Source organism: Cornus florida, unplaced genomic scaffold (assembly GCF_030987335.1).
Source record: "Cornus florida cultivar Cherokee Brave unplaced genomic scaffold, ASM3098733v1 CherokeeBrave_3.0.0_Hap2_Chr04, whole genome shotgun sequence".
In the NCBI taxonomy this organism is placed as follows: Eukaryota; Viridiplantae; Streptophyta; class Magnoliopsida; order Cornales; family Cornaceae; genus Cornus; species Cornus florida.
Genome location: NW_026775574.1, coordinates 80,975,428 through 81,119,606, shown reverse-complemented (window position 1 = coordinate 81,119,606; position 144,179 = coordinate 80,975,428). Strand labels below are relative to the sequence as shown.

The 144,179-nt window shown below is 35.2% G+C and overlaps 4 protein-coding genes and 2 pseudogenes across 5 annotated transcripts; 2 read left to right on the top strand and 4 right to left on the bottom strand.

Annotated features, from left to right (window-relative positions):
- Nucleotides 1-41,157: 41,157 nt before the first annotated feature.
- LOC132305207 (G-type lectin S-receptor-like serine/threonine-protein kinase At4g11900) lies at nucleotides 41,158-47,740 on the bottom strand. The gene is made up of 8 exons (XM_059802880.1): nucleotides 47,533-47,740; nucleotides 46,907-47,437; nucleotides 45,216-45,320; nucleotides 44,755-44,987; nucleotides 44,409-44,619; nucleotides 43,716-43,953; nucleotides 43,453-43,603; nucleotides 41,158-41,460 (listed from the first exon to the last, which is right to left on the bottom strand). The coding sequence occupies exons 1-8, from the start codon at nucleotides 47,738-47,740 to the stop codon at nucleotides 41,158-41,160; spliced, it is 1,980 nt and encodes a 659-aa protein (XP_059658863.1).
- Nucleotides 47,741-48,328: 588 nt separating this feature from the next.
- LOC132303649 (growth-regulating factor 4-like) lies at nucleotides 48,329-56,452 on the bottom strand. Of its 2 annotated transcripts, none has more exons than XM_059800990.1 (4): nucleotides 55,701-56,452; nucleotides 53,126-53,483; nucleotides 48,689-49,155; nucleotides 48,329-48,599 (listed from the first exon to the last, which is right to left on the bottom strand). In XM_059800990.1, exons 1-4 carry the CDS (start codon nucleotides 55,900-55,902, stop codon nucleotides 48,592-48,594), a joined length of 1,035 nt encoding a protein of 344 aa, XP_059656973.1. In that variant the 5' UTR covers nucleotides 55,903-56,452; the 3' UTR covers nucleotides 48,329-48,591. The 2 variants fall into 2 exon arrangements, with proteins under 2 accessions (XP_059656973.1, XP_059656974.1); XM_059800991.1 differs by having other exon boundaries at nucleotides 48,330-48,599; nucleotides 48,689-49,152; nucleotides 55,701-56,451.
- A 4,997-nt stretch (nucleotides 56,453-61,449) lies between these two features.
- LOC132303650 (MOB kinase activator-like 1A) lies at nucleotides 61,450-80,029 on the top strand. The gene is made up of 7 exons (XM_059800992.1): nucleotides 61,450-61,606; nucleotides 63,140-63,188; nucleotides 67,466-67,574; nucleotides 68,303-68,396; nucleotides 72,803-72,936; nucleotides 75,897-76,060; nucleotides 79,231-80,029. The coding sequence occupies exons 1-7, from the start codon at nucleotides 61,584-61,586 to the stop codon at nucleotides 79,303-79,305; spliced, it is 648 nt and encodes a 215-aa protein (XP_059656975.1). The 5' UTR covers nucleotides 61,450-61,583; the 3' UTR covers nucleotides 79,306-80,029.
- Nucleotides 80,030-82,686: 2,657 nt separating this feature from the next.
- LOC132305206 (cell division cycle 20.2, cofactor of APC complex-like) lies at nucleotides 82,687-96,760 on the bottom strand (annotated as a pseudogene).
- An 18,654-nt stretch (nucleotides 96,761-115,414) lies between these two features.
- On the top strand, nucleotides 115,415-116,068 carry LOC132305204 (uncharacterized). Its single transcript, XM_059802879.1, has one exon. The coding sequence runs from the start codon at nucleotides 115,415-115,417 to the stop codon at nucleotides 116,066-116,068; it is 654 nt and encodes a 217-aa protein (XP_059658862.1).
- A 24,787-nt stretch (nucleotides 116,069-140,855) lies between these two features.
- Nucleotides 140,856-144,090, bottom strand: LOC132305203 (cell division cycle 20.1, cofactor of APC complex-like; annotated as a pseudogene).
- Nucleotides 144,091-144,179: the final 89 nt, after the last annotated feature.

The window sequence follows — 144,179 nt, the reverse complement described above, 5'->3', positions numbered from 1 at the left end:
AACCTAGAGTACTCTGACACCAACTATGATACCCCTCGATTTTAGAGTCACGGGTGATCAAGTTCGACCACAGATCCGAGGGATACCAAACAATTAAGTATATAAACAAGCATACAATACAAGAAGAATTTAAAGAATAAAAATTAAATAAGCTGAAAGAAATCTAAATAATAAATCCTCAAAATATTAATAAAATAATTCAATATTCCAAAACCTCTAATATTATTAAAACTCAGGAATCCATCTAGTGAACCCCTATAATATCCCAACTGTAATTAAAATAACTGAACTGAAAAGAAAACCAAAACCAATACATAAAGCAAAGTCCTACGTAGTTGAAAGAGTGAGTGACTGTCTCTGCTCGGCACGAACAAGCTCTAAGCTTAGAACTGTCGAACACCTGAAAAATAATAGTGGGTCAGGCCCACGAACATGTTCTACTCTACTACAATCCAAACAAAGACTCGATACGCAGATACATCCTAGACAACTCAACAATAACTAAATAATCCATATATATATATATATATATATGCACACACACTATAGGATGCTCACTAGACTATAGGTCTGTCTCAACCTGAATAAAAGGTAACATGCAAATCGTAAATAAAGTGGGCATGTAAATCTAGACCTACCAGGGCACCCAGATGTCTACTATATCCAGTTATCTATCCTAGACGATATACGCACCTTAACTATGATCCTGAGACTCAAGTTCATTTCATGGCACCATAATCATATATATATATAAATCCATTCAAAACTAAGGTATGTCATTTAACTGTTCATTGACCTGACACAAGTATAAGTAGGATTTAAATTTTATAGTTAATTCATTCCCTTATAATAGAATAGGTAGGACATAGTGTTTTGAACTAATCCATCCCTAATATGCCACCGTCTCATACCGGTGCATATAATCCACAAAATCGATAGAACCAAAAATAAAGTAATTCGTCAATTAAAATCCAGAGTATGATATAATGAAAATCAGATAAATCACTAAGCACATTATATTGAAATATTCAAAAGTACTTTCATATTAATCCATTTAATTTGCTAAAACTACAACAAACAATTAAATCTTCCATAATCCTTGACAGCATGTAATTCAGTATTTAAATTTCATGATATCCAATATCTTAGCGTAATAGCATAGAATAATACATTTCTGGAATTTTAACATGCTTTTATAAATCATTTAAAACCCCCCATTAAAGTTCGGAATCACACTTTAGCTCCCTGAAGTCCAAAAATCTAAAAATTTAGACCTACTGGTGTATTTCAGCAAGGGAGCCACCTCCCCTAAGGAGGGAGCCAGCTCTACCCCTTATGGAGCTGACTCTCCCTCATAGGGAACCAGCTTTCTCTCTCCTAGAGCCGGCTCTCTCCTTTAGAGAGCCGGCTCTCTCTCTCCCAGAGAGCCGTGTGCTCAAATATGAAGGGAGCTGGCTCCATCCCTTTGGGAGCTGGCTCTGCCCTTTCTTTCCTTCATCTTCCTCACCTCCGACGATGTAAAATCCCTCTGTTAAGGTTCCTAGGGGTCCAATCTATGTCCCAAATTAACCCATAAATTTATCTAAACCTAGTATGTATCATTAACAATAATTAAAACACATAATATAAAACAATTGATACGATAAAACAACTTCAATTTAAACAACACATAATATAGTCTAAACTCTGAATTAACATACATACAAGATAAATTTTAATGTCCAATTAAATCCTGGAGATTATCTAGGCATGCACAGAACACAAGTTTAAGGGAAGGAGTAAGAGAAAGAACTTGCCTTTGGTTTTAGTTTTGAAACCTTAAACCATCTTCTCTAATTATTCCGATCACTCCTTAATAACCATTAAACTCCTCTTCTGCTCCTGGTTCAACCCACAAGCAAACCCTCTTCCTTCCTCCTTGGTCCAACCTTTAATCTCTAGCCAAAACCCTAACTTTTCTCTCAGGCCTCTCTGTATATCCCTCCGCCTCTGTGTTTACGTGAATAGGGTTTCTAAACCCTTGGCAGACATATTACACACACACACATATATATATAGGCTTATAAAACCTAATTCTAATTTTACTAAGAGAAGGAAAAGAAAATATAATAAAATAAATATATATCTAAGTCTGCTATCCCACAACGTGATATTCGTATGTGTGTGTGTATATATATATATATATTAAACTGTAAAACTATATAATACATATATACAAAATATTATACTCATTTAACCATTAATTATAATTAATAATTAAAACTAACCTTATATACATATATACCCATATATATATGTATAACTATCCATGGATAAAAACTGTATCCATTTAATCTCCTATCCAAATAGTCCATAAGACCCAAACGATTGGTCTATTACTACTGTCCAGGCCTAACTCCTTTAAAATAAAAAATAGAATAAATATTTAATTTAATTTAAACAATTAATTACTCTTAAACAATTAGCAAACATTTAATTTAATTATACAAATAAATAAACAACTTATGTCAAATAATCACATACACAATTAATTCAAATAAGCAATTAAACAAATAACCAAGAAATCAATTCAATAATATAAAAATGCAAATAAAAGAAACAAATAAATACCGAGACTATCCTTTTACAATTAGGGGTATTACAAGAGTCAATAGATGGTGGATCACGATCCTTCCTCAGGCAGCCTGATGAATCATATTGACCAACATAATCCCATGATAAGCAAAGATGGTTGAAAACAATGTCGCGGTTGTAATTAAAATTAAAGAAAATTTAGGCTCAAACGTAAAATATTTTCTAAGTAAACCTTTTTCATGTAAAATGTTTTCTTTATTTTTTATTTTTCGGTATTTGGCAAAAGTTTTGAAAATATTTTTTACTGAAGAAATCAAAATTCAGAAATTGTATGATTGTTGTTATTAAAGAAGAGATTGGCCTCATGCCTCTCGCCTTATAATAGTTTTGGGCCTATTAGCTCTTTTCTTAACAGTTGTTTTGTTTCCGGTCACTATCGCACATGTAAAATGGCTCATCTCTTTCTCTCTAAAAACTATATTTTTATTATTGTTAAAGAAGAGATTGGCCTTATGCCTCTCGCCCTATAATAGTTATTGGGCCTATTAGCTCTTTTCTTAACAATTGTTTTGTTTCCGATCACTATGACACATGTAAAACGGCTCATCTCTTTTTCTCTAAAAACTATCTCTTTATTAAATGGCTCATTTCTCTCTCTCTAGACACTCTTTTTCTTTCTCTAAATTCTCTCTCTAGACTGCTTTTTGGTCATTATGTGACTCTTTCACATACTTGATTGAGGTTTTCGATGCCATATGCTTTTGCTTTGGAGATCAAGAGTGAAATTGATAGGCTTGGAAAATTATTCTTCCGTAAAAGATTTTCTTTAAATTTGGGACTACCAAATACCGGAAAACACATAAAATATTTTTCAGAAAGTGTTTTAGCTCAAACAAACGGAGTCTTAATTCAAATTTTGAATAAACTCCTCTGATTTCAATTTCTTAATGCTTATGTAGTGCTCCCTAACATAACTTAATTTAATCTTTTACTCTAATATGACAAAGCTGGATTGCTTTTTGGTCATTGTGTAACTCTTTCATATACTTGATTGACATTTTTGATGCCATATGCTTTTGTTGAGGAGACCAAGAGTGAAATTGATAGGCTCGAAAAATGATTTTCAGAGGATTAATTAGTAAGTTGCATTGGTTAAATTTTGGGAAATTAGTTTCCTCCGTAAAAAAATTTCTTTGAATTTGGAACTAGCAAACATCGAAAAACACAAAAAATAATTTTCAAAAAGTGTTTTGCGCTCAAACAACGGAGCCTTAATTCAAAATTTGAATAAATTCCTTTGATTTCAATTTCCTAACGCTTATGCAGTGCTCTCTAACATAGCTCAATTAAATCTTTTACTCTAAGAGCATCTCCAACGATCTGTTAAAATATTCTTTTGTATAAAATATATATTGCCACATATGGTGTGTAAATTTTTTTAATCTCCAGCAGTTTTTGTTAAGATACACTACCACATCATCAATATGTAAAATTGTTGTGTATTTTACACAACCTTTTTACACAGTCATATCAGCATATTTCATATCAGTATCTTTCATTTCTCCTCCCTCTTTCTCATTTCATTAACGAATCAACCCTATATTAAGTTTATAAAAATTATGTAGGGTCTAGGCATGACACTAGTTGGTTGTTTTTGGGGATATATTTTTACACAAAATGTATAAAACAACCGTTGGAGCTAAAAATAAATAATCCAAAATTTTGGTGTAAATCATGACACATCATATTTACACAAAAAAAAAAAAAAATATATATATATATATATACACACACACACACACACAACGGTTGGAGATGCTTTAATATGAAGCAGCTAGATTGCTTTTTGGTCATTGTGCAACTCTTCCATGTACTTGATTGACGTTTTCGATGCCATATGCTTTTGTTGAGAAGATCAAGAGTGAAATTGATAGGCTGGAAAAATAATTTTTGGAGGATTAATTGGTAAGTTGCATTGGTTAAATTTTGGAAAATTATTTTTCTCCGTAAATGATTTTCCTTGAATTTGAGACTAACAAACACCGAAAAACCCAAAAAATATTTTTCAAAATATGTTTTACGCTCAAACAAATGGAGCCTTAATTCAAAATTTGAATAAATTCCTCTTATTTAAATTTCTTAATGCTTATGCAATGCTCCCTAACATAGCTTAATTAAATCTTTTACTCTAATGTGACACAGCTGGATTGGTACAAAGTTATGCAGATGAGAATCTTGATAGATATTGAGCTAGACTAATTTCATCATTTTGTGTCAATTTATTTTGGCAGACATTAAAGTGTAAGGGGTTTTTTATATTTGATAATGATGAATACCGAAACTGATATATATAAACTGAGTACCAAAATGATTAATATTATAAAAGTAGTGATACCAAAATACAAGGAGTCATAGAAAAGATCTTTTATATTTTTCTCTCTCTATCTTATTTATAGCATAGGTTTTTGGGCTCTTGAGATATCAATGGCTAGACTTATTAGAGTAATGATAATGACTCTATTGGGTCACCTACGGTTGTTTTGGTCATTTTGCTCAAAAAATGCCATTGACGCATTGAATGTGGGTCCTTTCGAATGCAGCGGTAGCTGGAAATAATAAATGTGATTGTAAGTGTTGCAGAAGTGGGTTTGATTCATCGAACTTCACCAAAATTGTTCCTTGAGCTATCTTATCTCAAGTTGCAATGCCCCAAGTGAAGGTGACCATCGCCAGTTGTCATTAAACCCTATCACGCCACGTGTAGGTACAGGATACATCCCCTACAGTTAGTCCCCTTGAGCACGGACGCTTAGCAGGTGGTAGGGGGTGTGTGCATAAGTTGAAAAGACAACAAAAAGAATTACTAGAGTCATGATATAGCAATTAATGTTTCCGTTTTGTAAGTGACTAAGGATGTGGGCAGTGAAAGACCATCATGGCATGTCGTTTCGTGTATCGGTGGGGGGCCCTTTATAAGAGGCGTGGGGGTTTGTCATTTAGAGAGGGAAGTAGTAAATTAAAAAAAGGAAACTGAAACGTTGTATCATTGGTACAAAAAGAAAACACCAAAGAGTAAGGTTGGGAGGACGGAGAGATGCCACCAAGAAGAGAACTTAGCAAGAAGGATGAGCCACCACCTAGGGTGCCACCAGAAACTGAATGGTTCGAGGCACCATTTTTTAGGGAACGAGACTTCTTTTGGTATCGTTCTAAACGGTATGTGGAGAAAGGTGGTTTGTAATACCCCTAATTTTAAAAAGGACAGTCTCGGTATTTATTTATTTATTTTAATTGCATTTTTTATTATTTAATTGATTATTTGACTAATTGTTTATGTGTTTGATTGAATTAAGTGTTACTTGATTAATTGGTTATTTGTCTATGTGTTATTTGTATTATTTGTTTATTAGATTTTGTACTTAAATGATGTACATGATTAATTTTAATTAATTGTAGAATAAATGATTAAATGTGTTATTTTATTTTATGTTATGGTTATGGTTAGTAGTAATGGGCCAACCAATTAGGTCACATGGACTACTTAGACAGGAGGTTAAATGAGTATGGATAATTACCCATGGATAGTTGTATATGTATATATATATAAAAGGAAAGTAATTTATTAATTAATATTATGGTAACTTTAGTATTAATAAATAATCTGATGTATACATTTTATATATTTATATAATAAGGATATACATAGATTTTATATGTATCATGTTTTAAGTTACCTTTTTAATATTATGGTAACTTTAGTATTAATAAATAATCTGATGTATATATTTTATTTATTTAATAAGCATGTAAATAGATTATATACGTAACATATTTTAAGTTACCTTTTTAATATTTTATTTTTATTATTTTCTTTATTAAGTTGACTTGGATTGGGAAAAGAAATAGGATTATTATTTAGCCTATAAATATATAACTATAGGTTTGTAAAAAGGGGCTAAAAATATATCACTTAATATATTTTAGAGAGAGAGAGTTAGAGAGAGAATGAGGAAGAGGAAGGAAGGAGGAGAAGAACCTTTTGAGAAGAACATCAAGGAAGAAGAAATTTAATTTTTGATCCGAAAGTTTAAGACATGTTCTTCTTCTATCTCTTTTCCTTTGATTTGTGTTCCTATACATGCCTATGAAATTTCAGGATGTTTACACATTAAAATTGAATAATTTTGCATGCTTGGAATTGGTTTAGAACATAGGTTTTTAAAATTATTTTTCATGGTTGTTCTTATTGTGTGAATTGATAAATTCATGAGTTATATTTGATTTCTTTATAGATTTCTACATATTATAATGATATAGTTTCATATTTGTGTATTTATAACATGCCTTAAAATCCTTAAACAATAAAGAATGAATTCATTGTAGAAGTTTTAGGTTGAATGGCATATATAGTGTTCAATCTATTGTTACAATGCTCGAGCCTTGGAGGCAAAGCTCAAGCCATGGATGAAAAACTCGAGCCTTGAAAAAAAAGCTCGAGCCATAGGTGAAAAGCTCGAGCCTTGGATGTAAAGCTCGAGCTATTGATATAAAGCTCAAGCCATGGTCAGGAAGCTTAAACCATGGACAGAAAGCTCGAGCTATGGAGGGAAAGCTCGAGCCATGGATAGGAAGCTTGAGTAATTAGGACAAAAGCTCGAGCCTTATCTGGAGAATTTACGTAAACAACGTTTAAATTAACTTAATTGATCTTGAAGGATCCTGAACATTAAATAGGGGCTAGGTATGAGTTTAAATAAATAGACTTGATTATAACGATGCATGCTACATGAATTCTTTAAAGAATAATGGATTTGATCTCTTTTAATTTGTTCTAGCAATTGAGACTAAATGTTTAACATGAAATTTATTTGGAGAATGCTTATTTGACTGTGAAATAAAATATCAGCTTGTTTAAAATTCAGGTTGTGTAGGATGCATGATGTAGGAAGCTTAAAGAAATTTATAAGTTATTCATATTTTGTGATAGCATGATATATAATTATTATGTTAATTTTTGGATTAATTGATGTATTATTTTATTTGTTACATCGATTATTGGATTGTGTGGATGTAATGCACCAGTATGGGATGGTGGAACTATAGGGATGGATTAACTTATCAGTTAAGTCATACCTATTTTGTATAAGGGAATGAATTAACTAAAATGTTAAGTCCTCCTTATATTCAAGTTAGGTCAGCTGAACAAGTTGAATAACTTATAGAGGATTACTTGTAGAGGATTATTTTATACGATGGTTACTGGATTATATATATATAATTATGTGCCATGATATGAGCTTGAGTCTCAAGATCAGTGGTTAGAGCGCGTATATCGCCAGGGATGTGTAGCTAGATATAGTGTAGTTGTGTGCTCTGGTAGGTCTAGGCACTCATGTAATACCCCTAATTTTAAAAAGATAATCTCGGTATTTTATTAATTGTTTTAAATGTGTTTTTATTTCTTTATTTGATTTCTTAGTTATTTGTTTAATTATTTATATGAATTAATTGATTGTGTGTTTATTTGAAATACTTATTTTGTTGAATTATGTTTTAAATGATATGTATGTGGTAGATGATGTGTATTTGTTTACTTCAATGTTAGGTGCTTACTTGTAATTAATGGTTATGAATTAAATGTTTTAAATGGTTATTTTATTTTATTTTATTTTTATTCTAATGATTATGGATAATAGTCATGGGTCAACCAATTAGTTCCATGGACAACTTGAATAAGGGGTTTAATGGGTAAGGATAATTACCCATGAATAAGTTGTATATGTATATAATATATATATATATATATATATATATATATATATATATATATATAAGGGAAGTCCTTAAGTAATAATCTAATGTATATTTATATATTGTATATAATAAGAATATATATAGATTACATGCAACATATATTTTAATTACCTTTTTAGTATTTTTAATTATTTTATTTTTCTTTATTAGTTTGACTTGGATTGGAAAAAGGAATAGGGTTATTATTTCAGCTTATAAATATATAACTATAGGGTTGAAAAGGGGGACTAGAAATATATCACGTAATATTTTAGAGAGAGAGGGAGAAAGAAGGAAGAGGAAGAAGAAGAATGAGGCTAGGGTTTTATCAAATCCCTAAAGGCAAGTTCTTGTTCTACACTTCTCCTTTGATCTATGGAATTTATATCTCTAGTATAATCTTAGGGTTATGTAAAGAACAATTAAAATTGGAATTTATAATTTAATTGATCTAGAACATAGGTTTTATAAATTATATTTCATGGTTGTTTTTGTTGTATGAATTGATGAATTCAGAGATTTGATTTGATTTCTTTATAAATGCTTACATGTTTTAAATGATGTATTTTCATATCTGTATATTGATGGAACCTAGATACATGCCTTATAATCCTTAAACAATTAAAATTGGGTTCACAGTAAAATTCTATGATTCGCGTAACAGTGCTCGATCTGCTGTTACAATGCTTGAGCCTTGGAGGCAAAGCTCGAGCCATGGATGAAAAGCTCGAGCCTAAAAAGAAAAACTTGATCAATTAGATAAAAAGCTCGACCTTGAAAAGGAAAGCTCGAGCAATTAGGTGAAAAGCTCGAGTTTGAAACAGGAAGCTCAAGCAATTAGGACAAAAGCTCGAGCCTACCTGGGAAAGTTTCATAAACATCGTTGTATTATTTTTAATTGAATTTGAGGGGTCCTAAACATCAGATAAGGACTGGATATGAGTTAAATAAATTCTCAACAAACTTAAATATAACAATGCATGCTATTTGATTTTTTGAGTAATGAATGGATTTAATCTTTATTTTATTCTAGCAATTAAGATTAAGTGTGTAGCAAGATTTGTATTTGGAGAATGGTTATTTGATTGATTAGTAAAACATCAGCATGTTTAAGATTCAGTTTTTGTAGAATATATAATGTAGGAAGTTTAAATAAATTATAAGTCATTCCTATTTTGTGATAACACGATATTATATTATTATGTTTATTTCTGAATTATTTGATGTACTTCTTTAATTGTTACATCAACTATTGGATTGTGTGGATGTAGTGTATCAGTATGGGATGGTGGCACTCTAGGGATGGATTAACTTATCAGTTAAGTTCTACTTATTTTATAAAGGAACGGATTAACTAAAACGTTAAGTCCTACTTATATTCGTGCCAGGTCAACTAAACAAGTTAGATGATACATAGTGGATTACTTTAGATTGGATAGAATATATATTATATATATATATATATGTAGACATATGCCATGATATGAGCTTGAGCGTCAAGATCAGTGGATATGATGCGTATATTGCCAGAGATGTGTAGCTAGATATAGTGTGGTTGTGTGTCTTGGTAGGTCTAGGTACTCATACCCACTATATATGCGTTTGACATGTTGCCTACTATTCAGGTTGAGGCAACCCTATAGTCTAATGAGGTTTCTTTAGTGTGTATATGTATTATGGACTATATAGTTATTGTATGGGTTAGCTATAGATATATAGTTTCTCCGGTCTCTGTTTGGGTTGTCATAGAAAGATTTTATTCGTAGGCCTGACCTACTATTATTTTTCAGGTGTTCATCAGTTCCAGACATAGAGACTGATCGTGCTAAGCAGAGACAGTCCACATCACTCTTCCGATTCTACGTAGGATTCTCTTTATGTTTTAGTTTTGGGATTATACTTTCCTTTCAGTTGTTTAAGTTGGGTTATCATTAGGGGTCCACTAGATGAATTCCTGAGTTGTAATGATATTAAAGGTTTTGGATATTTCATTTGGAGGATTTATTATTTAGTTTTCTTTTCTGTAATTTTTTTATTCTTAGTTATTTCTTTTGTAATCAAATGCTTGTTTATATATTTAATTGTTTGGTATCCCTCAGATCTGCTCAGACTTGATCACCCGTGGCTCTAGAATCGAGGGGTATCATAGTTGGTATCAGAGCACTCCAAGTTCAAGTGTCTCTAGGGATCTATAGTTTTAAGACTTCCGTATAGCTTATTCTTTTATTTAGAGCCTAAGTTTAGGATTCATTGTATACCTTTACGGTCTGCTTAAATCATACTGATGTCTATCTTTCTATGTTAACAGAATGATTAACGCTAGAAGAAGATGGGACAATCAGAGAAACAGGCAACGAAGAAGAACGGCACGTAGGCAGCAGGATTTCCTACGGCGTCAGCAAATGGAGGAAGAGTAACAACTGCTTGGGTTTCAGGAGGAAGATGGTCAGTTGCACATTGAGCAGGAAGAAGTCCAACAGACTCAGGAGTCTCAAGATCAGGGCTATAATCAAGGCAGGGATCCAGAGTTCCCTCCCCGTATAAATGACCTCATTGCACGGGCTATCGAAGCAGGTGTAGCAGCTGCACTTCAGAATCAGCCACAGGTTCAGCAGGAACCTATCCCAGCACCAGTGATTCAGACTAATACTTGGGAGAAAGCTAAGAGTTCTTTCACAAAGGGGAGCCCACCTAAATTTTTAGGTTCCACCGATGCGAAAGTAGCTTACCAGTGGAAGAAAGACATCGAGCAACATCTTTGCATGGTTAAGTGTACGGAGGTTCAGAAGCAGATGTTTGCTACCTTCAAGCTTATCGGAGATGCACTCCAGTGGTGAGAGTTTGTTATTACCGTAGAAGAGAGGACTTCATTGACCTATGAGCAATTCAGTACTCGCTTCAACGAGAAGTACTTTCCATATGCAGTCAGAACAGCTATAAAGATAGAGTTCCTTAATCTAGATCAGGGGAACATGACAATGGCAGAGTATAAGCAGCAGTTCACACGCTTATCTCTTTTTGCTCCAGAGGAGGTGGACACAGAGGAAAAGAAACATAATAGTTTCATTAAGGGACTTATATGGTCTATTAAGCGATCTATCACAGGTAGCCCAGCTTGCACTACTTATGCTCAGGTGGTAGACGCCGCTCTATAGCAGTATCAGTTGACTGTGGACTTCAGACAGGCTAGGGGTGAGAAGCGGGGTGACAGGGACTCCGCTAATCAGCCAGCTAAGAAAGGGAACGGCAATGGACACTGACACAATGATAAAGGAAAATTCTAGGGACAACATTCTTGGAAGAAACATAAGGGTGGTTCAGATGCTCACAGAGATGGGGCACCTATTCAGAAGCAGCAGAATGGGGGACCACAGGCAGGATAGGGTCAGCCACAGGTTAACCAACAGAGGAGGAAATTTGGCACTTTCCAGGGTAGTTGCTATACTTATGGAGAGTTTGGTCACACTTCCAGGCAGTGTCCTAAAACAGGACAGGGACAGCATGTGTAGCAGAGACAAAGGGCACCATTACCTTTACCCGCTCCACAGATTCCACAGATTCAGGGACAGACCTTCCCGGCTTTACCAGCACTACCATAGCCATAAGGACAGGCACCGCAGCAGTTACATTATGGCAGGGTGTATAATCCCATGCCACAGGATGTTCAGGCGCCTCAGGCTGTTGAGGGTATGTTTCCTATTTATAATAAATTTGGTCATGTTTTATTTGATACGGGTGCTATACATTCATTCGTGTCTAGTACTTTTATTGCATTATCTGGGATGATGACGCGTGTGTGTGATAGACCTCATAGTATTCCTACACCTATGGGTGATGCAGCCATTTTACATGAGAGTGATGGGCTTGTGACACTAGACATGGGTAGATTTCGATTTCTAGCTAATCTATTGGTCCTGGACATGTATACTTATTACGTGATACTCGGGATGGATTGGGTATCTCATTACCATGCCCAAGTTTATTGTTATGATAGGTCTATTATTTTCACTATACCTGGTCAGGATATATTTATCGTTGCTATGTCATGTTCAAACGGGGTTTCTAGTACCTATTTGTTCTATGTGGAGGAGGAGACTAAGGAGGAGATTTTTGTGTCACTGGATAGCATATCAGTTGTATAAGAATTTTCAAATATTTTTCAAGAGATTCCAGGGTTGCCACTTAGTCGATAGATGGACTTTGTTATTGATTTAGCTCTAGACACTACGCCTATTGCTAGGGCACCATACAGGATGACACCAGTAGAGATGCGTGAGTTGAGAGATCAGATTCAGCAATTACTCAGTCAAGATTTTATTCGTAGGAGTACTTTACCTTGGGGAGTGCCAGTTTTATTTCTGAAGAAAAATGTTGACTCACTTCGTCTGTGTATAGATTACAGGGAGTTGAATAAGGTTACTATTTATAACAAATATCCTTTGCCCAGGATTGATGATTTTTTTGATCAATTGAAGGGAGCTACATACTTCTCTAAAATTGATCGGTGTTCTGGATATCATCAACTTTTGGTTAGGGAGCAGGATGTTCCTAGGACAGCGTTTCTCACAAGATATGGTTCTTATGAGTTTCGTGTTATGCCTTTCGGATTGACTAAGGCACCAGCAATCTTCATGGATTTGATGAACAGAGTCTTCAGGGCTTATTTAGATCAGTTTGTCATTGTCTTCATTGGTCTATTCTAAGTCAGAGGACAATCATGCTAGACATCTTCGCACAGTGTTACAGACACTTTGTGAACACTAGTTATATGCCAAGTTCGAGAAATATGAATTTTAGCAGCGGGAAGTGAAGTTTTTGGGTCACATAGTGTCAGAAAGGGGAATAGTGGTAGATTCAGCCAAGGTTTCAGCAGTGGTAGAGTGGGGACAACTTACTTCACCTACGGAGATTCAGAGTTTCCTCGGATTGGCAGGATATTATCGTAGGTTCATTCAGGGGTTCTCAAAGATAGCGGAACCACTCACTCATCTGACTAAAAAGGGTGTACGATTCGTATGGGATGAACACTGTCAGAAAGCTTTTGATAAGCTAAAGAACAAGTTGACTTCTGCACCGGTACTATCTACTCCACAGAGCGGGATAAAGTATCTTGTCTACACAGATGTTTCTTTACAAGGTCTTAGATGTGTTTTGATGTAGTAAGAATGACCAATTTTGTATGGATCTCGTAAGCTTAAGCCTCATGAGCTTTTTTATCCAACACATGATTTGGAGTTAACAGCTGTGGTCTTTGCTTTACGTATTTGGAGGTATTATCTGTTGGGAGAGTCTTTCAAATTATTTAGTGCTCACAAGAGTCTGCAACATTTGTTCACTCAGCGTGAGCTGAATATGAGATAGTGCCGATGGTTAGAATTTATGAAAGTTTATCATTTTTCTATACAGTACCATCCACGGAAAATGAATGTAGTGGCAGATGCACTCAGTCGCCAACCTTCTGCGAGTCTTTTTGCATTATTCGCTACTGAATGAAATGCTTTGAAGACCGTTGATGAGTTGTTCGATGCTTTTATGGCATACATCGTAGTTACACCTTTGATCATTCATAAGGTCTTGAAAGCACAACTCACAAATCAGCAGTGCATCGAAAAGGTTGCAGAGACAGCTTTTGGGGAGGTTTCATTTTACTGTGTTGGGACTAATGGAGGTTTGAGGTACAAAGGGCGTTTAGTAGTACCTCCAGCTGATAATTTGAGGAAGGATATGATGACTGAGACTCATCATTCTGAGTTTTCTGTTCATCCAGGAGTAGACAAAATGTATCAGGATATGAAGCGGCAGTTTTGGTGGCAGGTATGAAGAACGACATTACTATCTTTGTCTCTCAGTGTAATACTTTTCAGATGGTCAAGATTGATCATCAGAGACCGCCAGGTTCTTTACAGCCACTACCTATACCAGAGTGGAAATGGGAGAGCATTTCTATGGATTTTGTTGAAGGATTGCCTAATTCATTTAAGAATCACAATTCCATTTGGGTCATCTTTGATAGGTTGACCAAATCAGCTCATTTTTTACCTATTCGTACTGATTACACTTCAGAACAGTTGGCGAGACTTTACATAACAGCGATTTTAAAATTGCATGGCATACCATTATCTATTATATCAGATAGGGATTTGAGCTTTGTATCGGGATTCAGGAAGAGTCTTCAGCCGGCTTTGGGTACCGAATTACATCTTAGCACTACTTACCATCCTCAGACTGATGGACAGACCGAGAGGGTTAATCAGATCATGAAGATATGCTTCGTTCTTGTGTCCTTGACTTTAAGGGTCATTGGGAGGACTATTTGCCACTTGTGGAGTTTGCATATAACAATAGCTTTCAGAAGACTATTGGTATGGCACCGTTTGAGGCTTTATATGGCCAACCATGTCGATCTCCTGTTTGTTGGATAAAAGTTGGTGAGAGCAGATTTTTAGGTCCTGAGTTCATTAAGGATACCTTTGAAAAGATTACTCTTATTAAGGATTGTATGCGCACTGCCCATAGTAGGCAGAAAAGTTATGCAGATTATCGTACTCATGCATTGGAATTTTAGGTGGGAGATCAGGTTTTACTCAAAGTGTCTCCTATGAAAGGAGTAATGCACTTTGGGAAGAAAGGGAAGTTGTCACCACGTTTTGTCGGTCCTTTTATGATTATGTATCGAATTGGAGCGGTGGCTTATCGCTTAGCACTTCCGGGTAATTTAGATCGTATCCATAATGTGTTCTATGTTTCCATGTTACAAAAATTTCTTCGTGATGGCGATCATTATCAGCATATTGATGTTGGTGAGATTAATTTGCAGCTGGATGCAACCTATGTGGAACCACCGTGTCGTATTGTTGACCGTAGGGATCAAATTCTTCGTAATAAGGTCATCCCTTTGGTACGTGTCCAGTAGAGTCATCACAATGAAACTGAATCTACTTGGGAACGTGATGACGTCATTCGCTCAACCTTTCCAAACATAATAGATGACGGTAAAGGTGAATTCCAAGGACAGAATTCCTTTTGTTAGGGGGGAAGAATATAATAGCCCTAATTTTAAAAGGATGTCTCGGTATTTTATTAATTGTGTTTTTATTTCTTTATTTGATTTCTTGGCTATTTTTTAATATAAACTAATTGATTATGTGTTTATTTGAAATACTTGTTTTGTTGAATTATGTTTTTGATGATGTGTATTTGTTTACTTCAATGTTAGGTGTTTACTTGTAATTAATGGTTATGAATTAAATGTTTTAAATGGTCGTTTTATTTTATTTTATTTTTATTCTCATGATTATGGATAATAGTCATGGGCCAACTAATTGGGTTCCATGAACTACTTGGATAAGGGGTTTAATAGGTAAGGATAATTACCTATGGATAAGTTGTATATGTATATATAATATATATATATATATATATATATATATATAAGGGAAGTCCTTAAGTAATAATCTAATGTATATTTATATATTGTATATAATAAGAATATACATAGATTACATGCAACATATATTTTAATTACCTTTTTAGTATTTTTAATTATTTTATTTTTCTTTATTAGTTTGACTTGGATTGGGAAAAGGAATAAAGTTATTATTTCAGCCTATAAATATATAACTATAAGGTTGAAAAAGGGGACTAGAAATATATCACGTAATATTTTAAAGAAAGAGAGAGAAAGAAGGAGGAAAAAAGAAAAGAAAGAAGAAGAAGGAGGTTAGGGTTTTTATCAAATCCTTAAAGGCAAGTTCTAGTTCTACACTTCTCCTTTAATCTGTGGAATTTATATCTCTAGCATAATCTTAGGGTTATGTAAAGAACAATTAAAATTGGAATTTATAATTTAATTGATCTATAACATAGGTTTTATAAATTATATTTTATGGTTATTCTTGTTGTATGAATTGATGAATTAAGAGATTTGGTTTGATTTCTTTATGAATTGTTACATGTTTTAAATGATGTATTTTCATATTTGTATATTGATGGAACCTAGAAACATACATTAGAATCCTTAAACAATAAGAATTGGGTTCATAATAAAATTCTGGGTTGATTCGCGTAACAGTGCTCGATCCGCTGTTACAGTGCTCGAGCCTTTGAGGAAAAGCACGAGCCATGGATGAAAAGCTCGAGCTTGAAAAGAAAAACTCGAGCAATTAGATAAAAAGCTCGAGCAATTAGGTGAAAAGCTCGAGCCTGAAACAGGAAGCTCTAGCAATTAGGACAAAAGCTCAAGCCTTACCTGGGAAAGTTTCGTAAACAGCGTTGTATTATTTTTAATTGAATTTGAGGGGTTCTAACCATCAGATAAGGACTGGATATGAGTTTAAATAAATTCTCAACAAACTTAAATATAACAATGCATGTTATTTGATTCTTTGAGGAATGAATGAATTTAATCTTTATTTTGTTCTAGCAATTAAGATTAACTATGTAGCATGATTTGTATTTGGAGAATGCTTATTTGACTGATTAGTAAAACATCAGCGTGTTTAAGATTCAGTTTGTGTAGAATATGTGATGTAGGAAACTTAAATAAATTATAAGTCATTCCTATTTTGTGATAACATGATATTATATTATTATGTTTATTTCAGGATTATTTTATGTACTTCTTTAATTGTTACATTAACTATTGGATTGTGTGGATGTAGTGCACCAGTATGGGATGGTGGTACTCTAGGGATGGATTAACTTATCAGTTAAGTCCTACATATTTTATAAGGGAACAGATTAACTAAAACGTTAAGTCCTACTTATATTCGTGTCAGGTCAACTGAACAAGTTGGATGATACATAGTTGTAGGTGCAAATTTTTACACCCGAGCACTTAAAGAAATAAATTGAAATGGAGTATGCAGAGTATTAGTAAAACAAAAACAATTTCTAAACAGAAGAACAATGATGGGAATTCGATGCCTCCTCATTCTCATTCAGGCTCTATTTATAAGCTTTTCTCAGTGATTTACATGGAGCCATTTCTTGGTTTTATTCCCAAACGTGGGTAATTATGCCTATTGATCATGTATACATCATTATGGCAAATGTTATGGAATTCGGGCTTTATTAAGATTGGGCCATCCATTCAGCCTTTATGTTAAGTGAAACTTCCTTCACTTTAATTGGGCTGAGCTGGTATGTGCATAAGGATTCTTCTGTTGGACTTTCAACTAATTGTGGGCTTCTAGTTATCTTAGTTTGGTTGTGGCTTACTTTTTGCCGCCACGTGGTGTGTTGTGACTGGTGAGGTTTTTTCCCTCTACACTTTGCCCCTGATTCCTTTTGTGAATTTGATTCATATAAGGAATTGTAACTGCTTTCAGGAAGTAGAGAAGTTATCGCGGCTGTTAATGCTTATCATTACCATTTGTGCTGCTGATTTTAGGGCCTCGTGCTTGCCCTTCCGTTACCTGCCTCCTTCTGCTTATATATTGGGTTTTTATTATTTAGACATCTGCATCTGTGGTTTTATTCCCGAGTTTTGGCGAGAGTCCGATTGCTACTTTGACATCTCCTTCCACCTGCTGAGGTTAGTCTTTCTTCTTGTTCTATCTTTCTTACATTATGAACTCATAGTGTTCATATGTCTGATTCCGAGTCGGGAACTGTGGCGACGAGTCTGAGTGACTATGCCGATGGTCCTATAATCCTCCCTGCAGACATTATAGAAAGGAAGTCTTTTTCAATTTCTCAGTTAAGAAAGAAGAATCACGTTTCTTCTAACGTTACCCTTAAGGAGTACGATCATTATTTGAATTTTAGCATAGGTGAGGGTTTGGAAGAAGGCAAGATGTTCTTCTCAGCTTTGCATTTTCCTGCTTTTCGATTCCCCCTTAATCCTTTTTACCTTCGGGTTTTGTCGGTGTTGAATCTGGCTCCTCTTCAAGTTAACCCTAATTTCTTCCGTATTCTCTCATGTCTTCTTGCTTTGAACAGGGTTCGAGGTTTAACCTTGAATTTTGCCAATCTTCTGTTTTGTTACTCACTTGATAGATTGAAAGGCGGAAAAAGTAGATTCCACCTTCATTCTAGACCAGGTAGAACTCTTTTCTTTCACCTTAATACTTCTGACAAGGAGTGGAAAGACAAAATTGTTAAGGTCGGAGGGGCGTGGCGATCTTCGTCCGCTCAGGATTTATTCGTTCAATCGAGCTTTCATGCCCTATCCATTCCTGCATTCGATAATTTGGGCGAGTCTTCTTGCTTCATTTGTGTCGTAAGCATTTTTGTTATATATATGGCTTCCTGGGTCACAAAACTGACTTTTTCTCTTCAAAATTTGCAGATAGTCGCCTTGCTTATTTGTAGGAAAGAGTCTGGAACAACATTCCTTCTGCCAAGGTCCTTCTCTCTTCTTGAGACAATCTCAAAGGATTCTCTGGTAATCGCTCAAAATCCTGAGGAGCCCATTGATCTTGACGCTTCTGATTCCGAGGCTATCCTTTTATTGACTACCCCTATTTCCCTTTTCTCAATCAGCAATGGAACTTTCTCCTCCAAAACCTCGTATGACTAAGAAGGAGAGGGAGGTAGCTGCTAAGTTGTTACAAGAAAGAAAGAACCTCCTTGTTGAGGTGAGCAAGCTTTTTTCTCCTCAAAAGCAAAAAAGGGGTCCAGTCAGGGACTAAGCATCCCTCAGCGAAGGATGATTCTCTTTCAAAGCACCCCAAGCTTATGGCTAGGGCTTTTGGAGGTAAAAGTGCCCTAATTCCTGGCGCTGCTGATGTTACTGGGGGTGATTTTGCGGGGTTTACTGAGAAGTGGTTCCCCAAAATGATGAAAGCTGATGGGTCCCCTATCATCATCGATGACTCTAGAGCTGAAGACCAGGAGACGTTAATGGGTTTAGCTAGAGGGATATGGCCTCCAAGAGATGAAATTTTACAACAGCAAATGAGTGTTGACGATCTATTGTCTCTTGCTCCCAAGTCCATAATGGAGGTAATTCTTCCTCATTCCTCTACTTCCTTTTTACTTAGGTTTGTCTTTTTTTGACAATTCTCTGTTTTTTTGCACAGAGCTCTTTCTTGATGTTCGCTCTTATGAAAAAGCTATCAGCTGACTCCCTTCAGGCAAACCAGCCTATTACCCTTCAAAAGAGGGTAAGTGTTTTAGAGGCTTCCCTCGCCAAGAAGAAGAGAGAGAAGGTTCAGCAACTTAAGTCAATTGAGTACTTTGACAAGAAAGCTAAGGAACTTGAGCACAAAGTGGCTAAGCTTGATTTATAGGTTGGGAAGGCAAACTCTCTTATTCAATCCTGCAAGGATGGGGGTTTGGAGATGTTTAACCGTTTTTCCCAGATTACGAATCTCCGTTATGCCAAAGGCTTCAGGCTTCGTTTTACTCGGGGGCAGTTTCCTTCTGAGGAGAGAGATTATGGTGATGCTGATGAGCATGACGCCGAAAAGGGGCTCTTGATTGCTGGTGAATATGCCGAGCCCTCAGCTGGCCCCAGAGAGATTAAATTTGCTACTCTGCTGAAGGGTGAGGTGGCTGCTGAGGTTCTGCCTCCTCTCCAATATCCTTCAGGCTCTCATGGGTTACCTGCTCTGTCCCTTGATGCCCCTTCCTCTACTCTAGCTAGGGTAGAGTTTGTTGATGCTTTTACACAGAGATTTAATGCGGAAGGTGGAGTTGAGCCTGAGAATAACCCTGCATAGCTCCTTTTTTTTTTTTTTTTTTTTTTTTGAGGTATTGGGTATGCCCTGCCTCTTTTGTAGAACCCCCCTTACTTTAGAGAACGTAGAAGTTTCTTTTAGTAATCTCTAAGATCGTTTTTGCTTGTGTTCTTGCTTGTGATTTGATCTTGATGCATTTGTCTATTTTGCGATCGGTTCTTATTGCCGTTTTGGCTTTTTGCACTTGATTATTTTTCTGATTAATTCTGATCAGGCGTTAGGCTCTTATAACCTTCGCCTATTCTGCGATCGGCTATTGGGGCCGTTCAATTTTTGGCCCGTTCAGGCATTAGGCTCTTGGGGCCTTCGCCTATTTTGCGGTCGGCTTTTTGGGTCATTCGGCTCTTTAGGACTTAAGTAGTTTCACTGGTCAAGCCTGTTCGAGCGTTAGGCTCTTGGGGCCTTCGCCTATTTTGTGATCGGTTATTGGGGCTGAGTTGTTAAGCTCATTGTCACGCCCCAAAAATTCTAATAAAATGCTCTGATACCATTTTGTCACGACCTGAAAATTTTACTAAAATCCTTAATTTATACAAATCGAAATAAATCAAAATACACCAAGATCATAAAAAAATACCCTTTTTTATACAAAAATCAATTTCCTCAAATATACATAAAAATTCTCCAAATAAATAAAATAAATCCTGCAACACCAACTCTTCAGCCTAAGCCCAAATCTAGCAATCCCCACACATCTTCGATACCTAAAACTAGAGAGTGGTGAGACAAAAAGTCCCAATAGAAAAAACCATAAAAAGAATTTAATGGAGGTTTAACAAAACAATTTCACAAAATATACATATTCATGTGAGGGGGGGACACTTCACAAACTTTTTCCCAAAAAGTTTACCATTGGCCTTAAAAATCAACATCTTCCAAAATGGTACAAACCCTCCTTTGAATTTAGGGTATTCATTAACTTTTTTAAAAAAACCGATCCAACTATTTCGGGACTTTCGGAGCTCTTATGGGTGTATTTTAACACTGCATTTTCAATTTAGGTGTTTTAAAAACCATCCCGAGTCCCATTTCCATCACTTGGGCAGCAACTCTGACATTTGGCAGGCGCCCGCCAATTTTGGTGTCTGCCTGCAGTGTTGGCTTAGCGGGCACCCGCAGCTCTTGGCAACCGCCCGCTTCTTTGTGCTTGCCCTTTTGGTAGCCTTGTCATTCGACCTTGTTTTGTCCACAACTCTGTCATCCGGATTCCGAATCAAGTGATTCTTGAGTCCAATTTTGTTAATTTTTCATTGTCTATCCAATGGCATGCAAGGTAGAATTCATTTCAGTTTGAAATGATCTTTTTACCCTTGGTCCATTTCTTGTAGGGTTTTGAAACCCTAGTTTCCTTTTTGCTTCCGTTGAGTCTCGGGACTTCTCAGGAAGCCACTTTGGTGTCTTAGAGGTGATATACATCTCTAGAGACCTTTATTGACCTTAAAGATTTCATCCAATGACAATCTAGGTGTTTTGATGATAACAAACCATTAATGGTGTTTAAGGACTAATGTTTACATTGAGTGTTATATAGATTATTCACATTCAAAGAATGACCTCAATGAAGCACTAAAGATCATTCAAAGTATTCCATTATTCAAGATCATATCAAGGAAAGAAATGGATACAATAAAGACATGAAGTTGCAAGGAACAAAATGCAATGTCCAAAGATAGCTTGGACTTCAATGAGCAAGAAAGCAACTCGAAGGAAGAAAGAAAGCAATACTACCTCAAGCCTAAACGATCATGGACAATGCATGAAGAAAAGGGGTAGATAGGATGGTGAGTGTTTTGGATTCAATGTCAAAGTATTTATGAATCCATTTGAAGCTCATCTCTATAGGATCATGCATATTATCATCATTCACATATTCTTATATCCTTAGTAATAGACTTTGCACTTCATTCATAGATATTGTCATATGAAGTCTTTGCTAAGAAAGGGTTAGTTCAAGCTTGCATAAGCTTTGAAAGAATTCGCAACTTGAGCTAGAAATGCTAGGACCATGCACATTAATCATAAGATTTACTTTGGTGTCTAGAAAGAAAAGGAAAAGGCATTGAACTTAATATTTCATCTTTAAAGCCTTTGTTGCCATAATTTAGTAAATGACTCTAGGACATAATGAACTTGATATTTATCATCCTTATATGTCCCTAGACTCTTAGAAATAGGTCTTGAACTAAATTGAACCATTCATCAAAGTCCTAGGTGCTAGAAAGATGGTTATCTCAAAAGAAGCAATTTTCAGCCCAGAAAATTTCCAGACCAGCCTATGCTAAAACTGCTATAACTATTTTTGTAGTTGGAATTTTTAAGTAAGGCTAGGTGCATTAGAAAGCTGACTTCGATCTCTTGAGTTTAGACTCAAATTTCACCTAAAAAGGATTTGAATTGAATGAGATATGAGCATTACAAAATGCATATCTCTGGTCTGCGAAAATTCTGACCAGGTTGCACTAAAACGACCATAACCATTTCTGTGTTTATAATTTTTGAGCAAAGCCAGCGGATTTAGAAAGCTGACTTCAAGGCAATAAATTTAGACTTAAATTTCACCTCATTTGGAGTTTCATGGACTGAGTTATGTCCATTTGAAGTCATGCCATTTTCTGTCAAAATCCAAAACAAGGTGTTGCCTCCATGAAAACTAAAGCAAGCACATTTTATCAATTGGAGCCGCCTCCCTTTTTTATTGGAGCCGCCTCCCAATTATATGAGCCGCCTCTTTGCACTCCAGTAGCCAAATTGTGTGTCGTAGAATGCATTTTGTGAATTGGAGCCGCCTCCCAGTTATTGGAGCCGCCTCCCATTTATTGGAGCCTCCTCCAATTTTTTTGTAGAGCCGGCTCTTCTAAGTTATTTGAATCTACAACGGCACTTTTCTACATTTAAGTCTTCCAACTACTTCTAACAGACATATTAAGCTACGGCTGTCTATATAAGGAAGGCTCATTTTGCTAAAGCAAAAAGACCACCATTTTTTAGAGACATAATATTACATTTCAAGAGAGCTTTTGTTCTCTCATCTTCTCATCTCTCTCATTCACTCTTATTCTATCTTGAGAGATTCTAGCAAAGATTAAAAGGGCTTTTGCTCTTGCTTTAATCTTCATAGAGTTTTTGCTCTATTATTCACTTGAGAGATTATAAAAGCTTACATTCTTCACTTATATCATCTTCTCTCATTCATATCATTTATAGAGTTTGAGCTTCACTTATATTCATATATACTCTAGTTGAGAGCTAAAGTTTGTACAGCAATCTTTGAGAAATATTTCTTGTGAGCTTGCACTTGTATATCTATCTTGAGAGAGATTCAATCTTGTATTTCAATTACAATCTTTTCTACAAACTTGTAAGGGTTGGTGTGACCCAAAAGAAGCCTAGGAAAAGGGTGTTTTCCTAGCAAGGAAAAGAAGCAAGGTCTTGCTTCATGTAAAGGTTTGCTCTCCACCCGCAAGGAGAAGCTATATTGGTTTGGGAAGTCTCAAGAGGGATCTTGAGCCGAGGAGTAGGAGTTTCCGAACCTCGCAAAAATCGCCGTGTTGTAGTTTGCAATTTCTCTTCCCTTATCTCTCTTATAATTATGCTTTAATTGCTTATTCCATATCTTGATCTCATATCTTGATTATTTCATAATTACTTAAATTGTTAAATAGAAATTGTATTTCTATATATTGCGAAAATTATCCATTGTTTGGCATTGACTCTATTCACCCCCCCTCTAGAGTCAATTCGTGGGCAACAATTGGTATCAGAGCCTAACTCTATTTAAAGGACTTAATCGTCTTAGAGTACGATCATGGCCAACAATGGTAGTTTCACACACTTAAAAGGACAATCCAATGATCAACCTCCTTGTTTTGATGGAAATGATTATATCTATTGGAAAATTAGAACGAAAGCCTTTCTCAGAAGTATTGATATTGATTTATGGAAAGTTATTGAAATTGGTGATCATATCCCAACCAAAGTTATTGAAGGGAATGAAAATCCTAAATCAAAAAGTGAATGGGATGAAAATGATCATAGATTAGTTCAATGTAATGCTTTAGCCACATGTTATCTTTATTGTGCATTAAGCAAAAATGAGTTCAACAAGATTATCTTTTGTAAAACGGCTAAAGAAATTTGGAACTCACTTGAATTAGCATATGGAGGATCAATTCGTGGTAAGGAATCATATATGCCTATGCTTATTGAAAAAGACGTGTCTTCCATCATAAATGAAAATGAATCAAGTAGTGAGATGCATTCTAGTTCTACTAACATTACTAATCATTTGAACTTTCTTAGTAGAACTTACTCTTATTCCTATAGTGAAGAAAATGAAGCAATGCAAAAGAAGAGTATAGACCTCCAAGCTTCTAGCAAAGAAGTAAGTTACATAAAAGAGGTGGTTAATCTTTGTCTCATGGCCGACAAAGATGAGGTAAATTCTAACCATGATGATTTTGATGTAAATATTTCCTATAATGAGTTAGTGGATGAGCACAATGAATTACTTGATGCATTTAAAGAATTACAAGGTGTGTTAGAAAACATGCTTGTGAAATGTGCTTCCTTTAAAAAGGAAAACCATGATCTCCTTCAAAGACATGAAAAAGTTCAAATGGAAAATGACTTTTTGAAAAAGGAAAATCATCATCTTGTGCAAAAATTAGAAAAGATTCAAATTGAAAATGAGTTATTGAAAAATGAAATGAAATGTGTATTTTCTAAAGAATCTTCATCAATTGATCTTATTCCCGAAAATGAGTCTTTAAAGAAAATAAGTCATGATCAAAATGACATGTTAGCAAAGCTTACCAAAGAAAAAGAGAATTTGAGTACTATACTTAGAAATCAAAGAGATGTCTTTTTCAAAAATGAGATACAATATGATCCTCACACTAAAGATGCATGTTTGTTAAGAATAAAAAGGCCTTTGTATGATCATTTTGTCAAGAGTGGTACCCAAACCTCTAAATGCAATTATTGTAAAAGATTAGGACATAAGATTCATGATTGTCCATTTAGAAAGAGGTTGAGGTCAAAGAAGATTTGGGTTCCAAAAGGAACTTATGTTCCATTGCCTAACTTATATGGACCCAAGAAAATTTGGGTACCAAAAGAAGAATATGCAACCCTTTCTTATAGGGTTACTTAAGGGCATCAATTAAGGATTATGAAGGAAGCATCACTCTTGGGAACAACTTCAAGGGCAAGGACAAGTGGATTCTCAAGTTGGTGCCTAAAGCACAAAAGAAATATTATGCCAAGAATTTCTCAATCACAAAATGGAAAGGATGCATCACATTGAGAAACAACTCCCAAGCTAATGAAGTTAGCACCATGGGTAAAGAATTTCTTTCTTATTAATGTGCTTTTATATGAAGAATTCAATCGTGAAATTCTAAGCATGACATTCTTAATATGCTACTAGTTGCTAATAGATGTAAAAATGTACATGTTATAGATTTTGATATTTTTGCATGAAAGTAGTTTGTTTTGGCATATGAGTTATGAACATGCTAACACGAAATGATACTCTATCTTCCAAATAATCTTTAGATTAAGTATTCTAAATCTTTGTGAAAGATTTACTTTTTGGAAGATATGCCATCAAAGGAAAGCATACACTATCTCATGAAGACCATTAATGCTATTTCATTTGAACCTTATCAAATCTATCAAAGTAGCAATGTCTAAAACATCATCTATATGCCTTTGTGATCTTAAATGCTTTATCCATTTTATTGTGTCACTTCCATGCATATAGAAAATGAGGTTGTTCATCTTGAAAAGGTTTAGTTGGACTTAACAAAATAATAAATCAAATAAGTCCTCAATTGAAAATCTCAAGGAACAAAACTCCATGGAAGAGCCATCTCATAAAATCTAAGAGTGAGAGTTTATAATGCCTTCCTAAGAGTATTTGAATAGTTCACTTCATTATTTTGATCCATCATTGGAGAACATTCTATATGTGCTTGATAAAGATCTGATTTTCTCTTAAAGTTGTAAACTTTTATCTATGTTTCTTTTCATTCACATCATGATAGTTAACGTGTGTCATCATTGGCAACTAGGCTAGAATATCTCTCCAAGTCTTCAACCTTGAAGAAGGAATTGAATGAATGACTTTGTGCACATGTGACTTTGATTAAAGGAACAAAAATGTTATATGTTTTTGCATAAAATGATTTGTATCAAATGCATTTTAAATTGACTTTAAATTCAAAGGTCTCTAAAAATAAACCACACGGATTTAAATTGCACTGCATGTTTAAAATGATCTCTAGCCTATGTGTTGAAAAATAAGCTCCTAGAGCTCCTTTCAAAAGGCTTTGTGGTTTTCTAAAGAATGATGGCTTTTGAACAAACTTAATATCTTCATATATTATAGCTTTCAAAACCATTGCTGAAAATATGTTGATTGCATTTAAATTTTATCCTTGAATCAACATTCATGATTTACGCAAAGATGTTTACCACTAGCATGCAAAATGATTTAACTTAGCATGTTGAGTAAACATGAATTCTTCTAAGGATTAAAACTCCTTAAGTATCATAAAAATAAAATTCATATATCTATTTGTCAATTTAGTCTTGGGAATAAGTTATTCAAATAACAATTTGTTCTAGCTTAGATGACTAATGTAATAATTCAAGTGCAATATGCATCTCTAAAAAGCATTCAAGAACAAAGCATATAGAAATTAGATACCATTTTCTTAGGGATCATGTTTCTAAGGGTGATATTGATCTTATTTTTGTGACTACTGAAAAGCAATTAGCTGACATCTTCACAAAACCACTCCAAGAGGAGAGATTTTGTCTACTCAGAAGAGAAATTGGAATGATCACAGAGCAGAATGTCATGCAGTGAAGTAACAGCAGCAGAGCTGGCTCCAATCTAAATAAGAGCCGCCTCTATAGAAAACAAGAGCCGTATCATCTCATTCAAGAGCCGCCTCTCCAACCTGCATCCAAGAAAATCACAAATCCTAACTCTCGGTATCTCTAGAGCCGGATCACCAAATTTCATGAGCCGGCTCCCCAAAACCTGCATCCAAGTCCTAACTCTCGGGATCTCTCAAAACTCATCAAGAGCCGGCTCCAAAAATCAAGAGCCGGCTCCAAAAAGCTCTTGAGCCGGCTCCAATTTCCCATGAGTCGGCTCCAATCCATTGTCCCTCATTTTAATACCTCGGCAAGAGCATTTTGGCTAAGCAACATTTCATCTTTCTTGGGCATCTTCACAAGTAAGTTTCTTTCATCAAATTTCCTTTAAAGTTCTTGTGTTCTAGCTTTTTAGATGAACCTTCAGTGATTAATTTTTGAAATTCATCACTTTTAATCCATCATTCACTAAACCTGCTTTTCTCTCTCACATGTAAAAGACTCATTCTAATGAGAATTTCTTAATCTATGGTTTCAATTACCTTTTGAAAATTCCAAATTTCTAGTATTTATGCAGAAACTACCATGTGTCTTTTGTTTAATCTATTAATTCATTATATATAGATCAAATTTTAGAGACATATTGCATAAAGTTTATTATCAAACCCCATCTGTTTTGAATTTATCTTTGAATAAGTTATAAACATGTGTTGTTTATGGTTCATTTGGGCAGTGTGTTGCAAGGTTCTATTGAATTTATATACTTTTGTGATTCTAATTGCGTATCTACATTTTATTGGTATCACTTCTTGCATATATGAAATGAGGTTTTTCAGACTTAAAAATGTTTATATGGACTTGAGATAATGAGAAATCAAATAAGTCCTCTGTTAAGATCCTCAAGGATAAAATCTTCTTTGAAGAGCCATTTCATGTGAAGTAAGAATAGGAATTTATAATGCATTCCTTAAAATTGTTGAAGTTTTCATAACTTTAATCAATCATTGGTGAATATTCTATAATGGCTTGCTAGAGAAACCAATTTTTTTGTTATTTTTTTTCTTTGCTCTTATACTATGAAAATCTACATCATAGTAGGTATTATGGGTCATTCTTGATAACCATAATTATGACTATCCTTAGGCATAATTATTTATTATGATAATCTCATCATGATACTCATCTTAAAATGTTTATATGAAGATTTTCATAAAAAGTGGCTTGTTTTGGATTATGTGATTTGAATTTGCTAGCATGATTCAACTCTCTATCTTATCACGTTATGTCATTGCTTCATTGTTCCATTAGTTGGACAATCATTGAATAATATATGATGGGAGCATGTTCATAGGGGGAGATTATCAATAATCTCTTATGTATAAACATTACATGTTATACTAAGCTTAAAGGACTTATCTTGTTTTTTGTTAAACATGTCTTAAAATGACTTATTGGTCATTATATTCATTCCTATGAACTTTCATGATTTTGATGATATTTCCCTCTTTCTTGAGGATATCAAATGTGAAGAAATATATTAGGGTAGAAGTAGTCTTGAGTTCTAAAATTTGCCTCTAAAAGGTTGTTTGCTTTTAGGCTTATTCTAGTTTATGCTTCATTTTTGTTTCACATTTGATTATGTATACTTTTGTATATGACATGAACCTTAAATGATGATTCGAACTCATGTTGTCAATGAAATTGGCCATCTTATGATATAATTGCTTATATGTTTCATCCTAAAACATATTATAGTAACAACTACTATTGCCAATTCTTGATTATCATTACGTCACCATGTCAATTCTCTATGCTAAATGATCAATACTAAAAGAAGATGTCTTGACCTCCCACCTTTTTGAGATGCCAAAGGGGGAGAGAAATGTGATGTGTTAAATGATCTAAAATGATTTATGATATATCAAGGTGTGATGTGTTAAATGATCTAAAATGATTTATGATATATCAAGCATGCCATTTTATAACATTATGTTCAATGAATGCACTTTGATAGGGGGAGCATTTTTCAAATGCTACTCCATTTGCTTATGAACACATCAATGTTTTGTCATCATCAAAAAGGGGGAGATTGTTGACCTTAAAGATTTCATCCAATGACAATCTAGGTGTTTTGATGATAACAAACCATTAATGGTGTTTAAGGACTAATGTTTACATTGAGTGTTATATAGATTATTCACATTCAAAGAATGACCTCAATGAAGAAATAAAGATCATCAAAGTTTTCCATTATTCAAGATCACATCAAGGAAAGAAATGGATACAATAAAGACATGAAGTTGCAAGGAACAAAATGCAATGTCCAAAGATAGCTTGGACTTCAATGAGCAAGAAAGCAACTCAAAGGAAGAAAGAAAGCAATACTACCTCAAGCCTAAACGATCATGGACAATGCATGAAGAAAAGGGGTAGATAGGATGGTGAGTGTTTTGGATTCAATGTCAAAGTATTTATGAATCCATTTGAAGCTCATCTCTATAAGATCATGCATATTATCATCATTCACATATTCTTATATCCTTAGTAATAGACTTTGCACTTCATTCATAGATATTGTCATATGAAGTCTTTGCTAAGAAAGGGTTAGTTCAAGCTTGCATAAGCTTTGAAAGAATTCGCAACTTGAGCTAGAAATGCTAGGACCATGAACATTAATCATAAGATTTACTTTGGTGTCTAGAAAGAAAAGGAAAAGGCATTGAACTTAATATTTCATCTTTAAAGCCTTTGTTGCCATAATTTAGTAAATGACTCTAGGACATAATGAACTTGATATTTATCATCCTTATATGTCCCTAGACTCTTAGAAATAGGTCTTGAACTAAATTGAACCATTCATCAAAGTCCTAGGTGCTAGAAAGATGGTTATCTCAAAAGAAGCAATTTTCAGCCCAGAAAATTTCCAGACCAGCCTATGCTAAAACTGCTATAACTATTTTTGTAGTTGGAATTTTTAAGTAAGGCTAGGTGCATTAGAAAGCTGACTTCGATCTCTTGAGTTTAGACTCAAATTTCACCTAAAAAGGATTTGAATTGAATGAGATATGAGCATTACAAAATGCATATCTTTGGTCTGCGAAAATTCTGACCAGGTTGCACTAAAACGACCATAACCATTTCTGTGTTTATAATTTTTGAGCAAGGCCAGTGGATTTAGAACGCTGACTTCAAGGCAATAAATTTAGACTTAAATTTCACCTCATTTGGAGTTTCATGGACTGAGTTATGTCCATTTGAAGTCATGTCATTTTCTATCAAAATCCAAAACAAGGTGTTGCCTCCATGAAAACTAAAGCAAGCACATTTTATCAATTGGAGCCGCCTCCCTTTTTTATTGGAGCCGCCTCCCAATTATATGAGCCGCCTCTTTGCACTCCAGTAGCCAAATTGTGTGTCGTAGAATGCATTTTGTGAATTGGAGCCGCCTCCCAGTTATTGGAGCCGCCTCCCATTTATTGGAGCCTCCTCCAATTTTTTTGTAGAGCCGGCTCTTCTAAGTTATTTGAATCTACAACGGCACTTTTCTACATTTAAGTCTTCCAACTACTTCTAACAGACATATTAAGCTACGGCTGTCTATATAAGGAAGGCTCATTTTGCTGAAGCAAAAAGACCACCATTTTTTAGAGACATAATATTACATTTCAAGAGAGCTTTTGTTCTCTCATCTTCTCATCTCTCTCATTCACTCTTATTCTATCTTGAGAGATTCTAGCAAAGATTAAAAGGGCTTTTGCTCTTGCTTTAATCTTCATAGAGTTTTTGCTCTATTATTCACTTGAGAGATTATAAAAGCTTACATTCTTCACTTATATCATCTTCTCTCATTCATATCATTTATAGAGTTTGAGCTTCAATTATATTCATATATACTCTAGTTGAGAGCTAAAGTTTGTACAACAATCTTTGAGAGATATTTCTTGTGAGCTTGCACTTGTATATCTATCTTGAGAGAGATTCAATCTTGTATTTCAATTACAATCTTTTCTACAAACTTGTAAGGGTTGGTGTGACCCAAAAGAAGCCTAGGAGAAGGGTGTTCTCCTAGCAAGGAAAAGAAGCAAGGTATTGCTTCATGTAAAGGTTTGCTCTCCACCCGCAAGGAGAAGCTATATTGGTTTGGGAAGTCTCAAGAGGGATCTTGAGCCGAGGAGTAGGAGTTTCCGAACCTCGCAAAAATCACCGTGTTGTAGTTTGCAATTTCTCTTCCCTTATCTCTCTTATAATTATGCTTTAATTGCTTATTCCATATCTTGATCTCATATCTTGATTATTTCATAATTACTTAAATTGTTGAATAGAAATTGTATTTCTATATATTGCGAAAATTATCCATTGTTTGGCATTGACTCTATTCACCCCCCCTCTAGAGTCAATTCGTGGGCAACAACCTTATTTCTTTCTTTCACTTTTGCATTTGGGATCCGATATCGGGTCAGTTTTGGGTCACTTGTTGACGCACCAGGTTCTGAGAATCTGGGCTGTCACACTTTATATCGTATTTGTCGTGAGTTGGGATAGGTTTAGGACTTATTTGAGGTCACCCTTGATGCCACAGGGGTATTCGGTGCCTTAGGTACCCAGAAACAGGCCAATTCACCCCATTGGAAGCGTCAGCTGGCTAGTGACTCAAGTCAGCCAACCGACAGCTTATTTTGGCCAAAACAGAGAGTTGGCACCGTTGGGGAGTTGTTTTAGCCAGCTGACCCTTCAGTTCCGGCCGGCTGATGCACAATTTTAGCTGGCTTACGAATGCAGCGCACAAGAATATTTAGGCCAGCTTTAAATAGTCATATCTCCTTCATTTTTTAACCAAATTATGCCAAATTTGAGTCTAACCTGAAGAATTTTGAGTCAGATTCTCAATGATACCAATTTTACTCCAAAATTCCAACCATAGAGGAAGTTATGACCATTTTAGTGTGTACTATTCCGAAAATCTTTCGAACCATAAAGGCCTAATTTAGTTAGATCGTTGCCTTTATGTCTAAAACCATACCAAATAAGTTTATAGGGCTATTAAGTGGACTCCCATTGACTCATTTAGAGCCAAGATATTTCTCTCTTTCACTTGAAATGACCTTTTTACCCTTGGGTGGCGGCGAGTCGGGCTAAGACCCAGATAGTGTTTCGGACCCTCCGGTTTGGGTCGTTACACATCGTGTTTGACAATTAATGATAATTCAGAGAATGGCTACTTCTATTTACCAAAAATATATCAGATTAAGTAAAAATATATTCTCTCATATATAAGCAACTATTATTTTACACTGTACTTTTCCTTCATCTTTCCAAGTTGTAATTGGACTGGAGAAAAAATTTGCTTATAGGAGGAAAATTTATTTAAGAAAAATAGAAATTTTATTTATATGAATCCGTGGTGGTGGATTCTCATCCCTCGAGACTTTTCTATTATTTGATAAAAAAAAAATTGGTTAATCTTATTTTTATTTATTTTATTTATTAAAAAATTCAAAACTGTTTTAAAAGTTCTTCTCCATCCCTTTTAATTGATGTTTTGAATATATGTTCGGAATCTAACTTGAAAGTGGTTCGACCCTGCTTTTTACTATATCATTTTTTTTAAGTATTTGTAGATTTTTATTATTTTTGCACAAGGTGTAGAAGAACAACTACAAATATCCATAAATCTACAAACGACATTCCTTTTATTTTAATGTTACCGATTTTTCCTATTTTCTAATTTCTGGAATTTATTTGATTTTTCTAGATTATTTTAATCATTGCCATGTTTTGAGTGCCACGCGAGCCCCGACTGGCATTTTGGTCTTTTTTTTTTATAGCCAAGGGTTTTAGAAGCATATTTTTAATCATTTGAAGTCAATTAGAGGTGACAGTACCATTTTTAGAATTTTTCAGAAGTCGGGACGATTTCCGGACTCGAGAGTTTCTCCTAGTTTTGTCATTTTAAGAAAGGGGCATAATGAACTTTTCTCACATATATGTATACATCTATATCTATATATTAGAAAGATATTTATGGGATAAAGTTGGCATTGTAGAGGAAAGGCAAGGGCATGATGGTAATATGATAAAAAGTTAGTAACCATAGGATCATGACAAGTGGCACAAGGAAGGCCACACAAGCAATTGCAAGACCAAGCCTACACCCCATTTTTTTCTTCATTTCCGGCCAAGCTCTCTCTCTCTATAACCTTTCTCTTTCTCTCTTTGTATTCATCTCTCCCTTCTCTCTAAAATTTCTTCAAGTTAGAAGAAGATATGGTTAAGCCAGAGATACCAAATTATAGATCTTTGCAAGGGCTACGTTTTGGTATTGGTATTGCAAGTTTTTGGTGGGATTTAAGTTTGGGGCTTAGAGCTTGGGTTGCTATCTTGAGGTAGGGGAAGTTTAAATTACAAGTCCTACAATTTTAGTGAGTTTCTATATATCTTCTTACATGATTATTTTGATGTTGTGAAGAATGCTTAGTTTGTAAGTTTTGGTTGTGATATTAAGCATGAGATAGTGTTAATTTAATTATTATGGGTTGAGAATATGATGGTTTCTTGTATTTATGCCAAGCATGCAATATTTTTTATGAGAAAATGTGAAAGTATGGTTTATGTGATCAATTTTTGTGTTTAGATGTTTTTAATATAACTATGATGTAAACCATGACTTATATATTGATGAATGGTAGTATAACATGCATATTCTTGGCATGGGCTGAGTTGAGAGGATGAAGGTTTGATGTGGGAGAGAAGGTTAGGAAGTGAGATAAGTTAAGGTGAATGTTATAAAGGTTTTGGTGAGGTTGGGTTGGAAAAGAAGAAGGGGACAATTGTATTTCATGTTTAATGGTATGGTTTGTGAATTTGTGAAATTCTTGTATGATTGATATGACTCATAATCCCACGACCCCGTTTCTTTGTTTTCTCTTTCTTTGGTTGTGGCTTACGGGATTTTTAGGAATGCACTTTAGGCTTTCTCTACTGAGTTGTTGAGATCATTGTCACGCCCCAAAAATTCTAATAAAATGCTCTGATACCATTTTGTCACGACCTGAAAATTTCACTAAAATCCTCAATTTATACAAATCGAAATAAATCAAAATACACTAGGATCATAAAAAAATACCCTCTTTCTAGTAATCCCCACACATCTTCGGTACCTGAAACTGGAGAGTGGTGAGACAAAAAGTCCCAGTAGAAAAAACTATAACAAGAATTTCATGGAGGTTTAACAAAATAATTTCACAAAATATATAAACAAAATAAATGTGCATTTAATCAAAACATTTAATAAAATTATTTGAAATAAAATCACCCCAAGTCATTCAAGGTATAGAGAACCCTACACTGAAAATGATTTTTCCTCCCTGGATTATCAAAGCCTCAAGCTCCAACCTCCGCTACAACTCTCGGCTCCTCTCTATCTCTCTCTCAACTCACTCTGTATTCACTCTAAATTTTTTCTCAAAACTCTCTCTGTATCCACTTAGTGCGTACACACACTAAATTTATAGGCAAATGCACCGACCTCACAATCCACACAAAAGCTCACCACAAAATATCAAATTACCAAATCAAAGATTAAGATCAAAAGTGGACCCCGCCACTGCCTTTCTCATCATTTCAGCTGCTCCACTATCTTTTCATTCCTTTAATTCCACATACAAGCACCCAAACAGCAAACGTGAAATTTCAGAGCCAAGGAAATTAGCCAACAAATCACTTCGTGGGTCCCCCAGAACACCTTTCCAATCTTTTCTTTCTTTTCTCTTTCTTCCTTTTTCCTTTCTCTTTAATTTCGCTATCTAACCCATTCTCATCTCAATCTTCTCTTCCCAATTCAACTGACATCTCATCTGTTCCATCAGATGTACCTAATGCATATATATATGTATATATATAGCTAAACATGTAACAAATATTAAAACCCATAAAAAAAAAAATTATTTTGCATCATTCAAGTGGACCCCACTAAATTACCATTTCCATTTCAATCTTCCACTTCATTCTCTCTTCGGCTGACTTGTCTTTCCTCTCTTTCCCACATATGCATTATTATTATTATTATATAATATATATACAAACCAAACCAAACCTATTTCTCTTCCCAAAAATTTGTGCACCTTGCTGCTCCATTTTCCAGATGCAATATATATATATATATATATATATATATATATATATATATATATATATAATAACAACCACATCTCCACTAAAACAAACTCAAAAATAAAATTATAAATTGAAATCTTTGAAAAAAAATTGGGTTGTCACATTTTCCACCACTTAAAAAGAATTTCGTCCTCGAAATTCAGATCCTACAGTCTTCGCATATCCGAAAACACCAATAACCACAAAACAAAATCCATAAATCCATATCCCAGGCAATGTGAGATATCGTGATATGCAGGACATTATGGTAGCTGCCAGTGCTAGTCACCCGCCCACACACTCAGTAACCGTTGTCGTAGCTAATCAATGCGTCACCCGCCCACTTAAAAAAAAAAAATACAAACAATAACAAACCCTGGCTACCGACCCAACCACACTAACCAACCATCCCAGTAGCTGCCAGTGAACGCCATCCGCCCAAACATACCCGGCTACGAGTGGTAGCTGACAAGTACTACACACTCGCCCACTCACACCCGTCTACATCATCACTACACTCACACTTTCGGCTAGGTATATGCTCTGATACCATTTTGTCACACCCTAAAAATTCTAATAAAATGCTCTAATACCATTTTGTCACGACCCAAAAATTCCACTAAAATCCTCAATTTGTACAAATCAAAATACATCAAAAAACACCAGGATCATAAATAATAAAAAATAATAATAATAAAATGTCATCTTTTATACAAAAATCAATTTCCTCAAATATACATAAAAATTCTCCAAATAAATAAAATAAATCATGCAACGCTAACTCTTCAGCCTAAGCCCAAATCAAGCAATCCTCGTGCATCTTCGGTACTTGAAACTGGAGGGTGGTAGGACAAAAAGTTCCAGTAGGAAAAACCATAACAAGAATTTCATGGAGGTTTAATAAAACAATTTCACAAAATATACATATTCATGTGAGTATATAAACAAAATAAATATGCATTTAATCAAAACATTTAATAAAATCATTTGAAGCAAAACCACCCCAAGTCATTCAACGTATAAAAAACTCTACACTGAAAAAGATTTTTCGTCCCTGGATCATCAAAGCCTCAATCTCCAGCCTCCTCTACAACTCTTGGCTCCTCTCTGTCTCTCTCTCAACTCACTTTGTATTCACTCTAAATTTTTCCTCAAAACTCTCTCTGTATTCACTTAGTGCGGGCACACACTAAATTTATAAGCAAATGCACCGACCTCACAATTCACACAAAAGCTCACCACAAAATATCAAATTACCAAATCAAAGATTAAGAACAAAAGTGGACCCCACCACTGCCTTTTCTCATCATTTCAGCTGCTCCACTATCTTTTCATTAGCCCATGTGAAATTTCAAAGCCAAGGAAAATTGGCCAACAAATCACTTCGTGGGTCCCCCAGAACACCTTTCCAATCTTTTCTTTCTTTTCTCTTTCTTCCTTTTTCCTTTCTCTTTAATTTCGCCACCTAACCCATTCTCATCTCAATCTTCTCTTCCTAATTCGGCTAACATCTTATCTCTTCCATCAGATGCACCTAACGCATATATATATGTATATAATATATTTATATATATATATATATAAAAACATGTGACAAATATTAAAACCCATAAAAAAAATAAAAATAAAATAAAAATAAAATAAAAATAAAAAATTCTTTTTCATCATCAAGTGGACCCCACTAAATTACCATTCCCATTTCAATCTTCTACTTCATTCTCTCTTCAACTGACTTGTCTTTCCTCTCTTTCCCACATATACATTATTATTATTATTATATATATACAAAACCAAACCAAACCCATTTCTCTTCCCAAAAATTCGAACACCTTGCTGCTCCATTTTCCAGATTCAATAAATATATATAAAATAACACCACATCTCTACTAAAACAAACTCAAAATAAAATTATAAATTAAAATCTTTAAAAAAAAATTCAGGTTGTCACACTCACCCTATTATTATTAACATTTTTCAGGAATTCGGAGGTGAGCCGAGGAATGATATGCATCTGTGCGCATTGATGTAGTTAGGAATTCATTTCATTTTAATTGTGTTAAAGTTACGTAATTTTGGCCATAGAGGCCTCTTTCCTTGTATTTAATTCTTTTCAAAATTGTATAAAAATGGGATTTGTATAATTTGATCTTTAAACGATGTAGTGGACTTGTTTTCGGTTTAATTGCAAGCACGGATTTAATTACGTTTTTACATTGTTAATTACATGTTCGGGACAGGTTTAGACCTTAAATAAGGTCACCAAGGGACCATAGGGGTGTTCATGTGCTCAAATATTCAATTTTAGGCTGTTTGTGGCAATTTTGAGGTTCTGGACATCTTGAACCGGTTCAACCCATTGAACCGGTTCAAGGGGGGACCTTTGGTTCGAGGATAAGCGTTCTGCCCATCTTGAACTGGTTCAGCCCCACTAAACCAGTTCAAGTCCCCCAGTGCTCCCAATTGGCTTCTTCAGTTGACAGCTTGGAATGCTTGACTTCGAACAGTCATAACTTCTTCATCCCGAAACCAAATAGGGTCATTCTTGAGTCCATTTTCAAGGATTTTGAGTTAGCTTTATAATGAGACCAACCTCATTTTCAAATTCCATCTATGTTGAGAGTTATGGTTGTTTTGGTGGGACAGTGTCAAAATTTGCCTCGAATTGGTAAAGGCACTTTTGGGAATTCATATCCGGTGACCGTAGAACCTCACCAAGCATCACGGAATGACTAGAATAGTTGTTTTAAACCTCATTTGACTAGTTTAAAGATGGATTATCCTTTTATATTGTAAAAAGACCATTTAACCCCTAGTATGTCCTCAAGTTCAGGTAAGGACCTGGTTAGCGATCCGGACCCCAGTTTGGGTCGTTACATGTCATATCTCTTTTCTATGGCCAAGTAGAAGTCTTGGTGGAAGATGGAGAAAATGTGGAGTGAAGGTGGATGATGGAAGAAGAAAATGGAGAAGAATAGGGAGAGAAAAAACGTGAAAGAGAGAGACTGATGATGATGATGATTATGGTGACTTTCTCTCTCCTCACACACATATAGACACACCCATACAACAGTCTTGCACAACCACAACCACATATCACTCACTCACCCTCCACTAAACAACACAAGTCAAATAAGTTAAAGAATGGGTCCCACATGTCTTACAACTACACTAAAACCCCAAATGAGATAAATAAATACACACAAGTGTAAAAATAAGCCCTCAACATGTCATGTATGATGAATGTGTTAGGGTTTCACACACTCAATTGGCAAATATAACAGATAAAAAATCACATACAAGTAAAAATGAGATTTATGTGTTGTCAAATTGCCTAGTCCACGGGTAAAGAACCACTAACTTTACTTCAAAAACTTGATTTCACACTCTTTTCTCTCACACAATCTCAACTCTCTTTTTCTCTTTACAATTTTATGTCTTTCTCATACCATCTTTATTTATAGAGTCTTTAAGCCCAATTCCTTGTTGGACAAGGATCAATTTGGCTACAAGGAGTTATTATATTAGTCTTCAACTCTAAAATAGAGATACAACTTCTTCCCTAAATCTACAGCTTTTTCCCTAAGTCTTCTGGCTTCCAAAACCAATTAGGAAACTATTTCTTGTAGCTTCATAGATTCCAATAACTCACTGTCCCAATTGAACCGATTCAACCCATTTAAACCAGTTCAACTTTAGCAGTAGCCAAAGCCAAAAAAACCTACAATCCCAGGTTGAACCGGTTCACCCCACTTGAACCGGTTCAACTTTGGCAGTAGCCAAAGCTAAGCCAAAATCCGAAATGCCCAGGTTGAACTAGTTCACCCCAGGTTGAACCGGTTCAACTTTTGCAGTAGCAAAAGATAAGCAAAAATCAAAATACGTGCTCCACCATAGCTCCACCTTAACTAAAGATTTCTCCACCTCAAATAAGGTACTATGATGAAATTGAGAAATACTCTAACAGCATGTGACACCAACGGAATAAATGATAGTGCCGGAAAAATTTCCCAAGCACTTGACCCTGTTCGGCCCACACGACCTGAACACAAAAATAAATAAAAAAGAAAATAGAAAAAAAGGAAAAAGGAAATCGGTCCTCACAGAGAAGTTTCCCTCAAAAAGACCTAATATGAAATAGTTTCGAAATTTTGATTGATTTTTAAGAAATGAAAGTAGCAAGAAAATGAAGAAATTCAACCTCTTGACAAAAACCTAATCCCCAACCTCTATGTTGCTTTTGATCAATGTTAGAGTTGAGAGAAAATCTCGTCATTCTGCGTTGGTCTTCCATCCCTCTGCACTTTCCACTCATGTCTCTCAATGGGGCAAGACTAACCATATAGAAAGTACATGTGGGAGTGAGGACCAAGGCTTTATATAGATATTATCTGATAATATTCCTTCCATCAAAGAGTCTATCAGATAACCATCCATAACATGATAGGTAATTATATGTACTCTAAAACACATAATCAGATGTGACTAAAAGGTACTTTATTACCCAAAACCTTGTAAATATCACATCCTTATATCTAGTAACTCATTATTTGGTCTCAATCTTCAATCTGGATTTTCTTTAAGTATCAAGATAAAATAATAATTAATGGAACCCCAAATTTTTAACATATAACAGATAAAGGATATCAAATCAAGATATTAGAGTTTCAATTTGAACAAAATATCTTAAAATTATGAAATTGTTATCTGCCTTCAATATCAGTAAGTGTTACTTCACTGAACAATTTCCAGCATTGTTAGGATTTGTGTTTATCATATGTTGTCTGGTAAAAAATGTAGGTTCCTTGGGTGTTGGTAAAGGTGCATATTCATTGCTAAACATTAAGACAACATCAGACATGGTAGGTCGATCATTTGCATTTCCTTGAACACAGAGAAGTCCTATGTTAATGTATCTCAACAATATAGACGTAGAAGAAGGATTGCCCAATATTGGGTCCATCAACTCCATTCCTCTATTAGAATTCCATGACTCCCATGCCTAAAACATTCAATTATACAATTTACAAATAAAATGATGGTTAAAAAAAGTTTAAACAAAAACAAAAAGGAAAAGATGTTAGTTGCTTACATATCCAAGGAAGTGAAAAAAGTCATTATGATAAAAACCAGTGTTCTTCTTGTCACTCACAATCTCAAGCAGCAAGACTCTAAAGCTAAACACATCAGATTTTATTGAGAAAATGCCTTCCATTGCATATTCAGGAGACATATACCCAGTAAATTTTAACATACAACAGAACCAATTTCAGTATCTCGTAGTAGATCTTTCTTTAATCTTATCATATATAAGTTGTGTATGTGTTTAGTAAAGAATTTTTCTTTTACTTACTAAGTTCCAACAATGCGGTCTGTGTTTGCTTCTGATTCATTACTACCAAACATTCTTGCCATGCCAAAATATGATATTTTGGGGTTCATCTCGCTATCCAACAGAATGTTATTGGCCTTTAGATCTCTATGAATTATATAAAGCCTTCAATATTGATGTAGGCAAAGAAGTCCTTGAGCAATCCCTTCAATGATATGAATACGTGTTCTCCAATCTAACATCCCTTGTTTGTTTGTATCTGCCTTGAGTTACACAAACTTATATTGAGATCTGCCTTGAATTACACATAAAAAAAACTTATATTGAGCATATGTCTAAGTTTAAGTGCAAATTAAATATGGGACAACACTAACCACACAGGAAGAAATCCAAACTTTTATTGTGCATATATTCCTCCAATCAAGGAGTCTATCAGACCATCCCTATAATGTGTAATCCGTAACATGATAGGTAAATATGTATTCTGAGACACATAATCACATGTGACTAAAAGGTACATTATTACCCAAAACCTTATAAATATCACATCCTTATATCTAGTAACTCATTATTTGGTCTCAATCTTCAATCTGGATTTTCTTTAAATATCAAGATAAAATAATAATTAATGGAACCCCAAATTTTTTCATATAATAGATAAAGGATATCAAATCTAAGAGTACAATCAAAGATATTAGAGTTTCAATTTGAACAAAATGTCTTCAAAATATGAAATTGTTATCTGCCTTCAATATCCGAAAGTGTTATGGTATTCACTGAACAATTTCCAGCATTGTTAGGATTTGTGTTTATCACATGCCGGTTGGTAAAAAATGTAGGTTCCTTCGGTGTTGGTAGAGGTGCATATTCATTGCTAAACATAGAGACAACATCAGACATGGTAGGTCGATCATTTGCATTTTCTTGAACACAGAGAAGTCCTATGTTAATGTATCTCAACAATGTAGACGTGGAAGAAGGATTACCCAATATTGGGTCCATCAACTCCATCCCTCTATTAGAATTCCATGACTCCCATGCCTGAAACATTCAATTATACAATTTGCAAATAAAATGACGGTTAAAAGAAGTTTAAACAAAAACAAAAAGGAAAAGATGTTAGTTGCTTACATATCCAAGGAGGTGAAGAAAGTCATCATGATAAAAACCAGCAGGGGCGGAGCTAGGATTCTAAAGTGGGGAGGGCTAAAGATAAAAAAAAATTTGAAAATGAACACAATAATTCTTATGACAAAGTATTGTCAAAGAAATGAAAAACTTTTATTGAAATTTATTTCAACCCACTCTAACTCACACACATACAAAACAAACAAATGTATGCAAATATATAATACTTTTATATTATTTTCTCATAATTTGTCTCTGATTCACATAAGTTCATAACTCACTGTTTTTTATTGTTGGGTTGTGTCTCTGTTTAATACCACCATCAATAAACATTCACCTTATGAGTTATGGCTTTGTGATCTTCTATAATCATCTATGTGTTCGGGTGCACCAAACAGGGCTTTGAAATTGGAACATAAGATCATGCTAATTGCTACAGCCAATAGACATCTGGTTTGAAATTGGAACATAAGATCATCCTACAGCCAATAGACAAAGTAGATATGTGTTCGGGTGCACTAAACAGGGCTCATGTATAAACTAATAAAAGCCTAAGTTTCAATTCTCCCAAAAAAATAAAAAAATCCCAAATTTAAAGTAACTGAAACCCTAGATTAAAGTATGCAAATCTCTCTCTCTCTCTCTATATATATATATATATATTAATATATATCTATTTTTATATTTGAAAGATATATTTAATATGCACAATTTGTCAATTTCATATACAAATTCATATATATATATATATATATATATATATATACACACGCACACACAGAAGACTGAAACACTAAATGATTAAATCCCATGAATAACCCAGCCACTTGAGCTTCGGAATTGGACCAGATCACTAGAAGATTTAAGACTTGATTACTTGAAGACTCAGATTAGAATGGAAAATATGGGCCATGATCTTGTAAGTTGTAAGTGCTCAAATTTAGATTATATATATATACACAGAAGACTGAAACACTAAATGATTAAATCCCATGAATCACCCAGCCACTTGAGCTTCGGAATTGGACCAAATCACCAGAAGATTTAAGACTTGATTACTTGAAGACTCATATTAGAATGGAAAACATGGGCCATGATCTTGTAAGTTGTAAGTGCTCAAATTTAGATTATATATATATATATATATATATATATATATATATATAGAAGACTGAAACACTAAATGATTAAATCCCACGAATCACCCAGCCACTTGAGCTTCGGAATTGGACCAGATCACCAAAAGATTTAAGACTTGATTACTTGAAGACTCAGATTAGAATGGAAAACATGGGCCATGATCTTGTAAGTTGTAAGTGCTCAAATTTAGATTATATATATACAAGATCATGGCCCATGTTTTCCATTCTAATCTGAGTCTTCAAGTAATCAAGTCTTAAATCTTCTGGTGATCTGGTCCAATTCCGAAGCTCAAGTGGCTGGGTGATTCATGGGATTTAATCATTTAGTGTTTTAGTCTTCTGTGTGTGTGTGTGTATATATATATATATAATCTAAATTTGAGCACTTACAACTTACAAGATCATGGCCCATGTTTTCCATTCTAATCTGAGTTTTCAAGTAATCAAGTCTTAAATCTTCTGGTGATCTGGTCCAATTCTGAACCTCAAGTGGCTGGGTGATTCATGGGATTTAATCATTTAGTGTTTCAGTCTTCTATATTCAAACTCTTGTGGCCTTGTATAGTTGTATGATTTGTGTCAGACTATCAGTGAACTCATTCGTGTAGCAGAAGTATGCGCTGAATACTTAAAGTCTTGAATAGTTAGGTCGATAAGGGCTAGTGCCTAGTGGGCTGGGCCATGGATTGGGAAAGTTGGACTGGGCTATAGCTGATAGGTAATAGTACTAGTAAAAAATTTTTTTTTTTTGTTGACCTGGGCTGTAGCCCAGGTTAGCCCACAGGTGGCTCCGCCCATGAAAACCAATGTTCTTCTTGCCACTCACAATCTCAAGCAGCAATACTCCAAAGCTAAACACATTAGATTTTATTGAAAAAATACCTTCCATTGCATATTCAGGAGACATATACCCACTAAATTTCAGCATACAATAGAACCAGTTTCAATATCTCGTAGTAGATCTTTCTTTAATCTATCATATATAAGTTGTGTAAGTGTTTGGTAAAGAATTTTTCTTTTACTTACTAAGTTCCAACAATGCTGTCTATGTTTGCTTCTGATTCATTACTACCAAATATTTTTGCCATGCCAAAATCTGATATTTTGGAGTTCTTCTCGCTATCCAAAAGAATGTTATTGGCCTTTAGATCTCTATGAATTATACGAAGCCTTGAATATTGATGTAGGTAAAGAAGTCGTTGAGCAATCCCTTCAAAGATATGAATACGTGTTCTCCAATCTAACATCCCTTGTTTGTTTGTATCTGCCTTGAGTTACACAAAAACTTATATTGTGATCTGCCTTGAATTACAAACAAAAAAAAAAAAAAAAAAAAAAAAAAAAAAAAAAACCTTATGTTGAACATATATCTAAGTTTAAGTGCAAATTAAATATGGAAGAACACTAACCAAACAGGAAGAAATCCAAACTTTTATTGTGCATATATTCGTAGATTAATATGTTTTCATCTCACTCAATGCAGCATCCTACGAGTTTAACAAGATTTCAATGCTGAAGTTTTGATATCAATACTGCCTCATTTCTGAACTCCTGGAACCCTTGTCCAGATCTTCTAGAAAGCCTTTTCACTGCTATTTCTTGTCCCCTAAGTGATTTACCATATTTAGGGAGAGAAGAAAGAAAGGGAAAAAAAAAAAAAAACTCATGTTGAACATATATCTAAGTTTAAGTGCAAATTAAATATGGGAGAACACTAACCAAACAGGAAGAAATCCAAACTTTTATTGTGCATATATTCGTAGATTAATATGTTTTCATCTCGCTCAACGCAGCATCCTAAGAGTTTAACAAGATTTCGATGCTGAAGTTTTGATATCAATACTGCCTCATTTCTGAACTCCTGGAACCCTTGTCCAGATCTTCTAGAAAGCCTTTTCACTGCTATTTCTTGTCCCCTAAGTGATTTACCCTATTTAGGGAGGGAAGAAAGAAAGGGAAAAAAAAAAAAACTCATTTGAATGGTTACTTAACAGGTCAAGTAAATAATAATAATGAAGAAAGATGTGTTAGGTAAAGCACTGCAGTTCATATCTTAAACTTTTACCTTGTAAACAGGTCCAAACCCTCCCTCTCCGAGCCTATTTTCTACCGAGAAGTTACCCGTTGCAGCTGATACACTCGCAAAGCTAAAGGATGGCAACTCAACATCCTTCTTTCTATTTTTCCCTAGGTTATTTCCAATGTTTGTTTCAGCAGCTGCATTTGTACTAGTACTAAAATCAAATAATAGTAAATCGTCGCTTGAATCTTTCCCTCTTGCGCTTGAATCTCTCTCTTCTGTTTATCACAAAACAGAAAGCCATTATCAATAATTTGGAAATCACAATATAAGTTTCAGAAAATGACAACTTGTAGTCCATACTTGGTCCAAGTCAATTCTAAGTGTACATATTATTAAATTAATTATAATGTTGCTAGCTCCTGGAAGAAGTGATATTTTCATTTCCTAATTGACTTAAATACAATCATGTATGATTTCTTTGAATATGGACTTATGGTGGCTACCTCTTATACCCATTTGCTTGAGCTTTCTCCAGATTAAACAGCCTATGAAGCCAACTGCTAGCAAAATCAGCACTGTTATGATCACCTTCAAGTTCTTCCTGCGACCTAAAACGGGTAAAATAGAATCATGGTCAATCACAACGAATTCAAAACAAAAACTGTTATCTGTAAGTTGCAGGAAATGCATCGACTGTTGTGTAGAAGTTACTTTTATTTTTCGGAATTGTAGGTTTTGGAAGCTCAGAAGCAGCTAGTTTCAGATAGAAATCTTGTTTAGGGTTGCTTCCGTTTGGGAGTTGTTGTAGATTCAGTAAATCCCCTTCCCATGTTAAACACCCACCACTATTAAAAGCATAATGTCACGATCCGATTCCTAACGACGCCATGAGCATAGAAGACACGCATGCTGGTTGGCTAAGAACATTCATTGACTGGGAATGGCTCCAGGGAAGGGGCGTGCAGGACCACGGGATGGTACCTCTTCAGAGTTCAGGCAGGTCGACTCGATTCAATTTGAGGTGCTTGTCGCTAGTCGTGGACTTGACTATGAAGAAGGGAGTTGGCCATCCCTGCACAAACTGGTCGAGAGCTGGAGCCGTTCCCCTGACGAGGCCATGGCAAGCCGAAACCAGTCAGCATGTATCCTTGGAAGGGCAGGTCGTGGTGGCTGACCAGGGCGCTTGCGCGAGCTAAAGCAACGCCTTGGTGCCGCACGGGCTGTGCCGCTACGCCAAATCTCTAGGCCCGTGACAAATGGTATCAGAGCAGGACTTGGGGAAAAGCACAGAAGTGTGCCCCCTCGTCGATCCGGGGGTCTTGAGAATGAAATGGGTGCACTAAAGTGTCGGTGGGCAATCAATGCTGTTAGAGGAGAGCCTCCATCTCCCTATGAAGATGCGTCCTTTGAAGCCGGAGGGCCGCGCGCATCAGATGGCTGGAGGGCCGCGCACCAAAGTTCTTGCAAATTCAAGAGGCGTGCAAACCGTTGTGAAGGGCGGGTATCAAGTCAGCCGGAGGGCGCTTGTTTGCTCGGGGTGTCGCGGAGGCGGCATAACGTGGGGTTGCATCCCGAAGAAGTGGGCGTCCCTTTAGCCCGAAACCCTATCATTGGGCGAGTGCAGCCAGGGGTTGTACAAGGAAGCGATGGTGGGCAGGCGAGCATATCACTTGGAGGAGAGAGACTTTGGAATGTTGGACGCAGCGGAGTCAGCGCTGCACTGCGACGAGGGCGTCGCAGGATTTGGGTGGGGGAGAATGTCACGATCCGATTCCTAACGACGCCATGAGCATAGAACACACGCATGCTGGTTGGTTAAGAACATTCATTGACTGGGAATAGTTCCAGGGAAGGGGCGTGCAGGACCACAGGATGGTACCTCTTCAGAGTTCAGGCAGGTCGACTCGGTTCAATTCGAGGTGCTTGTCGCTAGTCGTGGACTTGACTATGAAGAAGGGAGTTGGCCATCCCTGCACAAACTGGTCGGGAGTTGGAGCCGTTCCCCTAACGAGGCCATGGCAGGCCGAAACCAGTCAACATGTATCCTTGGGAGGGCAGGTCGTGGTGGCTGACCACGGCACTTGCGCGAGCTGAAGCAACGCCTTGGTGCCGCACGGGCTGTGCCGCTGCGCCAAATCTCTAGGCCCGTGACAATAAGCTGTGCAAGAACAATTTCGCATGCAAGCTAATTTACACCGTTCAAGGCTCCTATCTGGAAGTACTTTTGAATTTTCTGGTAATGTCGCGATGTTCGAAAGTCTTAGAAATCCATCACTCGTCCCATTGGTGTAGGTACCATTTTGGCACTGCAATGGTGTCTTTCTCACACAACCCCCAGACCAATCATTTAGCATTGTGTCTTCAATTGAAAATGGCTTAAAACCTTGTAAACATTCGCAGCCAATGCTCAAGAGATTCTCTCTCCAGATGCCATATTTCCTGCAAAAAGCATAGACCTGACTAGGGCTGGGTTGAAACCAAAAAAGATGCGAAATCGGATCCGTCCATATTACACGCATTAACAGTCCTGACTTATCCATCACCAATCTTGGAAACACATTAGCATACCAAGTAGAGTATGTAAGGTAGCTTTCGTTTTCATTCGATGTAAAATTGTAATAGATTCCATAATCATCTGTTATATCAATACCATTCCAAATTCCAGTGCTCCAATACCTTTTGGAATTGTTCCACTCTATAAAATATTGATTTCTTTCGTCTGGATCTATCCCGAATGAAAACATACCAGAAGCAGGATTGTTTGAATTTTTCCACGCAGTTAGGACCTGAGTTTTGCCGGTGAGTTTATCACTAAATTACCATCTCTAGAGAATTCAAGCCTTGAAGACGGTTCAGATGAATTTTGTTCCCTGTTAGCTACCCAAACTACGTTCTCAGCAACAATATTTTTGTACCATATGCAAAGATAGATGCTATGTGAAGTTGGAGTACCTGATCTAAAGAAACCGAGTTCAAAAATGCTACCTTGGGACACCAGGGTCTGGCTTACTGAGAGAGACTGGCCCATTGCAAGAGTATCACTTCCAATAGAGAAACATGATTTGTGTTAACAGCTGAAACAGAAGCACGACACAAAGGAAGAAGCATGGTCTTGTAACGGTGGCACTGTCCCTCATCTTGGATAAAAGAAAATTGAGACCCCCAAATAGCTAATATCTCAACCAAAAAAAAAACACTTCTGTACATCGTTGCATTGGAATCCTCTCCTGTACCAATGACGAAGAAGTTGTTGTACCATGTTGGAGAGGAAAACAACTTTCTTCCATTGGACTATATATAAATGGGTCCACCCCTATTTTATACACACACACACACACACATGTATGTACGTACGTGTGCGCGCGCGAATAGTGGAAGGCGGAAGTGGACATGCAATCTACACGGCTCTTTTAAGCTTACCAATTATTATTGATATTATCATAATTATCAGTCATTTAAGTTTATGAATTACGGGAATAATACTAGTGTGTATATATATATATATAGATTATAATCCACTTTGCCAGAACAGGAACCATACAAGGCATATGCACTGCACTCAGATACAATAACCACTACAGCGACAAACATCTGCATTGCACACTAGAGCATGGAAAAGAAGATATTATAGTACAATTCATCAATCATCACATAGCATAATATCATTATTTTCCGGAAAGTTCAAATAAAGACCACATAAGGTGTAGATAGAGAATTTAGGCCATCGTTGCCGTACAACTTAACTACTTTGCCGCTAGATAATGTTACAACAACAGAAACCATGCTGGTTAGTTCAGAGTTGGATAACATAAAAGGTACAGAAGTTGATAAATTAAGAACGAACACCACATGCCAGGAGTACTACTATAGCCAGCTTCCTCAAGTATCTGCACCCAACACAAGACAGGATTAGGAATTAAGATTCTCTTCCGATTTCTATGATTATGCTGACGTGTCTAGTTCGATATCGACTAACCTTTTGGGGAACAAGCACCCCTGGAATAAAATTCAGAGGAAACTGCTGGAACAGAGATTGATAGCTGAGTGGTGAATGCATTCTTATTGGATCTCTGATCATCAAAACCAGACCATGACTCTCCAGTATTAGGCCACTCATCAAAGAAAGGTCGCATAGGATGATGCTCCTGTTGCACAGGCCCTGGTGAGCCAAGCTTGCTGCCAAAAAAGCAATGTTGCTGCTGCCCTTGCTTTGATAATGTAGCATTGATCATTGGCTCCAAGTTTTGCGGTGTGCGTAATTGTAGGGAGTCGCTTTGCAATTGAGTGCCATAACTTGGTTTCAGAAAGGAGTTTACACCAACTTGAGATGGCATGAGACGCCACGTATTGTCTACATCAAAGTCTACTTTGATACCCCTCCCACTTCCAGAAGCTTCTGCAGAAAACTTATGTTCATCTGCTTTCAATCCATGGACATACCTGCTATTTACATTTTGCAAAGAAAGCATAGACAATTATTTGCAATTGTTATTCAACAGCAACATGATTTGGACAGATAGATAGTGGAATGACCACTAATTTACTCACATTATGGATTAATGGACTATATATGAGGAAATTCACACCAAAGAACTTGATCCCCCCCCCCCCCCCCAATTCCTTCCTCCCTTCCCTCTTTCCCTCCCCCTCCCCCTCCTTTCTTATCTCTTTGCCAAAACCAAATGGCCAAAGAAGTCAATGACAGCATGTTAACAATTCAAATTTTTTGTTTTTACGGGGTTCCTTAAGAAAATAACCTTTTTCAGGGACAGTTCTTGGAAAAGTATGCTTGACGGTACGGGCTTGGCAAAAAATCGGGAAAGCTGACTTTCAACTACTCGTTAGCATTACAAGTCTTTCCAAAAATGATGAATGACATGTACCAAAACTCATCTGAGTTGTCAACCTTGCACTAAAAATCACTTAAGAGATCAACCTCTGAAGACTACAATTTTGGTTGCAGAAATGCCCTTGACGGCGAGTTTAAATAGAATTTCCTAAGTATATGTCATAATCCCTGATCTGGCAGCAGTTAGATTGATAATAACAATGCTACTGAGTACATTAGTGCAAACCACAGCAGAGTATTAAACAAGCATCAAGATTTAGAATTTCTGCATAACTATTCTTCTACTAACCCCTCACTTTTCTCTGCTTACATCGATTCTATGTTTTTTTTCCCCCTGGTAAGTGAGAACTTATTGAGAAGAACACAAAAGATACAAACTACAAGGAGCATATCCCAGGAAGACAGAAGCATACCTACTTCGCATTTAATGAAATAAAGTAGGAAAAGAAGCCTAGAAAAAAATAGACTACTAGAGCTATACAAAGAGAAGAAGAACTCCAACAAAAGAGCAGCTATTTTACGTAAAATAACAAAAGGTCTGATTCAAACTTGTAAAATGCTACTGTTGTTTGGCTAAATATGCAAATAGCAGCAACAACAAAAAACAGTATCAGTGAGAAGGCAGAAAGGATTTTCTTAGATGAGAAAGGTCCCTAACTGAAGGCCGAGATTTGAGATGGGGTCACTCGATGAAGGAAAACCTAACAAAATCCCAAGACAACTGACAGCCAAAAACCAAAAAATAGTTTGAGGGAGTGTTCTATGCTAAAAGCTGACGTGGGATCCATTTGTGGAGGAGGAGCAGAGACGCTTGAGAAAAGGAAGGGATCCATGATTCTCTGTAGAAGGCTAGCTGCAAGATGCACCAGAAGGAAAGCAAGAGATCAACAGCAAAAAAATCTCTGCGTGCAGCCAGATGCTGAAAAAATGTTATAGCTGCGAGGAACCAGAAATGAATTAACTTCCATTATAACTAACAGCTCAATCACTCAGCAAAAGTAAATCTCGAGGCTCTTTAATACTTGAAAAGAATTTAATCTCGCTTCCAATTTTGCCTTCTATTATTATTATTATTTTTTTGGAGTGATGCTTATAGATTTCTACAAGTCTGCTTCTTTTACTAGTGCTACGAAGTCATGAACCAGAATGCTACATTCTTATCTTCTCATCTCCTCTGGAATCTGCATTCCAGTGGATGACTGACGACCATGATGTTTTGCTACGTAATCCTTTTTTCTGGTCATGAACGCAGGCATGCCACAGTCGCTGACAACTCAATGAAATCAGATCCAATTCTTATTTTTACAGCTGTGAAAAGCCAAGAAGATCAGGCAACTATTAAGGGGAAGGATGACTCCCCTCTTGAGGTTCAATTATGTCACCTTCCTTCAATCCACCTTTTTTGACAGTTGAAACTGCTAAATAGGTTCTTTCGGATTAGGCAACGTGTGTGCATTTTAACTCTCTTTTAATTGTCACTATTATGAATTCTAAAATCACGCCAAAATGAAGCTACTCCTACGCAGGTCACATAGTCACATAAGCTGAATTGATTATCATATCAGCCACCCCAAATTTCAAATATATTCTATCAAAGCTGGTCACATAGTCACATAAGCTGAATTGATTATCATATCAGCCACCCCAAATTTCAAATATATTCTATCAAAGCTCCAAGTCGTATGTCCAATGATTCTCTTTGGCTGACAAATAAGTGTTATTTAGTGGTGTAAACACGAGGAAAGGACTTTGTTCTTTACAAGTGCAAATATTTTCAAATTAGGAGGAAGAAGAACCAACTTAAGTCTCCTCATTCTTGAGAGGACAATTTGCACATGCAAAATATCAATATATAGGCATAATGTTCACTAAGCTTCTCTAAATTTCCAATTAATTTTAGTTTTGGTGTACATCACAAGCATGAGAGGAATTGCAGGATTGATTGGAAAAATATATATCCTAGAAGAATTAACTAAGAGACGTTAAGTGGATACTATCCATAGAATTTGTACGACTATTTATCTTCACTGAAATTCTAAAAGACATATGTATCCCCACTGGGGGGGGCCACTAATTTTATGGGTAACAGTCAACAGATGATCATGAGAAATTTCACAAATTGCACCTAGTCCTCTGCTCCTAAGCATAACACATTGGGCACAACAGCATGGAACTCCAAGCAAGTTTAGCATGCCTAGAAGCACAAACACCCGATGCTACATTCTAGAAAAAATAGAATTGTGACATAAGCATCGCTTCTCCTCCTCCACCACCACCCTATTCTTCTCCTATTTGACATAAGAGTTTCCAGCATATGGACTTCTCTTCATACTCAACTGGTGTCTTATCATGTTAATGTAGTAATGAGCTTAACTGCAGAGTATATCAACATCACAGAATCATATCCATTTCTCAAAAATATAAGTGACAGCCCAAACGTGTTGTTTGGTGCTAATGAACTCACCTAAGATGGGTCATCATCGTCATCATCCTTGCCTCTATCCTGTACAAATGGGGTAGGCCACATGCATTCTCATCCTTGCCTGTTTCCCGTACAAATAGGGTACATTTAATTTTCTTTTTCCACTCATTTCTATCATAAGCTATATCTCCTACTAGATTTAATTTTTTTAAATTATTTCTCATCACTTCATTCCATGTTAGTTTTGGTCGACCTCTTTGTCTTTTACCTTCTATGCAAATAAATTTTCCTCTCCTCACGGGAGCATCTATAGGTTATCGTTTAATATGTTCATACCAATCTCTTTTATTTTCTCGCTAATAGGCACCACATCTAATTTCTCCCTAATCCTTTGATTATTAATCTTATCTTTCCTAATTCATAATATCCATCTTAACATCTGCATTTCCACCACATGGATGCATTGTTCGTGTCTCTTTTTTTAATGCCCAACATTCCACTCCATTTCCACCACATAAGATGGGTAGCTCACACTTATATTCACCTCTTGCGTTAACCACACAACATTACCTAACATGGGCATAAATGACCAGAGAAATGTATAAATCAACTATGCAAAAATGAGTTATAAAGAGAAAATAAGCTAGGAATTGAAATTCATATATAGCACAGCTGTGCAAACTACTACAGCAAATAATTGATACTGACTTCGTATATAATGTTCTATCAGTTTACATGCAGGAAGTCAGAAGCTCTATAATGTTATGGAACCAGAAGCCTAAGCGCATGCTTTACTGCAGCACACAAACAGTTTCTTCAAGTTGTCAATTTTCCTAATAGCAAGGGTCACAGACTATTTGCAAGCAAAGAACAAATTGATATATAAAACTTATGTTTTAAACTATATTCAGATTAAATTACTTTGTCATAGATAAATGCCTCTGAAAATGAAGAAGTCATCACTATTAGCAAAAACAAAAAACGAAGGCAATCCTCTTTGTCCCACATAAATATTCTAACTTAGTCACAGAGAAAAAACTTCAGGACGCCAATATATGCCTAATAAAAACCAAATTATGAGGATACACACACCTGTTCGCGAAAGCGAATAAGGTCACAGGAGAAAGAAATGAGGTACCTACCTGTACTCTTTATCACTGATCCCATGAGGGGCAAGCTCCATCTGCAAAGTTGACACATTGCTACCATATAACGGACCCTCAGCAGCATTAATAACAGAGTGCAATGGAAAGTTTTGGAAGCTTCCACAGCCACCACTGTTCCCAGTAGTAACATGTGATATCACAGCTGACGAGGAATGAGAGGTAGATTGAGATTCCACAGGCTTTCTTGAACGGTTGCGGCCTCGATTCATGTGCCGCTCACAGTATTTGGAGTCCGGATATGCAGCTTTGGAGCACCTCCACTTCTTTCCATCCGTCCTCCTGCACCTACCCGGCTCTGGGTCGAATTTCTTCCCATAATAGGAACTGTAGGCCACTACACATGAAGGATAAAGTTTTACACACCTTTCCAAGTTAATGTATATTTTATCAATAACGAAATTTTTTAGAAATTGAGATATTCAACAATATATAGTGATATAGACTAATAAATTAATAATAGGACAAAATATTTATAAAAAAAAAAAAAAAAAAAGTCTCTGAAGAAAACAGTACATACCTAGTCCCACAGTATTGCACTTGAAACTATGAACTTAACCTATAAAATGTAGAATGAAGGTTCTATTGGTAGTTGCTTGGACTAACGCAAAGACCCTTTTAAGAATGTATGTTTGCATGAAAAACCAACTAGGAAAGATTGGAAATGGATAATATAGTTTCCTACCCAAATTATTAAGCATTTCTGACGTGTACAATATAATCAAATCATTCACTCCTCTAAGGCTCAAATCCAAGAGTGACGTGATGATTTGGCGTATCTCAGATCAATCAATGAACCCCAACCCCATTCTGCCATACCCCCTCAAATTCAATGAGATTTCAAATTGAAAATATCATCAATTTGAAGCCGGCTGCTTTACTCCTTATCAAAGTTCCTTCTAGTTTGGAGTTGCCTCTGTAACTTGATTATGCCATTGGTGGTCGGTCAGGATCAGAAAGCCAGATGGCCCAGAACACAAAAGAGCCCCTAAAAGGCTAAAAAGAACGGGTGATTGACTTTTGGGGTCAAGATGTTGCCTCAATAGGCATAATAAGCTTGAGCTCCAAGCAATTTGTTCCTAATTTTTACTTGGGCAACTGAACCGCAAAATATTGTATTCAAGGTCTACAAGTAAAAAATAATGACAAAATCAACAATATTATCAATTTTTGTGGAAGAAGCAATCCTGTGGTTTTGATAATATGGAGCTGATCAATTTAATTTGAATAAGATAAAAAGATAAGACAAATTGACAATGTTCAGGAACTAGAAAGAGCGAAAGGAAGAAGAAAATTATCAACATTTACACCGGACATGCGGCCAATGCCAGCCCGCTGGAAACCTGGAAGCCTTGAAAAGGACCAAAATAAGGTTCAACCAACCTGCCCTCATACCATATAAAATAATAATTTCTTGAAATTATTTCCCCTTTTTTTGGTAAGGTAAGTATAGTAGAAACAAATTTGATGTACAGGAATCGCCGTTGGCGTACCCCTCTATATACAAGTATTGAACAGACAAGACCAGCTGATTGATCGTCTTGAAGAGCTTAGTAAATAGGACAGAAATATGGATTGTGCAATACCCCATTAGTGCTGTAAATACTGATTCTTCTGAGCAAAAGGCACCTTAAAGAATAAGCAAAATCTATGTCTAACTATACCATTGATTTCCTTTGGCAATGAAATAATATCCTTACAATCATTTGTACATATATGTCATTTATTGCGTACCAAATGGCATAAACAGTTGCTGCCAACATCATCTTTAATAATTTCTTCGAGTACCGAAACAACCCATGTAAGAGTTTGCAGAAAGAACTAACCAAAAAATATGGAAACTAGTTATATGGTCTCCAATTCAAACTACTACACAGTTTGCACGTGTTAAATATATTTTTGACTTTTCAACACCAAGTGACTTTAATGAGATATACTATCAAAAATTCGGATTATATTAAATTAATCAATGCTCCCAGCCATTTTCTCCTACAATAATACGGATCTGAGTTTAGTTATGATAATGCTTGATTGAACATCCCATGAAAGTTGTTTACATCCATATAGTTATGTTAGACATATCTCTTATAGGCCCATAGTCAGTAGCCAGAATGAAGCCATTATATTAACCGAATCCATCGACAAATACACATTACTAAAAGGAACTGAAATAACATTATTTCGTGAATTCCTACAATGATCCTACAGGTGCATCGAAGAAAAACGCATTTCATATATTATTACCCACAAAAATGATCAATTTGAATGCAGTGTTAAATCCAATGGCTTCTCTTCAAACACACGAGTAAATTTCCCAAATACTTCGTGCTCAACTTATATAAATTTCAAAATGTTATACGACTCTCACAAAATCAACATAATGGGTCACAAAGAACAAATCTTGAAACTGTTAGAGATTCCAAAAATGAAGAAAATTAAACAAACAAATTCCTAAAATCAAATCAAATGAAGATGAAAAGCTCAAGCATGAAAAAGATAAGATTAATACATCATTTTCACTTCGAGAGAGAGGGGGGAGGTTAGTGTTTCTTACAGCTTGGGTGGTGTAAGAACCTAGGTGAGATGGAGTCAAAGCTCCTCCGAATCGGGACGACGAGGTCAGGCGGCACAGGCAGTCCCGCCATCAAGTACTTGTATATGAGGGCCTGATGCTCCAGCTCCTTCCACTGCGCCGCCGTGAACGGCGGCCGGGACTCCGCCCCGGCTGCCGCCAGCGACGACGACGCGGCACTCATGTCACAGAGCCTTCGTTTTCTTCTTGGATGCTCAGTTAGGGCCTCCAAACAGTGATTTAGCTTTTCAAGAAAAAGCTGCCATAAAGAGAAAATGTGAAGTCAGTCACAGATATAATAAACCGAGTTAGAGAGAGAAAGAGATATAGAGAGAGAGAGAGTTTGGCTGTTACCTTGGGGGGGACAGATGTAGGGTTTGGCCATGCTTGGTGATGGGGATATGGAGCACAGCAAAAACATTGAAATCTTGGAGCTTAGTTATGGTATTAGCTTAGGAATGAATCTTAATAATTGTGTTTTTGGATAAGGAAAATTCTTTTTATTTATCTATAGTATTTATTGTCTACAGAATTTTATCTTAGAATAATTATGTTTTGTTTTTGGAGAAGGAAACTTTTTTTTTTTTTTTTAATCAAACTTATGAAAATTTATTATTCCAATTAAATTTATCACAAAGCTTCTGGGCAAAGTAAAGTATATAGAAGTGATTCTATGATTGTCATTTCATCTTCAGTTTAACAGGTTTGGTTTAAATGTGATTCTTTTATTATGGTTCAGACTGTGTCGGGTGTTGCTTCGGGGTTACTGAAATTCATTCCGTTGTATGTGATATTCAAGTAGCGTTTCGGAGATTTTTTTTTTCTCGCCTTAGCCATGCCTATAGAAATGACAATAAAGTCGCTCACGCTCTAGTAAAACTTTCTCAACGTCACATTCCTATGGATATTGCTCTTGTTCATATTCCCCGTGACACAGAAGTATATAGAAGTGTATAACTCTCTGGATGTTTGGTTGGTTGGTTGTGAGCGAAATAATAATGAATGAAGTGTAAGCTAATTAAATAATAATAATGAATAAGCGAAATAATAATGAATCGTTTTTATTACAACAAACAATTAAATGACCACAAAGTTTTCATTCAGATAAACAAAGTTAGATTGAAGTGTAAGCTAATTAGATATTACATTATTCTCTTTTTCTTTTTTTCTACTTTTAGTCGGTTGATTTTAGAAGCAAATGAAGAGAAACATAAAGGAGTCAATTTCATAATTCTTTAATTTGTATAATTTTTTTTTTTTTTTTCTTTTGAAATGGAGTATCGATTCTTAGAACACTTCACACTATATTGCAAGTACATGTTTCTCCATTTTATATGACAAATTTTTTTTTTTTTTTTTTTTCTTTTCAGACAAGAATGTTGGATTAAAAATTAGAGGTGCGAAGGTTCAAAGTCAAACTTTCAAGAATAACGAAAAGCAACTCAACCACTAGGTTACGAAAGAATTTACATTGTGCATGACATGAGAATTAGCAAAATAAATAAATAAATAATTCCTATAGCTACTATGCAATCTGAGTCAAATAGAGAAAAATATATCTTTAAGTTTGTGTCATGGTTCGCAATATCGATCACGATCATAGTATCGATCGCGATCACGGTGTAATAGACTCAAATAAAATTAGTATAAATTGACCAATATAAATCACATATTAAACTTGAAAAAAAAATAAAGTATCTAATAGTACAGCTAACCATGGTTTGTGTACATTGGGATGTTGACTTGAGAGGCTAATCAAAATGTCTGTGATGACATTACTAAGACTTTAGCCGAGGGCAATAAATAGTTTGGTTATTGTCTTCAAAGGCAATAAATCAGGTTTTAATTAATTGTCACAGATATACAGCTGCTTTTATTGGGCTATCAAGCCGATGCTAATTTGATAGGATCAAATCTTCAACTCGATGTTTATTCCTTCTTTTGATGCTTTACTTCTTGTACGGGCCACTCCAACAAAAAAGAAAGAAAAGAAGAAAAAAGAAATGGACAAATTTATCCTCATGCATTTTTCGAATTAACACATGCAACAACAGTGACGAAACACATTTGTAAAATTTTGATCATTAATTTCTTACAACAAGTGTAGAAAATACCTTTAAAATATGAACAAGGATCCTCTCCAGGAGAGGTCTAGTACAGGATCCAGTGGTTAAGATTGAATTAATAAATAGGACCCACTAGTGATGATGCAATCTCAACAATTGGATATTATGCTGGACCTCTCTAGCATGGAAGAGGATCCTAGTCCCTAAAATATACTTTGCGTTGCACTTCTATCTCTATTTTAAAAAGTATGTAACAAATACCCGTAATCTTTTCACATTGTGCAAAAATACCCCATCAGCCATAAATTAGTGTTGTAATACATGTTTTGCCCTTTTACTTTTTCGAAAATACCCAAGAGAGTGTATATGCTATTAATCTTATAGCATTGGAGTATTATGTGCATATTACCTTATATATTTTTATTTTTTGAAACATTTTTCTCTATATATATCTCTAAACATTTTATTATTTTTTTTTTTTATTTTGAGAATTTGTAGAATAGGGATTTGAATTTTTTGAGATTCCAGTTTACTCTTTTCTACTAAATTTTTATTTATTTATTTATTTATTGGTACCAACATTGTTAAAAAAAAAATAAATAAATAAAAATAAAAATTCCCAATATTAGTGTGCACTGGTTTTCGGAGTTTGGAAAAATTTTATTTTCTTTAGTTTGCACTTTATTTTTTATTTATATTTTATAATTCTATCTTTACTTTTTTTTTTATACTTTTTTTTATTTTATATTTTTATTTTTACTTGTCCATTGTCGGCGTCCTTCAATAGTGTTATTTTTTTTTTATCATTTTATAAAATTATTTATTTTTATATATTTTATAAAATGGTTCAGTAAGGGTAATTTAGTCAACTTAAGGTTTAAATTTGTCAAAGAGATATATTTGCACCAAATTGAAACTTTAAAGGTATTTTTTGCATGAGAGGGACATTCTTCAATAGTGTCTTTTTTTTTTTTGTCATTTTACAAAATTATTTATATTTATATATTTTTATAAAATGACTCAGTAATAGTAATTTAATCAATTTAGGGTTTAAATTTGTCAAATGAACCTATTTGCACCAAATTGAAACCTTAGAGGTGTTTTTTTGTACGTGAATGATGTTATATGCACTATAAACATATTTTAAGGTGTTTCTGCACTTAACTCTTATAATAATAAAGTTACTCTTGTATGATTGGAAGGTCTCAAGTTCAAAATAAAAAACAATCTCCATCCTCCTCGTATCCTATAGGAACAAGAGTTTAGTGTTCCTACAATGCAGAAGTGAAATCTTATATTCCATATTTTATAAAATTCAGATAAAACTTTTACTTTATTTATAAAGGTTGTGGATTTAAAAGAAAAAAAATAAGCAACTAGGTGTTGGTACGGTGGTTTAGGCATCAGGCAAGGTTAAGGTCGATGTAAATACTTTGATATAATGCATTATTTATCGTAAATTTTAAAATCGTGATTTTTTCTTAGTGAAATTTTTCACACAAAAAACCTTATATGTTCTTTCTTTTACTTACTTTACTTTATTGTTTATTTTGTAATTGATATGAATTTAATTATTAATTAGCTTAATAATTTATTTAGTCACAAAATTGAGCAAGATATATTAATATTTTAGAATTAAGAGTAATAATGGGACCGTTTAATGTCAAAAAAAAAAAACTATGTCGAAAACTATCATGGAAGGAGGTGAAATTGGTACCATGAAATCATCTATTCACTTCCTTTTCTCCATTTCATTTTTGGATTACATTACCTGTGATTTATAACCAGTGTATTACTGTATTTACCTCTTCAACTAAAAGTTATATAATAATAAATTTATATTTTTCCCCTCTCGATTATAATTTTTTGATTAAAAAAAAAGATTACTGCAGAGTACAGTAATATTTTTCCTGTTTTTTGCCCTCCTTAAATAAATGGTGCAATGCTGAATCATTTTAAGTTTGAGATGAATTTTGTGTGCATACAACAGAACAACCCAATATATGTCTTCTTCTTTTTTCTTTTCTTTTTTAATTATCGAATTCATTTAATTAATGCATGAAAAGGGTTCGACTTTTGTTCCAACATTTGGTAAGAAAATAAAATGAAATGTTCTTAATATCAAGATGATGATTAGCTCAAATAAGTAAGTTATTTGATTTTTGTACCTTCTAAAATATGGTGCATAAGTTTCAACTTCGAGATAATATTATTAGATAGACATACTTAAAAAAAGATTTATACCATTAAGTAATGATGGGGAGTGATGGGTAATATTTTTGAAATTTTAATAGGAAAAATTTAAAAATACTCTACTTAATTATGCATATTTTCAAATATGCTAATTTTTTAAATTTATTTTTATCAAATTAATTGTAAAAAGTGTACAAAATTACTATTTAGACTCTTTAATGGTCCTAAACGCCCTTATCTCTTCCGAAAAGTCTGGCTTGGTATTAAGTTCATAAACTTTATTATTTCCGATGACGAGGTCCAACAAACAAAATGTAAGAAATAAAAAATAATAATAAAACCCCATTAAGCAAATATCTTGAACTAAACTAGAATACCCATTATATAAATATGTATATATTGTACTCATCTAATATAAGTCTAAACAACTAAAATAGAGAAATTCAAAGACAAAAAAAAAAAAAGAAAAAAAGAAAATCGCAATATTAGCAATTACCCATTTCTTGCCTTTGGATTCTAGGCTTCCATTTGGTCAATGCTTTTTTGAAAAACCCATATCAAATTTAAACACAAAAATTAAAAAGAGCTTTTGAACTTAGAAGGAAACAATCTTTAGTGATACACGGAGGTTTTGGTCAGGAAAATTAGTGAGAGAAAATAGGTTTGAGAGAGAAAAAAGAAAGAATAAGCCAAAAGGGTTATAGTTAATTTTTTTGATTTTATTGAAAGGGAAGGAGGTAAGAAAGGAGTTGAAGACTTTGAATGGCCTTGTTCTAAAGCTTGTCGAAATGATGATCATTGAATAATCTCAAAACTGATCAAGGAGCTCGTTGCTAGGAATAATGGAATTTATGAACTATGAAGTACGCCGGACTTTTTGCAAGAGACAAGAACATTTAGGATCATTAAAGAGTGTAAATAATATTTTTATATACTTTTGTAATTAGTTTGATAAAATTAACAGTCAAACCTAATAATTTTAAAAAGTTAACATATTTCAAAATATGCATAACTAAGTAGGATATTTTTAAATTTTTCCTTGTTATACATTCAACATATGCTATATTTTTTTAAAATATAAATATAAAAGGATAATACTTGCTTATTTATTGGTGAATATAAATCTTATATTTAAAAATATAATTGCCTCTTGTAATTTTTAAAAATAATTTATGAACAACAAATGAAGTAGTGTTTTCCTTTTATAAATGGAAGCCAAATTATGTACTAAAAATAGTTACATTTGTACTTCCATTGTACTCGAGTCTGAAAATGTAAATAGAGTTGTTCAATGAGATACCGTATACGTAATTCAACTTAAAGAAAGCTGCTGATGCTCCTCCTGTTTTAGTAGGCCACTGTCCTGTAAACGCTGACCAACACGTCATTTTAGTATTTTCACCTTTCGGGTATCGAACGACAGCTTTTTTTTCGACGCGTCCACTAATTAAAAGCTGCCCAAGAATAGATACCGGTTCCGGGCAGCCCGACTCCGCTGCCCGCTCCGTTTGCTGCCGCTTTTCAACCCAAATTCTCTCTCCCCCCCCTCCCTCTCTCTCTAAAAAACGATCAAGGGCCAGGTTCTCTCCCTATTCTATCTCTAGCCATGAGTCTCTTCGGCCTGGGCAGGTATTCCATGTCTTTCAATTAGTCTTGTAATTATTGATTCGTTGATGACAATTTCTATCAGATCTGTTGTTTTGGACAATTGTTATCATTATTTTGATTTCTGATTAGTAATTTGAGATGTATTTGGCTTAATTTGTACTGGGTTATATATATTTTTAGCTAAAATCTCATATAATTGCATTATCAGACACATTTTTAATATAAAGTTGCATGATTTTACATATATCTGTTACTATTTTGGTGTAAAAGGTGACTGTTAGTGGCTCAAATCATCATCATCTCTTATGATTATGATGATTGGTCAAATGAATTTCCTTTTTATCCTACATGACCGTTAGTGGTTCAAATGTTAAGCACAATGAGGTCCTTGAATTGTGATTTGTGGCCCCGGAACTGTTAAATACAGATGGATTGATTGGATGTTTGTAAAAAGGAAAAAAGAAGGGACCAATATTTTTTTGTCCTTACAAATAACACTCTCACCCATTTTGTTCGCATGGGTACTTGAACTCTCAACATTTCACTTTTAGAAGTCGAGGAGATACCAGTGGGCTACAACTTTTGGTGGTGAGGGGATGAATACTATTTAGTCAGTCTTTAATATGTGCAGTTAGTTCGCTTTCTATAATTTCTATAATTTGTCATATTCCTTATATATTTTAATAAAAAGAATAATGTTGGTTGGTTTCTGACACATTGATTTCAGGGCAATTGGCATCATCATTTTTGGTGCAGAAATGATGTCTACCTTAGAAAAATTCCTTAAACAGGAGTATTTTCTATTATGAATGTAGTAAACAGGACACGTGTTAATAGTTCTACATTTCTTAGAGACTCACATATATTTCAATGGGTTGTTTCCCCGTTGTGCATACTTGAATACTATTAATCCAGTATTCTCTAAAATGAATGGTGAAATCTAGCAAAAGAAAAGTCTCCTTACTGTATATATAATATAATTTTGTAGAAGAAAGTGGATTTGCTAAATCAATTTTGTATAGCAAATTGGCTGAATTTATCAATAGAATAGTGGAAAAGTCCGTAGATATAATTTTGTAGAAGGAGGTGGATTTAAACTGCTAAAACAATATGTGTAGCAAAAATGGCTGACTTTAATAGAGTAGTGGTAAATGTGGAAGATTCATGTCATAAAAGCATAATCTTGGAGGAATGAAGTAGATTTAAGGTGATTTACTTTCTTATCTTTGTTTGCTGCCCCCGTGCTGCGCAAAAGAGATTGAGAAAGGTATACGATTTGGTGGGATGTGAAAGAAAAAATTGGGAGTTGGATTCTGTTAGTTGTTATAGAAGTTAGTGAGGCTTAAGAAGCTTTATTATACATTACATGTCCAAATGTTTCTACATAGCTGTGTGCGTGCGCAAGAGCTTTGGAGTTGGGGAGTAGTCTGCAGGTCTTTGTATCAGATTTTGCTTAACTTTTTGGTGTCACAGTTTACTGTTAATACTACACAATTTTTTTCCTTGACTATTTATGTTGCTCAATTATGCCTTAATCTGTTTATTTGCAAGCAGGAACCAGAAGACATTTCGCCCAAAGAAAAGTGCACCATCAGGGAGTAAGGTTGTTCTCTATGTCTAACCAGAGAATCTTTCTTCTTTGTAGTTGTTTAATGTGGTAATGAGAATAGTCTCTAGCATTCTGTTAATAACATGTTTGAAATATACATATTCATAACCATATGTCAGGCTTGAGATTCGTAATGGTAATATTTTTGTTTTTGCTAGGCAATAGTATTAGTTTTTTCTGTTTGATAAGTAAAAGATTCATCAAAAGGCAACAATAAGGATGAAGCCATGTAGAGTTGATTCATACTCTATGAAACTGAACAAACTGTAATCTCATCTTACTTGAAAACTTATAGAGGAGTTCTAACAAATAATATTGGTTTTGACTGGGAGGGTCAGAATTTAGTCTTCATACTCTTGCATGGAATAAGAATTGGCTTCACCAGCTAACTGTTTCACCACTAACTTTACTTCTATATTCTAATAAGTGATATAAAATAGGAGTTGAGAAAACAATAGAACTTCAATTTTTAGAATTGTGCTATACAGCTATAAGGTTGAGCATACTTAGTAATTAGTAAACAAGGTAGTCAATTGAATGATTAGTATAAAGTGGTTTGCTTAGATGAATTACCATAAAGGCATTTAACGATAGAAATGATAGAATACGAAGCTTAGCTTCAGATGGAGATTTAAATTGAAGTGAGAAAAGGTTGAGGAAAATTACTTCTTGTTTGCAGCTCTTCTCCTTCAATATTGTGATCACCAATGATGGAAAATTTTCTTGGCCAAACACTCATAAAATTTATAGCCTTCTTTTATTGCGTTCCATATTTTTAAACATTAGCCCCTATTAACTAAGGTGTGTTAGGACTATGATCACAGGCTTCTCTTTGTTACAAAACCTTAATCCTTATTCTAGAGAACTGGTTACTCCTATCTAATAAATCTTGGTTAAAGGAAGTCAGAAACATAAATTCACATATGAAAAATTAACAGCGACAGGTGGGAGAATGGTGAAAGCAGCTGGGGTGTTCGAGCTCAAAAGTGATACAATTATGAAGTTCAAAGGTTTGGAGCGTCATTAACCTCAAACACTGACATACAACATATTTTGGTGGAATGTGTTCAAGTCTGGAGTCTGAAGTATTTGTTGAGGGGAACAGATACCTCATTTTTAAAAATTAAATGGTTGAACAAGAATTTGTTTTTACCATTTTTAGTAAAATACGGTACGGTAAAAAACGGATTTGGGAACTTAAGGTATAATTCATTTTTTTAAAAAGAAAAAAAAAGTTACAAAAATTTGTCAAAACAAATGGAAACGTAAAAATACGAATACATAGATGTGTAATACGTTGTATGAAATAAAAATTCGGGACTAAAAATACGGTTATACACATCTTATTTATAGTTTATATGTCATATCTTTGTAACGACATTAAAAGAAAATGTATCAAATAATAAAATAAATAAAAAAATGTTACAAATCATAAAATAAATTTCCAAAATAATATAATTGATAAATAACCATGACATCATCAATTCAACACAAAATTAATTAACAAATTCTTATTCAGATAAAAAATTACTCTCTTTTTCTCATCTTTGTTACGGACTCGTTTTTATCTTCCAAATGTTAGGGTCTGTTATTTATGGAACTATCTTTATAGTATCACTCAAAATTCTATAAACTTCCAAAAATAAAATAAAACAAATATATCTAAATATTTACGGTTACAAACAAAATTTAAAAGATCTAAAAAATAAAAAAATAAAGATTTGTATATATCTACAAAAATTTATAAGAATCTATATAATTCTCCAAAGTTCGCGCGTGTGTGTATATATTTCGTTAATTGATTTAATACTATGCCTTGGAGTGATAAAGACATCGGACTTGGCAGAAAAAAAAATAGAGTGAGAATAATTAGAAGTGCACAGGGAAAGAAAAACGGTTCAGATATAAGGAAATAAAAAAAATAAAAAAAAATACGAATTAAATGGTGACCTAGACTTATCCAAACCTATAAAATCATTTCATTCGGGTTGAGTATTTTCCCGTATCTTTTATACCTGAACGACAAACGCCATCTAGAGGATCCCAAGTGCCCGGATCAATCGAAAGTTCGATTCTATCTGAACTAATCATTTTCAAATGATATCCACATTGTTCACAAATATTCATTTTTGACTTCAAAAATTTCTTATAATTTAATCCATAACAATTTTCGCATTGAACCCACAAATGCTTGTATTTTTGAGTTGAGTATTTTCCAAAGACGCAAATAATTCGCGTATCATTCGTGAATTTACTAACTAGGGTTTCTACTTTGTATATTTGGATTTTTAAGATTATTTTGCTAGAAGGTCCTTTTATCATCTTATGATATGCTATTCTATTCAGTATTATCCTTTTATGGGAGGAATCACAAAATACCAAATTTAGGGTATAAGAATCACAAATCAATTTAAAATAAGCAAAAAATTATTTTGGAATTGTTTTTTGATTCTTCCGAATGTGATTATGCAAAATAAGAAAAAAATTAATATACTCTTGAAATGTGCATTGATGGAGGTTTTTTGTGATTCTTTTACTCTAATAATTCCAGATGAAATGGACAAAAGAAAAAATGGAAATTTTAAATACCCCTCAAGAGGGGGGAACGCATCCACACATGATAGGTCCCCTAAACACTCAAAATTTTCGCAAAATGCACTAACACCCCTATAGATTTACAATTTCTCCCCAAAGCCCAAAAAATAAAGTGTGAAGGATAGAGAACATAAGCACACCAATAGGAGTTTCATGTTCCTCAAAGGATCTCCTATTTCATCTCTCCAAAGGTACCACCATAAATGCAAAGGCAGAACTCTCCAACCATCTTTGTCCTGAACTCCCACTCAGCAACCTCTGCAAGCCTCAAAAGAGCACTCCTTGCCGAAAGAGGCATTCATAACCCACTGAACCCTGAGAATACCTAGGAGCATAGCCTAACAATCTCAAGTTACCGGGCAATGACAAAGGAGATGTCCACCGTCTCCTTATCCTTCTACACATGATGCACCCATTCACTAGAATTTGCCTTCTCCTCCTCAGGTTGTCCAACATAAGAATCTGGCCCAAAGCAACTGTCCAAGCAAAAAAAGCCACCTTCAGGGGTGCCTTCATGCTCCACAAGGCCTTTCATGGGAAGGGAAGAGCCTGGTCATTCACCATTCTCGAATAGAAGGATCCCACCCCAAATCTACCCTGAGAAGAGGGTACCCAAATCCACTCATCAGACCCCGTACCCTCCACCCTCCTCCACTGTCTGGTGGTAAAGCACTGACAGAAGATCAAAGATTTCCTCCATCTCCCAATCCTGGAAGTGCCTCACAAACTGTACATCCCATGTTGCCCCTCTGTTATCAAGACGGTAGTAGTCGATGATCAAGGCCTGCATGTCTGTCACAATCCTGAAGAGTCTCAGAGAAGAGCAAGCTAGAGGGCAATCCCTGCACCAATGGAAATTGAAAGCTTTCGAAGACACATGAATAAATTATGTAATTAATGGGCAATTCAAAATGGTGTACGGCTGCCTTTGGTATCAACTCAACAGTCTTTCATTAATTAGTTCTGAAAATACCAATAAATAATAGACTAATAGTAAATTCAAACCAACAATTTCACAAACATACAAATAGATAAATAAGGCAATGGAAAAATATAATATATTTTTTACTTATCAAAAAAAAAAAAGGCAATGGAAAAATATGTGATCAGTTATTTCTTCAAAAAAAGTAAATAATAAAAATCTGTTGACATTTACATAGCAGTACAGACATGGAGAAATTTGTCACTATGCATGAAGGAAGATCATCCAGGTCATGCATGTGATGCGACACAAGATACATGTGATGCGACACGAGATACTGCAATGGCAGGACACAAAGCATATCTTTTAGAGATGTTTGTAACTAGAGGCTCAAAAAGATTAAAGAATAAAATAATAGCAATCAGTGATTATTTGCTGATTGCTTACCTTCTTTTGACATGAAAATGATGATCTTTAGTTTTTGTCAAATTGTTTCCCCACTGGCAATGACTGAGTTACTGTCTTGGGAGGTATCTTTCCATTTCTCGAGGTCTGGCCTTTTCGATTACAAACAAAAGTGTCATGAGTGCTACATCTGAGGCTTCCTTTAAACATTGGCTGACAAAATTTTCCTTCGATACTAGAAATATTGGCTAGCTGTAAACTATAGCTCTTAAGTTTCTCATTTCCATCTCGAAAGACCGACTAAATTACTCGTGTATCTATTATCTTCTATTTATCATTTCAAATGCAGGGTGCACAATTGAGAAAGCACATTGATGCTACTTTAGGTAGTGGAAACTTGAGAGAAGCAGTAAGACTTCCTCCTGGAGAGGATGCAAATGAATGGCTTGCTGTCAACAGTATATCTCTCTCTCTCTCTCATTCTCCCTTGATTAATTTCTAATTTGATTTTCTCAGACATCCCTGTTCATATTATTCTCTCAAGTTGTGAGTTTTATTATATGCATACTGTTCTGTTACTGTTCCAGTATTAACCTATGTTCCATGGACATGGATGTGGGACATGGATTGGAGGTTTAAAAAGTTCAGAAACATTGCAAGGATTAGGCTATATGTATATATTTGTTTTATTTACATGTACACACAGACAATACAATCCATATTCGTATGTTCTTCTTCTCTGCTGATTTTTCTTCCAATTGAACCATGATACCTTGTTTATTCTGTTTTATATTTTGATAATCTTTTATTAACCCGTCACATTGTAAGCACTATACCTTGTTTATTCTATTTTATATTTTGATAATCTTTTATTAATCCGTTGCATTTAATGTTTACAACTATTGTACCCTCCCTCATTCCTGCATTAAAAAGCTTGTACTTCAATCTGTAACATGTTGAGAGCATTGGGAATGCACCCATGGAAGAGTAGACAAAAAGTGTTCATGTCCAATACACATCCAGTTTGGATGCTGCTAAATTTCTGTATTACATTCATTCTGCTAATGCAATTTTTGTTTATTTTTTAATCAATATCAAATTCCTTCTTTGTTTGGGCAATCTACTAGAAAAGCTTCTCTCTGAGACCCAAATCTGAATGGAGATTGTCTGATTCTTCAATTTTCAGCTGTTGATTTCTTCAACCAGGTGAATCTCCTATATGGTACTCTCACAGAGTTCTGTACAGCAGAGATCTGTCCCACAATGACTGCAGGCCCAAAGTATGTCTTAACAAATTTTAAATTGATTGCTTTAGTGATACGTACATATCAGTTTTCAGATATGCACTTGTATTATATTCCAAAGTATGTTTCAAAAGTTTAGATTACTGCTTTGATACTTCCTCAGATGACCTTAGTAGGTACAGTTATTACTCTAATTATCATCAAGACATTTGTTATTGCGTTTTTCTCGCATATTTGTCAATATGTTTTGTATACATATATATATATATATAATTGGGTTATTTCTATTTTATCAAGAAATGGAAAGAAAACCTAGACTTTCTGGAACGTCTCTTGCATCAAAACCATGTATCCACAACAGTTACTATATACATATATATAAATTTAGATATGTTTGAATGGAAAGATGGATGCCTGGATGGATTAGAATATAAATTTACTTCTTTTTAAAAACCTACAAAATCAGGAAATTTCTAGAGTTGGATAATTGTTTTTGTCTGCGATGAATATGGATGATATTTAAAGGCATTTTTTGAAGTGTTTTTCTTTATAATAGAGTGTAGTCATATTCTTATAAGTTCTAAGTGTCTTAGAACTGAATGGCTTTTTAATCAATTCGATGTGTCTAGTTCCCTAGCAATGATTCTATAGGATACGCACATACATGTATATATTTAATAAAATAAAATCATGAGATTAATGTTCAAAAGTTTTAGTATTTACTTTTTTTTGGCAAATGTGTCAATATTTTTAGTATCAAGTCAAGGGCTTTCTATGTTCATTATTGTTATAATGGCCGATGGGCCGTTCTTTCAGTCTTCTTTGCTTTGCTAAATAACCATTCAAGATAATTTTATCAATAATTAATAGTTGAGGAGTTCTTCAAAATTTTAAAGATGTACTTAGTTCCGGAAGGGAGATGGGGTGGACAAAAATACCATGCCTATCATTTTGGTTGGTAGTGGTCATGACATTGCTGTTGAAGTTCTTGCAACGCGGATGAGCAAGGTTGTGGAAAGGTTGTTTCTTACTCTAAAAACATTTTTTTGGGTGACAAAATTGTACTCATCGTGATTGAGTGTTAGAAATTAAAATATATGAGTGGGCGTCCTGGCTTCATTTGAAATTCAGAGACGGAAAGAAACCCATAATCATGCTAATTTTCAAATTAAATGCTGAGAAGGCCTATGATGTTAATTGGGAGGGTCCTTCTCTACTGAGGAGGATGGCTTTTTGGAAGAGATGGATCACCAATTCTATCTCATTTTTTTTTTCCTCCCAATTATGATAAGTTGGAAACTTGTTGTAATTTTTGAAAGTTTTGGAGTTCTTCAACAAGGAGATTTTCTTATCTTATTTACTTTTCAGAGTGGTTTTAGAAGAAACTAGTAAACGATCCAGAGAACAATGGATGCCGATTTGCTAGATGGTGTTTCCAGCAGAGAGAAGTTTGCTTTATACTGATGATGCAATCATGTTTTTGTGGTGCGTTAGAGGTTTAAAATTTTCTTTCAAGGGGTTTTTTGCTTTGTTTTAAGGCATTAGGGGCGTTAATATGAACTTAGGTTAGATGAGTAAGTATTGGTGGAAGGAGAGGGAGTGTTGGTGCCTCTACTGATAGTCTTTGTTGTAAATTGGGCAGCCTTCTTTTTCTGACCTTGGATTGCCGGGGGCTTCTTTTATGGAAAGAGAGTCAGAGAGATGGTTGAGCGGAGATTGAGTGAAAGAGGACTTATCCTTCCAATGGGGGAGAAAACTAAAGTCAGTGTAAAGTACTTGAATGAGCATTCCAACCTTTTTTCCCCCTCCCACATTTTGGTCTTGGTTGCTAAGAAATTGGAGAAGCTTGAAAGAAAATTTTCCTTGGGCTAGAATTAGGATGAACTCGATTACAATCTTGTTGAATGGGAATGAATAGTCTGGCCTAAGAAGATTGGTGGCTTGGGTGCTCATCCTTCATTATTTTTGTAAAAGAACATGGTTTTTTGGAAGTACAGAGTTGATGGAGAGGGAAGGACAAACCAATTTCAGGCAGTCATCTAGTGCGGCTTTTAGCAATTGTAATTGGGTATGCGGAGTCTATCAAAGAGACCCTTTGACACTTCACAGTGGGAGTGAGGAGGCAGGTGAAATAAAAGAGGCAGTTACCACGGCAGGTCCTCTTTGTTGGGGCCTTTTCCACATCTTTTAGAGACTACCGCTGGAGAAAGCATGGATGAAGATTTTGCAAAATGGGAGGGAAGCATGAACTGTGAAGTGGTTTCTATTAGGACTTTCTTGGTTGGGAGTTGGAAATAGTTCTACTAATCTTCCATAGACTCCATGACTCGGTGATCCCTTGGGAAAATGACAATGTGATTTTTTAAAGGACTGTTCTTTTTGATGAGATTCAATAATATGACTACTGAATTAGGCAGTTTTATGAGAAATGTGCGTAATATCTGGTTTCTAGTACAGTTGTTTTCTTGATTTGTTTTGTGGTGTGGGCAAGTTTTTTTGGCAGTGTAATGATTAATGACCTATATACAATCTAACTAATTAGAATATAAGATTAGAAATTATTTTAATAAATATCACTAAACTATCTCAATTTAGTTGATAAGATATGGGAACCTATCTGATAGATACAAAAAAGATATATACATATATATATGTATAAGATTAATCATTGAAATTAAAGAGGAATCTGAAACTAAAAAGGAAACTTTGATTGAATTAGAATAGAGAACAAAGTCCTATTATGACATAGCTTCTTGATAAATGTACATAAATAATAGGTTGAAGAGTGTGACTGGAAGAAAAGGGAAAGACAAAGACACGTTAAGTTAGAGAGAAAAACGTGGGAGAGTGTCTCGGCTGTGAGGGGTTGGTAGAAAAAAAAACATAGGAGATAATGCAAGACCATGAGGAGAAAAAGGAAATGAGAGAGATTTCATTAGATTTTGTCCATAAACTTCAAAGGTAGGATTTCATTTTCCTAATTTCATTCATCCATATTACACCTTTTTTTCTTTTTCTTTTTTGACGCTTTGATGATGATATATATGATTTTGATTTGAATCATGCTATTACTTTATCATATAGAAATTATTAGTTTATTGAAAATGTTACAAGAGTTCCTACTTGATCTAAAAGGTTTGAATTGCTTATATTGTTTTAAACATGGGATTATAGAAAATATATAAAATCCAGACTTTTTTGAGTGTGGGTATGTGGTGGGGTCTGTAATGGCGATACCTAAATTGTAGCTGAAAGCTGAAAGGCTGAGTACCTGTTGTGCCAAAGCAAAACAATCACATTGGGTTCATAGGAGGGATGTCTTCCAAGATCACATGCCGGATGCAAGGGAATGGGATTGATGTGAAAAAACAATGATTTTGATTTGGACAAATTCATTTTGAATGAACTTGGACAATTTTGCAATCTATATTGGTGGGGTATTATTTGGTTTATGGTATGACAATCTATTTTATAAAAAATTGTATGAATTTTGGGATTGATGATTTCTTACTGCGTTTTTTAAGTTCAATACCCCCTACCATCCCTCACTGCTTCTCAGGACATTGACTTGATGAAGCATGCAATAGGAACACACTCATTAGGCATGAAGGATCACGACTTCAGATGTTTATGAGATTTGTCGTGGAAGACTTTGCAATAGAGATGTGCTGATATTAATTGTAAATTTAAACTATTTGTGTAATGTAATTTTTCTTGGGAGTGATATTGCAATGTAGGACACTGTGTGTTGGATTTTCGGCTAATCGAGGTTGGGGGATTGAAAGAATGACTTGTTTCTTAGAAAATGGAAATTTCCTACTTTTTGTATTATGCAAAAAGCAGCACCTGAAATTGTTACTGAAGACATGAGACTTATGGGCCCTCTTTCTTATTTATTAATTGTCTGTTGGTATGGGATTTGTGGGCACTCATCTCTGTGATTTATCTATTGTCAGGCAGCACACTAGCGCAGTACTAATGGGTGTGTTCATTTTCTCCATCTTTGGGCTTTATTGGATCAATCCTCCATGAGTTTAACTTGATTTCACACCTGCACACGCACGCACACATTTCTGATGGGTCTTAAGTTCTTCTCACAACCTACTGGGATAGTGATCTGTGTATTGGTGGGCCCATGGACCAAAGATGTGGTCCGTTGGATTATTGGATCAAGTAAGAAAACTGTTTTTTCTTGGCAGATTGGATTAAGACTGCCCTTGTTCTGTTCCAAAACCAACCTGTTGACAGTCCTACTTTGAACCATGAATCTTCCCCACAAATCCCTACTTTTTAATTTTAGCTCAAACAAGTCAATCCACCAACTTAATGATTATCTATTTTAATTGGTATTGATCTTAAGAAAATCCTACAACTTCCCATAATTTGCGTAATAATGCTTTATAAATTTGAAATCCTGACTTTATGCAGATCAAACTTTACAGGTATGAGTATAGATGGGCAGATGGTGTACAAATCAAGAAACCTATTGAAGTTTCAGCTCCAAAATATGTTGAATACTTGATGGACTGGATTGAAGCTCAGCTGGATGATGAGTCCATATTTCCTCAAAAACTTGGTAATATGGATTATATCTTTTTTTTATTTGATAAGTAATAATAAATTAAAAAAGGCGTTCAATAGGGGAACGCGTCCCATAGACATAAAGGAAACCGGGAACTAAGGCTCCAAAGAATCCAAAAAAGAAATTAAATCATCAGAAGAGGAACAGGATCTTCTGTTCACATAACTGAAGAGAGAACGAATAATAAAAAGTTTCAGTATTGCTGTAGACGACTCCTTTCCGTCAAACATTCTACTATTTCTCTCCCTCCAAATGCAACACCAAATACAATGCGGTGCAGATCTCCAATAATCACGAACATTTCTACCCACATGACAACCTCTCCAAGCATGAATCAACTCCTTAGTAGAATGTGGCATTACCCAATACATGCCAAAAAGCCCAAGAATAAGATTCCAACAGTCGTGCGCTACAGAACAATGCATTAGGAGATGATCAACTGACTCCCCATTCTGCTTACATATGCAACACCAATTAACAAAATAATTTTCCCTTTTCCTCAAATTATCGATTGTCAGAATCTTACCCCAAACGGCGGTCCATACAAAAAAAGCCACCTTAGTAGGAGCCATAGAACACCAAATAGTCTTCCATGGAAAATCAGAGGGTGCAAAATTAGACAAACATAAGAACAAAGATCTTACTTCAAAACGACCGTGAGAAGAGGGAATCCAAATCAAATTGTCATAACCCCTGCCAATTCCTTCCTGCCGATACAATTGATCCAAGAAAATGCTCACATCATCTAACTCCCAATTTTGAAAAGAATGCCGAAAGAGAACATTCCACGTAATTCCACTATTATCAAGCTGATAACAGTTAGCTACGGTGGCATGTCTATCAACTGTAATACTAAATAATCTAGGGAAAGTACGACATAAAGGCTGATGTCCACACCAAAGATCTTCCCAAAAACGAACGCGACTGCCATCACGAACTCTAAATCTAACATGAGGAGAAAAGGCATCCCATCCTTTCCGAATGGATTTCCAAGCCCCAACTCCTCCCGCAATAGAAACCGGACGTGTAGTCCATCCTCCAACATCATCCCCATACCTGCAGGAAACTAATCTACGCCAAGGGCGATGAGTTTCCTTCCCGTATCTCCACAACCACTTACCCAAAAGGGCTTGATTAAAAGGAATCAATCGTCTAATACCGAGACCCCCCAGTTTTATAGGCTTGCAGACTTGCTCCCATCGAACAAGGTGATACTTGAACTCTTCTCCCCTTCCTCCCCAAAGGAAATTCCGTTGAATTTGTTCAATTCTATCAGCAACGGAACATGGGATTTGGAACATAGAAAGAAAATAAGTGGGAAGGCTTGAAAAAGTGCTCTTGATAAGAGAAACTTTACCCCCCTTTGACAAATATTGCTTCTTCCAACCTGCCAACCTCTTTGCATACCTATTAATCACAGAATCCCAACTCCCCACTAATCTGGGAGAAACCCCTAGGGGCAAACCCAAATAAGGAATAGGAAAGGAACTCACCCTACACCCAAGAACTGCGGCAAGAGAAGAGATGTCCTGTACATTCCCAACCGGAACAAGCACACTCTTGGCCACATTAACCTATAGCCCGGAAACTGCTTGAAAGCAAGCCAGAATACATCTCAAATATCTAAGTTGAGACACTTCTGCATCACAAAAAACCAGAGTGTCATCTGCAAATAACAAATGAGAAATCTCCACCTGAATTGCAATATCTCTTCCCACCCGAAATCCTTTGATGAGACCAAGATTCTCTGCCCGGCGCATAAGTCTGCTTAAACCCTCCATAACAATAAGGAAAAGAAAAGAGGACAAGGGATCACCTTGTCTTATACCCCGAGAGCACCCAAAAAAGTCGGCTGGAGAACCATTCACAAGAATTGAGAACTTAACAGACGACAAACATGTATGAATCCATGTCTTCCATCTATTTCCAAATCCCATTCTTTGAAGCAAGTAGAGAAGGAAATTCCAATTAACATGATCATAAGCTTTCTCAATATTAAGTTTACACAGAACTCCAGGAACACCATTACGCAACCTTGAATCCACACATTCACCGGCAATAAGAACGGAATCAAGAATTTGCCTACCTCCAACAAAGGCATTCTGGGAATCTGAAATAATCCCATCCATAACTTCTCGCATTCTTTGAGCAAGCACCTTAACTATGAGTTTGTAAATACAACCCACTAAGCTAAAAGGACGAAAATCCTTAATATCTGAAGCATTTCCTTTCTTAGTGATGAGGGCAATAAACGATGCATTAAGCGATTTCTCAAATACACCTGTAGAATGAAACTCCTGAAAGGTGCTCATCACTTCATTTTTCACAACCGCCCAACTTTCCAACAAGAAGCGCATAGTAAACCCATGCCTTTAGGACTTCTTCTTCAGTAAAAGGAAGCTCTAGTCCATCTCTCTCCATCTTAGAAATAGCCTCAAAATGAAGACCATCAAGCTTGGGTCGCCAACCTAAAGGTTCTGTATAAAGTTTCTGATAAAAAGAAACGATCCCGCTACGCACCTCTTCCTCCCTCCACAAATCCACACCTTCCACCCATATACGTCCTATGTGATTACTCCTTCTGTGGGCGTTTGCAAGTCTGTGGAAAAATTTTGTCTTACGGTCACCCTCTTTCAGCCAAAGAGCCCGGGATTTTTGTCGCCACGAAATCTCCTCCATACAAACAATCTCAGCTAGAGCTGCCTGATAGGAAGCTCTTCTAGAACAAAGAGACTCCATATTCCCACCCGCCTCCAGCTATATCTTCTTATCCAGCTATTTTCATTTTAATAAAGTCAAATATGGTATCCTCGGGGGGAATAAGAGGCCAGTTGGGTTCAATATTTTCTGTGCTGTTATATAATTTTTTTTGGCTTTTTGGTTTAGGGTGACAGATTATTTTTCCCTTTAGTTATCTTCATACCATCCTGCATTGCTGATTTTAAATTTTGCAGGCGCGCCATTTCCTTCCAACTTCAGGGAAGTTGTGAAAACAATATTCAAGCGCCTTTTCCGTGTATATGCTCATATATATCACTCTCACTTTCAGAAGATTGTGAGTCTTAAGGAGGAGGCCCATCTGAATACTTGCTTCAAGCACTTCATATTGTTTACCTGTGTGAGTTCTTCATCGCAACAATTAACTTTATTGTCTTTGCTCTCCTTATCAGAAATCCTTTTCTTCAATTTTTTACCTGTATGAGTTGTTCAATCGCAAGGATTAACTTTATTTTCTTTGCTCTCCTTATTAGAAATCCATTTCTCTAAATTTGCCAACTTTATTCAAACTTAAATCATGTTTATTACATACCATTAGCATAATCTAGATTTCATTATTAATGATTTCAGTTAATCTACTTACGTTTTTTTTGGCTTCCATGTGATACCACATAGTACCCCCAACTCTAAATTCCTAACTTATCTATTTGTTATGGACTGCATTTGCTATTGATTCACACTAATCTTTCTTGCAAGGCATTTCAGCTGAGGTTGTTCTATATTTCAAAGTTAATGAGAATCGTCAATTTATATTATCAATAAAATGAAATTTTAGATTTCATGATTTTCCTTTCAATTTTTGGTGTGATAGTCTTTTTAGGAACGACACTTCTGCTTTTACATAATTTCATCATAAAGGGTGGATTTGTGACTTCTCTTAAGGAAGAGAAAATGAGAGCATAACAGTTCCATGTGATATCAAATGCCCTTAGCTTTTCTTGTGACCCAGTTGGGAAATTTATGCTCTGATTTTCTTTTATTTGATATATATATATATTTTTTTAAAAAAGCAACCAACTTTTTTTTTTCTTAAATTGAAATTTATCAATTACATTGCACCAGAACATTTTTTATGATTATCATAGCTTATCTCAAGCAAATTTTTATTTATTTATTTATTTTTCCTCGTTCATGTACTGCTGTTCCAAATTAAATGAAATGCAGACCAAATTTAGATATTGTACTTAGTATAAGCATATATAAAATGCTTGGGCATTCAATCATTCTTGTTCGTATCCTGAGAGCAGTTACTTTGTCCAAATAATGCCATAGGTTAGGTCTGTGTCTCCCAGCATCCTCGATTGGTATAAGGATGGCTTTTTGAAACTTGTGCTATTAGACAAATAAGCTAGTGACCATTTTCAATACTGTATTGCTTTCTCTTTTTGTTTTTCCTTCCTTGGGGCTTAGAAATTATGGCTAGTTTAGAATTTGCTGGACATGTAATTATATAAATTGTAGCCATCTTGAACACCTGAAAATTGTGTTGACATCTTCAAGACATTGTTTGCAATACTATTTTTAATGTAGTGATCGCATTTGTAGTATAGATCAACATTACTACTGGTACTTTAAGACAAATATTCACGATTACCAATTAGGAGTGGCAATTCATTTTTGCAGTTCGTGTCCATGTCGTGTCAACCTAGGTATATTCAGTTATATAGCCAAACATGACTTGTTTATTAATCATGTCACTAACAGAAGTCAAAGAAAGAGGCATATATCTTTTAACAAGATTTGAAAAAATCTATTTAAAAGGCGGAGAGAGAGAGAGAGAGAGAGAGAGAGAGAGAGATGTTGAAGAGGTTTAATCCAAAAAACAATTGTCTTGTCTTGTTCATCCATAATAACTGCTTCTTGTATTCTTCATTCAGCAATGAGGATCCAATAATGGTGGTCAGTGGTCACCGTTGTCTTCGTCCGCCAAATGGAGGGTCTCTGCGTTGCTACAGAAACTAGAGAGGGAGGTATAAGATAGATATAAGGTCTACTTGGGGTGTCAAAATTCCACAAGACCTGCCAACATGTAGTTAGTGGGTTTGAATTGACCTGAATTGTCTTTATGTCTTATCCCGTTTAGTTAAACAGGTTGTGTCTGGGTTTGTGTCAACCCGTTTAACTAAACGTGTCAGGTCAACTTGTATAATAAAATAGGCGGCACTAACTTATTCTTTTCGGTTGGCAGTTGGCACTAATTTCTTATACGTTGTACTTTAGAATAATAAAGTTATGTATTATTAGCGTGTTCATGCCACGATTTGTAGAAGCTGACATCTCTGGGATATTTGACATATTGGTGCCTGGCACACTTGCAAAATATTTTTCTCTGCTATAGGAAGTTGTGAGATAAGAAACCCCACAATCAGCTGAAGGGTTAGATGAATTATGTGGTTTTGAGAGCATTATAGAATTGGCGAATGAGAAGAGGAGGAAGAAAAAGAAGAGTGATAATAGAGTAGCCATTGACTTGGTATTATACTCTTTTAAGGAGTATATGCAACATATGGGATGCCAAATCCACCCCGGCATGATGGATAATGTTGTTAAAAGAAAAAGAACAATAAAAGAAAAAGAAAAAAATAATAATTGGAGAGTTTTATAGTAGGACTAGTGAAAAAAAAAAAAAAAAAAAAAAAAAACTAGATGTTATAGGGATATGAGTTGGTGCTGTCTTCATGGGTTCTCTCTTTTATTATTATTTTTATAAGATTATATGTTATAGGGATATGAGTCAGGCTGTCTTCATGAGTTTTCTTTTTTATTGTTTTTTTAATAGTACAGTAGTACTGTATATATTTATGTATGGCCTTGAGGAGAATGATGAAATCAAATTAAAATTAATTTTCAGTAAGATGCTTACTTCAATATCTTTTCTAATTTTTATTTTTCCTTCAAACTTTGGTTGGTTTAGGACTTTGGATCAATTGATCCTAGACATTCATTTGGTGTCATACAGCAGTAACACAGGCCTCTGCTGCATCACTAAGGATCTAAAGTCAATTTGTCGTGGTTTTTAGAATATAGAATAATAGAAATGATACGAAGGAAGACAATAAATCCATGATTTCTTGTATGAATTAGCAAAGTATTTATAGGAGCATAGAAAGAACTATATCTTGAAAAGATTACCTTTTGTTACTTATCAAAAAAAAAAAAAGTTTACCTTTTGTTGAGGAAATAGAATATTTTGTTGTAACATCGATTGGAAGATTAGCATACAGGAGCATCACTAAGATTGTAAATGAGAAACTAAATGATTTGTTCAACCAAAATTCTCCTTATGATTGGTCTGACTATGTATACCCATTCCCGTATTTCATTGTTTCAAATCCTTGCTCTCCAAAGATAGTATTTATTTTCTTTACAAGGAACATGGCGTGTAGAAGGATGTTTCCGTCACAGGAAACTGATCATATTCCTTTGGTTGTTAAAATCCTCATTGCTTGCATAAAACAATGTACCATAATCTCTTTCCAGTAAATTAAATATTCTGTTGTTCCTGTGCAGGAATTCGGGCTGATTGATAAGAAAGAACTCGCTCCACTTCAAGAGCTTATAGACTCCATCATCGTCCCGTATTGAACTGGCTGTGCATTCCCTTATAAAACCTGATTTCGTAATATGGACATAGCAAGTTGTGATAAAATAAAAATGTTAATTAGTGTTTGAGTATGCAGTTTCTCTAACATTGTTTGATATTATTAATCCTCTAAATGTGCTGTATGCTTTGAGTTTCTCGATAATGTCCGCGCCAAGAATATGGAAAGCAATCAAGTGATCTTTGTTGCTGAAGAGACATTGGTAGGATGATGGAATTGCCAATTGATGAAGGATTGAACTCAACTGTCAAGGAAAGCAACCTAATTGATTTTGTTGCTGTTGCTGAGCAATTTCGTTTTACAAGAAACATGAACTCTATGCGTGTTTTTGATCCCTGTGGAACAGCAATGATGGATTTTTTGGATTGGAATGATGGTGAGTGCACCCAATTTTATGGAATCCGAATTAGTCCCTACTGGCGCTTGATTATCGTAGCTAGGGTTTGGATGGATACATGTGTTGTTTGCTGTGTTTCCAATCTATCATCTGAAATGTGCATATATTTTCAGTATAATATCTCTCTGTCATCTTAACCTTAATTGGGTTCATGGCTTTCTGGTTGTAAAGTGAAAGCACACTTCACAACTAATATAGATGGACAAGGTTCTTGTATTTGTGCATAAATTGATCAGAGAGATTCAACAAATATTTTGTATTTCTAAATAAAATTATTTCAATCTGATCAGAGGCAAAGTTGTTAAAACAACCTGGACGCATTTCAGGAGCTGGAATACAGCGTGAAAATGTTGAAATCAATATTGGGGTGAATTTGTTCTTCTTGATTTTTTTTGATGTCCAAACACTAATGTATCATATAAAATAGGGAATTAGGATCACCCCTTGTGGTATGCTATTTATGCAACACAATACATTGATCAAGTAAAATTATTGCTTAACCAATGTGAAAGTTGTTGAGGTGGCACGATGTCCCGTGTCATGTGGACCCAGCTTCATAAAATAGTTGACTCGGAAATTGCTCTATAACTGTTTTTTTTTATTTTTTTTATTTTTATTTTTATTATTATTATTATTTTTTATTTTTTATTTTTAATTTAATTTTTTAATTTATAAGTATTAGTGTATTACACATAAATTGGCTGGTAGTTTATTGAAAGTAGTTCTATTGCACAAGCTGGCACTTTCTTTTCTCGTCCACGCTCATGTAGCTTCTCCTGTGCAACTATAAAACTTTCTCTAGTAGCTCTACTTTCGCTAAGAGCTCGTACGACTCAGTGTGCTTATGAAAACAAAAAAAAAAATTGAAAGTTAAATTGTTAAGGAAAAAAATTAAAGGTTAAATTCAACCACTGTGGTAAGTTTACGATCAAATAATTAACAAGAGACTCAATTTCCATTTCAGGTTTAGCCTCAAAAGACTTTATTACTTAACTTCATGAAATTCAACTCAAAATTTGGAAGATGATAATATCTTTCAGGCTATGTTCGGCAATTGGAGTCTTGGATTAGAAAAAAAATAATTAAGAAAAATAAACTATTTTTTTTTTTCAAATTTGTTAATTTCAATGCTCCAATTTCATGTATCCGAAAACATCAGAGTTTTAGATTTGTAATTTGAGAATAATATCCATATTTTTTTAATTGTGGTAAAGAATTACTTCCCGATATGGTTTAAATGAAATAATGAGAACTGACATTAATTACTATATACAATTTAGTTTATAAAATACATTAAAATAAATAGTGTTGAAACAATTGCCAATATGAAATTGGTTGAAACAAGCCTACATATTTTTTACAGTTTCATCCAATTTCAAATCTAACCACTGATTAATTAGTCGTGATATACAAACTTTAAACAATCAAATTTTATCCCATCATCCACATCCATTAGATATTGTGCTGCATTAAGTCGTCTCACCACCATTATAATGTGATGAATAATAATACACTTTCGGTATCAAATACATTGTTCGAGCTCATTGACTACCAATGGGACTCTCCTATGCTTTATATAGACATTTCACTCTCAAATGGACACGTTCAATGCATTATTACACCAAAATATCCATCGTTACGAGTTACGACCATACATCACTCCCTAATTTTCAAAAAATATTCTTTACACACTATAAACCTCTACCAACACTCTAATATATACATAGAAGACTGTCAACACACCACAATAACTCTCCAACATTCTAGAATTATTTAACTCAATCAATGCACCATCATTTTTTACATATTTGTAAAACACTATAACGCTTTTACAGTGTTTTCACTTTTCAAATTGGCATGACGTGAGACGTTCTTTGTGTCTCAATTAGTTGGAAGCTTCGAGAGTTGGTGTGAGAGTCTTGGTTCGAAACTTGGTTTAATGAAATCAAGAAAAAAAAAAGATATTTACAAGTTCAATCCCATGGTTTACTCTTTACTGTAAATGATTTTTGGTACGAATTTCTTTACTATAGTTCTCATACAATTTTATTATTTTATTTTATTTTATTTTTTTTTTCGAACGGTTAAATGTGCATCTTAATATTTCAACATGATCATGGCAAAAAGACAAAAAAACTCATAACAATTGTCATGAGTTCAACCTCATAGTATCATTACTTTTCTTTCTTCTTATTATTATTTTCTTTTAAGGTTAGATAAATACTCGGTGGTTTGAATCTCAGAAATTTTATAAAACACTAAAGAATAATGGGTAATTGGTTCTTCACCACTTTAAATAATTAAAAATTGTTTTATAATCACCTTAAAAACTCTCCAAATTACATTGCATAGGAAAAATGTCCGTAAATAAATGAATTTTCTGCATTTTTTTGATGCACCTATTTTGTACTCTTTGAAGTGGTTATGCCGAAATCGAATTAACATGATTTTCACTACATAAATTAATATATATAAAAAAAAAAATTATTATGATTTTGATATTGCCTCTAAGAATTACAAAACCATCTTTGAGACAAAATGGCCATCACTTATGCATATGCAACAAACATTCAGCTTTTCATTTGTAAAATCAATTTTAAAGGACAAAATAAGCATCCGTAAGGGGTATTTTTGTCCAAACAATAAGCTCAAAGAGTCATCACTTTAACACCAAAATTCCAACTTTTCAAAAGAAGATAATTTGTAACTTTCTAAATTCTAACTTTTCAAAAGAAGATAATTTGTAACTTTTGGTGAATTGAGGAATTTAATTAAAAAAAAAAAAAAAAAAAAAAAAAAAAAAAAAAAACCCCAATAGAGGGGGGGTAGTTTGCAATTTTTGATAATACAGTTGAGTTTAGTACAATTTGGCCTCTTCTTCAGTTATAGCAGTTTAAGCATAATTATTTCCAATTTTTATTTCACTGTAGATGACTTCTAACACAATTTGAGATCAACAATCACACGAGACATGAAACAATTTAGCTTGAAATCTTATCCACTACGTGAAAAGAAAAGAATTACACACACAACGCTTTTCTTCACACACTCAAGAGTGTTCTATCTCACAAAGTACAAACTAACACAATATTTTTCCACTGAAACTAAAGGTCAATAGTGCTTTACAAAACACTTACACAAAAAACACACAATTTCAGTCAGAGGATAGAGATCTGCAGCTTGTAGAGAGGGCTTCTGATCAGAGTATAATCAAGATGAAATGCTTCTAAACTGTCGGCACAATCACTTGCTTCAGTACAAGTGAGATTCCCTTGCTGTTGAAGATCAAAATCACCCAAAAATAGAGCTTTGAAACTTGGATGAGGGTTTGTCTGTTCAATTCGATCTTCACAGAATTTAAGGGGATGCAATTTTCAGTCCTAGATCTTTTATAAATCAACATATTAAGCTCTTTGAGATTTCTGCAAAAACATCTGTTTTAAATTGCAGCTGATATATATATATGTGCATGTATGAATGCACAGCCAATGATTACATTTCAAAATCGCTGTTAGAGATAACTGACTAAGGATAGGAATAGAGAAATGCAATGCCCTCAGAGGGAAAGAATTTCTACTGCTAGAAAGACTTAAAAAAGACCAGAATGCCTCTTTGGCTGAAAATAATTATCCTCTATAACAGAAAATGGACTCTTTCAAAGGTAATTTTTACTTCGAGTTTGTGATATGGGATCAAACCATTTTTGCCAACAAAAGAACAAATTAGAAAAACGAGGGGCAACCAAAACTAACATGGAATGAAGTGATAAGAAATGATTAAAAAAAAATTAGTTTAGTAGGAGATGTACCTTATGATAGAATAGAGTGGAAAAGGAATCCATGTGGCCGATCCTGATTGTAGGATAAAGGCAAGGATGACTCCTCCTCCTCCTCCTCCTCCTCCTCAAAAATGAAGGCTTGTAGATATGGGGCTAATATACTGCTTGGCGGTTGCTCTTATATGGGAACCTTAACTTCATATCAAAAGCAAAGAATAAAGTATGATCCATACTTTTTTATTAAAAACTGGGCTGATTTTGTGTAAATTAAGAACAAAATAAACATTCATCATACCTTAAATATCCTAATTTTTAGCAACTTCTTTATTCGTTTTTTTCCCCTTGAATAATTTTTAGCCAATTTCGTCACAAATCCAATGGAGCATGTACCAAGAAAAATGCTTTTAATCACCCATTCCAGGTGCATGCTCTTCACCTGACGCGGGAGAGATTAACAAATGGTTCTGGCTTCGTTTTGGGAGCATTCACGGCCAATTTAGGAGTTCCAAGCACGTTCCACAATAGTGTCTCATTCGCTGCTGCAGATGCAACTGTACACCCATCTGGACTCTGAAATGCATCCATAAAAAAAGGGGAGTGAAAAAAATAGAAAACCTATTATTCATAAAACAAGAACAGGACTAAAGCATATGATTTATTGATGACCCAACTCACCTGAGCCATATGAAGAACTCTTGATGTATGACCATAAAGATCTATAATCTTGACCATAGAAGGATACTTCCATAGGGTAAGTTGGTTATCATTGAAGCCATGAGAGCTCATAAGCTCACGTTCATGTTTGTTCCAAAGCAAGCAACAGACCTGTGAACTTGTATTTACTGAGTTCAGGCGTGATCCAGTGTGGGTGTTCCAAAACTTTATGCACTGGTCTCCTACCCCACCACCGGAGGCAAGCAGATTACTCTGGAAAGGACACCAGGAAAGAGCTTTCACAGCGGCTCTGTGGTCTTTTAGGCAGTGAATCCACCGATTGGCAGAATTTGTAGAGGTCATAGAGATATGCCATATGTAGAGGAGATTGTCATTCCCCCCACTTGCTAGTTGCTGGCCTGATGCAGACCATTTCAGTCCACAAACCTCTTGATGGTGTCCCCTATATGTTTCAACATTGTGGGATCATATTCTTACATCGTTGTTTATGATCAAACCGTCCATTCCCCCGGTTGTCAGGATGTGATTGTTCCAATCAAGTGAACCAACCCCTGAACAATGCCCGTCTCGCAAAGTCCTCAGCTGTTCAGAAAAACCAAGCAAATTAGAGTATAGGATGGAGAGGGGGGACCAGAAAAATGTGAGATATTATTTATTTTTTTGGCAATTATCGTAGACATAACAAGTCCAAATTGAGTTGTAATTTAAATTACTTGTTGTACAAGTCATCAAGTTCAACAGGGATTCCACAACTGGGAAGGAGTTCAAACTTACTTTACTTGAAGAGTTTGTGATGAAAAGGGTAAGGACACTACATTAGGAAGGAATATGAACAAGGTTGGACATTCTACACTTTCCATGTTAGTATACAATTTCCGTAGAATGAACCAAGGCTGAAGGAATTCGAAATCCGAGTCTGCCAACCTTGAACCGGTTCAGCTTCCTTGAACCTGTTCAAGATGTTCAAGTTTGAAACACTGCCAAACTTGAACCGGTTCAGCTTTCCTTGAACCGGTTCAAGACCTCCTGTTTGCAATACAACTTTAGTTTCCTTTTTCTAATTAATTTCCCAGTTGGTCTAGAATTGTACCAAATCCTATGCACGAAATTTACCTTATTTTCAGAGGAATTAGGTCATTCTATAATCTATATAAACCATGTTATATACATTGGTTTATTCACGGCTTTTACAATATAATTCAGATATTATTCAAAGCAAAATTGATTTGAATAATATCTTAGGAAGTTTATTTCTCTCAGAAAATCAAAATTGATTTTTCTGTTGTCTTCCTAGAACCCACATATATTCACCTAGTGAGTCTAGAGTTGTGGTGTTTGAATCCTGATCGTGATCATACAGTTATATTAACATCGATAAGACAAAGCAGATCTTCTTCTACATCATTCAGACAATTGAAGAACAGAAGTAAACGCAGTCACACTTTGGAAGGATTGGAGCATTCGCGGAGTGCTGTCTGATCTACCTACTACTCTTCTACAAATATCAAGTGTAAGCCTGAGATCAAGTTGCTGTTGGACAGGGAGTCGCAAAGCCAGAGGATCGTCAGCGGTTGGTGTGGTGTAGAACAATAGGGTGTGAGCCAGAGTTAAAGTTCACTATACTTTGTTCCAAGCATAGTGGATTAGTTTACTTTGGACTGCACAAGTCCACGAGGTTTTTCCTATAACAGTTGACGTATTTTATCAACTGGGGTTTCCTCGCTAAAATCCTAGTGTCGTCTCTAACTTTATACTTTGCTTTATTTTATCTGCATGTGATTAACTGTTTAATTGCTAAAATATAAAATAAGTAAAGTAGTTAAGGACACAGATCTGTTTTACAAAACCTAAAACTTTCCGGTTTACATTCCGCTGCGTAAGACTCACAATTTGGTATCTGAGCAGATTTCTAAGACTCACAATTTGGTATTAGAGCAGATTTCTATACACTGAGTTAATCCTTGTTGGAAAGTTTAGTTTTGTTGTGTTTTTCAAAAATTGTTTTCGACATCATGTCTTATGCGTTAAAAGAAGGTTGTTCTAATTAACGTGATCCTTTATTTGAAGGAAATAATTACAATTTTTGGAAATCAAAGATGAGAGCCTATTTACAAAATTCTGGTGGTAAAACTTGAGCAATAGTTGAGTCTGGCTATACACCTCCAACAGTAGATACAACTGTGGATGGTAAAATAGTCAAAGAGTTAAAAGATACTTTTGCTTTTACTGCTATTGAAACTGAGCGTAATGATGCTAATGGCAAAGCTTTATATTCAATTGTTAATTCTGTTGTTCCATTTGAATATGCTAGAATTTCTGATTGTAAAACTGCTAAAGAAGCTTGGAATATTTTACAGGTTACTCATGAAGGAACTTCAAAAGTGAAGTTGTCCAAAATTCAGTTGCTCTCTCATAAATTTGGCAAAACATCGTGATGAAAGAAGATGAATCCTTTTCTGATTTTTATTCTAGTCTTCTTGAAATAATTTCTGAATTGCGTCATTTAGGGAAAAAAGTTAGTGATAAAAAAATTTGTAAAAAAATCTTAAGGTCTTTACCTAAAAGATTCCAGATTAGGGTTGAAACCATCTCTGAACATTGGGATTTGACTACTTGTCAAGTTGATGAGATGGTAGGTTCACTAAAAACTTTTGAGATGCAGAATTTTGATTTAAATTAGAAGGAGAAAAATCTTGCTTTAAAATCTACACAGGTTGAGAATTTTGTGAATGATGACTCTGATGATGACATTGCATTCTTGTCAAGGCAATTCAGTCAGATTTTGCAAAGACAACAGAGGAGAAGGAATAACAACAAGGCTAATCCTCAAAATTTTGACAAAACGTCAAAGTTTAGATTTAATGAAAAGAAAGTAAAAGAATCAAAATAAACAGAATTTACTTGCTGGAATTGTGGTGGCAAAGGTCATGCAGCCAATGTTTTTCCTAGTCCTAGGAAAGAACAAAAGGATAGGAATAAAGGAAAAGCAATGAAAGTTTCTATGGTTGAAAATTCTACTTTATGTGATAGTAATTCTCCTCAAGATGATTCTAATGATTTTTCTTATGTCGCTTTTCTTGATAGGGATCCTCATGTCATTCATTTATCTGACTCTGACAGTTCAGATAACAAAGAAACTAAAGTTCATGATGAACAGGTTGAAGAGGCTGAAAAGGACGATGAAAGATTGAAGAAGATGGTCAAAGAAACTATTGAGACCAAACAGACAATCAATAAGCTAGCAAAGAAGCTTATCCAAGCAAAAGGAGAGAATGAAGATCTATAGAAACAGATTGCTGAAGGCAAACAAAAGGCTGTTGAAAGAGAGTCAGTCATCACTGAGCTTGAGAAACAGATCATCATTCTTGAGGATAAGGTAAGTATTGCTAACTCATTAAAGGAATGTCTTGCTTTGAAAAATGATTATCTTGAAATTGAGTTGAAATCTGAAAGAGATAAACTGAAAGGGTTTAATATGAGTCAAAACAGTTTGAATAAGATAATCAACATGGGTAAGGATGTGAATGATAAAACAGGGTTAGGATTTGTTAAATGTTCTCTTAGTAATTAAGATAAAATAACGTTTGTTAAACTTGCTATTATGCCTAAACCATGTTTGCCTGATGCATCACATTCTGCTATGTCTTATGTGCTTAAATTGTTGTATTGCACTTTTTGTGGGAAAAATGGACATAAGTATAACTCATGCCTTCATAGGAAAAAGAAAGATTTTTCTAAAATTGAGTCTCAAAATTTTCATGCTAAGAACAAGGTGCGTTCTAAAGGGAAAAAGAAATTGTCACCTAAGGTTTTTAGAACTGAAATTTTGCCTAAGAAAGAGGTAAAGAGAGAGAGAATTTCAGGAAGCGAGAGTGAGAGCTGTGTGGATCAAAAAGTCTGATTTGATCAATTATGTGCCTGTTGAGTCCTTGGAACAAGTTTCCAAGAGGACTTTACCCTCAAACTGAGTTCTACAAAATTCAATGATCATGGCATGTGTTTAAAACAAAAATTTTATTGCCATTGGATTATTTGTTAGGGTTTGGTTAGGGTTTGATTTTCTGATCATGATCTTCTTTGTATACATGTGAAAGTTCTTTTGAAGAATTTATGATCTATCTTTGAATGCAAATAGAGACACATGATAATTTGAATAAAAATAGATTCTTGGTTTGTAATCTATACAGTGAAAGATGATTTGCATTGTTTAGGGGATTTTTAGATTTGAATCTCTTAAGTTTATATACTTTTGTGCACTAGTCCATCCTTGACAAATTTGGTTGAAAATCTTTTGATCTGTTGACTAGGGTTTATTGTTCATAAAAGCTATAAAGGTTATTGTTTTAAAAAAAAATAGGAGCTAAAAACAAAAATAAAAAGATTGAAAAAAAATATTCAGCTTGAAAGAAAAGAAGGAAAAAAAAAAATGCTGAATAAATTGCTAAGGAAAAGGCTACCTATTGAGATTTGATTGAAAGCTCCCATTAAACTGTGAATTGAAGCGAAAAGTGGAGATAACTTGAGTTGGGGAATTGCTGACTACTCTTTAGAGTGAAAGCCGCCTTGCTTAAAAAAATTGCTCAAAACAATTTTATCTTGATGCTTTTTGATCAATAAGGTTTAGACAATGATCTGTTGAAATTTAACTGAAGATTAGATTGGATTTCACACACACACATGAACTTGCTAGATTAATTTCTAAACTTTTTAGTAAATTTTGCAAGTTTGATTTCATGTTGTGATTACTTTCTGAGATTTGAAATTATTTGAAAAGTTTGTGGAGTCAAATATTTGTTCTCTGAGATAATCTTAAAATTCTCTGAAAGGGTTTTGAATCGTGTGTTAACTGGATGATTTTAATGATTGGTGATTTTATTTTTAGTTGATTTATAAAAAAAAAAAAAAAAAAAAAAAATTGAAAAATTTTGAAAAATTCAACAAGATTTTGGTTTTTAGGTTGTTTTTGTTGCTAGTTATCACCAATGTGTCAAAAGTTTCTGGAATTGAAAAAGTTTTTCATAAATACACTGTAGTTTCAAGACTGGAGGTCTTGAACCGGTTCAATAAGGGATGAACCGGTTCAAGCATGTCATTTGGCCACGATCAAGTGACTGTCCATCTTGAACCGGTTCGAAATTGTAGAACCGGTTCAAGTCTTGTGCACCATAGTGCACTGCCCTTTTTGAACCGGTTCAAGAGGGCTGAACCGGTTCAAGAGCACGGGCTTTGGTTTTTTTAAACAAGCTTCTGGCCTCCTTTGTTTGCTACATCACTTCATCTCTCTTGCACTCTCTCACTCCTTCATACATACACATATATATACATCATATATATTACATCTTTGTCATCATTCCATGCTATAACATTGATCAGTACATGATACTTTGAGATTGATAACAAAGATTGAAGAAGTTGTGTGAAAGTTGAAAATTCAGAAATGGGTTTAATGAAGTTTGTGGAGTTTTGGTTTACAACTTAGAGGATTGGTTAATCTTTTGAGTTGATTGAAGATATTGAAGCTTGATTATACTTGGGGAAAGTATATTTGCATTGTGTTGATTGATTTTAGGGAGATTTGAAGATCAAAACAAGGTTTTCTATAAACACTTTTGGGGTTGCACATCAAGTGTTTGCTAAAATTCCTAAAAGAGTTACAAGCTTCAAAGTGAGAAATTTTCTAAAGAACATGCCTCCTAAATTGTCTAGAGAAGCTAAGGGAAAAGGAATTGAGTCATCTAGACCACCAAAGAGGTCTAGAACTGGCATCACCATTCAAGAACCTCAAGGCGGTTCTCAAGCTCTAAGCATGGCTTCTATTTGATATCCTTCAGTTTCTAGCACTGGAAGGATTGAATTTACAGCATCACATTTTTATAATGAAGAGGCTTGGAAAGTGTATAACTCTGTTTACAAGGATGGTCCAATAAAGACAGAAAGGAATGTGAATCTTCAGAAACTTTAAGACACCGCAGGATACAAGCTAGTGAATTACATTAAATCTAACAATTGGCTTTACTTCACTAAGCTTGGCAAAGGTAATTATTGTCCGACTATGATTAGCTATTTTTATGCTAATATTCGTGAAGTTCATGACACTTACTTCATTGTCTCTCTGTTTGAAGTTGATCATACTGTTGAAAAGGAGGATATTGAAACTATCCTTGGTCTTCAGGACAGTCGTCTTTTTAGTGGACATACTCTGCCTTTGACAGTCTCGGGTCCTGATTTTTCCCGGATTGTTCCAAAGATATGTGTGCCGAACTCTTCACTGAACCGAGATAGTATTCCAGCTCGATTTCTGACAGATGAAGCTGCTTTCTTCAATCTGTTTGCTATGGCAAATCTGGGCTACTTTGGGAAGAAGACGAACTCTCTCTTGAGCGCTCACAAGTGCTTCATTTTCTTGCTAATAATGAGTATATTATGCTTGGAGAGTCTATTGTGCAGCTTATGATAGCTCATTACAAGAAAAACTCACGCAAGTACTCTTCTCCCTTTCCGATGATTTTCATGGAAATTCTGAAAAAGAAGAATGTGCCAATTCCTCTAAGGGCTAATCATAAGCCTATCATGACTGAATTGGATCCTCGAGCTTTGAACAAATCAAAGACTGCTAGGGAGAATGCTAGAAAGACAAGGAGATCTGTTGATGAGGGGCCATCACAAGTTTCAGATATTTCTCAGCTATTTTCTCCGAAAGGAATTTTCATGAAAACTGATGCCAACCTCATGTATTCCCATTTACTTCAACATAAGAATTCATTATTTGAGAAGATGATGGTTGAGATCCGAGATCTCAAATTACAGGTCGCTCAGTTGAGAGGACAGCCATCTGAGGTTCCAGATGAGGATGTCTACAGGCCTGTGCCTCCAGATCCGTTTCTACAAGCTGAAGATAAGGGAGATGATGAAGATGAGGCTGAGTATACGCGGAGGATGAGGATGCAGAAGAGAGTGGTGAAGAGGATGCAGAAGAGAGTAATGAAGACTAGAGATAATGTTTCTTATCTTTGAGTAGTTGAGGAGACATGGTGCTGCTTTTATTTGATTGCTTATCATGCATCCTGACATTATGTTTTGTTTAATTATTGCACCACTTGTCTATGGTTTTGGATATTCTGAGAATATGCTTTCTTAGACTTTATTATGCTTATCTGAATTGTGCTTTAATTGACTTCTTTGAATTGGACTTTACTGTTCTAGTATTATTTTCACTCCTTTGTCAATTTGTTACAAAAAGGGGGAGTCCACCTGTCAATATCTAAAATGGGGGGAAGAAATAATTGGATATTTACTTCAGGGGGAGTTTTTAAGTTTTTATTTATTAAACTTCACTGGTAGTTGTTGCTTAATAGTGTGCATGAAACAGGTCAAGTTTTGAATCCAAGAAGAACAGTGTTCCTATTACCTTCAAGCAAATCATGCAATTTACTTTTCTGTTTTGGGTAGATTGCAAATATTGTTTTTAGGGTTTTGTCACGAAATTGCCAAAGGGGGAGATTGTGAGATATTATTTATTTTTTTGGCAATTATCATAGACATAACAAGTCCAAGTTGAGTTGTAATTTAAATTACTTGTTCTACAAGTCATCAAGTTCAACAGGGATTCCACAACTGGGAAGGAGTTCAAACTTACCTTACTTGAAGAGTTTGTGATGAAAAGGGTAAGGACACTACATTAGGAAGGAATATGAACAAGGTTGGGCATTTTACATTTTCCATGTTAGTATACAATTTCCGTAGAATGAACCAAGGCTGAAGGAATTCGAAATCCGAGTCTGCCAACCTTGAACCGGTTCAGCTTCCTTGAACCGGTTCAAGATGTTCAAGTTTGAAACACTGCCAAACTTGAACCGGTTTAGCTTTCCTTGAACCGGTTCAAGACCTTCTGTTTGCAATACAACTTTAATTTCCTTTTTCTAATTAATTTCCCAGTTAGTCTAGAATTGTACCAAATCCTATGCACAAAATTTACCTTATTTTCAGAGGGATTAGGTCATTCTATAATCTATATAAACCATGTCATATACATTGGTTTATTCACGGCTTTTACAATATAATTCAGATATTATTCAAAGCCTTAGGAAGTTTATTTCTCTCAGAAAATCAAAATTGATTTTTCTGTTGTCTTAGAACCCACATATATTCACCTAGTGAGTCTAGAGTTGTGGTGTTTGAATCCTGATCGTGATCATACAGTTGTATTAACATCAATCAGACAAAGCAGATCTTCTTCTACATCATTCAGACAATTGAAGAACAGAAGTAATCTCAGTCACACTTTGGAAGGATTGGAGCATTCGCGGAGTGCTGTCTGATCTACCTGCTACTCTTCTACAAATATCAAGTGTAAGCCTGAGATCAAGTTGCTGTTGGACGGGGAGTCGCAAAGCCAGAGGATCATCAGCAGTTGGTGTGGTGTAGAACGATAGGGTGTGAGCCAGAGTCAAAGTTCAGTATACTTTGTTCCAAGCATAGTGGATTGGTTTACTTTGGATTGCACAAGTCCATGAGGTTTTTCCTATAACAATTGACGTATTTTATCAACGGGGGTTTCCTCGCTAAAATCCTGGTGTCATCTCTAACTTTATACTTTGCTTTATTTTATCTGCATGTGATTAACTGTTTAATTGCTAAAATATAAAATAAGTAAAGTAGTTAAGGATACATATCTGTTTTACAAAACCTAAAACTTTCCGGTTTACATTCCACTGCGTACGACTCACAAAAAATTACAAAGCTAATGCCTAGATCACGATAAATGTGACAATTTGCAATAAATACATTTCATTTCACTCCAAAATAAAGAATATAAAACTCATAGTTCTACAAATACCGTTTTCTAAAATATAGGCCAACTTTACAAGCCGCATAATCCACCAAACAAGTCCACTTTATGCATTATATCAATATAATAAAGTATTCAATGATACATGCCTTATTCAACCTTGCAGTTCACCACTATACCTGACTTGGTTCTCTTCCAAACTAAATAGAAGTTTATCAAAAGTTAAATCGGATATAAACAATGCATCGTGTTGCATGTAAATATACTTTTTTTCTTTTAGTTTTTCTTTTTCCACAAAAAATGCAGTTTTTTTATTTTATTTTATTTTATTTTATTTATAGAGAAACGTTCAAAAGACCAATCTTTCCTTAATTAGCACCTAAATATCATGGATAACATGAGTTCATGAAATAACAAAGACCTCTTTTCCTGGAAAATAAGAGGATGAATGTTTGTTCCACTAACTTCTCAGGGTGTGAGTATGCATATTCTTTATTGTTAGCCTTTTTCCTCTGGTTTAAATTTTCTTTCACTGAGATTGCAGTTTGAATCTTATTATATATGATCCCATTATTAGTAATATAATGTTACTTGCCCAAAAAGGACACACATAAAAAAAAACAAAAAAACATTAACAACAAATACAGGAGTTTCTTACATCTAGCCAAAAAAAATTTGTCATCCTTTTTTTTTTTTTTTTTTCACAGAACAACATTCAAATAGAATGCCAACTTTTCACCATGCATCATCTAATTACTTACAATAATAAAACAAAGCATGAATGATCGATAAAATATAAAAAAGAAAACACACTTTAAAGAAAACTCTTACCATCTGACTAGATGAAGAAAACCACAGCTGGATGTGGGAATTATTTAAACCAACAGCAAGATGTACTCCATCCGGTGCCCATCTGACACTTGTCACAGGTCCAATTTCTTCATCTGTCACAAGAAGTTCAGAAGTAGACCCATTAGCAGCATTCCACAAATATACTGAATTCCCAACAGCGATAGCGACAATGTTACTGCTACTCCAATCCAGTAAATTCAAATTAAAGTCATCTAAGAGCTTAGGAGCATCAAGAGTCCTTTCTGAAGACTGTTAAATTACCAAACAAACACATGTCAACAAGAAAGCAATCGATCTAAAAGAAGCTACCACTACATATGCAACCAAAAAAAAAAAAAGGCAGAGAGGAAGATATAAACACCACAAATCAGAATGAGAGTTTAGCAACAAGAAGAAAAAAAGGGAAAGAAAGAAAACCCACTTGGGGAATATATCTCCTAGACTTAGTGGGTTTGGATTGGTGAACGGATGAGAATGACTCTTGATAACTATCTACTAGAGGAGGCGGTTTGTTCTTAAAAGCAAGGATCCTTGTTCTGTGAATCTTTTAGATTAGGGCGGGGGAGGATCCAGGAAACCCCAAAGAAGTTAGATTGTGAATCTTTTGGTCATTCTACCGAATCTTGCTCCTCTAAGCCCACTACTAAGCATAAACAAAAATGGAGAATGAAGGAGAATTTGTCTCCTAGACCTAATTTGAATGAGTGCAAGGGAGTTATAAAGGAAAAAGGGAGAAGTGTTGTGGATCCTCCCAATGAGGAATTGAGAAAGGAGAGCTCTAAAATGGCTATACCTATTGCTTCATTGTCAAACATATTTGAATCCCCCTCTTCTTTTAAGGTATCTTCAATTGCAACCCCTGAAGAGTTAAAGAGCTGTGATTGCATGTCTCAAGAGATTATGGGGCCTATTGATTATGAGGTCCAAGGGCCATCTCCCGAAAAAGAAGAGCCCAAAGCAGGGTATTATGATATCAATTCTTTAGCCAAGAGTGTGTCCTGAACCTTATCGAGTGTGTTTCTCTGAATAAGGAAAGGACTACTACAATAGATCGATATAGATCCAAATTTTAACGAATAAATATATATATATATATGTGTGTTTTTCTCTGAATCTTCATGTTGAATCCACTATACAGGAAAATCCAAACCAATAAACCCACAGGACTATGAATTAAAAAATCATCTAATCATGTAAAAGATATAGTTGTGCAGAATGAATACAAGTAGAAGAAATAAACAATAAATTTCTGAAAATTCATAATCATATAAAATAGACCACCTAAAATATGCTAAAGAAACCCTATGTGACAAAAGATCAGAATCCTAGAAATTAATGGTAACATCATCCACAAAATTCTAAAAAGATTGCAAACAACACTCAACCGTCTAAACAAATAGAAAAATTCAAACATAAGAAGAAGAAACCCTAGTTCACAGTAAATCCAAGAAATTCACGAACACATAAACCACAGAAATGAAATCACAAGGAATTCCATACAAGGCTAAATGTTGATGCAAGCAGATGGAAATACATACGTTTTCACGCGACTTTTTCCTTCGAAGTTTTTGATCGGAGAGAGGAAATCGCAACATTTTCGTACCAATTCCTGCATCCAAAAAACAAGTTTAAGAAACAGAACATATACAGATAATATATAAATATATGATATATCAAAATTGTATAGAAAGAGTAGAAATCCAGTAAAACAAGAACTAGACTAAAAGTTAGAGAGAGAGAAGAAGAGCGTTACCGAACGAATTGTGACTAGAGATTTTTTGCGATTTGTGAGTAGGGTATTTCGGGAAATCTGGCAACGGCTATATAAACACAACTGTGAATTTGTGCCGAAGCGGTTGAACAGCTATGAACCGGTTTTGATTTGAGGTCAACGGTCAACCCAACCTGTTTACATTTAAAGTATTATTATTATTATTATTATTATTATTATTATTATTATTATTATAAACTCTGTTGATTTTATTATTATTATTATTAAGTAATGCTAAAAATTATCAATATTGAAGTGATTTCATTGTAAAAACAGCTTAAAATATTATAAAATAAAATTGTTTGAGATGGTCAAATGTGATAATTTAATTTGTTCAAATAAAATCAAAAGAGGAAATTTAAAATTTTAATGGTGTGATTTAGTGCAAATGACTTTTGGTACCAATTTTTTATTACAATTCTCATACAAATTTTTTTAATTTTTTTTTCAAACGGTTAAATATGCATCTTAATATTTAAACATGATCACGACAAAAAGACAAAACTAATAACAATTGTCATGAGCTAAACATCATAATATTATTACTTTTTTCTTTTCTTTTCTTTTCTTTTTAAGGTTAGATAAATACTCATAGGTTCGAATCCCTTCGGTCTTCTTCGAAATAAAGAGAGTTTATACCAATAAACCCTTTTTTCTTTTTGTTGAGATTTTTGTATCCATGAATGTCATATGACTAAGGTTAACCCTATTCCAATAGCTTTTCTAGTTTAACCATATTGTTATCCTGTGTAGAATTTAAATAATAGAATTAAAAATTAAAACAATTTGGAGGATACACCATAATCCAAAAGAGAAAGAATGCCAACTTAATTTGTGCTTAAAGAGAAGAGCTTTCTCTCCTATCCGCTTCGTGGGGAGAAAAAATTCAGTATGTGCAACGGACGCATTCGAACCGTCCATGTATATGTATTATACACGCGGTAATGAACGATTGGATGTGCCCCGTGCAACAGGCGCAATGAAAATTTTCTCCTCGGTGAGGCTATTCAAGCCTCTTATTGTATTTTACACAATTAGGGTCATTTGGAAAGGGTCTTGAGAGAATCCTTCATATGTCTAAGCTCCTTGAAGGGTTGACATGTACTCTCATGCCTTTTCCATTGTGCTTGGAAGAGCTGCATTTCTTCTTAGTTCCACCTCTTGAAACCCTACTCATAGAGTTTGTTGTTTTGCTAATTGAATCATTAATTTGATTGATGTGGTTGTCTAGCTTCATCTTTGGGTACATGATCAATGTGCAGAGGGCTGAAACATATTTTGTACAGCCAGTGAAGTTGACGCAGTTGGACTGTTAAGGGATAAAGGAGGGTGATGGATGTTTGGAGAGTGATGGAGAGAGGTCAACTGTTTAGTTTGTGATTCTCTAAGTCGACGAAGGTACCAAAGGATGGGCGATGGGAGAAAATATATAATACGTGGTATCTCGCCCAATGCACAATCATGTCTTTTATTTATTTATTTTTGTTCTTTCAAAAACTACACATTTCTCGTATATTAAGACGAATTGAGAATCATTGGGGGTACCAAGTGTACATTCCCTCAAGTATTGTATACTTTCTCGGGTTATTGCATTGGGATACCTCATGTAAATATACTATTGCTGCATGAGCACTCTGTTGAAATCAAAGTTCTAATGAAAAAGCTTTGCTATGGAATTTTCAAATATTTTTTAAAACATTAAGAGCAATGCATCAAAATTTATTCATTCACAAATAACTATGAATAATAAATCAATTTCACTTTGCAAAAAGAATGCTACATCAATATGAACAAGAGCAAATAACAATATATAAGTCAGAATTCAAGACAAAATAATCTAAACCATGCAATATTAACATAATAATAAAATTTAAAAATGAAAACAATAATAGTAAATTAAGTAAGTAAGAAAGAGCTAACTTGATAGAGAAAGTTGATACTCCTCTTCTTCGTGTGGGTGTTGGCAGCACTAATTAGCTCTAAGATTCAACATAATCAACTCGCAATAATGTCTCCTCACCACAGGAAGGCCATGTCAAGTCTATATATGTCTCGTTGCACATAAACTCATATAATACTCAAATACACGTATATGTAAGAATGAGTAGAGTAGAGTAGAGTAGAGTAAAGTAAAGTGGGATGAAAATTTTCTCAATCATACTTGGATACGTAATATGTAACCATTTTATAGCCTAAAAGTTTATAATGATGTGCCAACATTAAATATAGAATTTACTACAGTATTAAAATCATTATATTAAGTATAATTCTATATCTTCATCTTATTAATACGTATATCTTTTGCTCTTCAATTTTATTATCATGTATTAATTATTAGTAGCATGTGTATATCTATTGATTTGTTCCTGTGATATTGTTTTATAATGTCATTCCTCTTACTTATATTCTTTCATGTTGGGGGCAAGACATTTGATCAAAACACTAATATAGACACAAGTTAGGGCTATACATCCTAATTATCGATCTTAATTTTGAAGTATTGTAAGTTTAATACCCATGAGCACGTATCTCTATGACTTCTTTCAAATTTTCCAAGAGTCACCCCTTGCTAGTATTTGTTTCATGGTTTACTTTTCCTCTCTCAACGGTTGAAATATACAAGAAGTTATATGTCCTAAAAATAAAATGCAATACTTTAAAAAGGACAAGACTTGTGGTCTAATCATAAATACACAATACAAAATAAGAATAATAACTTTGTTTGTAATAAAATTCAATCACTCTCACTAATTTTCTTATTTATCAATTTCCTAATTTTATAATTACTTACTATTTGTATTTGTGATTGGACCACGGTTAGTAGGTAGGATGAAGGTGAATCGACAAGTCTTGTCTCCTTAAAAAATATAAAAAATAATAATAATAAGATTAGTTCTATTACTCTATAAATATCCGAGCTTCTAGAGGACTTAGGCATTAGTGCTACTTCGATTTGGATGGTACCTTTTTGCAGCCATGGATGGCTAGATGGACTTCAAACCAGGCACAGATCTACTGTCGACTCAGTGGAGGCAACCGCCTCGACTGAAATTTTTTGTTATTTCATTTTACACCCCTAAAGTTGTACTTTTTTGCATTTATGCCTGAATTTATTAAAAAACCCTCCATATAAATTTGCCCCCATATGGATTTCTAGATCCGTCCTTGATTCAAACTTCAGCTCTAGATGCACATACACACACAAACCAAAAAAAAAAAAATAAATAAAAATCAACTCATGAAGAGGATGTTGAAATTTACAATGTAAATTGAATGGCCTTCGAAGATCAAAGAACACTTAGAGATTTATTAGTTTCTCTGCAAAAAGTTGGTAATTTTGTGTTTTGGCCGAAAACTAACCTTTTTTACTTGAAGTTAAAATTGAAGAAAATGTAATTTAAACATTAAACTAATTTTTTTTTAAAATTTCAAAGCTTTAATTTCATGCAACCAATATGGTGTTAGATTAATTGTTATTTTTCTTATGCTGAAATGTCCATCACACCTAAGAGAAGATTGTGACACTGGTGGTTTCTTTTTGAAACTGATACCATATAATTAAATTTATCTACTTCTTAACTCTTCAGAGTAAATTTTTTTATTAAAATATCAAATTAATGAGCAATGTTCTGCTACAACTAATTAGTAATCAACAAACGTCTGTTGAAATTGGGCAGACACCCTTGAGCATTTTTCACAGTTTCTAGTTTTTTCTTGAAATGTATTATTTGTTAATTTCATCTCTCAAATCTCTCAATCTTTTCATCAATCAGGTTTTTGGGCCAAACTGGACTCCAACACCAACGCACAAGCCCAGTCCACCAGCTTGGAGGGCTGGGCCAAAATGGCCTGAGAACTAGCTTGGGATGACATAAAGCTTGATGGCCCGATAGCTAAACGCCAAAATTGATTATTTAGGTGTTTCATGCAAAAAATTTCAGTTCTTTTATTTTAAAGACAGGATTTTAAATTTTATTGGAAAAGGCTTAAAAAAAAAAAAAAAAAAAAAAAAAAGTCCAAATCCATGTGCATGAATTGCATGATCGCATTTGGTAAGCACAATACTCTTATGAAAAAAAAAAAAAAACAATAGTTTGATGAATATTAAATATATAACTTGTTGGTTTGATGTTTCAATTATGATTTTTTCCAAAATAAACCCATCACGTTTATGAATGAAAAAAATATATATATATGTAAATAATTGTGATATTAGAGGAAACTAATTTGGAGATTTTTTTAATTTCCAAATGGATGTTATTATGAAATCAGTGCAGTCTACATTAGATGAGGAGTGGACTCTCTTCTTGATCGTCCATCACAATAGGTGATGATCGTGATGTTGACGGCGGTGCCGATTTTTGAATTGACTAATATATAGACTGCTTTGTCTCTAAAAACGACACACCCCATTCAAACTTTTATAAATGCTACCCGAACCACTTTTTCAATATATGAAACATCTGCTATTATATGCAGCAATTCTCGATATTCCGCGGTACATAATTGGGGTAATCATCCATTTGTTGATTCAAGTTCAAATGAAATATCTATTAAATACGCTAACTTTAGAGTTATCAGTATCATCATTGCATTGTACTCTCCATTAAATCTGTGAACTCTCTTCTGGATTGCGTTACTCGATTATGTGTTGACACCCATTTTGGTAATCAGGGTTGGGCTTTAATTGGATGTAATATATAGGGCAAAGTTGTCATGGGCCAAGAGTACATGGGCTTGATAATTGATGGAAACAAGTATTTGGGCTGCACGAATATTGGGCTGTTTGATGGACTGATGGAAGCAGGCTTGAGAATGTGGATTCAAAGGACTGGATTACAATTATGATGGCATTAGTCCAGTAACAGGGCAAAGTTGTGATCGGATAGGAAGATTTTTAAGATGTTTTGAGACACTTTATTCAGATAAGATTTGTTTGGTTAGTTAGGGATTAATCTTTATCTAGGAATCTTAGTTTGAATTTAAAATTAGTAGAGAGTTTTATTGGAATTGGAATTCTTGTTGGTAGGAATTGGTTTACAATATTGTGTATAAATAAACAAAAGGGTACGCTGTACTAGAAGTCCAGCACCTTCAGAATCATTATTATTATTTATTTGCTTTCTCAAACTTTTTCAAGAATAGCATCCTTGCTATTTCTTCTATCTTTATATCTGTCTCTCTATCTTAAATCTCTCGATCTCTCTCCCTCTATTCTCATTCTTTCCCTTTCTCTTCTTGCTATATCTATTTTCTTCCCCTTTCTATTCTCTTGTTACGTTACTATAAATTGCTTACGGAAAGTCCTTTTAACTAAGGCATTTTTGAATCCAAAAGACGAATTTATTTGTTCTCTTTTTTCTCGCATCGTCTGAAAGTCAACTTTCTCAAAGGGACTAACGTTGACTATTTACAATCGAACTACATAAGTGGTTCTGGCACGCCCGGCTTACATCAAATTGAGATCGGCTCAATAAAGCCGATTTTAGGGTCAACATTTTTGACACGCCCAGTGGGACACCATTAGGTGAGCAAGTTATAGTAAAGATGCCTCCAAAGCTAAGAGGTTTGAAAGGAGTGAATACAGGAGATAATACTAACGAAGAAAATCCACAGATCGGCGTAGGCGATGATGCCGACTCATCTATTCCATCCGACGTCCCTTTGAGTCGGGTACTAGAATCAATTATGCAAAAAATTGATGCCCAGCAAGCACAGATCGGCAAGGTAAGATCCCAAATGGGAGAATCAAATCAGCTTCTGGTTGCTCAAATGAGGTCAATGATAGGGGAGTTAAACACTCAGTTAGAGAAGATGAATCAGAAACTTGAAACCAATGTACCGGCGAATCAAAGCCGACAAGATCAGGCTGAAGCGTCTCATGTCAATGAGTCCATTTTTCAGCGTTTGATGGCACCATTGGTTTATAGATCCCAAGGACCTCGAACAAGCACCATATTGCCAAGTGCAGGACTTGGTGTTACTGTAATACCCCTAGTTTTCAAAAGGATAAAATGGGAATTTAAATTTTAGATTTTGATTTTGATTTCATTTGTATTTAATTATATGACCTAGTTGTTTAAATTAATTGTTTTAATTGGTGAAATTATTTTATGTGTATTTGCTTAATTGCTTAATTATAATTTATGTGTTTAATTTAATTGTTGAATTGAAATTGTTTTAATTTAAATTATCTGATTAGTTTGTGGTTCTAACCGTAATTGTTTTATTTGTGAGTTAATTTAATTATTTGATTAATTTATGGTTTAAATGGATTATTTGTTTTATTTGGTATTATATATAGCGTAAATTTAGGGTTTTCTTTTGTGAGTTTTAGCCGTCACATGTTAGGATTTGAATTAGGGTTAGGGTTTTATAGACGTCTATATATATTTATGTTCTTTTACGTCTGTTAGGAAAAAAAAAAAAACCCTATTCACGAAATAGTATTTTTAGAGGAAAACAGAGAGAGTCTCGGAATATAATCTGTGAGGCTAAAGGAGGAAGACTGGAGGAAGAACAGAAGGGTTGCTTCTGGATGGAACCAAGAAGCAATAGAGGAAGGGAACTGTGAGCAGAGCAGAGGGGAAAAACACTTAGAGAATTCTGAAACTTAAACTTAGAGACGACGCTTAAGGTTTCACACAGAAATCTAAAGGCAAGTTTCATTCTCTCCTTCCTGTAAACTTGTGTTCTGTGCATTCTATATAGTCTCTAGGGTTAATTCAACTTTAAAACTGATGGTTGATGCATGTGTAACAGACTGTAACTTGTTGTGTTGAAAGAACTGGAATCGGTTTCCTTCATACTGTGTTTGTTTATGAATTGAGATTTTTTGTAAATTAATTCATAGTGGAAGGTGAAGAGTTTCTAGGACTCTAGGAACTTAGACGGAACCCTAGGAATGTAATTAAACTTTAAAACGAATATTTATGCATAATGAACCAAGCTGAAATCTGTTTTTACGTTTTATGTTTCTAAAATTGTTCTTTGTTTCAACTGTTGCGACTAAGATTTAAACTTCTGTTAATCAAATCCTAAGGGGATGTGAGGAGGTTGTAGGACTTTGTGGATGTAAATTGAACTCTAGGAAGTTTAAAAATCTGTATCAAAGGTGGGACGGATGGCTGGAATGGCGCTGGAAGCGAAGACGAAGGTCAAAGATGAAGGAGCAGGCTCTCAGGGAGAGAGAGCCGGCTCCCTAAGTGAGGGAGCCGGCTCCTAAGCAAGTAGAGCCGATTCTCCATGAGGGAGAGCCGGCTCTGGAAGATAAAGAGCCGGCTCCCATGGGGGGGAGCCGGCTCCCTTGAACAATTACCCCTTCGGGGGTATTTTCGGCATTTTTCTGCCTTTGGGGCCTTAAACGAAGTTTCTGGAAATTAAAGGGGGTTCTAAATAATTAAAATTTACCTATTAGAACCTTTAAATAGTGGGTTTATATTGGGGTTTGATTCTAAGGGGCATCATGAACATAAACAATAGTAATGTGTATGTTGTCCGGAAGAAAGGAAAGGAGACTAACAGGCGAGTTGTTTTAGCAAAATTCAATAAACTGTTATAACGGATATTTCTGGGACTTTATATCAACAATGTCTAAGATATATTTAAGTTCCAAGAGGGTTGGTTAGGTTGTGGTTGTGGACATCGTGTAATTTAAATACATGGCTGTGTGCTGACAGGAGTGAAAGAGATTTTATTTGCTGGTTTGTTTTAACCAGTTTACATGAGTGGGTATAAAGTACCATTGGGGTTTTACACAATGTGCAGTGAGACTTCTCAGTGTCATATGATATTAGGCACAGGTTTTAGGATGCAGGATTAAAAAGGGACGTTATGTGTTATAAACGTTAATTTTCATGCCGTCAGGGATTGAGGAGGGTTTCATTACTAGTCTCTGTTGTAATAATTTAAATGAACTAGTATGAGAGGATGGTTTAGGATTTCTAGCATAATGTACTCAGTTCATAAGTCTGATAATCATTATACCCTGCTATGGTTGTTAATTGATGAACTGATTTAATTTCTGTTTTGTCAATTGGATGGATGTGGATAATTTAAATTGTTTAACAATACTATAAAAATTTAATAGGAGTTTTATGATTATAATCATATACTGGATGCATAATAGGATCTTAATAATACCTGTTTTCTATTATGCTGGTTCATGGATATACTTGATGTTCTAATGAATGTGCATCACTGGTGGATCATTTGCATTATATGTACCGGTATGGGACGGTAACATATCAGGGATGGATTAGATTAAGAAGCTAAGTCCTACCCCTTCATACATACGGAATGGATTAACTAAAACAGTTAAATCCTACATGGATGCATGTCCTGTCAACTAAAACAGTTGAACGACATAACGGATGGTTGTTTTATCTTTCTGCATTAGGAATGAATTTATATATATATTTATGGTACCGTGATACGAGCTTGAGTCTCCTGATCACGGTTAGGGTGCGTATATTGCAAGGGTTGAGTAGCTAGATATAGCTAATGTTCCCTGGTAAGTCTAGATACTTGGCCGCTGAAAAGCGTGTTTTATATAACACCTTCTAACCAGGCTGGACTATGTTATAGGCTAGTGAGCATCCTATAGTGTGTATATATATATGGACTATTTTAGATATTGCCGAGCTATCTAGGATGTATCTGCGTATCGGGTTTATGTACGGATTGTAGTAGGATGGAACTTGCATGTGGGCCTGACCCACCTTTATTTTTCAGGTATTCGCCAGTACCAGCTTAGAGTTTGATCATGTTAATGCAGATACAGACACTCACTCTTCCAGTTACATAGGATTTCCTTTCTATTATGATTTTGGTTTTTAATTCTGTAAATTTATTTAAAGATTTGGATTTAGGGGTCCACTAGGTGGATTCCCGAGTTGTACGGATTTAAATTATATTAAATTATTATTTAAAGGTTTGGGGATTTTTATTTTAGTATTCTTTCTGTTTATTATTATTTAAATCTTATTTCAGTTTTTCCTGCTTGTTTACATATTGATTGTTTGGTATCCCTCGGATCTGTGTTCGGACTTGATCACCCGTGGCTCTAGAAATGAGGGGTATCACAGTTACGATCAACAACGTGCCGAATTATACATTTGGCATGCCAATGGGAAATCCACCAATCTTATCAAATCCGTTGGTGGTGAATCCTGTGCCGGTGTTCCAGCCATTAATGAATGATCAGCCTGTGCAGCGTTCTAATGAGCAGCCGATTCCACCAGTGAGAAATCAGCAAGAAGGTGTTGGCCATTTAAATCAAGGTAGGGTCAATCTATTGATTCCTCCAGCGGCTGTTGGGGGGCAAGTGAATGCCGATCCACCAAGGGAATGGGTTAATCCATTCATTCCGCGGCACCCAAATGATCCTCCAGGAGGAAATGCAGGGATTGATAGGGCTCAGATCTTGGTTTTAATACAGGCCGAAGTAGCACAAGGTCGCAGACGTGCTCGGCCGGTATACAGAAAGCCCTATCCTGATCACGTTGATGCCCATGAGTTGCCTAGAAATTATCGATATTCCGATTTTTCTATGTACAGTGGAGAAGAAAATTTCTCTACAGTACAACATATTGCAAGGTTCACTGCACAATGTGGAGAAGCTGGTCCTAGCCCTTGGTTAAGGATGAGGTTATTCTCTAGCTCTCTTACCGGAGCAGCTTTTGAATGGTACAGCAACTTACCGGCTAATTCTATTCAGACTTGGGATGAGATGGAGGAAGCGTTCCATACCCAATTCTACCGAACAGAGACAGAAGCTACACTGGCAGACATCTCTCGATTATCTCAGTTGCCTAGTGAATCGGTTGAGACTTTTGTTGCCAGGTTCAGAAAGGTTAAACTCAAATACCGAGTAAGTTTGCCAGAACCAGAATACATCAAGTTGGCATTAAATGGTTTAGGCATTGAACATCGCAAGAGGTTTGATGGGGTTGACTTTCAAGATCTCTTTGATTTGGTAGACAGGGCTTCTTGGTATGAGGAAATATTAAAAGAAGAGAAAGAGAGGAAGAATTCTTTTAAGGGTACTTGGTACAAGGACTCTAATTATGAGGTATTCTTAGCAGAAGTTGGAGATGAATTAGAAGTTGACGTTGCAAAGGTTAATATCAAAAAGCCATACGTTTGTGAGGCGTTGGTTAAACCTAAATCGACCACGGGGGGCAATTCATTAACGTCAACATCGGCAGCAAAAAAAGGTCCTGCCGATACCGGGAAAAGTTATTCGTTCGACTTATCAAAAACAGATCAAATTTTTGATCACTTGATGGCTGATAAAATGATATCTTTGCCTAAAGGGCATAGGATTCCGTCGACAAGTGACTTGAAAGGAAAATAGTATTGTAAGTATCATAACTCTTGGAACCATGCTACTAATTATTGTACTATTCTACGAGGTGTATTGCAGAAAGCTATTGACGAAGGCACTTTAAAATTCCCGAAGAAAACTCCAGAGACTATGAAGGTGGATGTGATACCCCTCGGATCCGAGACACGGGTTGATCATGCCCAGGCCCAAACCTGAGGGATATCAAACAATTAATATGTAACCGAACACAGAATACAAGATAAAATAAAAATAAAAATAATAAGCTGAAAGAATCTAGAAATACAATCATTTATAATTAAATACTTAAAACCTGATAATCCAAAACTCCATAAGTTTACAACTCGGGAATCCATCCATTGGACCCCTTATTAAAATTCCCAAAAGATACTGAAATAATAAAATAAAATCCAAAGTTAACATAGAGAAGATTCCTACATAATCGAAGGAATGAATAGCTGTATCTACTCTACACGTTCAAACTCTAACCCTGGAACTGACGAGTACCTGAAAAATAAAGAAATGGGTCAGGCCCACATGCAAGTCCTGATCTACTACAATCCAAACAGTAATCTGATACGCAGATACATCCTAGGATGACTCAACAATATCTAGAGTAGTCCATATAAATATATAGTACACACTATAGGACGTTCGCTAGTTCAGTAGGTCTGTCTCAGCCTGAATAGAAGGCAACATGCTAATACGCACCCTAAGGTGGGCATGAATACCTAGACGTACCAGGGAACAACACCTATGTCCAGTTATCCATCCTAGGCAATATACGCGCCCTAACCATGGTCATGAGACTTAAGCTCATACCACAGCTGTAATACCCCTAATTTTAAAAGGATAGTCTCGGCATTTTTTTTTAAATATTTATTGTATTGCATTTTTTATTTATTTTATTGTCTTTATCGCATTTTTATTTATTTTATTGTTTTTCATTTGTTTAAATTGGTTTTATGTGTATTATTTGGTTTAATTAATTGCTTAATGGTTTATTTGTTTAATCAGTCATGTTACTTAATATGTTTTTGGTAACTGTTTATATAATTTTATTTAATTGTGTTTATTTAATTGTTTAATCAATTTTATTTAATGGAAATTTAAATTTAAGGGAATTTAGTTTTCTGTTCTCTACGTGAATTTAGGGTTGCAATTTACATGGGTGGCCAACGTAGGTATATATCTTAGGTCGGTTTATGGGCCGAGATGGGCTCTGGCTTTAAGGTTACAAGGATTAGGGTTTAGAGTTAAGCTTATAAATATATACGTGCGGTAAGCTTAGGGTTTGGATTCATAGCAGTTAACTCGGAGACGTGAATTGAATTCTGTGAAAGACACAGAAATTGTGTGGTACAGAGGGAGAACAGAGGAAGATAGGAGGTGTCTCTGGGTTGAACCAAGTTACTGGGGAAGCAGACTTGTAGTTAGGACACAAACATATCACCACAGAAGTTGAGAATTTAGAGTTTCAAGTCTGAAACTCAAAGGCAAGTTCTTCTCTTTCTCCTTCTCTTTGGCTCGTGTTCTGTGCACCTAGATAATCTTTAGGGTTTAATCAATCAGTAACTGGAATTTACCTGTTTAACTTATGCTATATTGATGATCTGTGGTGTTGAAAAATAAATCTGTTGCAATGCATACAAGTTTCGTTCCAGTTTTCTGTTCTGCAAGCATGTTGTTTCTGTTGTAACTTTAGTCTCTGTATTTGATTGCAACTACTATAAACAATATATAGGAACAATACTGGGGTTATATAAAACTCATAGGGTTGTTAGTATTCTGTTTTAAATATGTGTTGCAATTTGTTCTGTTTCAATTTGTCAAATAGTTTCAGATTTGTTCCTATCGCATGTTAGTTCGGTAGCAAAATTTAATCTCTGTGATTGGGTCTAATGGTTGTTATCAAACCTTTGGGATGTTCTTGGGTGTTAATAAGATACTTAAGATCAGTTTAAGAAACCAAACAGAAGGGTTGCAGTTGGCCGGAGTTGGAACAGAGGTCAGAACAAAGCTGAAACGGAGAAGAAGCTCACAGGGGGAGAGAGAGCCGGCTCTGGAATGCCAAGAGCCGGCTCTGGAATGCAAAGAGCCGGCTCTGGAATGCCAAGAGCTGGCTCCCACCTGTTAGAGCCGGCTCCAAGGTGTGGTAGAGTCGGCTCTATGTCACCTTGAGCCTGCTCTACTTTTCTAGAGCAGGCTCTTTCTTTGTTTTGTGCGTAAAAGTGATTTTCAGTCACTGTTTGGGCATTCTGGGATATTAATCAGTTTTAAAATTTTAATTGGGTGTTAAATAATAATTTTAACATGTAACTAAGGTCTTGAATTGCATAAATTTACCCCTTAGTTTAAATGGAATTAACAGTACGCTATTTGACAACTTTGCGTACAGTTAATGGTTGAAAGGAGATTTGTTGATTAATTTTAATCTGATGGTTTAGGGTGCTATAAAATGATTTTAAATTTATTTTAGATGCACGATGAAGTCTTTTAAAGTAATATATTGGACTTGTGGCATAGTGGGGGCCCGGTGCTAAAGGATACAACAAAATATAAGTATATGATTTAGTACTCTGTTACCGGATGGAGGGAACTAGATCGCTTAGTTTAATTTAGCGATTTATTGGACTATAATATTATTATAGAACTAATTTTAAATACATAATAGGGTCATTGTTTTATTAAATTTGAACTATGCATGTGTTGGATGTTAATTGTTAGAATAGTTAATTCTTCGATGCAATTACATGGATTACTATTGGGTTTTAATTGCTAGATTGTTAAGATTCCTTCTGCAATTATTTGGATGGTGGTTTTTGGTCTGTAAATTATTGAACTGTTATATATGTTGTAATTTACATGGATGTGGAGGATTGTATGTACTGGTATGGGACGGTGACATACTAGGGACGGTTTAGCTAAAAATGCATAAACCCAACCTAATGGATTAATGGAATGGATTGAAAGATATCGAATCCTAATTGTGACTAAGTCCGTACTCCTTCTAATACAAAATACCATCCATCTGTGCAGTAGTCTGATATATGTATAACAAATTCATCCTGAAACCATAGTAGGTCATTCAATTCTCAATTGATATGACATAAGTAGGTGATGGACTTAACCTATATGATTAATTCATACCTTAATCCAACTTAGGAAGAACTTAGTGTTTGAACAAGTCCATACCTAGTATGTCACCGTCCATACCGGTACATACAATCCTCCAGTTAACGAAGTTGACGAAAACAAGAAATAAGTATTTATCAACCATACTCCAGAATTAGCATAAATACAGTTTAACATGTATATAACCAACTTATACATTCAATATAAGATTTAGAATCCCAATTACAGTCCGTTAAATTGATAAAGTAGAGTTATAGTCTACCTCTCCAAACAGTACCATAACCGATGCAATGTAAAACAAATTTTAACACCAGTTGATCCCAACTAAGCATACATATAACTATACCACAGTATGCTTATAACACAGCTGCAAAACATGATTTATAAATCCAAGTCATGCAGAGAAATAAAATTCCAAAAATAGTAGACAACAGAAATTAATTTTCAAATCATCCACCCACAGGTTCACTGTTTAATCTTAGATTAATCCCGTCCTCAATTCCTACTTGTAATCATGCTTCCCAACATTTTTAAAAGTCTTAAACATTAAATTACAACATCCCATAGCCTTTAAATAATTTTAGAAAATCTAATTTCAACCAAAAGTCCCTAAAACTTCAATTCTGGGCGTTTTAAGATAGAGCAGGCTCTAAAATTTGGAGCCTGCTCTATTTTTCTTTTGGAGCCGGCTCTAAACCACTTAGAGCCAGCTCAAAGACACTTGGAGCCGCCTCCAAATAATTTTGGAGCCGCTTCTAAGGTATTTGAGAGCCTGCTCTCTTTTCCCCTAGCCGCCGTTGCCCGTTCCAGCTTCGTCTTCTCCAACTCTGGTGATTACAGAGCCTCTGTGGTATGTTCTAATTCTTATTCTTGGTTCAATCTTAGTCCTAAATAAGTTTAAACCACTGAGGTCCAATCCTAACATGTGTAGGAACACAAGTTTTAAAGCAACAATCACAACTCCTCTGTTAACCAATTTTAAGCAAGCTGCGACAGATTTAATTCAGATTAAATTTGATGCAATTAAATACTATTCTAAGCACCTGTTCTAGAGGTCAAACTTAGTCCTAGATTAATTACTAGGCAACCATATAAATCGTTGATCTCAATTAAACAAGAAAAATAAACATGTCACAGGAAAAACCAACTAACATAAACCTAAAGAATTTTGGTATAACAGTTCTATTCAACGAAGTTAATTATCAGTTTAAACATGCAAAATAAATTGTTTAAGCATCAGTTTAATTCCTGGAGTCTTCCTAAACACGCACAAAACACAGATTAAAGAGATAGAGAAGAACAAGACTTGCCTCTGAGAGTTTGAATCAAAAACTCTAACTGTCGTCTTTATAAATTCCGGCAACGTCAACTTGTTGTTATCAACCTCTGCCACTCCTATGCCCTCTCTGTAAATTACTCCTTCTCTGTTTCTCTTCCCTCACAACTCTCTATATTACTGTGTACGTGACTATGGTGAATATGGTTTACAAAACCCTTAGCAGATGTATACGTATGTATTTATAGGCTTAAGTTGAAACCCTAACCTTAATCCTAAACCACCTACAGGTCGGCTCAAACTAAAACACGATGAAATTAAACAAAACCCTAATAATTTAAAACAGTTAAGTTGCCTTTAAAATAATTAAACCAATTACAAATAAATCAGTTAAAAATCAACAAAATTAAATTAAACAATTAAAGCAGTATTAACTATTAAACAGAAATAAATCCAGTCACAAAAATGTAGCACTTAATGTAAGTTAAATCAGTCTAAGAATTCAACAATTTATTAAATGAAAGAAAACAAGTAAACCAAATAATTAATTCAAATAATACAAATAAGTAAAAAGTCAATTAAAACATAAATTAAATACCAGGACTATCCTCTTAAAATTAGGAGTATTACAGTGGATACTAATCCGTTTCCAACAATCACATCTACAAATGTAATAAGCTTAGCCAAGCGAGAGAATCGGCATGAGGCAGAGAAGATATCTGGTGAGTTCCTTTCATCAACTGCGACACCTGAAAAGACGGCAGAATTGCAGAAGCAATTAAGGGAGGCTCAATTAGCCTTGATTGATAATGGTTGTTGCCCAAATTGCAAAAGAAAGCAACAACCAAAGGAAGATGTGCCAGTGGAGGTTCAACCAAAGAAGAAAGGAATTCTTGAGAGGCTTATTTTCCCATTGAAGCATGGGGAGGAGCCTCGGCAAGGTAATTCCAGCAACAGCCATTTGAAAGTAGGAAGGCCAACTCGGCAAGGTGATATATCTAGCCGATTTCATTCCCAAAATTGGCATCCCAGTTTTAAGAGGCAGTCACCGGTTCATTAAAAGATTTGGGTACAGAAAGGAGCCAATTGATATAGAGTATGAACTGTGAAACCAAGGACAGACTCGACTGAAGATAGATGGACTCGAGTTAATCATCTAAAGTTCCCTAAAGCTCAACAATCTCAGAATGGGGGTCTAACTCGATCTCAGAAGCGTAAAGAACAAAGGAGAAGGGCTGAGGGAAAAAGAAAAGCTGAAGGAGGAAGCAAAGTAGTGCAAACCAAGGTTTTCAGCGTTCCAGATAAAGATAACCCGGATGAAGAGCATTAGCCGACGTGGCCTAGATGTAACAATGAATTTAGAATTCAGTTTAGCAGTTTCCCAGACGAGATGTCATGTAACATGGCATTTGTGTTACCAGCAATGTTCCAGGCTCCATCGGCATCAAATGCAAATACTGAAAAGTATGAGAAGGAAACTCAGCCGATTCGGAATTTATCAATTCTTTCCTCAGAATCAGCAGAGAAGGTGGTTTTTGAAAAACCTTTGTTAGCAATGACTCAACAGCTCAGGCCTTTGTATGTTAAGGTGTGGGTAAAAGGTCAGCCTATTAATTGAGTTTTGGTAGACAATGGCTCAGTTTTGAATGTTATTCCAGCAAACACATTGAAGAAACTCGGCAAGAGTATAGAAGATGTTATTCCTACTGATGTGACAATTTGTGGTTTCAACGGAGGTTCTACCAGTACTAAAGGGATCATTCCTTTAGAAGTAGAAGTTGGAGGTAGGACATCTTATGCGGCATTTTTTATTATCAAATCCACGGCTTCCTATAATTTGTTATTAGGCCGTGATTGGATTCATCCAAATATGTGCATCCCATCATCATTACATCAGATGCTGATTTTTTGGGATGGAGATAAAGTAAAAATAGTAAATGCCGATGATAAGCCATTTGTGGCAAAAGTGTATTCGGAATATGCTGTTTTATATGACGAAGAATGTGTTCCTATTCGGTTTGTGGGAACAGGAGCCGATGGAAGACCAACCTTGGCAACCATGAGAAGAAGTCTTGCCGATCGTGAAATAGGCGAGTTGCAGCAGGAGAATTCCAGGCTGAAGGTAGAAATCCCTCGGCTTGCTATAATTGAAGAAGTTATTGATGGAAGCGAAACTTGAAAGGGAAGCTGCTCGGTAGCAGGCCTTTAGGGCCGCTTGCATCAGGCTTCAAGCGTACATAGCCAAAAAATGGCTAGAGAAAGAAGTAATAATAGAGCTAGGACCATCGGTCAATCTTACTGAGATCGATCGGTTCAGTAATGAAAGGTTGGATGCAATTTAGTTGGAAGACTTGGAGTTAGTGCCAGCAAAGCTCGATGATCTTAAAACAGAAACTCAGGATCCTTTAAAGGAGGTGAATTTAGGCACTGACACAGAGCCTAGACCTACTTATATTAGTGCACTGTTAGAACCAGAATCAGAATTACAAGCCGAGGTTATCGGCATGTTGAAACAATACCGTGACTGTTTTGCTTGGAACTATGAAGAAATGCTGGGTTTATCCAGAGATTTGGTGGAACATCGGTTGCCCATTAAACATGGCTACAAGCCATATAAACAGCCGCCTCGTCGAATGTCTCAAGAAGTGGTAGACAAATTCAAGGTAGAAATCGAACGATTGTTGGATGCTGGCTTCATTCGAACTACAAGGTATGTTGAATGGTTATCAAATGTTGTCCTTGTTATCAAGAAGAATGTAAAATTACGTATATGTGTTGATTTTCGAAACATAAATTTGGCAACTCCAAAAGATGAATATCCAATGCCGATAGCCGATCAGCTGATTGATGTGGCCGCAAAGCACCAAATTATGTCTTTTATGAATGGACACTCATGCTATAATCAGATTTATATAACCGAGGAGGACATTCCAAAGACAGCTTTTAGGTGTCCCAGATCGATTGGAACTTTTGAATGGGTGGTGATGCCTTTTGGGTTGAAGAATGTTGGGGCCACATATCAACGAACCATGAATTCTATTTTTCATAATATGCTCGGCAAGTTTATGGAGGTATACATTGATGATATGGTGGTGAAATCAGCAACAAGGAAAGAGCATCTAGTCCACCTCAAAACATCTTTTGAGAGGATGAGGGCTCATAAGCTAAAAATGAATCCAATAAAGTGTGCCTTTGGAGTACTGGCAGGAAACTTTTTGGGTTTCTTGGTTCGTCAAAGGGGTATAGAGATCAATAGGAATAAAGCTAAAGCGATTATTGATGCTAGTGCACCGAGAAGCAAGAAACAGTTGCAGAGGTTACTTGGACAAGCAAATTATCTTAGGAGATTTATTGCTAATACATGTGTTTTCCCCGCTACTTAAGTTGAAGCCGATGGAAGAATTCAGATGGGATGATATTCATCAAAGGGCATTTGACCAGATTAAGCAATACTTGTTGAGTCCTCCTGTCATGATGCCACCAAGGAAGAAATGGCTGATGAAATTATACTTATCGGCTGCTGAAGAATCCATTGCAGCTATGTTAGCACAAGAGAATGAAGCAGGAAGTGAACAAGCAATATATTACCTCAGTCGAGTTTTAACTTCAGTCGAGTGTAGATATACGCCGATTGAGAAATTATGTTTGGCCTTGTATTTTGCAGCAATGAATTTAAGAGTCTATATGTTGCCTGTTTTGGTTTATATTATTTGCCAAACTGATCTTATAAAGTATATGCTATCAAGGCCATTAATCACAGGCTGGATTGGTAAGTGGGCTTTGGCGCTAATGGAATTCAACTTTGCATATGTTCCACAAAAGGCAATTAAGGGAAAAGCATTGACAGATTTTCTTGCCGACATCCCTTGCCCGAAATTGGGTCACAAGTATTTGATGAGCTTGACTCGGCATCCATATTCATGACTCCATGGACTTTAATGTTCGATGGGTCAAGTACCAGTGAAGGCTCGGGTGCTGGTATAGTTATAATATCCCCAACAGGGAATCAAATTTCGTTTTCCTTCTTTTTGGATTTCAGGTGCTCTAATAACCAAGCCGAGTATGAAGCATTGATTATCGGCTTGGAAATTCTATTGGAAATGGCAGTCAAAGACGTCCATATTGTGGGAGATTCGAGTTTAGTAATTAATCAAAATTTAGAAGACTTTAGGTGCTTGAATTGGCAATTAAGACCATTTCATTCATTGGCAACCCAATTGGTTAACCAATTTCATAATGTGACTTTGGAATATAGACCAAGGGCTATGAATAAAATAGCTAATGATTTAGCACAGATTGTTTCAGGAGTCAGGGTACCGAATGGTATGAAGGAAAGAATAATGAAGATTACACGCCGATCTCTTCCATCGGCTGAAGCAAGAAATCAAATCATGGAAGAAGTCTTCGCTACTGATATTGCCGAGTTGGATGATGATGATTGGCGAATTCCTTACCTTTTGTTCTTGCAACATCCAACTCCAGAAGCTAATCGAAGAATAAAAAGAAGTGTAGTTGATTATGTGCCTATGAATGGAGATCTTTATAGAAGATCGGCTGATGATGGTTTGTTATTTCAGTGCATTAGTAAGTTTGAGGGTTTGAAGATTATGGCTGAGGTACATGAAGGAATATGTGAAGCCCACCAAGCCGGCATAAAGATGAGATGGTTGATACGACGATATGGATATTATTGGCCTGGAATGAGAAAAGATTGCATGACTTATGCAAAAGGCTGTATAGATTGTCAAAAACATGGCCCAATGTAGTGGGTTCCGGCAATAGAAATGCAATTACTAGTTAAACCATGGCCTTTCAGAGGTTGGGCTATGGATTTGATCGGCAAAATTAATCCTCCTTCATCAAAGGGTCATCATTGGATTATTCTAGCTACCGATTATTTTACTAAATGGGTAGAAGCTGAGGAATATGTATCGGTAACTCATAATACTGTTATACAGTTTTTGGAGCGACATATCTTTCACCGATTTGGACTACCGGAAACAATTGTTGCCGATAATGGATCTGTTTTTCGAGCAAATGAAGTATTATAACTCGGCATTGATATGCAAGTGAAAATGGTTACCTCGACACCCTATTATGCTCAAGGGAATGGCCAAGCAGAAGCGTCAAATAAAGTTGTGATTGAAATTATTGAAAAGATGATAAAAGACAAGCCGAGGCGGTGGCATGAGGCCCTTTCAGAAGTCTTATGGGCCTATAGAAACTCAAAAAGGACAACTATAGGGACAACTCCATATCGGCTAACGTTTGGTCATGATACAGTGTTGCCGATGGAGTTAAATGTAAAATCGACAAAGGTTGCCTTGCAACATAATCTCATTCTTGCCGATTATAACGAAGCTATGCTTGCCGAGTTGGAAGACTTAGATAAAGTCCAGAAACTTGCTTTGGATCACCTTATGGTGCATAAAGCAAAAGTCATGAGGGCTTACAATAAAATGGTGAAGTTCAAGTCATTTGCAGAGGACGATATGGTTTGGCAAACAGTTCTTCCACCTGGAAAGGTAGATAAGGTCTATGGCAAGTGGTCACCTACTTGGAAGGGTCCATACTTAATTCACCAAGTATTGCATGGAGGAGCTTATAAGTTAAAAAATCTAGATGTTGAAGTGCATGAAAGGCCAATAAATGGAAGGTACCTTAAAAAATATAAGCCAACTATTTTTGAGCTTATGGAAGAAAAGAAGTTTCCAGTTAAGTCAAAATAGTTTGGATTGTATTTTTTACCTTGTTGTTTGAATAAATTATGAATAAGTATGGTTATATAGTAAAAGCTCAATATACTTTAAAAGCAAAAATATCATAGCAAGACTATTCAGCACATCACAAAAGGCAAATTGTTCAAAACATATTACAGACCCATGAATGTTCAAATTCTGGTAAAATTACTGTGAAATTCTTCAAATTTGGTTTTGAAGTCTGCCCACAAAGCTCGAGATTGATTAAGGGATGTTTCTGCCACTTTCTTATTTTGTTCCAACTTCGGCATTTGTGCTTGCAAAGATTTGAATTTGAGAACTGCGGTCTCCGCTTAAACCCTTAGATCAGCCACCTTACTACCAAGCTTTGTCTTGTCCAACTGAAGTTGAGCAAGTTCGGCTTGAAGTTTTTTCTCCTTAGTATCCAGCTCAGCAGCCTCTTTCTTCAAGGATAGATGCAGTTCCTTTCCTTTCTTTAAAGTTTGAGAAAGCTTTTCTTTCTCACGATACTGGGAAGAGTAGTGATCAATAGTATGGATTGATTCAGCATAAGCAGTTGTCAAAGAAGGCATTTGAAGCTGGAAATTTTTGAAGAAGGTTTGATCATTTAGGGAGAATCCAGGATAACTACCAAGGAAAGAAAGTGTCTTGGCCAGTTCATTTTTGAATGAAGGGGCAAGAGACAAATCCTGTTGTACCATTTGGGATAATATCTGGATGGCTTTTGTTATTTCTGGGGGTATGTCAGAGGATGGTTCAGTTGGAATTTCAGGAGGATTAAGATCAAGTGAGTCAAAAACGGAATCAAATAAAGAGTCAAGGGTGTCAAAGGGAGAGCTTGGGTTGGTACTAACATGATTGGTTGGATTAGCCGAGCCATGTTGTACCTGAAACATGCCATAGCCATAATAAGTTTACAAGAACAGGATATAAAAGAAATGTATATATATAGAAATATATCGTTACTTACTTCATCAGAATCTCCAATTTGTTCACCAATTGAAGTTGCAGCTAGGTTTGGGGAAGATACTGGAGACCTTGATTTTTGTCCTACTGACACTTCAATTTTGTCTTCATCTTCGACATGATCAGTAGAGATTTCCTGAATTGATTTTTGACCTGAGGAGACTTGAGCTTTCTGCAAATAATGCCGATTTAATTATATTCAAGGAGTAATATATATATAAGATCAGGCAGAAAGAAATTACATTGGGAGATTCGGTAGCAAACTTTTTCTTCTTGGAGATGACTTCATCATCATCCGCTTCATTATCATCAATCAAATCAAAATGTCTCTTGGCTCTTGATTGTTTGGGTTTATTTCCTATGGTCTTCCTTCTTGTAGCTTTCTGGAGAAGAAGTTTAAGTAAGGGAATGGTATGCATCAAAAAGGATATATATGATTCGGTTAGGAATATTACCTGAGTAGCCGAGGATGGGGGAATACTTTGCAAAGGAACATAGAAATTAATGTGAGTTTCTTCAGATTTGGTACCCGATTTCTCTGGTGCATTGGAATATGTGCTTGAAATTACATTATCCATTGTTAAGTATCATATAAACCAAATAGAAGTATTAATGGAAAGAAGAGGATAGAAAACTTACTTTGCCGAGAGCGAGGTCTGGTCCTACCTGCAGGAGCTGCTGGAGGAGGACAAGTTGGTGCAATATTTGTTATGTTCTCTGGCTCAAGAGCGGTAGTAAGATCAACGGGTTCAAGGGAATCAACACCTTGAAAATTGAGGGATATGAATTTGTAGGAGCCAAGGAGGGTGGATACAAGTTGACTGGAATCTACAGTCTTGGTAAAATTAATATATGATGTCGACTAGGTTTCGAAGCTTGGATTTGTATGCGGTTCTTCTAGAAAGGATTTGTACTGAAATTCTTGAAGACGTTGGGTAAACCGATTTGTAACATGTTGAATTTGTTCACTGTTTGAGAGCTTAACCCGCTTGTGATAGTTCTTGTTGTAAGAAAAATGGGGAGGCACTGGGATCATCTGCGTCAATCCAAATTACCAAGCTAACTGCGTTGGGTTATAAAACTCAACCCCAGTTCGGCTCTTGGGCAAATTATGAGCAATGGTATTGCAAGGTATATCTCTTACGATCAAAAAGTGGCCCCATGAAGTGATATAAAGGTCAATCTGTTCAGGAGAAGACTCGGCAGTAAGGGGAAACAACCAAGATGGAGCTAGTTGACATTTAGAAAAGGGAAGGAATTGGGATTGAGTCCTGATTTTGCACTGATGATAGAAGAATTGAAAACAATCATTAAAGGAATGGTCTTTGGGTTTGACTCTAGTATATCCGAATGACAGCAAAGGATCATTTGGAGCAAGCCGAATAGGAAGAGCAAGTTCAGGAAAATATGCATGCAACCAGTATTGGTAAAGCCAAAATGGTCCTCCAGACCTTGAAAAGTTGGACGTAATGAGGTCAGACAAACCTCTATATAAAGAGGCTAAGAGAAATGGAGCTAATGCTATGGGTTTTCCTTTCGATAGGGTAATGGTCAGTTGAGTAAGGTCCTTGGTGATCTGAATGGTAGGGGCACATAACAAATATCTACACAACCACAATAGTAAAAACCCTATATGTTCTTGTTCATCTACATCGGTCCCTTCTTCCCCTAACATTTCTTTTAAGAAAGGACCATGTGATTGCACAAAGGGTTTAGCCCCTTTTTGTTCTGGAAAATAAAAAGAGATCTCTTCATCTTGAAGGAGATAATTGATTTCGTCTCCCCCAGGCTTTAATCTCATTAAAAAACAGACATCCCTCAAGGTAGGAGCCATCATACCACAATGCAAGTGCAGAGAATTGGTTGTGGGGGACCAAAAGTGTAAAGAAGCAAAAAATAAGGCTCGGTCAAAAGTAAAAGGGATCTTACTGAGTTGAATGAGGTCATAAATTCCCATCCTTTTCCATTGCTGTCCTTTTGCTGCTAATACACAATCCACCCAGTCGTTCCATTGGAGCATTGGTGGATGCCAATTTCGGACAGAGAGGGTGGGTCTGTCCCCTTCCGCTGTCAGATAGAGAGGTTTTGAGAAAAGGAAGTTGTTGCTCAGCTTGGGGATAAATTAAGGATAACAAAGGAGGGAATCGATTAAAAAACGCTGAGCCAAGTCCCTTAGCATTCTCTGTGATATCGATCAAGATAGTAGTATTCAAGTTGGCCGGGGCTAGGGTTTTGATTACCAATTTCGTCATTTGGGTGTGCGATGTTGCTTCGGGAGAGGGATTCTCTAAAGTCAAATCACTTTGCTTTTGTGATTTTGAAGCCATAGTTGTAAGAAGAATTTGATTGCAGCAAGAGTTTCAGGAAGAGAAGAAGGGTTTGCAGAGTCTTGTTCAAATGAGAGAAGAGGCGTGTTTTTAGTAGAAAAAGAGAGGATTATCATAATGTCATTAATGACAAGATGGGTTAGTGTGATTGGCATTTTTGGGAAATCTACTCCTGATATAACTCAAGAGATTATATGATATGTATGCTAAGTCCCAATGCAATGGGTGTATTCAAATTTTGGAAGCCGAAGGGTTAAAACGGCTACCAAAATTGGGGGGCATTGTTGACACCCATTTTGGTAATCGGGTTTGGGCTTTAATTGGATGTGATATGTAGGGCAAAGTTGTCATGGGTCAAGAGTACATGGGCTTGATAACTGATGGAAACAAGTATTTGGACTGCACGAATATTGGGCTGTTTGATGGACTGATGGAAGCAGGCTTGAGAAAGTGGATTCAAAGGACTGGATTACAATTATGATGGCATTAGTACAGTAACAGGGCAAAGTTGTGATCGGATAGGAAGATTTTTAAGATGTTTTGAGACACTTTATGTTAGATAAGATTTGTTTGGTTAGTTAGGGATTAATCTTTATCTAGGAATCTTAGTTTGAATTTAAAATTGGTAAGAATTGGTTTACAATATTGTGTATAAATAAACAAAAAGGTACGTTGTACTAGAGGTCCAGCACCCTTAGAATCATTATTCTTATTTGTTTGCTTTCTCAAGCTTCTCCAAGAATAACATCCTTACTATTTCTTCTATCTTTCTATCTGTCTCTCTATCTTAAATCTCTCGATCTCTCTCCCTCTATTCTCATTCTTTCCCTTTCTCTTCTTGCTATATCTATTTTCTTCCCCTTTCTATTCTCTTGTTATGTTACTATAAATTGCTTACGGAAAGTCCTTTTAACTAAGGCATTTTTGAATCCAAAAGAGGAATTTATTTGTTCCCTTTTTCCTCGCATCGTCTGAAAGTCAACTTTCTCAAAGGGACTAACGTTGACTATTTACAATCGAATTACATAAGTGGTTCTGGCACGCCCGGCTTACATCAAATTGAGATCGGCTCAATAAAGCTGATTTTAGGGTCAACATTATGATGTATATAAAATTAACTCACTAAAAAAAATAGAAATACTTAAATTAGTATTTGTTTCCATACGTTGAAAATATAAAAAAAAAATAGAGTACACTTCGTAAATACTTAAATTAGTATTTCTTTCAAAAGGTTGAAAATATGAATTTAACAGGTTTAGGCTCGTCTTCAACAACAATTTATAATTTTTTTTTTAAAAATGGGAAAGATAATTAATATTGTTGCACAAACAAGAAGTAAATAAAAAATCAGCGCATAACAAAAAAAAAAAAAATCCGAATACGGTAAATGATAAGCACAAAAAATTCTTTTAATGATTCACATTATTGTAACTTGTTCCAAATGATAAATAATTTTTTTATTAATTAAAACCAATATAATATTCAAAGTCACTAATCTAAACCAATATAGATAGTAACTTAAAGCCATATCGAGTGATTCTGGAATTTCCTATGTAGTCAAGATGCTTTATGAGCTTCAACATGAGTGATCCTGTTCATGAAAAGGGAATTAGATAGTTACCAAACAATCTTATATATACAATAAACAAGTACATATCTCAGTAAATTCTTCAACATTCAGGCTCATTTGTTTGGATATAAAATATATTTTTTAAAAAATATTTTTTTTTATTTTCGTGTTTGGTTGCCGTAGAGTATTTATGAAGAAAAAAATATTAATAAAATTTAGCAAAAATATCTTATTCATTAATTTTTGACAACTTATTTTACATGCTCAATCCGATAGACTCAATCACAATCTCAACGTAGACCTTTGCAAAACACCGAAAAAGTACCTTAAAAAAAAAATATTCTCTAAAAAAAAATATTTTATATCGAAACAAACAACAAAGAAGAAAAATATAATTTTAGTATTAACATAAGTAAGAGACATATATAATAAAAAATTGAATGCTTATTCTTAGGAACTTATTAGCCTAGTACCCATGCTTAATAAAATCACAAGCATTTTCATAAAATCCCTATGGAAGACTTCTTGCCCATCACTTGTCCTCTTCTATATGTCAAACAATAAAATTTTTCATTTAGGGCTCTGTTTGATTGGATGTAAAATATATATTTTTATTTTTTGGAGTTTGATTGTCATAAAATATTTACGAAAAAAATATTAAAATCTAACAAAAATAATTTATTCATCAATTTTCGGGAGCCCCACCAAATGGGCTCGACTTCACCCTCACCCTAGACCTTTGCCAAATATATATATATATATATATATATATATATATATATATATATATATATATATTTTACTTAAAAAAAAAAATTCAAAGAAAATATTTTAGGTTGAAACAAATGGAGCCTTAGTCTTTTTGTAGAAGGAAATAACACATTGTTTACCCTCAAAGCAATTGAATTGAATAGAGGACATTAATTGTTAACAAAAAAATCATGATGTTGAGATAGATACAACAAAACAATTAAAACCTTAGAAAGGAGATCCAACATCTAGCAGCAGCTAATTAGATTTTGTAAAGTGCTTGTCATTTCCAATATACAATTCTGACAGCTCAAACTGATAAAAGAGAAATTGAAAATCACAACACCTGATGGCTGAGATGGAACTATTGAGAAAAGCATGTTACATTATCCAGTCTGCATTGCAAATTTTTTGGATGCATTGCAGGTTCTATGAGATGGAACTATTGAGAAAAGCATGTTACAGTATCGAGTCTGCATATAATCATCAAAACAGTACGGATTTGTGACAGTCTCACAAATTCTTTGGCTGCATTGCGGGTTCTCTGAGATGGAACTATTGAGAAAAACATGTTATATTATCGAGTCTGCATATAATCATCAAAACAGTACGAATTTGTGAGAGTCTCACAAATTCTTTGGCTGCATTGCAGGTTCTCTGAGATGGACCTATTGAGAAAAGCATGTTACATTATCGAGTCGTTTCCATGTAATTAACTTATGCCTAATGGATCTGAATATTTATGCTCTTATAGAACAAAGAGCGACGTAACTGTGGCACTATTCCAGCAAAGAGGAATTTGGCATGATAATGCAATTAAAAGACAAGGACTCATTAAGCAAAGAAAACATTTCAACTGAATCCAGATGTCTCGGCTCAAATTAGTAGGGATCACACACCTATAATAAAGTATGACAAGATAACTTTGCACACACTTTGAACTATAGTTGGTAAGCAAACTTTGGAAGAACTCTATAAAATACAGAGGCAGTCACTGCAGTCCCTACAACTAGTAAAATATCTCTCACGAAACCTAGTATTATCAAAAGAGAAAGCTTAATGTGGAGAGTTGAAACCAATAGGATATCATCAATAATGTACAACTCTAGAACAATTAGAATCAAACCATCCAAATTGTCATCTGGTACCAACTGAGATACCACATGAAATCTAGGATCTTGGTGCTGCTCGACTATTTTAGTAATATTATATAAGGGAAGTAGCAACACATGGAGTTTGAATTTCTTCAATAAATAACCAAATCCATTTACACAAATCAATAGAAAATGGTTCCAGGCTTAAAAAATAACTTAGATACAGTCCTCAATGAAGCAGTGCATATAGGCAATAAGCAAAGTATATATTTAAGAGCTTCGATTAAGCTAAAAGAGAGCTCTGTTCAAGAGAATTTTCAAATTTTGGAAGCAAAAACAATGAAGAATTGTGAAAGAACAAAAGAATTACCATAAAACACAATGCCTACTGATCAGAAAGCGTACTGTATGAGTGTAGAGGACTTTATCAGATGCAAAGTGCAAATTTCTCCTGGCCAAATGTTGATTGGAAGACTTCATTGCGTGATAGATTGGTGAGGATGAGAGAGCTCTCTCTTTAGGGCTTGAAAATCCAAAGAGGATAATCGATAAATGGATATGATAGATACAATCATGAACAAATTTATAGATGGAGTTAACTCAGATCAGACAAAGATGAATAGGAAGTGAGGACTGAAAATGTCAAATGAAGGTGGGTTAAAATTTCATAAGCCTATGGCTATAAATTCATTGTAATGAGAATCAAATGTCATAATGAGAATCAAATGTCATAAACACAGACATTTTGATCATCAGTAGTACTTTAAAGGGAACTGAATTGACATCCCTTAATCATAGAAATACATGGGAATTTGTTTCTTTTATTGCACAAATATGATCATCTTGAAATTCAGAGAAATTAAGATTATATTCGATATATTTTACTCATGGTGTTACATCCAATTTATAGAATATGACCTAACTAAAATAGGTAACAAATTACCTACCAATTAGCCTTAAATCAGGGAGTAAATATTTCAATCCTACAGCTGTACTATAAGAGATAAAATCTCAACACTCCCCCTCAAGTTGGTGCATAGATGTCAAACATGCCCGACTTGTCTAAAATTTTGGAAAACACTTGATTTGAGACTGCTTTGGTGAGAATGTCGGTTAGTTGATCCTCAGATCGAATCTTAGGCAACTCCACAATTTTCCCATCCAACTTCTCCTTAATGAAGAATCTGTCTACTTCGATATGCTTCGTACAATCATGTTGAACCGGATTATGGGTAATATCATACGCTGCTTTATTGTCACAATATAGTCGAATAGATTGCTTAGGTAAATAACCTAAATCCCGTAAGAGTAGTCTTAACTACAATGTTTCACAAAGTGCAAGTGCCATACTTCTGAATTCAGTTTCGGCACTTGAGCGAGCAACAACATTTTGTTTCTTGCTTCTCCATGTAACAAGATTACCTCTTACAAAAGTAAAGTAACCAGAAGTGGATCGCCAATCATCTATAGCTCCAGCTCAGTCAGCAACAGTATATGCATCTATGTTTTGATAACCAGCATTTTTAGTGAACAAAATTCCTTTTCCAGGAGTAGATTTCAAATACCTCAAAATGCGTATAACTGCATTCATATGTTGCTCTCCAGGATCATGCATAAACTGACTAACAATGCTCAATGCATAAGCCAGATCCGGTCTCGTGTGTGCTAAGTACATCAATCTTCCTACAAGTCTTTGGTATCTTCCTTTATTAGTAGGTACTTGATTGGACTAAATATATAACTTCAGTCCTTCTTCCACTGGTGTCTCAGCTGGTTGACATGCTGTCATGCCAGTCTCTTGTAATAGATTTAAGGCATATTTTCTTTGAGATAGAAAGATTCCTTTATTAGATCGAGATACTTCAATCCCAAGAAAATATCTCAAAGAACCTAGATATTTCATTTCGAATTCTTTGGACAAGTACTTCTTGAGAGCCTTCATTTCTTCAGGATCATTCCTTGTAACCACCATGTCATCTACATATACAATGAGTGCAGTGATCTTGCTCTGTTGTTTCTTCAGAAATAACGTATGGTCAGAATTGCTCTGACGGTAGCCAAAAGCTATCACAGACTTTGTGAATCTTCCAAACCATGCTCTTGGAGATTGTTTCAACCCATATAATGATTTCTTTAACCTGCAGACCTTTCGACTATATTTTTCGAGTATCATGCATCTTGGTGGGAGATCCATGTAGACTTCTTCAGATAATTCACCATGCAAAAAGGCATTCTTCACATCGAATTGTTGCAATGGCCAATCCAAGTTCGCAACTAAAGACAACAAGACCCGAACTGTGTTGATTTTGGCTACAGGTGCGAACGTCTCTGTGTAATCGATTCCATAGGTTTGGGTGTAACCTTTCGCCACCAATCTTGCTTTAAAGCGTTCAACTGTGCCATCGGCTTTATACTTCACCGTGTAAATCCATCGATATCCAACTGGTTTCTTTCCAGGTGGAGATTCAATTAATTCCCAAGTTTCATTTTTCTGCAAGGATTTTATCTCCTCGTTCATAGCTGCTTTCCACCTATGGTCAGCTAAGACTTCCTGCACACTGTTAGGAATAGATATAGTAGATAATTGATTTACAAATGACAAATTTGATTATAACAAACGATGGTTTGACACATAATTGCTCATGGGATACTTAACTTTACTAGAAAGGTCGGGTTCATATGTGGGTATAGGAATACCTCTTGTGTGACGCGGTGGTAATTGTTTTCTGAGTGGCTCAGGCACTAACTCAGGAACATCCTCAGCAGGCGATTGGTTTGATATGTCAGTTGCGAGGGACTCGAACTCGGACGACGATGGGTGTGGAGCCATACTTTCCATTGGGGTTAGCGCTATACTTTCCATTTCTGGGCATTCATCACCACTTTGATCCAAACTTATACCACTTGAATCCAATTCGCCCGATTCCTGATTGGTTGGTCCAACTTGTGAGTCATCAACACTAGAATTGCCGTCCTAAAAAATGTGATAATCATAATATAGAGTCTGAATTTCGTTCTGGTACTACCCCTGAAGTTCAGACGCAAAGGAAAAATACATCGAGTCTTCATGGAAGACGACATCCATTGTGATAAACATTCGTCGAGTTGGAGGGTGATAACAGCGATACCCCTTTTGATGAGTAGCATATCCGAGAAAAACACATCACAATGAGCGAGGAGTTAGCTTGTTGCGTTGATGCTTATAGAGGTGTACAAATGCTACATAACCAAAGACATGAAGAGGTAGATTTGGGACGGTTGGGGCAACAACTGCATCAGTGAGAGCCTGCAATGGTGTCCGGAAGTTAATAGAGCTGGAAGGTACTTGATTGATTAGATATGCTGCAGAGGTAAGTGCTTCTCCCCAATACGATAATGGCATATGCGCTTCTATCAATGAAGCACGAACAACCTCCAACAAGTGGCGATTTTTCACTCTGCAACCCCGTTTTGCTGGGGTGTATTGGAACAAGTGGTTTGATGAATAGTTCCATGTGCTTCTAAATACTACTGAAGGTCAAAACTCTGATATTCTCCACCATTGTCACTACAGAGAACCTGAACATGTGCATTGTATTAAGTTGCAACCATTTTATGAAACTTCTGAAACAATAAGTTCACTTCACCTTTGGACTTCATCAAGCACAACCAGGTTATCTTGGTACAGTAATCAATAAAAGTAACAAACCAACGGGATCCACCTGAAGTAGTGACTTTGGACGGACCCCAAACATCAGAATGTATAATCATAAAAGGAAGTGAACTTTTATGCAAACATAATGGATACGACACACGGTGGCTCTTTGCTAGTTCACAAACATCACAGCGGAAACTAGAAACATCAAATTTTGCAAACAAACTAGGAAATAATTTTTTACAAATAACCAAAGGAAGCATGCCCTAGACGTCGATGCCACAGCTAGATTTCAGATTTTTTTCTCTCCCCTCAGAACCATCCACTGTCAATGCTTGTAGTAGCTTATCGGAACTTTTAGACATCAAGTCCAAGTAATACAGTTTCCCTCGTCTAATACCACAACCAATCGTTTGCTTTGTTTGGATGTCCTTAAACACACAAAAATTAGGCTAAAAAATGACAACACAAGATAAAGCTGTGGTTATTTGGGAAACTGACAAAAGACTAGAATCTAAAGATAGAACAACTAAAACAGAATCTAAATGCAGATTATCAGTAAGTGTCAAAGATCCTTCCCTAATAACTGGGGTCGAAGTCCCATTGGCAGTAGAAACAAATTTGTGTGAGGATGAATTAAGATGTGAGACCTGTCTAGAATCAAATGTCATATGATCTGTGGCACCAGAATCAATTATCCATGCACTATTAGCAACATGTGTAAAAATATTGAAATTCTTACCACCAGTATTTGTTGTCTTAACAACTGCTGCAATAGAGGTCTTTTTTGAATTCTTCTTCCAACGACGATGATCCCACCATTCCGGATATCCCACAAGTTTGAAACAGCAACTGTTGGTATGACCAGTTTGGTTGCAATGAGTGCATTTGTTGGTAGATTTGTCTGCTCCAGATGATTCAATATTTTTCCCATCCATTTTTTTTTTTTTATTGAAGTGGTTTATCACTGAACCAGTTTTTCAAAGGAGGTAACAAAACTGGTTTAGTTCTGAACTAATCCAGAACTGGAATAGTATTACACTTGTGACTAAACAGAGGGTTTGGATATTATACATATATGAGATATCAGAAGAACATATGGGCTGGCATGGAGAATATCAAGCAACAAGGTGAGAAGACGATACTGTTATTCTTGATAGTGCCGGTGAGAAGAGATTGCGGTGATGCAGCGGTGGCTGGTCTTCCGCCGATCGGTGCCTAGTTTGGGATTTTGGAAAGCCGCCGCAGATAGCGGTTTGATCGGGATTCTGACGGCAATTATCGCCGGTGGGGACTGCGATCTGAATCAATCTCGGCAGATGGCAGTGGAGATCGGCTTCGGCTTGTGTGGAGATTCAGCAATTCGCACAGCGGCTGGTTCGGCCTCGATGAGGACACGGCCAGTGGACAATGCGAAGGGAAAAACGGTGGCTTGTGATGGGGACGGCTCGCGGCGGCGAGTTTGGACAGTGGCCGGCGATGGACACGACCGGCGATGGGGAAGGAAGTACTTGTGGATGAAGTGCTCGCTGTCTACAAATGGCAAGATGATCAAGCCTTCTCCTTCTTGGATTTGAGCATCACAAACCCAATGAAGACTCACAGGAAGCAGAGTAGCATCACAGGAGCACATACAGGAATGAGAATGTATGGTTTAATAAAAAAAAAAAATAAAAAATAAAAAGAATGTAGGGTTTAATGAAAAAAGGAAAAATTAAAGTTACGGTTCAAACATGGCTCCGATACCATCTTGAAATTCAAAGAAATTAAGATTATATTCGATATATTTTACTCATGGTGTTACATCCAATTTATAGAATATGACTTAACTAAAATAGGCAACAAATTACCTACCAATCAGCCTTAAATCAGGAGTAAATATTTCAATCCTACGGTTGTACTATAAGAGATAAAATCTCAACAGATCACTGTTTGGATCCCATGAGATTGTTTTCATTTCCATGTATTAAAATTGCATGTAAACAAAATTGAACTATTTCACATATGAATGACTTTGTCTTCTAAAGAAGACCCTATATAGTGCTTTACAAATCACTCATACAAAACACCCACAATTTTGAAGGACTTTTTCACACAGATGCGCACATACACAAACAAAAAAATAAAAATAAAAATCAACTCTTGGAGAGGCTGTTTGTAACGACCTACTCCACCACATGGTATGATATTGTCCGCTTTGAGCCTGAGCTTGCACGGTTTTGTTCTTGGGCTTTATCCCAAAATGTCTCATACCAATTGAAGATGACACACTTATATATAAGCACTTCACCTTTCCTCTACCCAGGCGATGTGGGACTGTGCACCCGTAACTCGCCAGTATGGTAGCCTGACAGTATCTTTCGCACCCACCCACGGCACACCCGCCCACAAGGTTATCACAATCCACCCCCCTTGGAGGCCCGACGTCCTTGTCGGCACACTTTCGGCTGGGTCAGGCTCTGATACCATTTGTAACGACCTAGGATTGTGATGACCTTGTGGGCGGGTGTGCCGTGGGCGGGTGCGAGAGACATTGTTAGGCTACCATACTGGCGAGCTACGGGTGCACAGTCCCACATTGCCTGGGTAGAGGAAAGGTGAAGTGCTTATATGTAAGTGTGTCATCTCCAATTGGTATGAGGCCTTTTGGGGTGAAGCCCAAGAGTAACACCGTGCGGGCTCAGGCCCAAAGCAGACAATATCATACCATGTGGTGGAGTGGGTCGTTACAAATGGTATCTGAGATACCCTCGGATTTCCAAATGCGGGTTGGCCAGGCCCACGCCCGATTACCCGAGGATATCAAACCGAACACAGAATACAATATAGATAACAGGAATGAATAAAGATTTACTGAAAAGAAACTAAAATGAAAATCCTTTATAGAAAAACCTCAGAATAAAATTTTTATAAATAAATAATTAGTCTGATACATCTAACTTCTTCAATTCTAATACAACTCGGGAATCTATCTGGTGGACCCCTAATAAAACCAACACTGAGAAATGAACCACCGGAAAGGAATCCAATGCTAAATCATACAGGAACTGCCTACGTCGTCGGTAGAGTGAGTAGTCGTCTCTGCTCAGCACAAACAAGCTCTAGGACCTGATACTGTCCGTTACCTGAAAAATAATAGTGGGTCAGGCACACGAACAAGTTCTATCCTAATTACAATCCAAACAGAGACCCGATACGCAGATACATCCTAGATGTCTCAACCATATCTATATAGTCCGTAAATAGATATATACATATAACTACACTACATGACTCTCACTAGGCTATGCTAAGGGTCTCAACCTGAATAGAAGGCAACATGCAAAATCGCACCTGAGTGGGCATGACTACCTAAGCCTAACAGGGTAAACCTCAACTAGCATAGCTAGCTACGCATCCTACTGCATATACGCTCCCTAACCGTCGACTATGAGACTCAAGCTCAGACCGCGGTACCATAGTTTATATATATAAATTCCATCTAAACCAATGTAGTGCCGCTCAATAGTTCGTTGCCATGACACAACGTAAAATTAGGATTTAAATGTTTTAATTAAATCCCTATCCATTTTACTAACAGAAAATATAAACAACCATCCGTTATGTCGTTCAATTATTTTAGTTGACAGAACATGCATCCATGTAGGAGTTAACTGTTTTAGTTAATCCATTCCGTATGTATGAAGGGGTAGGACTTAGCTTTTTGATCTAATCCATCCCTGATATGTCACCGTCCCATACAAGTACATATAATGCAAGTGATCCACAAATGATGCAACATTTTATACAGTACATCAAACACATCCATATAATCCAAATAGATAATAAACAGAATCTAAACAGTTCATCATCTATAAACCAGAATCCATCCACGTAACTAACAAGACAAGGTTTAATAGTTCATCAAGTTAATTATCTAGCATCCATCCAAGCAATTGACAGAAAATATATATAATTAATTCTTCAATTAATTTCAGGCCAACCTCCAACTAGGTTAACAGAACCTAAGTACCAATTCAGCAATTTAAGTCCAAACCCTAATCCTAATAATTGCAGTGTTGTGCTTAATATTACAACAATTAAAATCCCAAGCTTAATTCCATGTATCGCAGTACAGAATCAATGTTTCCAACAATTTACATCCAAGGTATGCATAGATCAAACATGATATATAAGGACCCTAGCATGCAACCAAAAAATAAAATTTATGAATATATATATATATATATATATATATATATATATATATATATATATATATAAAATCCGTTAAATTGCTAAAATTAAATCAGGCAATTAAACCCCTTCCATCCGTTAACAGCCGGCACTGCTGTATACTTTCCTGCTATTAACTCCAAGAGTGCAAAGCCATTAATTTATTTAATGTGGCTCTAGTATAGCCTAATATCATGTTTAGAGTTCATGCTATAATCCGTTAAATTTTTAAAAACAAGATTTAACAATTTAGTCTTTTCTATCCGTTAGCAGCCTAGAAAGTTCAATAATTTCATACTGTTTGTCCCATTGACTTAGAGGTCAACTTTAATCAATTTAAGGTCTTTATAACACCCAAAATCAACTTCCTAATTCCTTTGTGAAATCCTAGAACCATTTGAACAGTTCCCATGCTTAAACAGGAACAACAGTTCGTAAAAAAAAATATCAAAATGTCAAAATTTGAAATGAGCCTGTTCCAAAATTTTGGAGCAGGCTCAAAGTAATTTGAGCCGCCTCCAAAAAGAATTTGGAGCCCCCTCCAAAAAGGGGGGAGCCGCCTCCAAACTTCTAGAGCCGGCTTTCTCCTCCTTTGAGCCCACTGTTCCGCTTCCTTCTTCGTTTTGTGTCATCTGCTACATCTTCGGCCACTTCCTACCCTTCTGCTTGTTTTTAAAACTCTTCCTAAGAGTCCTAAGTATGTCTAGAATCATCCCACCCCTTACGTAAGTCAGTTTGTTTTAAATAAAAACCTTAGAACTTTTACAGATTAACCATGCTTAGGAAGAACAAACACTGTAACCAAACCATACTTGCATGAATTGTAACAAAGTTAACTTACGCATACAAAATAATTGATTTAACATATAATAATCATGTAAGGTTCAATTTAATAATCAATTTAGAAACCCTAGAGATTATCTAAGGATGCACAGAACACAGGCCAACGGGAGAGAGAAAGAACAGAACTTGCCTTAACCATCCCTGAATTTTCCGATGAAATCTCTGACGACCGTTCCACCTCTGTTGCCCTTGGTTTTATCCACGAGCCAACCACTGCTCCTCCTCCTCCTTGGTTCAACCCTAGCTTAAGGCAAAACCCTAGACTTCCTCCCTTTATCTCTCTCTGTAATTCTCCCCGTAACTCTCTGTTACTCTCTCTGTTTTTCTCTCTATCAACACTGTACGTATATAGGGTTCTCAACCCTTTTTGAAGACATACTACAGTATATATATAGGCACCAATCAAAACCCTAAGCTTAATCTTAATCCACCGTAGAAAACCTAATTGAGGCCCAGTTTAGTCGGCGTGAGATAGTAAGAGACTAAACTCTATTTTTCGTTACAACTAGGAATATTCCATTAATCCAATTAATTCCATTCAAAAACTAATAAAATATTTACACAATTTAAAACTATTTAATTTAATTAAAGAAAACAAAAATACAAAGAAATAATCAAACTAGTCAATTAAATAACAATTTATCAATTAAATCAATTAAAAATACAAGTAAAGAAAACAATTTATTTAAATCAACAAAATAAAATAAACAATTAATTTAAAATAAAATCAAACACATAAACAATTTGACACATAAGCTCCTAGCCACAAAATCAAATGAAAATTGCATATAGAATAAAATTTAAATTCCAATCTTATCCTTTTGAAAACTAAGGGTATTACAGTATCAGAGCCTGACCCAGCCGGAAGTGTGCCGACGAGGACGTCGGGCCTTCAAGGGGGGTGGATTGTGATGACCTTATGGGCGGGTGTGCCATGGGCGGGTGCAAGAGACACTGTCAAGCAACCATACTGGCGAGTTACGGGTGCACAGCCCTACATCGCCTGGGTAGAGGAAAGGTGAAGTGCTTATATGTAAGTATGTCATCTCCAATTGGTACGAGGTCTTTTGGGGTGATGCTCAAGAGCAAAACCGTGTAGGCTCAGGTCCAAAGCGGACAATATCATACGATGTGGTAGAATGAGTCGTTACAAATGGTATCAAGAGCAAAACCATGCGGGTTTAGGCCCAAAGCGTACAATATCATACCATGTGGTAGAGTGGCTCGTTACAAATGGTATCAGAGCCTGACTCAGCCGGAAGTGTGCCAACGAGGGCCTCCAAGGGGGGTGGATTGTGATGACCTTGTGGGCGGGTGTGCCGTGGGCCGGTGTAAGAGACACTGTCAGGCTACCACACTAGTGAGTTACGGGTGCACAGTCCCACATCGCCTTGGTAGAGGAAATATGAAGTGTTTATATGTAAGTGTGTCATCTCCAATAGGTATGAGGCATTTTGGGGTGAAGTCCAAGAGCAAAACCGTGCAGGCTCAGGCCCAAAATGAACAATATCATACTATGTGGTGGAGTGGGTCGTTACACTGTTGAAATTTACATGTAAGCCTTCGAAGATCAAAGAGCACTTAAAATTTATTAGTTTCTCTACAAAAAGTTGGTAATTTTGTGTCTTGCCGAAAACCAACCTTTCTTACTTGAAGTTAAAATTGGAGAAAATATAATTTAAATATTAAACTATATATATATATATATTTTCAATTCTAAAACTTTAATTTCATGCAACTGAATATGGTCTTAGATTAATTGCTATTTTTTTTACGCTGAAATGTCCTTCACACCAAGAGAATATTGTGACACCGCTAGTTCCTTTTGAAACTAACACCATATAATTAAATTAGTCTACTTCTTAACTCTTCAGGATAATTTTTTATTATTAAAATATCAAATTATTGAGCAAAGTTCTGCTACAACTAATTAGCAATCAACATACGTCTATTGAAAGTGGGCAGACACCCTTGAGCATTTTTCACAATTTCAGGTTTGCACTTTTTCTTGAAATCTATCATTTGTTAATTTCATAGCTCAAAATCTCTCAATCTTTTTAAATCGATCAGGTTTTTAGGTCAAACTGGAATCCAACACCAACGCACAAGCCCAGTCCACCAGCTTGGAGGGCTGGGCCAAAATGGCCTGAGAACTAGCTTGGGATGATATAAAGCCCGATAGCTACAAGCCAAAATTGATTATTTAGGTGTAATGCAAAAATTTCCAGTTTTATTTTAAGACTGGATTTTAAATTTTATTGGAAAAAGGCTTAAAAAAAACAAAAAACTCTAAATCCATGTGCATGAGTTACATGATCGCAATTTGCTAAACACAATACTTCTATGAAAAAAAAATAATTAATAGTTTCATGAATATTGAATATATAACTCGTTGGTTTGAAGTTTCAATTATGATTTTTCCAAGGATATCTTTATGAAAATTGAGAAAAAAAAAAAATAATTGTGATATTAGAGAAAACTAATCTCGACATTTTTTTTTTCGTTTCCAAATGAATGTTATTAAGAAATCAGTGTACTCTCCATCAAATCCGGAGGATTATCATCATCATCAATTTATCATCATTGTATTGGATGAAGTTTAGTGCAAGTGTCATCATTCTACTCGCTAAAAAACTTAGATTATTTCTTACAATATGTTAAAAAGATGAATTTAACAAGATTTATTGCTTTGTTTTCAACAACAATTTATACATTTTTTTAAAAAGGGAAAGATAGTTAATATTGTTGCTTATACACACAAAAATAAAAAATAAATAACTAAAAAACAGCCTACTAATTCTCAACAACCATAACAACAAAACAAATAAATGATAAGCACAAAAAAATTCTTTTAATGATTCACATTAATGCAACGTGTTCCAAATGATAAATAAATTTTTTATTAATTAAAATGATGAAAACCGATATAATATGTAAAGTCTTACACTAATATAAACCAATATAGATAGTAAGTTAAAGCCATATCGAGTGATTCTGAAACTTCCTGTGTAGTCAAGATGCTTTATGAGCTTCAACATGAGTGATCCTGTTCATGATAAGAAGGGAATTAGATAGTTACCAATCAACCTGATACACACAATGCACAAGTTTATATGTCAGTAAATTTTTCAACATTCACACAAAAATGTAATTTCAGTACCAACATAAGTAAGAGACTTGTTTAATAAAAAAAATTGAATGCTTATTCTTAGGAACTTATTAGCTCTTCCATTGCCTAGTACCCATGCATAACAAAATCACAAGCATTTTCATAATCTCTATGGAAGACTTCATGGCCATCACTTGTCCTCTTCTAGATGTCAAACAAAATAAATTTTCATCGAGTCTCCCTTTCATTGGATAAAAAATATATATTTTTTATTTTTTAGTATTTAGTTGTCGTAAAATATTTTAAGAAAAAAAATATATTAAAACCTAACAAAAATAATAAATTATTTTACGTGTCCCACCCGATGGGCTCACCTCAACCTTGTCCTAACCCTTTACCAAAAAGGAATATATATATATATATATATATATATATACTTGAAAAAAGAATATTTTTCAAAAAAAATATTTTACATTGAAACAAATATAGCCTTAGTCTTTTTGTAAAAGGAAATAGCACATTAATTGTTAACAAAAATTCACAATGTGGAGATAGATACAACAAAACAATTAAAACCTTGGAAAGGAGATCCAAAATCTAGCAGCAGCTAATTAGATTTTGTAAGTGCTTGTCATTTCCCATATACAATTCTAACAGCTCAAACTGATAAAAGAGAAATTGAAAATCACAAACAATTAACCACACACCTGATGGCTGACTATATCGGAGATAAATTCACAGAACGTACCTGCATAAAAGAAGAGAGAAATTTCGCACGAACTTTAAGATTAAGAAAGAAAATCAAGATATGTTTATGTGGGAAAAGATCAGAAGATAAATAATTTGAAACTAAATTTGCAAGTGACGGTGGTCTTTTGAAAACGAGTTAAATATTAATGGTCTTTTAACTCGCAAGTGACAAGAACTATGGCCCACTAGTCTGCAAAAAATTCTAATTTTAGATTCTTTTGTTTGCATATTATATAACTCAAAGTGAAAAAATGGGTACTAAAGAAACAACATTATTTTTCTTCACTGGTTGCTCCAAATTTTTTTTTTTTTCTTTTATTTTAAAGACTGGATTTTAAATTTTATTGAAAAAGGCTTAAAAAAAAAAATTTCTAAATCCATGTGCATGAGTTGCATGATCGCATTTGGTAAACATAATACTTTTATGAAAGAAAGAAAAAAACAATAGTTTCATGAATATTAAATATATAACTTGTTGGTTTGATGTTTCAATTAGATTTTTTACAAAATCTAAACACATCACCTTTATGAAAATTATATATATATATATATATATATATATATATATATATATATAATTGTGATATTAGAGGAAACTAATCTGGAGATTTTTATAGTTTACAAAGAATGTTATTATGAAATCAGTGCACTCTACATGGGGTGGACTCTCTTCTTGATCAGAGTTATCCGTATCATTATTGTAGTGTCCTCTCCATTAAATCTGGGAACTCTCCTCTGGATCATGTTATCCTCATCATTATTGCATTACTTGATTATGATGTATATAAAGTTAATTCACTAAAAAAAATAGAATATACATTGTAAATACTTAAATTAGTATTTCTTTCAATATGTTGAAAATATGAAAAAATAGAGTACACATCGTAAATACTTAAATTAGTATATTTAAATATTTCTTTCAATATGTTGAAAATATGAATTTAACCGATTTAGGGCTTGTCTTCAACAACAATTTATACATTTTTTTTTAAAAGGAAAAGAAAATTAATATTGTTGCTTCACACAAACAAAAAGTTCATAAAAAATAATAACAAAAAAACTGTATATGATAAGCACAAAAAATTCTTTTAATGATTCACATTAATGTAACTTGTTCCAAATGATAAATAATAACCAATATAATATTCAAAGTCACTAATCTAAACCAATATAGAGAGTAACTTAAAGCTATATGGAGTGATCCTGGAACTTTCTGTGCAGTCAAGATGCTTTATGAGCTCCAACGTGAGTGATTCTGCTCCTAAAAAGGGAATTAGATAGTTACCAATCAACCTGATATATACAATAGACATGTATATATCTCAGTAAATTCTTCAACATTCAAACTCGTTTTGTTTGGATGTAAAATATTTTTTATTTTTTTTTGGTGTTTGGCTGCTTTAAAATATTTAGGAAGAAAAAAAAAAAAAATAATTTAATAAAAATAATTTATTCATTAATTTTTGGTAAGTTATTTTATATATCTTGCCTAATGGACTCAACCACAACCTCGACGTAGACCTTTGTCAAATACTGAAAAAGTATCTAAAAAAGGAAAATAATCTCTAAAAAAAATATTTTACGTCAAAACAAACCACAGAAGAACAAAAATATAATTTTAGTATCAACAACACAAGTAAGGGACATATTTAATAAAAAAAATTTGAATGCTTATTCTTAGGAACTTATTAGCCTAGTACCCATGCTTAATAAAATCACAAGCATTTTCATAATCCCTATGGAAGACCTCACTTGTCCTCTTATAGATGTCAAACAAAATAAATTTTCAGCTCCATTAGATTGGATGTAAAATATATATATTTTATTTTTTAAAGTTTGGTTGTCGTACAATATTTACGAAGAAAAAAATATTAAAATCTAACAAAAATAATTTACTCATCAATTTTCGAGAGCCCCACCCGATGAGTTCGACATTAACCTCGCCCTAAACATTTGCCAAACAAGGAGAAATAATTTTACTTGGAAAAAAAAAAATATTTTACTGAACCTTAATCTTTTTGTAAAAAGAAATAGCACATTGTTGACCCTCAAAGCAATTGAATTGAATAGAGATCATTAATTGTTAACAAAAAAAATCACAATGTTGAGATAGATACAACAAAACAATTAAAACCTTAGAAAGGAGATCCAACATCTAGCGGCTGCTAGTTAGATTTTGTAAGTGCAGAAAATCAAGATATGATTATGTGGAAAAAATCATAAAAGATGAATAAATTGAAACTAACTTTGCAAGTGACGGTGGTCTTTTGAAAATGAGTTGAATATTAATGAATAATTTTAGATTCTTTTGTTTGCATATTATATAACTCAAAATGAAAAAATAGGTACTAAAGAAACAGTATTATTTTTCTTCACCGGTTGCACCAAAAAAGCATGGATTATCCACGCATCCATGGTCAAGTGATCATCTTATGGTAAGGAAAAGAATACTACAGCTATAAATGAAATTTGTTTTAGAAGCGAGGACTGAAAATGTCAAATGAAGGTGGGGTAAAATTTCATAAGTCTATGGCTATAAATTCACTTTTATGAGAAACAAATGTCATAAACAGAGAATCAAATGAGAATCAAATTTCATAAGCCTATGGCTATAAATTCACTGTAACGAGAATCAAATGTCAGAAACAGAGACATTTTGATCATCAGTAGTACTTTAAAGAGAACTGAATTGACATCCCTTAATCATAGAAATACATGGGAATTTGTTTCTTTTATTGCACAAATATGATCACTGTTTGGATCCCATTAGATTGTTTTCATTTCTTATAAAGTGGCGCGTATATATATATATATATATATATATAGAAAAATGATAAGGAGCCGAAGTGTAACCCACGAAAAAATGACCGACCGAATCTTTCCTGGCAAGCCACGTCCAATTCTATAAAACCTCTTGCATGTGAGTAAAACAGCCACCGGCGTTGACCTTGAAGAACTTCCCCGTCAAAAACAAAGAAGACTGGAGACCGGATATCTGGAGAAGATGGTGGGATCTCCGTCGGGGCTAACCTTCCAGATGTAGTTGTCGGCTGCGTTGGTGGGGTCGTCGAAGGAGAGCGAGGAAGATGCGACTGCCGGTGTGGATACGAAGACTGGAGATCTGGAAAAGATGGTGGGATGCGACTGTGATGGACTCCGGCAGTGATGAGGTCAGTGAGTTTGGTTTCACCGATGTGGCGACGGTTGTCTGGCCTGAACCTTCGGCAACAAAGTCCGCCTCCTCTTCTTCCCAACCCTTCCTCTAGCTTCCCCCTCTGCCTTCGCAGCTGAAGGACCATCCTCATCACCGGCGACAATTGCTGGAGCTCCGACGATCTGCGAATCATCCATTTCGTGAATTGAATCATGTAAAGCTTCGTCAGAAAATGGGTTCTGAGCTTCCATGTGGAAGCTCAACTTGACTGAAAGAATTGAATTTTTTGTAATGTTCATCATTGGTTGAGCCCAGTGAAGAATCCACAAATGGTGCATGCATAACAAGTAAATGATGTTCTGGATAGAGTCCTATATATAAAAACATAAAAGGCACAACATATAAAATATTATGCAAGTAGAACATACAGCAGTTCATGGTTTGTACTTCTGCAAGAACCAAGGAATGATAGGGAGAAGAAATCCCCCATGTCAAGGAAAAGAAATGTGCAAGAAAGGCAATTAAAAACTTCAATCACTTTTTATCATCTGAGACCCAATAGAATAAAGATCCCAATCAATCTAGCATGACAAAACTTTTAACTCGGTTGAAATTTCCATTCTCTGGATCCCACAACAACATAAAAAATGGTATTCTTAATCTAATTTCTTTTGCTTTTCCTCAAATTTATCATTTGTCATCAAGTCATCAAGCAAACCATGAACCACCGTCGTGAACCGCCGCTGCCCATCATCGGATCGTCCCCATCGCCGGTCGCCATCTGTCTCGTCGGAGATTGAGAAGTTGTCGTCGCAGATTGAGTTTCTTGACGGCGACGACGACGCCACTGGACATCAGCCGGCCGTTCAACCCAGATTAGCCACGGCCGAGCCCTGAACCGCCTGAACCGCCCGTCACCGCCGCTGTGAGATCTCCTTCCCCCTTTTATTTATTTATTTATTTTATTTTAGATATAGGATAAGAATCTGAAGTGACTTTGCCACGAAAGATTTGATGGTTTTTTGGGAGTACCTTTCGTTCCCTATCACTGCCCATATATATATATTAGAATTGCATGTAAACAAAATTGAACTATTTCACATAAGCAGTGACGGACACATTGTCAAAAAAAAAAAAAAAAAAAAAAAAAAAAAAAAAAAAAAAATACGGAATACATGTACATATACATATATATATAACAACTATAAAATTTAAAAAGACAAAAAAGAAAATTATTAAAATAGAAAAGGAAAGAAAAATGAAAGAACCCACAATTTTGAAGGACTTCTTCACACAGCCTGCAGAGAGGGCTTCTGATGAGAGTATAATCAAGATGAAACGCTTCTAAACTTTCGGCACAATCACTTGCTTCAACAGACTTTGTAATAGACCGGACGAAGTGAGACTCTCTTGCTGTTTGAGTGCTTGATCCTGAATCTCTCTGTTCAATTCGATCTTTTCCCATAATTTGAGGTGGAATTTTCAGTTCTAGATCTTTTATAAATCAAGGCATTAAGCTCTTTGAGATTTCTGCAAAAAGATATGTTTCAAATTGTAGCCGAGATATATAAATATATATATATATATGAATGCACAGCCAAAAATAACATTACAAAATGGTCGTTAGAGATAACTGACGAGGGATAGGAATAGAGAAATGCAATGCCCTAAGAGGGAAAGAATTTCAACTGCTAGAAAGACTTAAAAAGACCAAATGCCTCTTTGGCTGAAAATAATTTTCTCAAAAAGATTTGTAATGATAGATTACTAAATATACTCTTCAACAGAAAATGGTATGGACTCGTTTCAAAGATAATTTTTACATTGAGTTTGAGATAAGGGATCAAACCATTTTTGCCAATAAAAGAACAAATCAGAAAAAAATGAGGCCTACTTACCAACGAAGGCACCCATGAGGAGAGATAGATTGATTTGCAAGGATGGCAAGAGAAAAAGAGGTCAACCAAAACTAACATTGAATGAAGTGATAAGAAATGATTTTGAAAAATTAGGTTTAGTAGGAGACATAGCTTGTGATAGAAAAGAGTGGAAAAAGAGAATTTATGTGGTTGATCCCGTGTAGGATAAAGGCAAGGATGAGGATGACAACGACAACTACTACTTAACAATGAAGGCTTGTAGCTATGGGCATAATATACTGGTTGCTTTTAAATAGGAACCTCAACTTCAAAAACAAAAGCAAAGAATAAAGAATGATCCATATTTTTTTTATTAAAAACTGGTCATCAGTTTGCATAAAACAAAAACATAATAACCTTCATCATACCTTAAATAAAGCTAACTTTTAGCGAACTTCCTCACAAACCCAATGGAGCATGTACCAAGAAAAATGCTTTTAATCGCCCATTCCAGGTACAAACTCTTCATCTGATACGGGCGAAATTAGCAAATGGCTCTGGCTTCGTTTTGGGAGCATGCTCTGCCAATTTAGGAGTTCCAAGCACGTCCCAAAATCTTAGTGTCTCATCCGCTGCTGCAGATGCAACTGTACACCCATCTGGAGTACTCCGAAATGCATCCATCAAGAAAGGGGAATCAAAAAACAGAAATAACTATTATTTATAAAACAAAGAACATGACTAAAGAATATTGATTTATTGATGACGCACGTTACCTGAGCCATATGAAGAACTCTTGATGTATGACCATAAAGCTCTGTAATCTTGACCATAGAAGGATACTTCCATAGGGTGAGTTGGTTATCATTGAAGCCATGAGAGCTCAGAAGCTCACGTTCGTGTCTGCTCCAAAGCAATCAACAGACGAGTGAACCTGTATTTACTGAGTTCAGGCGTAATCCAGTGTTGGTGTTCCAAAACTTTATGCAATGATCTCCTACACCACCACCGGAGGCAAGCAGATTACTCTGGAAAGGAGACCAGGAAAGAGCTTTAACAGCGGCTCTGTGGTCTTCTAGTCAGTGAATCCACCGGTTGGCATAATTTGTAGAGGTCATAGAGATATTCCATACGTAGAGGAGATTGTCATTCCCCCCACTAGCTAGTTGCTGGCCTGATGCAGACCAATTCAGTCCACAAACCTCTTGACTGTGTCCCCTATATGTTCCAACATTGTGGGATCGTATTCCAACATTGTTTATGATCAAACATTGTGGGATCGTATTCTTACATCATTGTTTATGATCAAACTGTCCATTCCCCCGGTTGTCAGGATCTGATTGTTCCAATCGAGAGAACCAACCCTTGAACTATGCCCGTCTTGCAAAGTCCTCAGCTGTTCAGAAAAACCAAGCAAATTAGAGTACAGGATGGAGAGGTGGCACCAGAAAAATCAAAGCTAATGCCTAGATCACGAGAAATGTGACAATTTGCAATAAATACATTTCATTTGACTCCAAATGAAGAATATAAAACTCTTAGTTCTATGAATATTGTTTTCTAAAATATAGGCCAACTATACAAGCCATAATCCTTCAAAAATGTCCACTTTATGCAGTATATCACTATAATAAAATCTTCAATGATACATGCCTCATTCAACCTTGCAGTTCACCACTTTACTGGCTTTGTTCTCTTCCAAACTAAATGAAAGGTAAAAGATATTACCAACTTTATCAGAGCTTAAATGGGATATAAAAATGTATCTTGTGTGCATTTAGTCTCCGAAATAAACGTAAAATATTCTTTTTGGAAAACGTTTTTCTTTTTTGGGTAAAATATTCTTTTATTTTTACTTTCTTTGTATTTGATAAAATTTACGTCAAAGTTGAGGTCGAGTTCATCGGGTGGGGCATGTAAAATAATTTGTCGAAAATTGATGAATAAATTATTTTTATTAGATTTTAATATTTTTTTTTCTTTGTAATTATTTTACGACAACCAAACACCAAAAAATAAAAAAAATATTTTTTAAAAAATATTTTACATCCAAACAAATAGAACAAGATACATTTTTCTTTTAAGTTTTTCTTTTTCCACACAAAATGCAGTTAGAGAAACTGAAACTGACAGAAGCCCAATTTCTTCTTTAGCACTTACATATCATGGAAAACACGAGTTCATGATATATCAAAGACCAGAGTTCCCGGAAAGTAAGAGGTTGAAAGTTCTGTTCCACTAACCACTCGGGGTGTGAGTGCCTCTATTCTTTATTTTTAGGCTTTTTTCTCTCTGATTTAAATTTTCTTTCAGCGAGAATGTGTTTTGAATCTTACTGTATATCATCTCATTTTTTGTAATATAATTTTTCTTTATTGACCAGGTTCTTACAACTAGTAAAAAATGCTTGTCATCTTTTTTTAGCAGAACAACATTAAAAAAGAATGCCAACTTTTCACCATGCATCATCTAATTACTTACAATAATCTGTTCAAAGAAACAAAAGCATAAATGATCAATAAAATAGAAAACAGAAAACATAATTAAAAGAAAACTCTTACCATCCGACAAGATGAAAGTCCCACAGCTGGATGTGGGAATTATTTAAACCAACAGCAAGATGTACTCCATCCGGCGCCCATCTGACACTTGTCACGGGCCCAATTTCCTCATCAATCACAACAAGTTCAGAAGTAGACCCATTAGCAGCATTCTACAAATATACTCAATTCCAAAGAGCGATAGCGACAATGTTACTGCTACTCCAATCCAGTAAATTCAAATAAAAGTCATCTAGGAGCTCAGGAGCATCAAGAGTCCTTTCTGAAGACTGTTAAATTACCAAACAAACACATGTCAACAAGAAAGCAATCAATCCAAAACACAAATCAGAATGAGAGCTTAGCAACAACAAGAAGAAAATTGAAAGAAAGAAAACCCACTTGGGGAATATATCTCCCAGACTTGGTGGGTTTGGATTGGTGAACAGATGAGAATGCATCTTGATAACTATCTACTCGAGGAGGTGGTTTGTTCTTAAAAGCAAGGATCCTCGTTCTGTTCATGTTGAAGATCTCTGCAAGCTGCTTCCTGTAAGCTTCTTTGGATGGAGAGCATGGTGTTGGGCTTTCCTTTCTTACCATCCCACGTTTGAGCATGTAATGTGCAAAATCAAAATCCATTGCAGATTAGTTGGGAATAAACCTATCCAGCTGCCATCCCGAAAGAACAAGATTAGTGTGAATTTATATATATATATATATATATATATCTATAAAGGCAAAATGACAGGAAAAAATCAGCCATAGAGTTTAAAACCTAGGAGCAAAAAGAGAAGCCATTGGGATGACAAAAGAAGGCAGGCAAAGAGATTAAAGAAAGGAAGAAAAAAGTGAGTATATTTTGAAATCTAATATATTTTTTTTATGTGGAACACAAAAATAAAACCTGAAACTGTCTTCTACAACTATTTTGGTTCCTTTCTGAGTAAAAGTTCTTTGTAATCCAAGACAATAGGACATATGATATATATGACATTATTATCTCTTTTCCTCACTTAGAAACCTAACGAAAATGCTTACCGGTTCACCTTATAGCCTGTAGGCTTATGGTTTGAATTATAAACCCACTGGTGAAGGTTCGAGACTGGTATATATAGAAAGGAAGCTATATAAGAAGTCATAGAGTAACAAATTGTTGATTTTATGGCTTAATTTCTACCAACTCACTCACCCATGACATCAGCTCTTGCATCACCCATTTACTTCATTCCTTGCATCATCAAATTTGGCCTTCAAGTATTGTGATAAAAAAGGCAGCCCATTGCTTGGTCACCAAGTCCAAGCCCTT

Excerpts from the sequence above, each read along its gene's own strand:
- LOC132303650 (XM_059800992.1), top strand. The coding sequence starts at position 61,584 with ATGAGTCTCTTCGGCCTGGGCAG. Across the intron at positions 61,607-63,139 it reads AGTCTCTTCGGCCTGGGCAG|GAACCAGAAGACATTTCGCC; the intron begins GTATTCCATGTC and ends ATTTGCAAGCAG. Across the intron at positions 67,575-68,302 it reads TGAATGGCTTGCTGTCAACA|CTGTTGATTTCTTCAACCAG; the intron begins GTATATCTCTCT and ends TTCAATTTTCAG.
- LOC132303649 (XM_059800990.1), bottom strand. The coding sequence starts at position 55,902 with ATGAGTGCCGCGTCGTCGTCGCTGGCGGCAGCCGGGGCGGAGTCCCGG. Across the intron at positions 53,484-55,700 it reads GTTCTTACACCACCCAAGCT|TGGCCTACAGTTCCTATTAT; the intron begins GTAAGAAACACT and ends CTTCATGTGTAG. Across the intron at positions 49,156-53,125 it reads ATCAGTGATAAAGAGTACAG|CAGGTATGTCCATGGATTGA; the intron begins GTAGGTACCTCA and ends AAATGTAAATAG.
- LOC132305204 (XM_059802879.1), top strand. The coding sequence starts at position 115,415 with ATGGTTACCTCGACACCCTATTATGCTCAAGGGAATGGCCAAGCAGAA.
- LOC132305207 (XM_059802880.1), bottom strand. The coding sequence starts at position 47,740 with ATGGGCCAGTCTCTCTCAGTAAGCCAGACCCTGGTGTCCCAAGGTAGC. Across the intron at positions 47,438-47,532 it reads GCTTGAATTCTCTAGAGATG|ATCCAGACGAAAGAAATCAA; the intron begins GTAATTTAGTGA and ends CATTCGGGATAG. Across the intron at positions 41,461-43,452 it reads TGTGGGCTAACCTGGGCTAC|GCATGGGAGTCATGGAATTC; the intron begins AGCCCAGGTCAA and ends TGAATGTTTCAG.